The sequence below is a fragment of the Tiliqua scincoides genome, chromosome 2 (genome assembly GCF_035046505.1).
Source record: "Tiliqua scincoides isolate rTilSci1 chromosome 2, rTilSci1.hap2, whole genome shotgun sequence".
Lineage (NCBI taxonomy): Eukaryota > Metazoa > Chordata > Lepidosauria > Squamata > Scincidae > Tiliqua > Tiliqua scincoides.
This window is the reverse complement of record NC_089822.1, coordinates 237,378,202-237,522,380: the sequence shown is the minus strand read 5'-3', so window position 1 is coordinate 237,522,380 and position 144,179 is coordinate 237,378,202. Positions and strand designations below refer to the sequence as shown.

Below are 144,179 nucleotides of genomic sequence, written 5' to 3'. Positions count from 1 at the left end.
CAAGCTACTATGTTTATTCTTGTAACAATGATAGTAAATGGGACTTCCTCCTGGGTAAGCGTGGGTAGGATTGCAGCCTAGGATAGTTAAAAATTTTCCTGTTTGATGATGTCACTTCTGACCATGACATCACTTCTGGTGGGGCCTGACAGATTCTCATTCTAAAAAGTGGGTCCTGGTGCAAAATGAGTGAGAACCACTGCTCTAGCCTATCTCTCTCCTCTCCTCTACACATCCACTTTATTTCTGTCCCCATCTTTCGATCCAGGGTGCAGGAGGAGGAGCAGGATCAGTGGAGGTGAGTGGGCAGGTGGAAAATGCACCCCTCACCCATTTGCCTCCTAAAGATAACCCGCTCTGTCAGCCTCGAGGATGGGCCAGACCTCAATCTCCAGTTAAAAGGACTGGGTAACTAGCAGTGGGAAAGGTATCTGCTTGTGATCACTGAAAGCCACTACCAGTAGGGCAGACACTGAAAATTCACACAAAGTCAAATTCAATGTGAATTTCAAGGTTCCTCCACCACCACCAGCCACCCAAAAAGAAGACACCTGAGAGTTTTTGAGGGAAAAAGGAGTTTCTATAGGAGAAATTTCCCAGGAGGTTTCTGCACAACCCTAATTTGCCCGCCAGAATAGATTATCTTGGGCTAGATGGACCAAAGATCTGATTGATACAGGTTGGTCCTCCTTATTCACGGGTTTGGGACTTGTGCATTTGACTTGACCTAAGTGGTTTCCACTTGGGTCCAGGAGGTGTTCTGAGGCACAGGGAGGCCTTGTGCTGCCTCCCTGAGCCTCAGAAGGCCTCTGAGAAGCACTCCTGGTTTGATTAAAAAAAGTGTGTTCACATCATTCAGTTTTCTTATTTTTCTGACTGCAGGTCTGCTAGACTTTTCTAGCCCCCTCTCCTTAGGATCCACCCATCTTTTCTCCCTCCTTATGTAGAGGATCTGTAATTACAAGGGAGCAAGAACATATAGTGGCAACGATGTGCTAGGCACTGTCCAAAATAAGGTGTGTGTGTGTGTGTGTCTGTGTGTGTGTGTGTGCGCGTGTGCGTGCGCCCATTGCATGAAGAATGCATGAAAACGTCTTGTATAAATTGGTGGCAACATGCATCGCCTTTAAGTCAGCACCTGGAACAGAGAGCAGCTTTGGTTTCCTTCATTTGTTATCAGGTGTCAATCAGGGTGAAAAAAGGTGGCCAGAGGAGCACATTTCCAAGTATGCATTTGTTTGTCAATAATGCTGCCTGAGCCATCAGTAACTTCGTGGTCATGCTGTTTGTTCTGTCAATATTTCATAGTGCAGTAATGGTATTATATGACTGGCTAATGGGAATGGCCATTAACGGCACTGATGCAGTGGGAAAATAGCAATCCATATTTTATGGACCAGAAAGAGGCCAAACCTCTACCTTAGGCCTCAGTGAGAATAAAAAAGAAAGATAATGTGAATGAAATGTCCTTTTCCCTTGCTTTCTCTCCGGAGCGACCTCATAACTGAGACCAGCCTTATGACATCTGCAGCTTTGCACAACCCACCTAGAGTTTGTCAGGGGGTGGGGAGGGGCGACAGAAGCAGCTCAGAGAGATTTTCCTTTCTGAGAGAACTGACTTTTCACATGCACTTCTGGACAAAAGGAATGGCTGAAGAATTGTTAGTACTGGAGGCAAGGGAAGGCCAGGCCAGGTGAGATGTGGGGAGAAAGGTAGGTCAGAGAAAATCGACTGAGTGCAAGACACAGACCTGGTTAACACTTCAAAAATCTCTGATGGTTTCCCACGGCCTTAGAAATGTTCTTGATTCAGGAAGGGGTACCATGAAATGTTCTGCCCAGTCATCAGACTGCCTGAAAATGATGGGTTCCATCCCCCCTCCTCCCCACTTCATTTGGGATATCATTTGGGATATCATTCAACCAGCTTTGTTTCTGCACTAAATCTGAACTCTACATCCATTTTGAATTGAGAAGCAATTTTCTTGGTCTTCTTCGTCTTGCCTCCAACTTGCCTTCCGCGCGTTGTTCTCCAGGGGTGGGGGCTGCAGATACTTTTATTGCTCGTTATTTTATTAACATGTGTTAATAAAAATTAACCATGTTTAGTTCATCGTGAGTTCCCTTGGTGGCAGTGCAAAGAAAATGCAGCTGCTAGAAACTACATACAGAAAGCAACACAGCCAGGTTTTGAATCTATACAAGAACCAGAGAGAATTTTTTTTAAAAAAACAAAAACTAGCGTCAGCGCAATTACATGATGAACCCCTAAATGGCGGACACCCACTCTCTGCCTGCAGGATGGAGTTGAATAAATTAAGCTGTATATGGCTGGTAAGCAGAAGCCTCAGCTGTCACTTGTTACTGTAAATATTGGCCAACCTGATAGGAGTATTGTAAATAAGTAGTATTGAGTCATGTGAAGTGCTTTGACCGATCAGGAAAAACACTAAAATTATTATTATTACCTGTGTTGTCACAGCCCACCAGAAGTTTGGACTGGGATTTTTGGGTGCTCACTAGTTAAAAAAAGAACTGGTGTGTTATTGCCATATAATGTTCGATGTTCCTCGTAGTGTAGCTCTTTGCAGTTGTTCAACTATTACCTTGTTAACACCCATATTGGAGAGATAACATCACCGTCTTCTTCTTTAAATTATCAGTGATCACTGCACAATACATAGAAGGAAAAGATACGTCCCTGCTTTGAATGAACTTACAGTGGGTGTTGTAACCATGAAGTGTTATGCTCAGAGGTGTACAATCTGAACCATGAAATTCACTGTGAAGTGATGTTCTTGAGGCAATTGTGTGTGTGTGTGTGTGTGTGTGTGTGTGTGTGTGTGTGTGGAATCCAAACTGTAAGTCCTAGTCAGAAAGCTGACTGGAAAAATACAGCAATTACAATTTTATGATAAATTTAGCTCACTGCACTAAGTACGCATAACAGTGGCTCCACCATGGAAGCCCACATAACCCCCTCACTGCCTCTTGCCTTTTAACTCATCAGTGAAGCATACAGCAAGGGGTTGATGAGCACTTTTCACCAAACCGTCCCATTAAAATGTTTTAGCATTTTTACTTTAGCCTTCATTACCATTACACAATGCGCAGTATTGATTACAAAGGCTGCCCACACCATGATGGACATCAAATTGGCCTATTATGCTAAAATGTTAATGAATAAGCTGCCTCTTTGTTATCCTGATGAAACCTGTAGAGTGACATATAGAGGAGATGGCGAAGGTAGATCTGGAGAGAGTACAATTTCATTGATTCATGTTACTTCTTGCAGCATTGGTGGATTCCCTCTTATCTACTAACTGAATACTAATCCTAAACTACCAATCCCTACAGAGATAAACAGATTCAGAGCTTCTTCTGGAATGTAAATTGATTTGAGATGTGGCTCTGGAGAGAAGAAAATCTGAAGCCACAAACTATTTTTTGCTTTCTCTAACACAACATCAACTTCTCTCAAAGATCAAACTTACAAGCTTTATGATGTCACACTTGATTTCTGTAAGAGCTAATCAGCATGCCCAGCAAGTTTCATCCACAGGAAAAAAAAAATACCCAGCAAGAGGAAAGTTGAAAGTTGGGCATCTTGAAATTCAGAGAAAGCATTCCAGCTCTGAAGTTATACTGGATCCACATAGGTCCGTTGGCAACCTTCAGTCTCGAAAGACTATGGTATTGCGCTCTGAATGGTGGTTCTGGAACAGTGTCTAGTGTGGCTGAAAAGGCTGATTCGGGAGTGACAATCCCTTCCACAACGGGAGCAAGTGCAGTCTGTCCCTGGTCTGTCTCCCGGGCTATGGGCCTTCCTTCTTTGCCTCTTAGCCTCAGAATGTTGGCCAAGTGTCTCTTCAAACTGGGAAAGGCCATGCTGCACAGCCTGCCACATAGGTCAAGGTTTTGTTAACTCTGGTCAAGTGTTCATGATGATATTTGACTAATGTACATGGGTGTGTCATGTTCAGTTGCGTATCATCTTCAGCCTTTAATTATTCATTGCAATTAAGGCTGCAGGCTACTGATCCAAATATGGTCCTGCAAAGATCAGCCATGACCCAGTTTTCTGCAGTGCTTTCAGCACGTCCAGCTCCAAAGCTCCCCGTGCCAAATGCTGCCCCCCTTACTGGATGACGTGCCCACCTCTGCTCCTTCCGCTCTCAGTTCTAGCTCAGCACTCTCCTCCCCTCTACATTTCCTTGCTACCCCCTCTTCCATTTTCAATCCAGGGAATGGGAGGAGGAAGAGGAGGACCAGTAGCAGCAAGTTGATGGACGGAGATGGGAATCTTGTTCAAGATCTGACAAATTTACAGCGCAATCCTAAATGCTTTAAAGCACGTTTGCACCTCCTCAGGAGGTAGCTGCGCCATAGCATGGCGGTGCGCTGGCACACAGAGGCTGAATCCATCCTCCATGGCAGCTTCCCCAGGTAAGTTGCGTCAGCCGAGCTCTGTGTTCTGGTGCAGAGGGAGGGCGGGCAGAGGGTGGTCAGGTGGGGGAGTAGGAGGTGAGGCCGAGATCTGGCTGTTATGCCGGATCCCAACCTCCATTCCTGAAAACCATGGAGTGGCTTCAAACCGGTCCACTCTCCTCGAACTTGCGCCACCTCAGGAGGGGGAGCAAGTCTGAGGAGACCCATAGGGGCTGCAGTGGCTTATCCGGAGGTAAGGGGAAGAGTTTCCCTTTACCTCTGGTTGAGCCACTTTGGGCACCTATCCTGCACTGGATACAGTGCAAGCCTCTTGGCTTGCCTATTCCAGCGCAAGATAGGACTGCGCCCTCATAGACATAAAATACACTATTCGAACTCAACGTAAACTTGAAAATTTTAAAAATACATTTTGATGGTTTGTGCTTTAGTTTTAACTGATGTTACACAGATGAATGTAGGATTATTTGAATATATTTTCAGAAGTAACTATTGAATGTGATTTTAATTTTCAAGATGTACATGTTCAAATTGGACTCTCGTTTAGATTTCCAAATAGCAAAAAGACAGGGTTTGACACTATAGGATGCACTGAAATCTGAATCCCAGGTCTGAGAATCTGGAACTGTGATTTGATTTTCCTCTTAACCTCCAGATTAGATACTGTTGATTGATAGTAACAATAGCAACAGAGCATGCTTTCTTCTCCCTCCCCCCACTTCTTCCACAACATTGCATACCCTGGCAGTGCAAGAGAGGCAATACAATTTCCCTTGGGATGTCAATGGGAATTTTAGAAAGAGAAAAAAAAGATTCTGAAGAAGCTGTTAGAAGTCAAGAAAAGAACTTAATACAGTTGCGCTGACATTGTCTGTGCTTTGAATGAGCCGTCACAATGTCAATCAAATGTCTAATCCTGAGAAACCGTACAATGTCAATGCAAGTGCTGATGTCAATGGAAGACTTCCTATTAATATATGGGATTCCAGTTTTATCAAGTGCCAAAAAAGTATTTTGCTCTCTTTTGCATATTCAAGAGCGTGGCTGCTTGTCCACCCCATACATCTCATTTAGAAGCAGTGCCGTGGCAACAGAAGACTATTTAACCCATTGAAATGGTAAGGTTTGGAAACCTTAAAAAAAGCAGGTTTGAAAGCATTAACAACCAAGGACAACAGAGTTGAAGGAGGGTTTTGTTAACTGGCATTCATCCGACTGAGTTGTCCAGCCAATAAGAAAACCAAGTGATAAAAATGTGACTCTCACACTACTAAGCACAAATGAATTGTAGCCACCTCTCTCAAACTATCTACGTATGATATAAAATACTTCAAGAATTTAGACCTTTCTATGTACTTACTGGATTTCTTTAAAAATTACTTTTTTTTTTTTTTTCATTTGCCTGCCTGTCCATTTCAGCTCCCCTGCCAGCTGTTCAGTCTACCTGCAGTCTATCTGTTTTGGATGCCATTAGCAGCTTTTGGGGGTCACGGCCATGTACTAACTCCATCAAAACAGATAGAAAGAGAAGTGATAACAACAGTCCCCAAACCAAAGTCACACTGGACTGATTCAGACAATACTTTAAGTGCTGATCTGGTCTCATGTATTAGAAGACATGGATGTTCATAGCTTCCTTTTGCTCCCTAAACCAATTTTGTTAATTTTACAGGCTGAGCAGATTGACAGCTGGACCACCTTTCTACATGAACTGCTATTCTTACTTTAAAACAGTGATTTTCAACCTTTTTCATCTCATGGCACACTGACAAGACACTAAGATTGTCAAGGCACACCATCGGTTTTTTGACAATTGACAGGGCACACCACACTGACAGTAGTGGCTCACATCCCCCAGTAGCCCTACTAACAAATTATCTTCCCCCAAATTCCCACGGCACACCTGCAGACCGTCTGCGGCACACCAGTGTGCCATGGCACAGTGGTTGAAAATGGCTGCTTTAAAAGTATGATCAGCAGCCTGTGTAGAGGGTGGTTTAGACAAACTTCCCCTGCAATTAAGAAACCTCCCCTGAAATTGACAGGAGTGGCTAAGGCATGGTCACATCATGAGCACACATGTGCATATGGGACAGTTTGGTTGGCAACCTTCAGTCTTGAAAGACTATGGTATAAGCCTACAGCACCCGGTATTGCCAGGTGGTCTCCCATCCAAGTACTAACCAGGCCTGACACTGCTTAGCTTCTGAGATCAGATGAGATCGGGCATCAAGAATTGTCCAACTAACCTATTTATAAACCAACAAATGAATGACAAAGGCAAGCAATTTAAATAGTCCGTCAATACCTGAACAAAACATATCACAAAACATTTATTACATGGATAGTCCAATCCTAATCAGTGCCGATGCAATGGGGTCAGCATGACCACGCTGCACCCTATGATGTGATTAAGCAGACTGGAGATCTTCTCGGAGTAAGGAACATATTGCACTGGGGAAAGCCCATGATGTACAATGGCTCTACTCAGACCTGCATCAGCTAAATCGCTGGTGCAAATCCGAGCGGAACTGTGTTGGTATTCCAAGCCCAGGGAGAGGGATAGGATATGGCCAGCTTCCTGGGAGCAGATCTGCCCATCTCTGTCTCCTCCCCACCCTCTCTTGCGTTGTTACACCCTACATCCCCCCCCCCAGTCTCCTTCTGCCTTTGTGCTGCTCTGAGTAGCCCTTACCTGCTTTGTCGTGTGTTCTCGCTTACACTGGCCCTGGCAGGATGGTGCAGGCCCTCCCGCCAGCACCCCTATCTTCCATGCAGTCTCAACATGCTTTATGGTGCATTTGCAAGGTGCACACACATGCAGTGGTCACTGCACCAGCACACAGAGCACTTAGGATCGCTCTTTTAGCCATTCTTCTACTTTGAATTATCAGTGAGAATCTCTGAAACTGGCATTGACTGTAGCTGTTTGGAGGATATACTGCACTCCTGTACTGTGTTGTTTGAACTCTTCAAACTGGAATGAATGTGTTCCCCTGTATTAATTGCCTGCCCCCTTTAGATCCTCTGCAGAGCTAATTTAGGTGCCCAAACCACTGGAAGTGAGGCTGGCATTGTCATACAGCAGGCCCTTCAGTCATTTGTCCACATTTCTGAAATTCCCTTTTAGGAGTGGACCTCAACAAGTAGGAAACCCTGGCCTCTGAGCGGCCCGCTTGGAGGCAGGCTGTGCAGCATGGCCTTTCCCAGTTTGAAGAGACACTTGGCCAACAGTCTGAGGCTAAGAGGCAAAGAAGGAAGGCCCATAGCCAGGGAGACAGACCAGGGACACACTACACTTGCTCCCAGTGTGGAAGGGATTGTCACTCCCGAATTGGCCTTTTCAGCCACACTAGACGCTGTTCCAGAACAACCTTTCAGAGCGCGATACCAGAGTCTTTCGAGACTGAAGGTTGCCAACATGGAACATGGATGGGTGGACAATCTATTTCAATGGTTCAGAAGGTTCAGGAGCCTGGCAAAAAAGTTGCCCTGGCAGAATGATAGTATCCATGTGATACGAGTATGCCAGTTTGGGCATCCAAATTGAACAACGGCAAGACACAAACTGGAATAAATAAAGGTTAGGGCAAGAATAGATGTGGCAATGGACATCCATGATAAACTTTCCTGTCTCTTTAAGTTTTGGCACTAGCAACTACAGAGGATCCAGTTTGGATTGAGTCCATGGAAGTTGGGGAAAAATTTACCATAGTTACTCGCCTATAAGGCAATCTCACAGATAAGGCAAGGGCAGGTTTTCAGCTAAAAATCACGGAATGTTCCATGACCCTCGGAAAAGTTGGGGGTAAAACTTGGGGAATGGTGCTTGTGAGGAGGAACTGCAGCTTGCCCTGGATCCTGATTGAAAGGGGTGAAAAAATCTGAGCCATGCCACTATTTTTTGAACAAGGTGCTTGTGTAATACTGTGTGCCATCCTCTCTCTTAAAGCAACAGAATTGAGCATTGCATTGAATAGCTTTTTAAAAAAAATCCAGGTTTGAAACTGTGGAAAAGTATTTGCAGTTTTAAAAACCATCCAAAGCAAAGGCAGCATCAGTATAAAGCAACATAAACAGCTTAACTCAGCACAATACCCCGCTTCCATGCTGCCAGACAACCTTTTATACTGTTCACTGTTGTTTTATGAGGTACTCCTGGGTTTGGAGTTAAGGAGCCTGTTCAGAAGACTCTGGAATAGAGCTCCAAAAAATGTAAACAAAGCTTCCTGCTTGTAAGCTGTTCCTCAGATGCTTCACAGACCCTCTCCAGGCACTTTAAAAGCATCTCCTGGCTGCCACAACATGCCTGAACAGCCCTGACCCTTAAGTGACCTGCAAGTAAGATAAGGTGCCAATCTACACTTGGTTTATTTGTAGAAATTTCTCACCTTATAGGAGAGAATCTGCGCCAGCTCTGCCTTCCAACGCTATATTCCCAATTATGATTGCACCACCTACATTGCTATTTGTTATGTCATGGAAACCTTGAAGGTACATAAATAGGAATGGCAGGAAAAGGATCAAACATTCTTTCTTCAGAGCCACAGTCCCAAACCACATTTGTCCCTGAGTCCAGCCACATTTTTGCAAAAATGAAAAGGGCCGGACAATTGATCATGGATTGCTATTGTCCAGTTTGGATCTTAAACTCATAAGAATACCTTGCCTAATCTTGTGTACCTTTTCTAAGTTCTGCTTATTTAAGGAATGATGTGATGATGAAGGCGTAGCTGGAATCCTGTCCCATTGAATTGCCCCCCAAATGCATTTAAATGACACAGGTGCACTTGAGTTTAGATAGACAGAGTTGCACGCTTAGCCTTCTGGGATGACATTTTCTCATTTCTTAAGGCATGGGTGTTATTCTAGGGAGCACATGCCTCTCCATTAAATCTAAAGTGGAAATAGCTCTTAAAGTAGCATGCACAATTGCCTGAGAGGGAGAAAAGAAAGGAAGAGCAGCTTTCTGGAGATAATGTCAGCCCATCAGCATTAGGCAATAATGGAGAATGGATTCCTCATCCTTCTTCACTTTAAGACAGCCATCGGTGATACATCTCTTGGCAGTGTCAACCTAATCTAAGTCATCCCCATTGTCAGGCTCTTCAAATAGCACCTGTCCATGCTCAAAATTTATGTTGGAAAACCTTTAATGCAAGCTTTTAATAAGATGAAAAATTTAGCAATATGCTGTTATCTGGAGATGATATATTTTATATACAGGAGACATGTTTAATTAGCTCTGCTGTAGTCAAATTGGCTTGTACGGTCGCTGGCAAACCCAGTCTTCCAATCAAGCTTCTCTCTCTTCTCTCTTAATTGTAGACATCATCACATGCAAGAAGATACATATTAACCTTCCTGGTGGTTCAGGAATCTGATGCAGACCCATTTCCACGGTTATCGATTGAACATTAAATTTTGCTGGTCACTATTTTACATTGAGGACAAACACACAGCCAAACTTTCACCATGGTCAATTAAATATTAAGATGGAATCATAGGACCGGTATATACAACTTGCTGACACACAAAACATCTGTGCTTAATTCATTTAATGACAGGTGCCAAATCCCTCATTTTTCTGGAAGCTTTGCTGTGTGACATGAAATTCTCTCTCTCTCTCTCTCTCTCTCTCTCTCTCTCTCTCTCTCTCATGCTGATACTAGCTTTTAAAGACAGATTCTTTACCCTCTGTTATGTTGTGAAAGTGACTTGTAGTTGCTGGGTAGAGGATCAAATTCTAAGATAGGATGGCCTAACATGGATTTGTGTGTGGTGCCAGGTGTAGGCCAGGGGAAGCATAACTCAGATCAGTCTTGCTTTTCTTTTGCTCAAGCTGATGGTGAGAGAGCCTCAGGCCCCACTGGTCTCTGAAAAATTTCTGGACTGGCTACATCTTCCTTGACCATCTTATTCAGATGTACGAACAATGCCACAATGGCACATGCTGGTTTTCCTCACCAACCTCAGTGTCAATTCAATTATGGTCACAATCCTAATCCATTTTCCAGTACCAACGTAAGGGCAATGCAGCACCAAGGTAAGGGAAGAAACATTCCCTTACATTGCGGAGGCTTCTGTGAGTGCCACCCAACTGCAGGACGTAGCACTTGTCCCATTGGCATTGCTATGTCGGTGCTGGAAAGTGGGTTAGGATTTGGGCCTAAGAGTTACATGCTAATGGGGACACAGCTCTCTTCAGAGCAGTTCAGGGTAACACAATTGGAAAAGGTTGTCTCCACCAGGCATATGCAATCGGTATTGGTGCATTAGTTGGAGAAAGTGGTATGTTGAAGAGGCAAGTTCTCATGCCACAAATGAGTGAAATACTTTACAGACCACCAAGAGGCTCCTGGTGCCTATAGCCAGCGCTTCAGGCTACAGCGAACGTAGTCCTAAATTGTGCTCTGCAAAGAGAGCAGCTGGTTCTAGCTTCTTTCCCCTTCCTCCTCTGAACCTGCACAAATGCCAGTCCCTTCCCATGACGCCTCCCCTTTATTTTCCAGCCTAGATGATAACGTTCCCTGCAAATATCCTATTTCCTAGGTGTACTAAGAAGTAAGTCCTATTTTGTTCAATGGGGCTAACTCTCAGGAAAGTGTGGTTAGGATTGCAGCCCCCCATCTTTTTGGGGAAGAAGTGATGAGTTGTATTAACACTAAGGATTGCAGCCTTATTCTTATTAAATGCTACAAACCAGCGTTTCTCAGCATTTGTAGCCTGCTGTACCACTTCACATTGTCCACCTTTTGGAAGTACCACTGGAAGTAACTGGTGATGATGTCATTGCCTGTTACTTCCTGATTGGAGACCAGATGCAACGCAACAAGCATTGTTAAGAGACTCAGGGTGGACAGGAGGGCTTTTTCAAGTACTCCAAAAGCACACACTGGAGCCCTGCCTTCCAAGCCAAGTCTCCTACTGCTGCTTGTTGTGTTGCATTGCTGCTCTCACTGCCAGGCAGTGGGCGAGTCTGGTAGTCCTGCGTGTACCACCGGGCACCACCCCAAGTACCACTGGTGGTACGAGTACCACTGGTTGAGAAGCACTGCTACAAACTATTGCATTGAAGTTTCTGCACATTTTTCCAAATCTCTTCATGTGCAGATGTTACACATGCCTCACCGCATGATTCAACAGCCTACACTGACATTTTTTTTTTAAAACATGCACATGGAACTGAACATATTCATAATGAAATGGCATGTTTGGATTATACACAGTAGCATGGATAATCAGAAGCAGAATAACCCTGCACATGATGGATCTTGTCTGATCTTGGAAGCTAAGCAGGGTCAGGCCTGGTTAGTACTTGGATGGGAGACCACCTGGGACTACAGGGTGCTGTAGGCTTATTCCATAGTCTTTCGAGACTGAAGGTTGCCAACCAATTCTGATGGTTGCATGTTTCGATAATCCCATCACTTTAATCAGACTGCAGAACTGTGCCAGCATCCCACCCTTTTTCTTGTTTTTCAGCTGATAGAAATGTACAGTATTGGCAAATGGAGATGTTGGCCCACTTTCCTCTCTCTGTCTCTGTCTCTCTCTCTCTCTCTCTCTGTGTGTTTGTGTGTGAAATATACTGCAGGGAATTACAATAGTTTGAGGAGAAAAATGTGCACTTAGCACATGATGCATATCTTATATGTCATGTTTGTTTTATCACTGGCAATAAAGAGGGAATTTGTTTCACATGAACAATACTGCTAAAGCCTTAGAAATTCAACATCTATAAAAAGCAATGGCATGTAAGTACATTAGTTTTCAAAACACTGATATATCTAGGTGAAGTGGATAAACAGATAGTATAAATACATCTTCCTGGACCATTAATCATTTTTTTCCTCTGTAAAAATATTTAAAAGTGGCACCAAATGAAATTTAAATAGTTCTCTATTTTAGAAACATTTACAAGTCATATACTGCATCTAAATGAGACATAACTATGATATTAAATGGATAAATGTAAAGCAGGCTGTGTGCGTTTAGATTGCGTTAGGAGTAGAACGAACGTAACAAAATTTAAATACTGTAAAAGGTAGTCAAGTAGATAGACTATAAAAAACAACAACAAGCAGACTGGAATCCTTCTCGAGAACATAAAACCTAGCTGGAGCAGCAAATGACTCTGATTAAGAGAGAGTTCTTTAGCTGAAGGTTTAATGTTTAAGACCTTTATCATTTTAAAAGAGATAACATAAGATAAAATTTGGCCCATTAACTCTCTATTTTAGGATATAATGAGCTGCAGAGGAATTGCCCAATGGTAATGAAAGCATCGTTCCACTCTCAAAAGTAAGCATTGAATTTTTGATAGGGTTAAACAAACTTCAGCCTAGAAGCCTTTTATTCATTTGTGCAAAAACAATGGTTTTGCCAATGATCTGTCCATTTTCATTTTTTTTTTTCACGTCAAAGCGAGAATGTAGTAGAAAAAAGCAGTTTATTTTGCCCAAACAATACTGCAATGGTGTGAAGGTGGTTTTTATTTTTTAATTGTGTTTGGCACTGTTTCTCTTTGGCTGTTGCTTTTTCTGCCTTCCAAAATTAGTCCCACCCAATCAAGGTTTCACAATGAACAGTATGATGTCACAGCACCACAGCTGACATGTTAATGGCAGTTTTAGCAAACTGATTTTACCAATCAAATTGAGCTATATGATTATATAGCACATTGTGCCTTACAGACTGGTCTCTGTCCACAGGCATCTACCATCTAAAAATCTGACAGAGGGGAACAACAGAGAAAGGAAGCAGAGGCAGGAGTAAACAGAGGAAGAGTACATGATGATGCCACTGGAGGCAAATGGGAGAGAGGAGACAAGTGTTTAGGCTGTTGTTTAGTCTATATTCCTATACAGACTCACAGCCCAATCCTATGCATGTCTAGTTAGAAGTAAGTCTCATTAGAGTTAATGGGGCTTACTCCCAGGAAAGTGTGGATAGGATTGGGCTGTCAATAACAGCCCAAGTAACTATAACTTCCCATGTAGCAATGCAGTGGTGTCTACATGGCTCCTGCTGGATCCTACAGGGGAGTTACTGCCTCTGGAGGCCTTCTTGGTGCAAGGGGACATTTGTTCCCTTGCCCCATGGTAAGCCCCTGCCAGCCCATTGGGTCTACCCAGCAATATTGCTGGTGCAGGTTCACACGGACTCTTGCAGGCAGATTGAGCCCAGGAATCTTCTCGCTTCCGTGCTCCCTTTGCTGCCCCATGTCACCCACCTTGGCCCTCTTCCACCCTCTCCTCTGCCACCACATATATAATCTTACCTGACCCGGTGGGTGTCAAGTGCCTGCTAGCACATGGAGCTGGGCGCTCACCGCGCAGTGATGGCCAGTCCACACACTCCTGCGTGTTGAGTTTTGCAACAGTCAGAACGCACCGGGCGCCGCTGGAACACTCCTTCCAGCAGTGCTAGCTGCCATTAGAATTGGGCCCTGAGTTCCACTGAACTCAATGAGGCCGAATTCTGATTAGACGTACCTAGGATTGTATTGTTAAACATTTTCACAAGGCATGCCAAAAATCTTCAAAAAGAGAGGGATATTTTCGAGTTGACAAAAATATTCAGTGAAAGAGGAGAGTAATTTTGTCTCATTCCCTCCATTACACTTTTAACCTAATATCTCCTTTTTGGTATTATTGATAGAAGTGTAGATCAGTGGATGTTGGAGAAGAGAGGCAGAGCAAGAGGATATTCTTCCTCCTCCATTCCTCTCTCTCCACCTCCATTTGGCTTTCTTGGGGCATTTGTCAATAGTTTGGGGGACCAGGGTGGCATAGCTAGAGGGAGTGCAAAGCAAAATGTTTTGCAAAGCACAAAGTTTTGCAGGCAGCCTCACTGTGGCATGCAAGTAGCCCCTCCTCCCCCCCTTCAGAGCCATTCCAGGAGGGGGAGCAAAACGGAGGCATTCACCTCCATTCTAAGAACATAAGAATATAAGAACAGCCCCACTGGATCAGGCCATAGGCCCATCTAGTCCAGCTTCCTGTATCTCACAGCGGCCCACCAAATGCCCGCGTGAGCACACAAGATGACAAGAGACCTGCATCCTGGTGCCCTCCCTTGCATCTGGCATTCTGACATAACCCATTTCTAAAATCAGGAGGTTGCACATACGCATCATGGCTTGTAACCCGAAATGGATTTTTCCTCCAGAAATTTGTTCAATCCCCTTTTAAAGGCATCCAGGCCAGATGCCATCACCACATCCTGTGGCAAGGAGTTCCACATTCCAACCACACGCTGAGTAAAGAAATATTTTCTTTTGTCTGTCCTAACTCTCCCAACACTCAATTTTAGTGGATGCCCCCTGGTTCTGGTGTTATGTGAGAGTGTAAAGAGCGTTGCTCTATCCATTCTATCCTTCCTGTGCATAATTTTGTATGTCTCAATCATGTCCCTCCTCAGGCATCTCTTTTCTAGGCTGAAGAGGCCCAAACGCCGTAGCCTTTCCTCATAAGGAAGGTGCCCCAGCCCCGTAATCATCTTAGTCGCTCTCTTTTGCACCTTTTCCATTTCCACTATGTCCTTTTTGAGATGTGGCGACCAGAACTGGACACAATACTCCAGGTGTGGCCTTACCATTGATTTGTACGATGGCATTACAATATTAGCTGTCTTATTCTCAATGCCTTTCCTAATTATCCCAAGCATGGAATTAGCCTTCTGCACTGCCACCGCGCATTGGGTCGACACTTTCATTGAGCTGTCCACAAGGACCCCAAGTTCTCTCTCCTGATCTGTCACAGACAGCTCAGAACCCATTAGTCTATATGTGAAGTTTTTATTTTTTGCCCCAATGTGCATTACTTTACACTTACTTACATTGACACTGAACTGAATTTTGCTCCCCCCCCCACCCCAAATGGCTCCAAAGGGAAGGGGGAGAGGCCACTTGCACACTGCGGTGAGGCTCCTTGCAAAACATTGTGCTTTGCACCCCCTCTAGCTACGCCACTGCTGGGGACATCAGCCACAATATCTCTGCTCAAGCTGGAAAGCACCTGGCTGAGCCAAATGTCCCTGGACTGGGGAAGCCACCACTTCTGGTTCTTCCATGCTTTTCCCATTAAATGGGCAACTGTGAAAAAATAAATATGGCATGTGAGTTTTAACTATTTTAACACTTTATATCTTCCTTCTTTCATCATGGCATTAAATCCGCTAACAGTGGCAATAAAAAACAACCTCACCAAATTTAACCCTAAAACAGCAGAACATAGAAAACCACTAACTGAACATGCTTGGGTCTCCAATAAGATACATCACAGAGCACTCGGTCAATTCCCCTCCCCGCCACATTTCACAACAAAACAGCATAATATGAAAGTGTGATCAGTGCTTTACTTTTAATACTATCAATCAAATCGCCCTGTCAATGCATATCCATAACGTGTATTCCCGCTGTCAGATTTTGCAGTTAATCTTGAGACCTGTAGACAGTTCAGGAACAAAGCTTTCAGTAGACAATTCTACATCAATGTCTGCTCAGCCTATGTCTGTGTTTCACTGCAGAATGCATGATAAATGACAGTGGCCACCTTGAACGCGCATCATTAGAACTGTAATAAAATGCTCCGAAAAGTAAGTGCAATGCGGAATCCCAATGCTGACTTTATGATGCTAAAGCCTCACAGGCCAGAAGCCATCAGTCTTATACAGAGGACTGATCGCTGATATGCACACAGAGAAAAAAAACAGATTAACTTATTGCAATGGGCAGATTTTAATAATGAGTCCAAAACTTGCTGTGAATCTCTGGATTCATGTTCTGCTGGCTGTCAGTAGGAATAAGTGACCAAACAGCAAATGCAGTTCAGTGTCAATAAATGTGATGTAATGCAGAAACTGGTAGCTGTGATTGCACACCCCCATGCTTCCGTCTCCCCATTCTTTCTGTATTGCCAGGCTACTTCTTTAAACCAGGCCAGTGGGAAGGGTGCTGGGACCACACTCCTCTTCTGTGTTGAAGAAGCAGCCATGTGATGGAGGAAGGTGGAGGAAGTAAGGTGAACCTGGGGCATGTATGCAGTAAGGCAGCAAGTGCTTTTAAAAAGGAGGGCACTGGTCAGGCTTCGGCTAGCCTGATGAATTGTCCCACACCCTGTACCTACCTAGAAACTGTCCTGTCAGTGACTCCAATGCAATTCCACTCACCAGAGAGTATGGGTCCATCAGCAGACTGTTGACCCTATGGGAATCATGCAGACACTGAATATTGAACTAGCATGCACATGCCTGACCTTGGAAGCTAAGCAGGGTCAGGCCTGGTTAGTACTTGGATGGGAGACAGCCTGGGAATACCAGGTGCTCTAGGCTTATACCATAGTCTTTAGACTGACGGTTGCCAACCATCACCACGTGGGTCCTGTATTATAGCACCCATCATTCATACAATGGTGATTGCCCTTTTTCAGTCTCCTTGGAAGTGCTTGTTCATTCAAGTGGCACCGCTATGCAACGTCTGCTGGGTCTCATGCCCACTGGCTGCCCTGCATACTCCTCCTAATACTGGTAGCCAAACATAGGGAGAGGGACATATGAGATACAACTGAGGCTAGAAGAGTCTGTATGCAATCTGAGTGCTTTTAACTCTACAAGAAGCTGCAGGATTTATTTGGGATCAAGAAAATAACACATTTGCTTTAAAGACATTCTAGACTTTATTTACTGGAAATAGTCCTTCTAGTGCATTTCAGAAACCATTTTTTCAGATAAACAGAAATTAGTAGTCAAACAAGGAAAGCCTGCACCATGGGAGTAAGCAAAGGCTGCATCCCTGCTGTGTAGCTCTTTGATCTTTAAAATCTGGGTGTTGCCCTTCATGGGTACAGAGGTGGAATTCATTTAAGAATTAGCTAATATTGCTCTTATCCCTGGGTTTGAAGAATCACTTCAAGTTAGTAGGAGCCACAGAAACTATTGATTTTTGGACTATGAGATCATGAATATACAATACGGCTGTAGCTTAGAAAAGGACACATTCAAAGAAAGTTCTTTTTTCAAGAAACAAATGAGAGTCTGAACAAGGAAAAAAATGTGTTGAGTCGTGCTTAGTAAATAGAACCAGCTGGAAAAAGCTAAAGAAGACTCACGCTGAGTTTATACAACTGCACTGCAATTGATTTTTTTCAGAGGAAAGGTAAATTTATTCAATTTGGGGCTTATAAGCCTGTCTCTGATGATAAGCAGTGTGCCTGATCTCGTTTGTGTACACACCACATATGTGTGCGTATCTGAATATTGCACATTCTGTGCCTTATGGTTTCAGGATCACTAATTTAAGGAGATCACAGAAAGCCTGAAACAGGAGAACGGAGAGGGTTTGGTATGTAACTGAAAAAAATGTAGCCATGCTGAATAATTAGGAGTAATCTGCATACTTGTTTGTCCCTGGTAGCCACTCATTTATGAATACATCCAACAGTATTGGTATCATTTCAGATCTCCGATGGCTGCTTACTTCTGCCACTGGGAATGCTTCTGGCCCAATCCTAACAGGGCCTTATGCTGCTGAAACTAACATTGCAGCTATCTTTTGGAGTTGTTGGCAACCTTCAGTCTCGAAAGACTATGGTATCGCGCTCTGAAAGATGGTTCTGGAACAGCGTCTAGTGTGGCTGAAAAGGCCAATTCGGGAGTGACAATCCCTTCCACACTGGGAGCAAGTGTAGTGTGTCCCTGGTCTGTCTCCCTGGCTGTGGGCCTTCCTTCTTTGCCTCTTAGCCTCAGACTGTTGGCCAAGTGTCTCTTCAAACTGAGAAAGGCCATGCTGCACAGCCTGCCTCCAAGCGGGCCGCTCAGAGGCCAGGGTTTCCCACCTGTTGAGGTCCACTCCTAAGGCCTTCAGATCCCTCTTGCAGCTATCTTTTACAGCGACACAAAACGTGAGCTGCTTTGCACTGCCACATTACCATTGCAAGCGGCGAGTAGCCATGGTGGTGTAGCAGGAGTTCACCTTTTTTGGAAACATAAGGATGTAATGTGCACCAGGTCCCACCTATCTCCATATTTGATAAGAGACTGAAATAACTGTAAAAGATTTGTTAGACAGGATTTCACTGGGTGGAAGCCCTGCTGATCTTTCCTTGGGATTCTTTTTCTATATGCTTATTGCTTATCGTTTTACTGGCACCACTTTCACTTTCCTATCTACTTATGGTATATTGTTATCAGGTTTGTGCATCATCATTAGTGGGGCCAGGCTGACCAATACATGATTCAGCCTTAAAGATGAGGGTTGGACTTTGTGGGCAGCCATCTAATGGCTTTGGCTCCCTCACCTTGTTAATTGTGGAGACTAAATTATTCCTTAGTAGAACAATGATTGTATACAGTATACAAGCCAGTTATAAAAGTATCCTTGGCAGAGAAGGTTAATAAATTTTAAGTTAGATTCATTTTTTTTAAGTGGTTGCTCGAGCAACCTGCATTTTATGGGAGCAGAAACGAATAGGCTGTTATTGCTCTGCTGGGCTTTGTTTAGTTAGGTTGTTGGTTTTGGCTTCAGAAAGTATGGCTCGTGTTTCAAAAGTATCAGACTTGTGCTGAATAATGCATTTAAGAACAGCAATGATGCACTGGCTGGTTATGACATCCTTTAGCCACTTGGAAACAAGTTGTGCCTATTAAAAATGGAATATCTTCAAATTTTAAATGCTTAATGTGCTAATGCATGTCAAACGCTTTAGTCGACGACTAGGAGTTTCATTGGTTTTTTGTGATCGGATCAATATATTGATTTGAGATTTATGGCCCAATCCTATCCTTCTACCCTGCTAGTGCAGCCGTGCTGAAAAGATGTGCACTGTATCCAATGGGGGGTGGAGGGAGAGAGCAAAAGGCTATAAATCCCCTTTCCCTTCCATAAGCTTCCTGTCTCACAATGGGTCTCTTCAGACTTGCACCAGCTCTTTAGCTCTTTACTCAGCGTGTGGTTGGTCTGTGGAACTCCTTGCCACAGGATGTGATGACGGCATCTGGCCTGGACGCCTTTAAAAGGGGAGTGGACAAGTTTCTGGAGGAAAAATTCATTACGGGGTACAAGCCATGATGTGTATGCGCAACCTCCTGATTTTAGAAATGGGTTATGTCAGCATGCCAGATGCAGGGGAGGGCACCAGGATGAGGTCTCTTGTTATCTGGTGTGCTCCCTGGGGCATTTGGTGGGCCGCTGTGAGATACAGGAAACTGGACTAGATGGGCCTATGGCCTGATCCAGTGGGGCTGTTCTTATGTCCTTATGTTCTTATGTGCAAGTCTGAGGAGGGAAAGGAGGCAGGGAGGTTGCTGCTGAAGGGGACAGGATCTGGCACACATCATCACCATTGGATACATATCCTCCTGCAGCCTCCCTGCCCCCCATTTTTCCCTCTACCTACCCTGTTTCACCCTCTCTCTGCCCTCATTCTACCCTCTCCCACCCCCCTCCCACCTCCTGCTCAGACTTACCTGCTCCAGTCAGCAGTCAGCACTCTGATGATGTGAGCAGGAATTCTCAGACCTTCCTGCTGGAGCTTCAGCAGCAGGTAGTGCCAGAGCATGCTTTACGGCTACTCTACAGCAGCCAGCACAGATGCACTCCACCGGCAGGGCAGCGCAACAGGATTGGGCTGTTAGACTTTTTGAGCCTTGAATTTCTCTTTAAAACAGGGAACTAATGAAGATAGACTTGTTTGTGACAGATATGAAGGCCGTTGAATTTACCATTCAAAATGATTGGTTAAATGTCTGTGGTTCCTATTATATGACCTTTGAAAGAGGGAGGGAAAAGGAGTTGACTATTCATTTGAATTGGCCTTTCCCAACTTCATGCCTGGGACTGAACAATTCTTTTTGAACTATGCCTGATCTCGTCTGATCTTGGAAGCTAAGCAGAGTCAGGCCTGGTTAGTACTTGGATGGGAGACCGCCTGGGAATACCTGGTGCTGTAGGCTTCTACCATAGTCTTTCGAGACTGAAGGTTGCCAACCATGGCATAACAAAATTGTGTTGTTAGCGATAAATTAAAATCCAGTTGCAAGTCTAAAAATGCAACATCTATAGGTGCCTCTCTGTACAAATAGGACACGATATAATCAAATTAATATTTTTAAGTCCCATTCATTCCTCTGTGATAGTTCAGCATATGAGACCTACAAGGCAGTGGTTACCAAACTTACCATGGTCATGGCACCCTTCTTTCACAGTAGCCTATTCTTCCCAGATTTCCAGGGTACTATCATCTTGGATCATGCAAGTTCTTGCACACTCCAAGATGGCGTATCGGGCTGAACAGCCCAATTCTAACCTGCGCTGTGACAGGCAGCCTGCCTGGACTGCACTGTTGGAAACGGCTGTGGTGCAACTCAGAATAAGTGGATATTTTCCCCCTTACCCCAGGCACTGCCCCAGCCACCACAATGGGCCCAGCTAAACCTCTGACACAGATCCGAGCAGCCTGGTGTTAGGCTGGGCTGTTCAGAAGGGTGGGTTAGAATTTGTTCTGCACATTCCCAATCTTGTCTGATCTTGGAAGCTAAGCAGAGTCAGGCCTGGTTAGTACTTGGATGGGAGACCGCTTGGGAATACTGGGTGCTGTAGGCTTATACCATAGTCTTTCGAGACTGAAGGTTGCCAACCATTTAAGTGCCGGAGGCTGGTCCCACCTCCCTCCCGGGCCTGCCTTGCCCACCAGTCTGCTCATCACCACCCTCCTCCTGCCCCAGAACTCCCCTGCAATGCCCTCCCTTGTCCTCCCCAAGCCTCCATGCCAGTCGCATGCTGCAAGAACAAACTACCTTTGCTGAGGCTTGCTGCAGCGCAGGGAGGCTGACGTGTGTCCTTGCGCCGGCCTTCTCAGCTCCCGCAGTGGCGCAAACATGCTTTATGACATATTTGCCACACCCTGAAGCCAGTGTAAGGAATCTGCGCCAGCTTAAGCACAATTTAGGATTGCGCTCTATCATGGCCAAAGTGACTGGAAGGGAAGATTTCTGTATCTTTACAAGCCAAATTTCCTGAATGGCTTACAGCAATGGTTCCCAAACTCCTTCAAGGGCATTGGGAACCCTGTAAGTGGTTGTGGGGGTAGGGTGAGAGTGGGGTGTGTGTGTGCCCTAATGGCACCACAGCAGTCACAGTGCCACAGGTTTTTTTTTAAATTACAAAACAGTAAGAGCGTGGTCCTATGCATGTCTACTCAGTAGTAAGTCTTATTATGTCCACTGGGGCTTACCCCCAGTAATGTGTAAACCTTTCATTGAGAATGATAAGAGAAGGATTGTTTTTTAAGCCCCATAAATTAAGCAATGGAGTGATTGCTTAATTTGCAACTGTCCTAGTGTAATAACTATCTTAAATATATGGGAGGGTCCCCTTCCTCTTTTTCATAACCTCAATCACATTTTACTACATTCACAAAACATTATGGACCAAGTTATATTCTGGGTGCACAAGAGCTTCTTCATTATTTATAGTAGTTCGGTGCGTGGATCCAGGCACCTTAAGTATAAACGCTAACGATAAACAATAAAGTGATAATCAATGAGTTTTTCATCTGTAGTAAAGCAGACAATAAAAATGGCTGCACTCATATTGTTCATGAGCTACAGTCAATAGATTTTTATTTCACCCCTCATTACCTCAAGCAGTAAACTTCCGTAAATAAAATCGCATGTAGCAGCCACCTTATTAAGTGGGATTGAAATGAATGCTTTGCAACAAATGAAATTTTCTGTCAGGGCTAAAGCATAAAAGTGAGAATCAGAGCTTAATCAGAGAGAGAGAGAGAGAGAGAGAGAGAGAGAGAGAGAGATCTGCTTTGTTGTGGCCTAAATGCAATGTTCATTCCATTCTTGTATTGAATGGTATTGAACAAATATTGGGGGCTTTTAGAACATTCCACCCAGAACTATAGCATGTCTGCATAAGGAAATGCTCTTGAGATTTTATTGCATGTGTCCATGTGATAACAGATACTGTTCTGATGGAGGTGAAAAACTGGAGGTGAAAAACAGAGGCAGACGCGTGTGGCCTCTGGGAACCAAGTGCCTCGGGAACTAAGTGCCAGGTAAGGCACGAGAGTTTAGCATCTGGGCGAGGAGAAGGCAAGGAGACCTCTGAGTTTTGGAGAAGGAGAGGAGGAGGAGCAGGAGGAGGAGGTAAGTGTACTCATTCTAACGCTTTGTCTTTCTAACTCCCTGTCTTCTAACCTTAACCTTACCTTTAAATCAACCTTAAATCAAAATTGAAAGTTAGCACCTAAGGGAGGTACATAGGTCTACTCTGAGCAGGAGCAGAGTCCTACTCGTGAGTAAGAGCAGAGTCCTACTCGGGAGTAAGAGCCCAAGGGTCAGGCATTTAAATCAAAGTTGAAAGTTAGCTGCACCTAAGGTAGCACCTAATCGAAGGAAGGGAGGAGGATAAAGTGGAAAGCAGGTTTTTCTACTTGTTTAAATTAAACCTATACTTAACCCAGGTTAAACTTAATCTAAGTTAGAACATAACCTAAACAGGTCAGTAAATTGGGACACAGGATCTAGAGAGCAATAAATAATTAAACAAACCCAAATAAAAACTAGCTTGAGGTTACAAAAACAATCCAGCCTAAGAGAACAGAACTAGGAGGGAAAGAACCTAGGAAGGGCCAATTCCCAACCCATTAAGAGCCCCATTAGGCTAATCCAAGCAGTCCATTCAGGAGCCTGCAGAGTAGGTCACGCCCATCAGCAGCCGTTTGCCTTCCTGAGCTTTTGTAAACGCACCTGGGAAGGCCAGCCCCCTTTCAATCAGGAAGGAAGGAGGGAGGAGGAGCCAGCCAGGAGTATAAAGCTAGGCGGGCCATCGCGTGAGGCTCTCTGCAGACGCGTGTGGCCTCTGGGAACCCAGTGCCTCGGGAACTAAGTGCCAGGTAAGGCACGAGAGTTTAGCATCTGGGCGAGTTCAACAGCAGGGCGAGGAGGCCAGGGCCCCATACACTGCCCTTCCTCTTCCCTTGAGAAAAGGGCTGCTATCCAGTGTACGGTTTTTAAAAGGACCCCTAAATAAAACAACAACAACAAAAAAGCTATGCAGTCAGGCAGCCAGCAGCAGGGTGGGGGCTATCCAGTGTTCTGCATCGAGTGCCACATATATGATTATATGCCTCTGGGGCATAAGTCATGGGTGTGTCCTCGGTGCAAGGAGCTCCAGGGTCTCAGGGAACGCGTCCGCTCCCTTGAAGCCTTGGTGGCCGACCTGGAGAAGCACAGGCAGCCAGAGGAGGACCGTGGGGAGACTTCCGGGGACGATCAGGCTTCGTCCCAACCTCAGGCGTGCAGCTCCTCGGCTGCCCGGGTGGGAAGTCTCGGGACTGGAGGACGTCATCCTGGAGAGGAGGGAAACAATCCCCTAGGGGGGACCCCTTCTCCAGGGGATGGGCCCGTATCCGAGCGCACTCGGGATACTCCTCGGCGGAAGTGGGGTCCGGGGCTTCTTGTAGTGGGGGATTCGATTATTAGAAACATAGAGAGGGGGGTTTGCGACGGATGTGAGGACCGCATGGTGACTTGCCTGCCTGGTGCGAAGGTTGCGGACATCACTTCTCGTCTAGACAGGCTAGTAGACAGTGCTGGGGGAGAGGTAGCGGCTGTGGTGCATGTCGGCACCAACGACGTGGGCAAGTGTGGCTGGGAGGTCCTGGAGGCCAAATTTAGGCTTTTAGGCAGGAAGCTGAAAGCCAGGACCTCAAAGGTAGCGTTCTCTGAAGTGCTACCTGTTCCACTCGCAGGGCCAGCTAGGCAGGCGGAGATCAGGGGTCTCAATGCGTGGATGAGACGGTGGTGTAGGGAGGAGGGGTTTAGATTTGTTAGGCACTGGGGAACGTTTTGGGACAAGCGGGGCCTGTACAAGAGGGACGGGCTCCATTTGAACCAGAATGGAACCAGACTGCTGGCGCATAACATTAAAAAGGTGGCAGAGCAGCTTTTAAACTGATCCCTGGGGGAAGGCCGACAGGAGCCGAGGGACATCCGGTTCGGGACTCCTCATCCCTATGGGATGAGGATGGGGAGGTTAGAGAACAACAAGACAAAGGCAGGGTAGGAGAAGAAATTGGGAAAGGTAGGGTGATGGGATGTGATAGACGGTTTGGCACAATGAGAGGATGCGGGGACAAAGGAGCGAATAAGCAGCCCATCCTGGGGCATTCCGTGTATAAATGCTTTTATGCGAATGCCCGAAGTCTACGAGCAAAGGTGGGAGAACTGGAATGTCTGGTGACAAGGGAAAATATTGACATAGTGGGCATAACGGAAACCTGGTGGAATGCGGAGAATCAGTGGGATACCGCAATCCCGGGCTATAAACTCTACAGGAGGGACAGGCAGGGGCGTGTTGGAGGTGGGATGGCCCTTTATGTTAAGGAAGGGATAGAATCCAGCAAAGTAGAGATTGAAGGTGGGTCCGACTCCACCGTAGAATCTCTGTGGGTTAAATTACCAGGCTTGTGCAGCGATGTAATACTGGGGGCATGCTATCGTCCTCCAGACCAGAAATCTGATGGGGACCTTGAAATGAGGAAACAGATCAGGGAGGTGACAAGGAGGGACAGGGTTGTAATCATGGGGGACTTCAATTATCCTCATATTGACTGGGTCAATTTGTGTTCTGGTCACGATAAGGAAACCGGATTTCTTGACGTGCTAAATGACTGTGGCTTAGATCAGCTAGTCACGGAGCCCACCAGAGGACAGGTGACTCTGGATTTAATATTGTGCGGTACGCAGGACCTGGTTAGAGATGTAAACGTTACTGAGCCATTGGGGAACAGTGATCATGCTGCGATCCGTTTTGACGTGCACGTTGGGGGAAGAATACCAGGCAAATCTCTAACAAAAACCCTTGACTTCCGACGGGCGGACTTCCCTCAAATGAGGATGCTGGTTAGAAGGAGGTTGAAAGGGAGGGTAAAAAGAGTCCAATCTCTCCAGAGTGCATGGAGGTTGCTTAAAACAACAGTAATAGAGGCCCAGCAGAGGTGTATACCGCAAAGAAAGAAGGGTTCCACTAAATCCAGGAGGGTGCCCGCATGGCTAACCAGCCAAGTTAGAGAGGCTGTGAAGGGCAAGGAAGCTTCCTTCCGTAAATGGAAGTCTTGCCCTAATGAGGAGAATAAAAAGGAACATAAACTGTGGCAAAAGAAATGTAAGAAGGTGATATGGGAGGCCAAGAGAGACTATGAGGAACGCATGGCCAGCAACATTAAGGGGAATAATAAAAGCTTCTTCAAATATGTTAGAAGCAGGAAACCCGCCAGAGAAGCAGTTGGCCCTCTGGGTGGTGAGGGAGGGAAAGGGGAGATAAAAGGAGACTTAGAGATGGCAGAGAAATTAAATGAGTTCTTTGCATCTGTCTTCACGGCAGAAGACCTCGGGCAGATACCGCTGCCCGAACGGCCCCTCCTGACCGAGGAGTTAAGTCAGATAGAGGTTAAAAGAGAAAATGTTTCAGACTTCATTGATAAATTAAAGATCAATAAGTCACCGGGCCCTGATGGCATCCACCCAAGGGTTATTAAGGAATTGAAGAATGAAGTTGCTGATCTTTTGACTAAGGTATGCAACTTGTCCCTCAAAACGGCCATAGTGCCAGAAGATTGGAGGATAGCAAATGTCACGCCTATTTTTAAAAAGGGAAAGAGGGGGGACCTGGGAAACTATAGGCCGGTCAGCCTAACATCCATACCGGGTAAGATGGTGGAATGCCTCATCAAAGATAGGATCTCAAAACACATAGACGAACAGGCCTTGCTGAGGGAGAGTCAGCATGGCTTCTGTAAGGGTAAGTCTTGCCTCACCAACCTTATAGAATTCTTTGAAAAGGTCAACAGGTATGTGAATGCGGGAGAACCCGTGGACATTATATATCTGGACTTTCAGAAGGCGTTTGACACGGTCCCTCACCAAAGGCTACTGAAAAAACTCCACAATCAGGGAATTAGAGGACAGGTCCTCTCGTGGATTGAGAACTGGTTGGAGGCCAGGAAGCAGAGAGTGGGTGTCAATGGGCAATTTTCACAATGGAGAGAGGTGAAAAGCGGTGTGCCCCAAGGATCTGTCCTGGGACCGGTGCTTTTCAACCTCTTCATAAATGACCTGGAGACAGGGTTGAGCAGTGAAGTGGCTAGGTTTGCAGACGACACCAAACTTTTCCGAGTGGTGAAGACCAGAAGTGATTGTGAGGAGCTCCAGAAGGATCTCTCCAGACTGGCAGAATGGGCAGCAAAATGGCAGATGCGCTTCAATGTCAGTAAGTGTAAAGTCATGCACATTGGGGCAAAAAATCAAAACTTTAGATATAGGCTGATGGGTTCTGAGCTGTCTGTGACAGATCAGGAGAGAGATCTTGGGGTGGTGGTGGACAGGTCGATGAAAGTGTCGACCCAATGTGCGGCAGCAGTGAAGAAGGCCAATTCTATGCTTGGGATCATTAGGAAGGGTATTGAGAACAAAACGGCTAGTATTATAATGCCGTTGTACAAATCTATGGTAAGGCCACACCTGGAGTATTGTGTCCAGTTCTGGTCGCCACATCTCAAAAAAGACATAGTGGAAATGGAAAAGGTGCAAAACAGAGCGACTAAGATGATTACGGGGCTGGGGCACCTTCCTTATGAGGAAAGGCTACGGCGTTTGGGCCTCTTCAGCCTAGAAAAGAGGCGCTTGAGGGGGGACATGATTGAGACATACAAAATTATGCAGGGAATGGACAGAGTGGATAGGGAGATGCTCTTTACACTCTCACATAATACCAGAACCAGGGGACATCCACTAAAATTGAGTGTTGGGCGGGTTAGAACAGACAAAAGAAAATATTTCTTTACTCAGCGTGTGGTCGGTCTGTGAAACCCCTTGCCACAGGATGTGGTGCTGGCGTCTAGCCTAGACGCCTTTAAAAGGGGATTGGACAAGTTTCTGGAGGAAAAATCCATTATGGGGTACAAGCCATGATGTGTATGCGCAACCTCTTGATTTTAGAAATGGGTTAAGTCAGAATGCCAGATGTAGGGGAGGGCACCAGGATGAGGTCTCTTGTTATCTGGTGTGCTCCCTGGGGGAATTGGTTGGCCGCTGTGAGATACAGGAAGCTGGACTAGATGGGCCTATGGCCTGATCCAGTGGGGCTGTTCTTATGTTCTTATGTATCTGGATTGTATCACTATAGATTGCATGTGACTGAATGCTCCTCCACACAGTTCCCTGCACTACCATGTCAGGGAGAAGGCTATGCTAGAACCCTTCTGCCCAGCACTAGTACCAGGTTGCTGGGGGCCCTGAGACAAGTCGTGAACTGATATTCCCATGGCATTCTTGCTCACTCCCTGATGGGGCATTGCTACGAGTACTGATAGGCTAGATGGGTGATCTGATGGACATGGGCCCTTCGCCAGTGTCCAACCTAATCAACCTCTGATGCCATTCTTGCATTTCCTTGATGTCTAATTGGAAGGGATTTTTGAATAGAGGAGCCTTCAGTCACCTCAGCCTTCACCCGCAGTCTCTGAAGTGGTACAGCCCTGATACATGTTTGCCAAGGTAGAGAGAGTAGGTCATAGTTAAGGGACGAGTAATGCTTCTGTGAAGATTGAATATGCTTGGATTCTGTGGTGTGCTTGACTTGGCAACCTGGAAGGTAAGGAACTGCTTTTCTTCTTCTACGACTTTTTAACTAATAGTGCTGGAGCAGACGTATTTGGGGAGTGATTGGCCCCTTGTGATTTATGTCTGTTACAGCATGGATTGTCGAAAAAGATTCCAAGTCAAAACCTTGCTTGATCTTTGTGGGCAGAGTGGCAGGGTGAAGGATAAACAGTACTTGACTGTTGGCAGGTGATTTTGGTCAAAGTAATTTCATAAACGCTCAGGTTAGGAAAGGTCTGCTCTCATCATGCTCATGGAGCTCCTCGTTAATTAAACTGCAGTTATCGCAAAGCTCTTTAAGGACCTGTGTGCACAACCTCTTTTGGAACTTACTTTCAACATGGCCTGCACTTTCTTTGCGGCTTAAAGAGATCTGTACATGAATAAAGAACCAAAAAAATACCTATCATAAGCTAGTTATCCTGTAGGTGTGGAAGGTCCCAAGAGGGCTCAAGAATACCCTGTTTTTCCCTGTCTTCACATGCAGGCAATGGGACAGTACATTAGGAGGCACAGGACATCCTTCATAGCTCATCATCGCCCTCCTTCTCTGTGCCTTGCAAGTGACATGCTCCAACATGAATAACTACTGAGTTTCTAAGGCGCAATCCAAACCTGCCCTGGAGCAGGCAGGCCGGCGGGTCTGCGTTGCATCCAAGGCAGGATTGGGGCTGCAAGCGGCTCAGCCCTGGGCAAGGGGAATTGATTCCCCTTACCCGGGATAAAGCCGCAGCAGCCCCAATGGGACTACTTGGATCTGCACCACCTCAAGCAGTAGTGCAAATCCAAGCAGTCCAGGATTGCCCCGGGCTGCCCAGGAATGGGGTTAGGATCTGGCACAACCGCGAGATTCTGGCCCTGCCTCCCACTTCCCACCCCTGGCAACACCCACTGCCCGCCCTCCCCGCCCCTAAATGCCTCCTCCTCGCTAAGGGACATGTGCCAGCCCAAGGCCCAGTTTGGATCAGGCCCTTAACTTTCTTACTTATTATTATTATCTAGAGCAGAAGATAAAATAACATGCAAATCTCAGGAAGATTTAAAAAATCAGTCTGGCTTCAGACTGATAGGTAGGAGACCTGATAGGTAGGAGACAGACAGGTAGGAGACCTGAAGCTTTGACTTTGGCCTTATCAATGGATGGTCTACACAGACGGAATGTGTTCCTTTTGGTCCTGCCAGACCTCTCAGTGGCTTTTGACACTATCAACCTGTTGGATTATTGGGGGGAGCAGAGTAAAATAGACTGTGGACCCCCCCCCTTTCATTAATGATCAGGGAACCTCTCTCATCTAGGCTGTTATGAGTAAAAGACACATGACACAGAGGCTGGTTGAAGTTGAAAAAGAAAGATTACTCATTCTGTGGATGTATATTTTCAGTATCTGATTAAGAGCAGAGGTGGCTGTAACAGATAAGAAGTCCTGGATGCTGCCTCTCTCTGCATGAGGTATGCTGAAGATGGCCGATGGGCAGCAGAACCCTGGTCACTGCATCTTCTTAGGTCGCTGGTCAGAGGAGAAGAGAGCATGCTTAGCAAAAAGGAAGGGAAATAAGACGAAAGGACAAATCTCCAGCAGGAACAAGAGAGAGAGGGACTGGGAGGTGCCTTCAGGTGAATGAACATCATCCTGCCCCTGTGTGCTATGCCAACGGAGTTGCGCCTACTCCAGCACAATCATGGTGTTCTTCCTGAATGGTTGGCTGAGTTGGGATTTGGGGGCACTGTTTTGCAGTGGTCCTACTTCTTCTTGGCTGACAGGTCCCAGAAGATGGTGCTGGAGAACATCTGTTTGACACCCTGGCTATTGACTTGTGGTGTGCCAGATGGATCTATATGGTCCGCCATGCTAGTTAACATCTACATGAAACTACTGGAAGAGGCAGTGGCAGCACTAGGGGGGTGTGGGGGATGCGGACTGCACCCGGTGACTTGCAAGGGGGTGTGTGTGACGTGCACTGGGAGGGTGACTCGCTAAAATTGCGGTGGTTAGGAGTAATACTATCATGTTATATACCGTTGGATGTGGAAATTCGAGCTGAATGCATTGCAAAAAACGGGAGTGAAATATCTCATTTCTGTCAAAAGTTATTGGCAAAAACCCAGAAAACAAAAAATGCATGGAGCACAAAGGAAAGTGAAACCAAGCCATATCATGCGTTTACTCGTGAGTAGGTGAATGTGCCTTCATCCATCTGAAAGGGCAGGCTGAGATGAATCTAACAACACCAGAATGGTCCTGATCCAATGAATGTAGCCCCCCAAAAACACCCGAGAAGGAGGTTCCTCCCTCCAAGCTGGCGAATGTATTGAGCCCTATGGAAAGCGGAGCTAAGCCACATGGTCGTGTTTACTCGTGAGTAAGCAAACATGCCTTGGCTCCTGGGCAGGTCAGGCAAGGGGAAACGTGAGGCCACCAGAATGGTCCTGATTTGATGCAACTGGAGCTCAATAAATGCTCCAGAAGGCAGCCCCTCCCCATAAAAAAATGAAACAGGCTTAACAGGGTAAGGTGAATTTTTTTTCTGTTTTAGGCTGCAATCCTATCCACACTTTCCTGGGAGTAAGCCTCACTAACTATAATGAGACTTACTTCTGAGTAGACAGGCATAGGATTGGACTTGTAAAACCAGGTGGGTTCTGATAGTGATATGCTTGAAATATAAGAACTTAAATTGAACTGGGTACAGGGTAGGGGTGAAAAATCTTACTGATGCTTTTGGGGGGGGGTGTTATTGAAAGCAGGCTACAGAGAAAATTCACTTGGTGGAACAGGGCTGGCTTTCCCTTATTTATTGATTTTACTTTAATTTATTTATAATTATTTATTTTAATTTGCTTTATGATGGGTCCTGGACAGATTGTCATTCTAAAAAGTGGGTCCCAGTGCTAAAAGTTTGAGAACTGCTCCAATAGGGTGTTAGTAAATTGACACCTGGGGGGGAGGTGACACCACTAGTAACCAAAATCACTAAAACCACAGTTTGCAAAAATAATACTATCATGTTATATATCAGTCAATGTATAATTTCATGCAGAATGCGATGAAACAAACTGCAATGACATATCTTTATTCTATCAAAAGGTACAGCCAAAAAACCAGTGGGGACGGGGAGATGGTAGATCACCACACCCACCACCTGGAGTGTTGCCCCGCCCACTGCAGGGGGGGTGACATGCTGGCCTCCCGCACCGGGTGACACGAACCCTAATGACACCACTGGGAAGAGGTCATCCAGGGATTTCGTATTGGGTGTCACCAACTTGCTGATTACACCTAGCTTTATATCTCCTTTGCACCAGACACTGAGGAGGCTGTTAAAGTTCTGGAGTACTGCCTCAAGATGGTGAGTTAATAAGCTGAAATGAAAACCAGACGAAAGAGATAATCCTCCTGGTTCAGAAATCCACGATGCAGGTGCTAAACTATCAACCTGTTCCGAATGGGGTGCACTTCCTCAGCAGGAACAGATGCACAGGTTGGGAGTCTTCATGGGCCCACAACTACTGCAGGATTTCCAGGTAGTGGCTGTGGCAAGAGGGGCTTTTATCCAGCTTTAGTTGGGTGGGTTGAATTCTTCACATTTGGGTTTCTGGTTTCGCTGCTGTTTTAGCTGCTGTTTCATGTCTTGTTTTTCTCCTCTTTATGCTGCTGCTTTTAAAAAATTGTTTTGCACGTTTTTCTCTGTGTGAGACTCTTTGTGAAAGGCCGCTGCATAGATTTTGGAAACTGATGTATTTTTTTTAAAATGTTGCTAGCTGCCTTGAGTGCCATTTGGAGAAAAGCAGCATAGAAATTTTTTTAATGAATGAATGTATTGGACCTCTGAGCCTGCACATGCCCAATCTCGTCTGATCTTGGAAGCTAAGCAGGCTCAGGCCTGGTTAGTACTTGGATGGGAGACCGCCTGGGAATACTGGGTGCTGTATGCTTATACCATAGTCTTTCGAGACTGAAGGTTGCCAACCATGTATTCAGGAAGAGGGAATTAACTGCACAGGCTCTTTCTGGTAGTTCCAGATTCATGTCTGCCAACTGTGTTTTTTAATTTTTTTTCTTTAGTTTATTTATGATCAGGGTCCAGGTAAAATATTTTGATTAATTTCAAGCAATAACCATTTGATCAGTAACTGGAAAAAAGGAGGGCATTTTTTCACTAGTTGTTTTTACATTTAATTGCAGCTCTGTTTTTTTTTTAAAGTTCTGCCCTTTCTCCTGCCCACATTGGTTCTCTGACTCATAGAAGGAAAGTGTTATAGTTCTGTCTGCATCCATCTGATGGAGTGGTGGTGATGGGGACATCCAAACTTGCATTTTTAACCACGATCATGCTTTGTCCATTCTTTGAAGAGCTCATCTGACGACTTTTGAGTCTATTTAGTACTGCAGGGTTACTAGGCTCAACGTGAACACCTCTCCAGCACTGATGCAGTCATGCCACTGGGCCTACGCTGCATCCAGAGGTGGGAAGGCTGTCACAGAGGCCTCCTCAAGGAATGTTTGTTCCCTTACCTCACGGCTGCATTGCTCCTGCATTGGTGCCAGAAAGTTGATTAGGATTGGGCCCAAAATATCTGTTTGTTACACCGGACCATTTTAGCATCATTAAGGTGGGATTCATGCAAAACGCTAGCCTGTGCATTACACTTAATCATTCTTGCACCAAGCCATAATTTCTGGGTGAACAACGACATTTCTTATTTTCAAAAAGGACATCCATTCTTGATTTAAAGACTTCACATGATTTAAAGACTCACAGTGATGGCTTGGGGTGGGAGCTAGACAGGCTGTTATGGGGCTTATCCTATGTAATTTTCAGTGTGAAAGGACACTAAAGGCTAAGGTTTGTGTTCTGCTTTTGGCATTTGTCTTATTGCACCAGCAGAGCAGCACTTCATGAGCTTCCCGGAAATACTCTAAGCAAGACATGCCCCCTGGCTGATTATCTCAGAAAGAATACAGTCAGCTTCACGTTTTCAAACACTTGCAACATCAGCATAAATCCACCAGCTGTCTACTATTTTAGCAATCAGTGAAGAATGGACCAATATGTCAAAAGGATTGGTATGGCCAGGAGTTGCCATACTGGTGACATGTTGATGCTTTTCTTAAGATGGATGTTTAGAGGATCCAGAATACGTTACTAATGCTCTGGCAGGGCTGATCATATTTTGACAACTTACAGAGGTGTCAACACTGCCCATCAATATTTTTCAAAGTCGACAAAAGGGAATTAATAATGGCAAGTCAAGTTTGCCCTCCATCTTCTACTACAAGAATATTTTGGACTGTGTATTTCAACAATTCAAAGCCCATTAAGTGGTACTAATAGGCTGGTTTGGATGATATTCCAATTTGACCTGCATTATATAGTACAGTAAATGTTATATATACAGTAACACATGAGGGAAGACTGTGGGTACATGCATCTTTACCTCTTCTGGTGCACAAGCCTCTAATCACATGAGGTTGGTTCATCCAAATTGCCCCTCCACACGTGGTTTTAATATTAAAGGCAATTAGCTGATGGAGCACCAACACAGCAGAAGGTGGAAGACAAGCTTGAGCACAGTCCTCTCTCATACACACTAGAACAGGGGTATCCAAACATTTTGGCAGGAGGCCACATCATCTCTCTAACACTGTGTCAGGGGAAAAAAAAGAATTAATTTACATCTAAAATTTGAATAAATTTACATAAATGAATATATTAGAGATGGAACATGTAAATGAATGAAGGTCTTGCAATAGCTCAAGATCTATAAAAGACCTTGCACAAAGCAAGGCTGGCATTTCCTTTGCTGCCACTGCTGCATCACAGGCGTGAAACAGCGAGCAGTGGAGGGAGCCCTGGTCCCACAGCTCACATGAGAGGGCAAACAGTGGCCCTCACACTGAGAGCAGTTGCATTGGGCCAGCATGGGCTCCAGCAAATCTCCAGAGGGCCAGAGACTCATTGAAGACTGGGGGCTCCCTGTGGACCGAATTGGGAGTCCCCCAGGGCTGCAAGTGGCCCCCAGGCCAGGGTTTAGGCACCCCTGCACTAGAAGGTCTGGGAAGAATATCACCCAAACCAACCCAAAGTCTCAAGGGACCTTGGGAACAATCCCCTGAGATATTCTCCTGTGGAAACTGAATGAATCATGTTCATTGGTGAATGATGTTTCAAGTGGTATTGCACTTACATGTAGTGGGGGGAAAGAAATTCTCATAAGAACATAAGAAGAGCCCAGCTGGATCTGGCCAAAGGCCCATCTAGTCCAGCTTCCTGTAACTCACAGTGGGCCACAGTGCCTCAAGGAGCACGTAAGATAACAAAATACCTGCATTCTATTGCCACTCCCTTGCACTTGGCATTCTGAGGTAGGCTACTTCTAAAACCAGGAGTGTTAACCCCAGTACAGTGTCTTTTCTGGAGGCTGTTTGCTGGTGTTCTTCTGCATCTTTTTTTAGGAAAAAAAAGGTGCCCATGGGGTGCATGATGGAAATATAAAAAAATCATGCAGGGGATGGATAGAGGGATGTTCTTTTCTCTCTCATAGAACACAAGAACCAGGGGACATCCACTATAACCGAATGTTGGGAGAGTTAAAACAGACCAAAGAAAATATTTCTTTACCCAGTGTGCAATTGGTCTGTGGAACTCCTTGCCACAGGATGTGGTGATGGTGTCTGGCCTAGATGCCTTTAAAAGGGAATTGGGCAGATTTTTAGAAGAAACATCTATCACAGGTTACAAGCAGTGATGGGTACTTGCAACCTCCTGGTTTTATAAGTAGGCTACCTCAGAATGCCAAGTGCAAGGGAGTAGCTCCAGGATGCAGGTTTCTTGTTGTCTTGTGTGCTCCCTGAGGCGTCTGGTGCACCACTGTGAGATACAGGAAGCTGAACTAGATGGCAATTTGGCCTGAGGGCACTTCTTATGTTCCTGTTGCATTCTGCATTAAATTACCTATTGAATGATATAAAACATGATGGTATTATTCATAAATACCAAAGTGTCCACAATTTTGGCCACTTGACACCAATACCTGGGGCAATGAACCCCTCTGCCCTCCTTAGCTACATCACTGATAAAAAGTCTTGTGACAGGTAAGTTAATTTAATTTTTCCATGCAGGTTAGCATCAGAAAACTAAACATCTTTTCTGGTTGTTTTCAACAGGATATTGTGCTGAAATGGGGAAAGTAGAAGACACAAAGATATGCACCAGTAGATGATGCTAATAATTACTAGTGCTCCACCTGAGAAGATGCTAGGTATCAAACTGATCACATACATCACATACAGAAGGTTAATGTTTAATGCTATCAAGCAGAATGACTGAAAAACCTCTCCTAACTGGGCTCAGGTGTATTTAAACACAAAGAAGTCTGGCAATGCTTGCAAGCTTCTTTTACTTCTTTTCCATTTTTGTGCTGCTCATTTTACAGTCTTTATAGACTGTAGAACCTGGCAATTGACTTGCTAAGGTGGGTGCTTATAATAGCAACTCCTGGACAACAGAAGGAATTAAACTTCATGTTATAGGTGGAGAAACAGCTCCATAAGACCGCGGTCATCATGATGGAAATAGAACACGCTTTGTTTGATGGGAGAGGGCAAAAAATGGTCCTGGAGTTAATTCCTAGGAAACACTGTGGTACAAACTGAATTCTTAATGCAGGCTAATGATTGCAGCAAATCTTGATGGTAGCTGTTGAAGATCTAAGACAACATTTAAGGCAAACTAGGTACAGTCAGTTCTCGTTAACTGCTAGGGTTAGGTTCCTGGAAAACCTAGTGGATACCGAATTAGCGGATACTGAATTACTGAGCCTGTGGGGAAAATGGGGTTAGGTTCCAAGCGACCCTTTTCACCGTACGCTCTATGTACTTTATGAATCTGATTCGTAACTTGAAGTCTATGAGTCTGAGCGATAGCAAGGGCTCATCACATCTCCAGTATCTGATGCTTCTTCCTCTGTGCTGGATATCCCTCAACTTGTTGAAGGTTGTAGGCCCAACAAAAAGGCTTCAGAGTTTAGCAGTGGGGAGGGGGTTGTGTCATTTATCCTTCTCCCCCCCCCTTTTTTTTAAAAATATTTTTTATTTTATCCTCTACCTCTCTCTTGGCTCCTTCCCTGGGCTTGCCCCAGAGCAGCACTCAGGTAACTTTCCAGAGACCTCTCTTTATTGGTTTCTCATCATTGCCAGGATTGTGAAGGTTTAGTTGGAGTCCCTAAGATGCTGGGGCAAGATGGTGGGGCAAATCTGGAAGTGGACACAAATGAGTTTGATAATTCTCCATGGGCCAATACCAACGCATGTTTGATGCAGAAAATTGACCCAATCCAGACAACTTTCTAAAAGTGAGATTAATTGGCTGGACTCAATGACTGGACACCCATCAGCCGCATACTGTACAGAGGTATCTCTTCCTCTTCCCTCTGCACAGCACCAGTGTTACCTTCCAGCAATGTAGCTAGAGGGGGTGCAAATGACAGCCCATTCCTAAGCATGACTACTCAGAAGTAAGTTCCATTGTGAACAATGGGGCTTTCTCCCAGGAAAGTGTGCACAAGTTTGCGCCCTAAGGCTGCAGTCCTATCCACACTTACCTGGGAGTATGTCCCATTGATTATAATGGGAATTACTTCTGAGTAGACATACATAGGATTGGGCTCTATGTTTTGCTTATGCCTCCCTTCTGCTCTAATAGCCAGAATGGCTCTGAAGGGGAGGGGCTGCTTGCACAGCAAGGTGAGGCAACCTGCAAAACTTAGCCTTTTGCACCCCTTCTAGCTATGCTACTGGTCTGAGGCACCCTGCAAAACTTAGTGTTTTGCACCCTGTCTAGCTACGCCACTGCTACCTTCTGCTCACGAGGAGGCCACTGTCTCTTCTCCTCCTCCAGCAACCTCTCTCACCCTGCCTGCCTGCTCCTAGTTGCACCAAGCCTCCCCGACCCCAAGTGCACCAGCACAATATTCACGGATGATGAGAACAAAGACGCAGATAAAAAGAGCGTTAGGTGGCAATTCTGCCCCTCTCAGATATGCAAATTCTCAGATAGTTAATTCACATATAAAAAAGAACTGACTGTAATTAAGCTTGTGTTATTCCTAACCATGGCTTAGTTCTCACAAACAGCAGCTGATATGGTAAATGTATGTTTAAAATCTACCACTTCAGATTTTAGATAGGTGCTTTAAAGCTCCCACTTTGGGCAGGGGAAAAAAGTTTCCACGCACAGAGAACTAGCAAATGTGGGGAAAGCTAGCTAGATCCCTTATCTTTGACATCCAGTTTTCTGTGTGCAGAGAGGAAGCTATTTTTGTAAGGATGAGTATTAGATGTGAACCACTACCTCTACAGTTGGAATATAGAAGAACAGTGTAGCTGCCCTTAGCCTGGGTTGATTCAGTCCCATTGGGTGGAGCTCTTGTTCTGCTGTGGTTCTGGATATGAAGACGTTTTAGTGAGGCTTACTGCTCATTGATTGTGTGTTCCTGCAAACTATTTCCAACTGAATGAAATTATTTACAAGCCTACCTGACTGTGCTGACATGAGCGTAGGACTTATTGGAACCATACAATATACAATGCTAATTAAGAACAACTGACATTTCCTTGTTTTGGATAAAAGTAGAGTTAGTTTTTTGGCAAATGGAATGTATAGAGAAGAGTTCAAAAGTGTCAGCTGGAATATTCAAATCAAATTTTATCAGCAAACCCATCTGAAGTCATTGAAGTGCAAAGCTGGAAATGATGGAAGACGTGGCAGGAAGTGACCTAAGCGATTGACTCAATGCAGGAACTTTGCTTGGAGGCTTCAACTGGTGTTAACAAGCAAAGGTGGCTCATGTGAAACCTGCTTTCTCCAAGTTTCAGCTCTGCTCTAAATGCTAAAATGCTTCCTTGGAGAAACAGAAACTGCCAGGGAGAGGTAAATTTGCCTTTTACATGTCACCGAACACTTTCATTAGCAGTTGTGCTTGTTTCTGCACACATGCAGAAGGAATTAGAAACATTAAATAAAATTAGAGTAAAGGGGGAGGGTCCCCATTACATCTCACTGGAAAGTTGCAGCCTTGCAGGAAGCAAGGTGCAAAAAAAATATATTTTGTGAGGGGAGCCAGGACCTAACACAATATGCTCCTGAAGGCTGCCTGGAGAACAAAGTGCATCTACTTTGCAAGCCACACATCTGAGGTTACTCCAGTTTCCCAGCTGGGAAAGGCTGCACACTCATAGTGCTTGCTACATGAAGAGAAAAGCATTCATTTAAAATTACGTGACAGACTTTCTCCTTTTTCTGAGGAAACAAGGATGGGTGATATTTCCAGTCTCCCTTTCTGGTGCCCCTTGAAAATTAGCTACTGGGCAGAATACCGCCCCCCCTTGCACAAACAGAAATTTGCTTAGGAAACAACCAATTATTGTAGATCCAGTACTAAAGCAAGAAAGTCGGTATGTCCGTCTACCAACCACGTGGACATCTGAATGATATTCTCTTCAAAACACCAGCAGTTGGAGCACACAGTGAGGGTACTGGTACTCTATATGAGCTCTGTTCTGCACTGTAGAATGTTGCAGTAGATGTATGAACCTTTTGGCATGACTGTCACAGATATATCAACTGAACAGCTGATATATGTAACTGTTATAACAGATTATATAAACTGCAATCGACCAGCAGATTGTATGTAGAAAAGATTGCACTTCTAACATAGACTCGGACAACAGTCTGATGGTATAACACAAATGCTTTTTTTCTTTTTCCATGCAACATAGTTCTGCTGCTAAAGCTAAGTAGGTTGAAAGAATTTATTCTTCATATTCCTGTTATATAGGGAATTGTTGGCCGCCCAATTTCAGTCACCATTTGCAACTTCCAAAACGGTTTAAAACTGTTAATTTAGTCAATTTATTATTTCACAGAATTCCAATAGGCATTTATTTTGTTGAAGATATGAATTTGTAATCCATGTAATGCTCTTTTTCTTGGTTTTGTTTATACAATAAAAAAAAAAAACTAAATGGTGATGCTCTTTAAATACTTCACACAGTTTAGAACACATACTGTGGTTTGGTGCAACTATTTGTATTGGTGTCTGTTCTACACTTTTTGAGGCATTTCTCAGGTTTCAATTTTTCAATATATATATTTCTCTTTTTCTAATTTACTACAATGCAGTACAATACAATGCAATGCAATACAAGGCAGGCTGTGCAGCATGGCCTTTCCCAGTTTGGAGAGACACTTGGCCAACAGTCTGAGGCAAAGAGGCAAAGAAGGAAGGCCCATAGCTAGGGAGACAGACCAGGGACAGACTGCACTTGCTCCCAGTGTGGAAGGGATTGTCACTCCCGAATTGGCCTCTTCAGCCACACTAGACGCTGTTCCAGAACCACCTTTCAGAGCGCGATACCATAGTCTTTCGAGACTGAAGGTTGCCAACACACACAATGCAATATTACAATAATTCTACAGCAGTACTGCCATTCCAATGTTACAATATGTATTATTGCAAATATTATTGCAATATGCAAGCATTTCAATAAGTTCTTATTTGCTTTCTTAAAGAAAAAGACAAACATATTACAGTATTAATGGTACTATACTCAAAAATATAATATACTCAAAATATTAATATCTTTGTGGGTATGTTTTGATTATAATGCCTGCTCTGAAAGTTGACAAATCCATTCCATGTCTTATAATAAATTTTCAGCTTATTGACGTTCTCCCAATCTTCATACAACCCCATTGCCTTTGTTGATGGTACCGTACTGTTACCCAGATTCTTCTCAACCAGCCTTCTAAATGAGGACCTTTATGGTCTTTCCATCTTTTGGAAGATTACACTATATATATATATATATTCTAAAATAAAAAGCAAATGGAATATCTAGACTGAAAATCTAAAAACCACAGTATTGTCTTATCTTTATTGGGACCAACTACAATATCATACAACTACAGTATGAGCAAGCAGCTTCTGAGTGCTCACATGGCAAGCCTATGCCTGTCTAATCAGATGCTAGTCCCATTGAAGACAATTGGATTTACTCCCAGGTAAATATGCAAAGGATTGCAGCCCAAACCTCTTTCAGGCTGTGTGTCTTCTTCAGAGATGTACCATTTGTCTTGATGTGCCTCTGAGAGCACCTATTTTCAAGACCCAAATCCAACATTGGACCTATATACCAATACAAAAACTGAGTTCTGATACCTCTGCTTTTGAAAGCCACTCACATGGTCATGTTTTCCTTGTATTTTGGGAAGTGTCCTCTGAAAATATTCAAATTCTGTTTCCAGAACCTTTTAAATATTTTAAACATTTCCATTTGCTCACATGAAGGTAATCTCATGGTCAGCAGAACAGGCACCTCTATATTTATCTAGTATTGTTTTCTTTGCTTTTTTTTTACTAATTTGGTACCACAGTGAATTTTCTTTCCAGCTGGAATTTGTTCGAAGAAAATCAGATTGGACCATACTATGGACCATACTAAACTTTGCATAGTATACCTTTCATAAAGGTAAAACACATTTTCCATGACTTCAGCGGATGTGGATCAGTGCTAGGCTATGGGCAATTGGATTTAACATCTCTGGAAACTCAAAAAGCACTTAAGAGTTGGTCTTTTGCTGCAACTCTAGCTGTCAAAGAGATTGAGAGATTTTTGGAATGGGTTTTGATGGACTTGTATGAAAATGTATGTGACTAAGAACTGGATTTGTTCCTCTGGAATAGTATGGATTATTTTTTATGTTGGAATTGCATTAAGTGTGTGGAGCTGCATATGGTTGGCTTAATGTATCTAAAAATATACCCTGTGCTTTCCATTTGGAAGGAAGCTGTATTTTTCCAGTTTCCTTGTCACTAAAAAACGCCTTCATGATGAGCATAGTTTAGAGGAAACTTTTGTCAAAAATAGTATAAAAGCATGGATTCAGAGGTGGAATTATAATTGATGGTTATTTCATTAAAAAGGTGTAATTGGCTGCACACGTTGAAGCCTGTGAAGAAAAGCTGGCTCATTTCAATACACAAACATTGGAGTTGTATGGTTAGTTGGTCTTCTGGCCTCTGTGGACTGTTGAGGCAAGTTGGATCTGAATAATTTTTTTTCATCTCGACAGAGCTTGTGATTTTATTTGAACCCTGGACAAAGTACATGAAATTCTAGTAAGTTCTAGTAATTCTAGTAAGTTCTAGTAAGTTCTAGTAAGTTCCTTAACACTATGTATGCACACAATCTAGAAAGTTCAGAAATAGGATACAGACAAGTGTAAATTGATGACCATTGTGTTAATGTTCTTTCTTAAATCAATAACTTCTTTGCATCATTACACATTCGCATCCTGTTTGAATGGCATAGACGTACCGGTTATACATGTCACACAAACCCATACACAGACCACACACACATTTCATTCGCATGCAAACCACATTTACCCACTTACTGTTCAATCCTATCCCCCACCTTTGGTGCCAATACAGCCATGTTAATGGAACTGCATCCAACAGTGGAGTGGCGGAGGGAGGGGGCATCAAGGGGCCTACACAAGATAAGTAGAAATATTTTTTATTTACCTCTGTATAAGCCCTCTGATGGCCTGTGATTCTTTTCAGAGCCACACAAGCCACACAGCTTATGTTATAGCTGACATAAGTCTGGGGAGAAAAGGGGCACAGGGCAGGGCAGAAAATAGGGGGTAGGATCTGGCATGCTTATTTGCTGCTGAGAAATTCTCCATCTGGCCCACTCTATGCACCCTCCCCTCACTCCTCACACCTCAGAATGACCCTCAATGCCCACATCTCCCTGACCTCACTGCCAACTTAGAGCCCAATCCTATTCAACTTCCCAGTGCCACTACAGCTGCAATGCAGCCCCGAGGCAAGGGAACAAATGTAGAGCAGCCTTGTGGAGGCCTCCGTAACTACCTGCCCATCACAGGATGCAGCGTACACCCCTTTGGAACAGCTACATCAGGGCTGGAAAGTTGGATAGGATTTGGTCATTACTGGTGCTTGTGGAGCCTCCTGGAGTCAGTGTTGTGCACATCATACCTCTTGTGATACTCGTTTGTCCAACTCACGTCAAACTCGTTTCCTATTCATGGCGCCTGCTGAGGGCCAGAATGATGTCATTAAGCAGGAAGTGATATCATCAGACAGTTGATACCAAAAATAAGCACTTTGTTGTCACATAGAAACTTAGTAGATGCAAATGGCAGAAGAGAAAATATGCAAATATTGTTCATAATTTCAAGATATGAGACAGCCCAATATTCAAGTTGGGAGAGTCCAATTATAATGGGGGATGGAGAAATTGTTTCTAGGGGTTGAATCCAGCCTGTGGGAATTATGGTTGACACCCCTGCTGTAGAGGACCTGCCAGAATCCTGTTTCTGCAATTATTGGATTGCAACCTAGTATTCGTATTAGGAGTAAACATATATAGAATGGTTATACTAACTTCGTAAAAAGTGGCAGATGATAATTTACTGAAATGGAGATGAACCAAAGAGTCTTCTGTAAGTAACCTGTGTAAATTGCTTCGCTTACAGTATAAAGCGTAAGTATTTTTAGTCACGCATTATAAATTTTGCACATAATGAAACCTACATGTTTAAAAGTACGAATCCTTCGTATAAAACAAAAATGATGCCAGTCTTCCTGCACCTTTGTTCATAACTCTGTGGCTCTTCTAAAGTGGATATTTTATATACGAACATAAGAAGAGCCCCGCCAAAGGCCGATCTAGTCCCACTTCCTATATTTCACAATGGCCCACCAGATGCCTCTAGGATCTGGGAACACAAGCATTGTTCACTTTAAACTGTGCAGCTGAACAGCTCAGAACCCAGTGTAGCTTGGAGCTCGGTGTTACTGGAAGTCTGGCAATGGTGTGTGTCCAGTAGTGTTGCCAGGCAGTTGGTGACAGAGTCCATGCAGCAGTGTGGACCCCTTAGGGGGAATATTACATGCAAGTCAACAAGTTACTTGTTGCCATTCCTTTGTAACTGGCATTCAGGGCATTCTGGCTTATCCCCAGGGCTCAGTTTAAAAGCTGCTCTGCTACCTTTTTAATGTTATGCACCAGCAGTCTGGTTCTGTCTCAGTTCAAGTGAAGCCTGTCCGTCTTGTACAGGCCCAAGTTGTCCCAAGACATTCCCAAGTACCTAGTGAATCTGAACTGCCTCCTCCTAACACCATCATCTCATCCATGCATTGAACCCCCTAGCTTTGCCTGCCTCGCTGGCCCTATGCTTCGAATTGGTAACGCTTCAGAGAAGGTATCTAGTCATATGTACGATGGATAGCTCCCACTCCCCTGCTGGCTTGCTACCTTCGTATTTTTATTGCAGTGCTTGACTTTCCTAGTTGGCTTTAGCGAGGACGGCTTAATGTGGTCGAATTCTCCTCTTCTCAGGGGAAGGAGAGTATTTGTGACCCTGACTTTCTCACTCAGCTGCTCAACCTGCATAGTTGCATTTTTGTCTTCGTTTACCTGGCACTTGGTCCCAGAAGGCACACACACTGCTCATGGAAAAGTTACTTTAACTGTGCAGTTTGATCATATTTATATTGGATGCAAATCCTTTCAGTTCTCATATGTGATGTGCTAATGGAATCCTTTTTTATGCAGTTGATCTAATAATATCTACTGCTCCCTTCCCTTCCATTATTTCTGTTTCTAAGGTGGGGAAAAAAAAGCACAGCAAAGCAGAGGGGAAATGTATACGAGTACCTCTTTATTGGCACTCATTGGCAATTTCTCTTGTTTGCTTATAAAATCCCATTTCCTCATAACAACAACAACAACAACAATAATACAGGCATTTATATACTACCTTTCTTGGTCGTCAGATTTCTCCTCAGACTTTAGTTCAAGGTGGTTTACATAGGCAGGCTGTTCTAAATCCCCGTAGGGATTTTTACAATTGAAAGGTTCTATCTTTCAAGAACCGCACAACATTTCAGATGGATCTTTTATGGTCTGTAATCACTTTCTGGCCTCCAGATTCCTCCCACGCAGGCTGACAAGCAGCTCCTTCATCTCTCCAAGAGCAGGAGGAATAACTTGGCTGGGCTTGTCAGCTGCTTCAAGGTCTCGCCATTCACGGTGCCGGTGGCCTCGAACTGGCGACCTTCGGATGTTATCTTCAGGCAAACGGAGGCTCAACCCTCTAGACCAGACCTCCTGCCCACTTTGTGATCACTTTAAATGATCCAGTGTTTGAGCATGAGGCAGTGTTGTCAAAGCTTCTAATCAATCAATCAATCAATCAATCAATCAATCAATCAATCAATCAATCAATAAATTTTAACTTCTCCTTATGCAGCTATATAATATCCTTTCCCAAATGTGTGCTCTTTTGATAGCTCAAGAGACACATCCATTCAAAAGTTCTAGGATACAATAATTCTTTTGTGGTCTCAGTAGTGAATGGTGAAGCTGAGGAAGGAAGGGGAAGGTGACTGGTTCAGTTTCAGAAAAGGTTGTGCTGTAGAAATGGTTCTGGGAAGGAAGGGTAGTTAGTGAGGATGAGTTATGCCCCAGATTTCATCAGGAGCATTGAAGTTGTTGCTGTTTCGTTGTGTCCGACTCTTTGTGACCCCATGGACAACAGCATGCCAGACCTCCTGTCTACCACTAACTTCTGGAGTTAGTTAGCATTGAAGGTACAGCTGGGAAAATAGTTGGTGTTTAATATTCAGTGATATTAGCCAAGTTACAGACTAATGGTCAAACTAGGTGTGCTGGGGAGAGCAGTGAAACCCGCCCCTGCCTTACTTTGCTGTGCTCCACTGTTTTAAGCAACCTTCTTCCAACTGGTTCCACTACTAGCAGTGAGCCAAGCAAAGTGAAAAGCCCAGCAAGATAAATAGAAGGACAATGCCTTGGAATCCAGTCCTTTGTCTTTGATGATCATTTTCAGGTGCATAAATTTAACCCCAGCGGTTTACAGAATGTGAGCGCAATCCGAAGGGGCCTGGGAGGGTTGCAAACATGCCATAAAGCACACCTGCACCTCCTTGAGTGTCGGCTGGGCTGGCGCAGGGACACATGTCAGCCTGCGGGGGCTGTATCCAGCCTCCGTGCCGATGGAGAAAGGTAGGTCCACGCGACAGAGCTTGGCTGGCATAGGGAGGTCAAGAGGGAGGAGACATTTTGGGGTGGGAAGAGTGCAGGTGGGTGGGTGGACAGGGAGCAGGGGGTGGGGCCAGGAGCCAGCAGTTATACTGGAGCCTATACCCATTCCTGGGCAGCCCGAAGCAGTCCCGGTGTGCTCTGATTTCTGCCACCTGTTTGGGTGGCGCAGATCTGAGTAACCCCATTGGGGCTGCTGCAGCATTAGCCAGAGTAAGGGGAATTATTTTCCTTGCCTTGGGCCAAACCACAGCCAGCCCCAAACCTGTGCTGGACACAGTGCATGCCAGCCGGCCTGCCAGTGCAAGTTAGGATTGCGCTGTGAGATATAAAACCAAGAGGGAACGAACATAATGTGCAAATCTGCGATGATCAACATTTTTTTTTAAAGGTTTACTTTTAAGGTTTAAGGTTATTTGAATGTTGGCAACCTTCAGTCTCAAAAGACTATGGTACAAGCCTACAGCACCTATTCCCAGGCAGTCTCCCATCCAAGTACTAACCAGGCCTGACCCTGCTTAGCTTCCAAGACCAGACAAGATCTGATATGTGCAGGGTAACAGATAAAAGGTTATTTAAGGTTAAGGAAGTGAAAGATAGTGGGAATTGGAAAGTGGGTGATACCTTCTTAGGGTTATCTCACTTGTTCCAAAAGAATGCCACTGCTGTGAAGGATTTCTTTACCCTTCTACAACCATGTAAGAGCACATGAAATAGCCACACATTCTTCCCTGTTTGCCACCACTCCATTCTTTTGCTTCTGTTGTCTCCACTCTATCTTTTCCAATATTGTGAGCACAGGTGCAGGGCCTGTCTTCTCCCTTGTTGTGAAGCACCATGTTCGCTAATGGCACTAGAATGATATTAAAGTAATGGTGTCATTCCTGGTATGAGTCAAATGTGGACACTTTATGCACAGGCAAATCTGACTACTGACCTCAATTTGTGGAATCAAATGTTGAGTTATCTAGGGCAGTAGTTCCCAAACTGTAGGGTTTGGGACCCACTGGTGAATCATGACCTGATTTTTGGTGGGTTACCAAAGGGTGATGGAAAGATCAGATAACTAATTGCCTCAAGACCTGAGGCTATTTAAAAATCAGACACTGTAGTTGCTAATTACCCTGCAAAGAGCTGAGCTCCTGCAGTTTGCAAGCATGTGTAATTATAGGGAGATAAATGTTTGAAGGTCTTTTTTCTGGTTATTATTACTTATAAGTAAGTAAGTAAGTAAGTAAGTAAGTAAGTAAGTAAGTGACAGCCCAATCCTATCCACACTTTCCTGGGAGTAAGCCCCATTGAATACAAAGGGATTACTTCTGAGTAGACATGCATAAGATTGGGCTGTAAGTAAGTAAGGGGCAGCCTTACTTACTTATAGCAACTGTAAGTCTGCAGATGCCTGATCTCGTCTGATCTTGGAAGCTAAGCAGGGTCAGGCCTGGTTAGTACTTAGATGGGAGACCGCCTGGGAATACTGGGTGCTGTAGGCTTATACCATAGTCTTTCGAGACTGAAGGTTGCCAACCAAGGGGCAGCCCAATCCTGAGCTGTCCGGAGCTCCCAGGTCTGGCAACTCCACGGAGGGCTGCCGCTGGATCCTGCACCTCCCTCGCTACCGCGGGAAGTGCCTCTGGAGAAGGGGACGATCATCCCCTTCCCCCGAGTAAGGGAAGCAGCCCCGTAATGGGGCTATTCACTTTAGCGCCGACCTAAAGGTTGGTACTAAAGTAAAGGCGCTCGTGTAGGGCGAGCAGCCCTGCACGAGCGCCTTGAATCCTGCAGAGCTTGGCTCCACAGATCTGCCTCTCCCCTTCCCCTGACACACCTCCCACCTACCCCTGGCCACGCCTCCCCCTTCCCCAGAACACCCCTCCTATGATCCCGGCCATCCCCCCGCCTCCTGTTCTGCAGCACGGCAGTCCAGGGGACCACCGAGCTGCAGATCCCGGGCTCCCGCTGCGCGACACCCCAGCTCCAGCCCTGCAAAATGCTGCGCCACGGACCCCAGGATTGGGCTCTAAGTAAGTAAGTAAAAATATTATTTCTTTCTAGATTTCCTTTTTTAAAAAAAAGTCTGGTACACCAAGGTGGGTCCCGATAGAATGTCATTTAAAAACTGGGGCCTGGTGCTAAAATGTTTGGGAACCACTGATCTAGAATGTGCTGATTACAATGTAGATGTTACATAAGAAGAGCCCTGCTGGATCAGGCCAAAGGCCCATCTAATCCAGCTTCCTGTATCTCTCAGTGGCCCACCAAATGCCCCAGGGAGCACACAAGACAACAATCTGCGTCCCGGTGCCCTCCCTTGCATCTGGCAATCAGAGGCAACCTGCCTGTTGCGGGAAATATAGTGGAAATATACCCTGGGTCTTCCCGGTGGTCTGTATTGAGCAGCATCTTGCACCTCCCTGCTAGCTGGGCAAAAGGCACTTCTTCAAGTGGTGCTCCTCTTATATTTTGCAGGGGGGAGAGTAATTGTCCTTTTCACCCCTGCACAGTGTCTTTTCCAGTGACTGTTTGCAGGTGTTCTTCTGTATCTTTTTAGATTGTAAGCTGTTTTGGGACAGGGAGCCTTTTAATTGTTTGATTTTGTCTGTAAACCACTTTGTGAACTTTTTTTTTTTTAAAGTGGTTTATAAATACTTGGTTGATGATAATGAGGATGATAACTGGTGGTGATGATGATGATAAAGAAAGTTTTGCAAATTCCACATTTAGAATCCGGTCCTCAGGAGGACGTATCACACAACAGTACATTTGACTCACACCTAACAATTATTAACATAATTTATTTGTTTTCTGAAGAAGAGAATAGGAACATTTTCATCTAACAAATAAGGAATGCAGTTAGAGCCATTTGAGTGCCTCCCAGTGAAACCACAAAAGAGAAACAGGCCTGGGCGGATCAGAGTATTTCTCATGCACTTATTCAAATCCCAAATGGAATGCACAGAATTTGTAATGTAGATTTATTTGAAGTACTTGACTATCATTTCCTAAATATCTTTTCCAAAAGATTTTACAATTAGCTGAACATGACAACTATACACTGTTTAAAAAATAAAAAGAAAATGTACCCCTTGTGTTAGTGCAGTGATTTTCAACACTTTACTTCTCATGGCACATTGACAAGGCGATAAAATTGTCAAGGCACACCATCAGCTTTTTTTACTATTGTCAAGGCACATCACACTGCTGGTGGGGGACTCACATCTCCCAATGGCCCTAATAACAAATGATCTTCCTCCGACCTACAGCACCCCTGTGGACCATTTGTGGCACACCATTGTGCAGCGGTACACCAGTTGAAAATCACAGTGTGTACATCTTAAATCATTTATGTTTGCATGGATAGCAGGATACTGGCTGATTATGTCTTTTAACCCAACGGAGGGCCCAATCTTATACTTAGCTAGTGCTTGCACTGAGCCCTAGAACCAGCACTGGGTGCCATAAACATGCCATAAAGCACGTTTACTGCGCCTGGAGAGTCAGGTGCTGGTCCCAGCACTGGCAGGAGGATGGTCACTGCCGGGGGTAAGTGGCAGGGGTGGCAGGGCAGTCTCTGGGGGTGGGGGGAGGGCAGAACAAGGACGGGGCAGGAGAAGGAACTGGGAAGGGAAGGGGGGTAGGACCAGTGGGGCCCTGTTCCATTGGATGCTGAACTTTGTGTTGGGCTGGAAAATGCCAATGCAAATGCAAGGCGATCCATTGCCAGGGTTGGAGTTTTCCTCTGGGGAAGGGGACACCCCGAGGAGAGTCCCAGGGGCTTCCTGGCGCCCACTGTATACAGTGGTAGTCGCTTAGGCAGCACTGCTCCACTGGGCGCCAGGAAGCATAGGATTAGGCTGTAATTCAGAGAAAAGAAACTCATCCTGTATTGCATTCCCTTTCCAGAGGGAATCCTCATCCTGTATTGTATTTCACTGTAAAATAGAATTGCTTATTTTGCTACCTTCGGTAATTAGGGAAATGGAGGATGGTGAACCAAAATAACACATCAACCTAAGTTGCCTGCCAGCAAGTATTGTTATCACAGTCATGCTCTTTCTGAATGCATTTTGAGTTGAGTTCCCCTGGGGGCTGGGGATAAGAATAGGCCCTCAGTTTGGCTATACTTGTCGTAAGAGGCGACTAAACAGCCACCGGGTAGATGGGGCTCGTCAGCCTGGGAAGGCATCTCATCTGAGAGAAGGAAAACTCTGATCCCAAACCTCCACTGCCTTGTGGGTACATCCAGTTATGGAAAAGGCTTCAGGAGTCAACCTCGAGGCAAAATCCGGAGCCGGAGTCCCTGAGGCAGTTCATGGCTGAATACAGTCACGTTCTGGCAACTCCCGCGATGCCGCTGGAACCAACCGTATTGGCCTCTGCCTTTCCATTGGACCATTTCAGCGACGTGGAGAGGGGGGATTTGCTGCATGGGTAACAGCCTATCCTCCATACCTACTTTACCCAGGCTTCGCGCACTGGAGAGGACACTCTGTTCCAGAACCACCATTCAGAGCGTGACACCATAGTCTTCCGAGACTGAAGGATGCCAACTCAATTTGAGTTGGTGAACTCAATCCATGAGGCCCATCCCTGAGGACAATGGAAGGGCTTGCCTAATGTAACAGATTGTTGGGGATCAACCAATTGATCTCTGTCTGCCTACCTGCCTCCGCTTCCCCACTGCTCCTCCTTCTCCTTCCACTTCCTGGGCTGGAAAAAGTGGAAGTGATAGAGGAAATTTGAAAAGGAGAAGAGTGCTGAGAACATTGGAGAGTCATAGGAACAGAGACTGGCACATCCTCAGGTAAGGGAGGTAGCATTTAGCATGCCACCTCAGGCGCCAGGTCTTTGGTGGAGTTTGTCTGATCTTGGAAGCTAAGCAGGGTCAGGCCTGGTTAGTACTTGGATGGGAGACCACTTGGGAATACTGGGTGCTGTAGGCTTATACCATAGTCTTTCGAGACTGAAGGTTGCCAACCATTTATGTAGCACTTCTTAAGGAACCAGGATTTGGCCCAGAAGTTACCAGTTGCTGATCTCTGCTCATGTTGACCATATACCAGAACAGGGGTGACCAATCTTTCAACTTTAGGGCTTCTGGACCTTTGTGTAAAGGAGGAAATTTCACTTTTCATCTGTGAAATGACAAGCTGCATCCGTTGAAATTTCCTCCTTTACACCATTGCTAAAGGTCCAGGAGTCCTTATAGATGAAAGGTTGGCCACTCCTGCACTAGAATGTCAACATTTGTGGACCTTTTTGACATCTCTAAGGAACTAGGTACACATAAAAACGAAACCACAACCCCAAAGCGGTTTATAAATCTGCCTTCTGAACAAGCAACATGTTAGTATTTCTCTTGTTTATGACATATATTTTACACAATTTTAGCATCAGAATGTAACTACCTTTGTTGTGAAATGCATGTGGTACAGTGTTCATTTCATTTTTATTATTGAAAGCCACACAGAGAGAGAGAGAGAGAGAGAGAGAGCGCTATAATTTGCATTACATTTCTGCAGACTGGGTGCTGTCATTTTTAACCAGAAAAAGAGATGCTTTTGTGCAAATATAGAAATTGATTTATTTCCCAACATCATAACATCTAGTATCCTCTTTTTCTTATATGAATGTGCAGAAAAATTGGATTTTTTTTTAAAAAAAGTTTTATTCACATCCCCTTTATTCACAGCAATTCACGTCCTCTCAGGAAGTGCCTTTATTTGCCATTAAAACCATCCCATATGTACACATATATTAGAGAGCAACAAACAGGCACGACCTTAATATTATATTGTGAAAGTCTCAGATGTAAAATATTGTTGACTTTCAGCTCCGTAGTAAAGCACATGTTCTTTAAAATTCACTTGAGATACTTTAAAAAACACATTTGCTGTGAACACAGCAAGCCTAGTTCTAATTCATTTAATTTTCTTTTTGACCTAAACTAAGCATATATGGGTATTCTAACAAGCTGTAGAAATAAATTTTTAATTATAAAAAGGTTGTAACATCATCCAATAGTAATAATCACACCAACAATGTGGAATCTGTGTTTCTATATAAATCCATTAGGAACAAAAGCCCACTGCAGCCCTAAAAATAACACCACCATTTCTCCTGGACATATGGATGGGAGTGGGGAGACTTTCTTGAAAATAAAGAATTGATTCCATAAGTGCTGCTCTGTTGGATCAGATCAAGGACCATCTAATCTAGCAGGCTAGAGGCCAACTGCCCTCCCTGCTTTTCTGTTCCTGGCATAAGAGCCTCAATTCCTGAGTATACTCAGAGATATACTGCCTCTAAGTTGTAGGCTCCATCTAGTCCAGGGGTGTCAAACATAAGGCCCAGGGGCCGGATGCGGCCTGCAAGAGCTTTTTATCTGGCCCTCAGGCTCTTAGCTGCTGAGCAGTGCTGAGGTGTTACTGCTGAAAGGGCAGCCCCCATGAAAATTGGGCTTTCCCATATCTTGAAATACGATCAAGATTTGTGTATTTTCTCTTCTGTTATTTGCAGTTAATGGGTTCCTAAGTGAGAAAAGTGCTTATTTTTGGTTAAGACCTGTTTAATGACATCACTTCCTGCCTAATGACATCACTTCCGGCCCTTAGCAGGCATCATGAATGCTATTTGGCCCTCTGTATGAAACTAGTTTGACACCCCTGATCTAGTCTCATCTAAGCCAGTGGTTGTCACCACATTTTGCGGCAGTGAATGGCATCTTGTGACATCTCATGTCTGGTATGGCATAGGGGCTAGGGTTGCAATCCTATACACACTTTCCTGAGGGTAAGTCCCACTGACTACAGTAGGACTTACTTCTGACTAGACAAGCACAGGCAAGTGCTGTAAGAGATGGTGCTACAAATCTCAACTTTGTCATGAACTCACTAGGTGACCTGAGACAAGAAATTCCCTGTCAGTCTCAGTTTTCCATCTGTAATATGGGGATAACAAGAACCTGACAGGGTTGTTGTAGAGAGGACAATACACATGAAGCACTTTGAGCACTCAAAAGCACTATACAGATATATGCACTGGGTGAAGAAGTACTTTCTTTTGGCTATCCTGAACCCTGGCTACCAATCAGTTCCAGACCCCAATTTCTGCTCTACCTGCTCTACCTGCTCAATGCCCTGCTCTACCTGCTTTTCATAATAGTTCACAGAGACTTCTTAACATCCATATTAAACTATGAAGGCAATATTTGGCCCCCTTTCCCCGCCATAGCAACTAGGAAATCCTAAAAACAGAATTTTCTTGGTTATGCTATACAGAAGGTTCAAGATTTATAGTAGAATACACTTACACAGCCTTGGCTGGCAACCATGATGTCTTTATAAATGTATTATTATTATTATTATTATTATTATTATTATTAGTAGTAGTAGTAGTAGTAGTAGTAGTAGTATTAATATTAGCAGGGACATAGACTTCAGGGAGCAATGTCAGTTTCAACAGGGGCAGTTCATCAGGAGAATTCTGTCAATTGCTTTACATTAGTGATAACAGACTTGAGAGATCTCCAATGCCAGTTCCAGACACTCGCTGGTTTCATGACATGATTCAAGAATGCTGCAGTCAATGTCACAATCGCAGCTGCAGTCCCCATTGTTGTGGTTGTCGCTTGATGTTTGGTGATATCTATGGGAAGGGCAGCACACATCGATCAGCCAATTTTCACAGACATCAGGCAACATGAATAGAAAGTCCCAAAACTGGCAGAACAAGCAGGCCAGGATGAGTGTGGCACATTCATCTGTTTTCAAAAGGAGAAGAGCAAGGAGTGAGATTTGCAGGATAACAAAAAATAAAAATAAAAAAAATAAGGAACATTGCTGTCTGTCCAGCACATTAAAAAGCACAGGGCATCCCACACTTCCTCTCACCGAATTACCAGAAACTAGAAATAGAATATGCTCCAGATGTTCTTATACACACACACACACACACACACACACACACACACACACACACACACACACACACACACACACACAGTCTGAAGAAAATGTATTTTGGGTATGCCCAGAGGCACTTTGCCTTTACTATTACTCCAGTGAGCCCTAGCGCAGAAACAGATTCTGGGTTTTAAATTTTGATGCCTTGTTGGCATCCTTCAGTCTCGGAAGACTATGGTATCGCGCTCTGAATAGTGTTCTGGAACAGAGTGTCCTCTCCAGTGCGCAAAGCCTGGGTAAAGTAGAATTGGAGAATAGACTGTTTCCCATGCAGCAAATCCCCCCTCTCCATGTCACTGAAATGGTCCAATGGAAAGGCAGAAGCCAATATGGTTGGTTCCAGCGGCATTGCAGGAGTTGCCAGAACGTGACTGTTCAGCCATGAACTGCCTCAGGGAATCCGGCTCCGGATTTTGCCTCGAGGTTGACTCCTGAAGCCTTTTCCATAACTGGATGTAGCCACAAGGCAGTGGAGGTTTGGGATCAGAGTTTTCCTTCTCTCAGATGAACTGCCTTCCCAGGCTGATGAGTCCCATCTACCTGGTGGCTGTTTAGTCGCCTCTTACGACAAGTACAGCCAAACTGAGGGCCTATTCTTATCCCCCGCCCCCAGGGGTTAAATTTTGATGCAACCTGGCTGAAAATGTAATTAGTTAATTTTAAACCTTGAACACTATGCATTCCCAGAGGCTCTATCTTCTTTATTAGAACTGCAGAAGTCTCAGAGTCAAGGCCTAACACTGAATAGAGAACGGATCCTTTCTGGTTCAGATTAAACTCCTCTTCATCCCTGTACAATCCCCAATGCTCAAGTGATTTCATAAAACTGGTAGGAAAACAGTCACTATCCTCCCAGCCCCTGCAAAACTGGCATTAATTTATATTTCAGAACTGAGAATTAAAAAAAAAAAAATCACCCAAAGGTCATCACATACTTTGGCTGCTACAAGGCAAGGTCACACTGTGTCATCAACAGAGAACAGAAGTCAATCATTCTGCATGAAACTAAAAAGGCCTCATCTGGGCCTTTCTAATTCTGATGCGCACCAAACTATGTCATGGAAACTGTTAAATTCTGTGTTTCCAAGAATTAAATGCACTACAAAGGCGAGAACAGAATAGGAAGAAATGTTAATTTCTTCTTTCAACTCTATACTACTGGACTGGAAGCTAGAAGATTATTTTTTAAAGCCCTTGTTTCCATAATGTCCTAAGTTCAATAGTCATTGCTTATCCTATTCTGTGAGCTACTCTGAGTATCCCAATATTCTTCTTTTCATGATTTGCTCTGCAACCATAAGGGCTAAAGACTCATTTTTTAAAAAGTCAATAAAAGAGTAGTTTTTCAGGGAGGAAAAATGATTTGCTTTGGCTGACAAATATGGAAAATAATTAGAGTTGCCAACCTTTTTTCTAGCATAGCTGCTGTGCTTTTTTAATGGTTGTGCAGCAAGCAGAAATTGAACAGGTGACATATTTCCTGACTTGCAGACTCAGAAATTTCTTCTGATTTTCTACTTGACATATATTAAAGACACAGGGCCTGTCTGGAAAAAAACACGCACTTTGGCATCAATAATTTGACATCTTATTGATGCAGATAATGGAATACCATTCCTTAGGATGCTGGTTAGATTACTGAGCATTGCTGATGCTTGGTCTCTCACCATGGACTCTACAGAGCCTATAGGCACAGAACAGAACTTATAAACTATGGCCTGACATTCATGCTTGTGTTCAAAGATTTCCTGCAGTGCTTCACAATCCAATCTCTCTTTAAAATGTGTTTTGTACTCATTCGCTTGTAAATTTAAAATTAAGAAAAAAAATATGAACTTAAGCAATCTATACTGAGCAATCTATACTATACTTAAGCAATCTATACTGAGAAGACCCAGAAATGTCAGAATGTATAACTAGTGCATATTTGCCTTATAACATGCCAGGTGTCTTGGCAATAACTTATTTAATGAAGTATTTACAACTCATTCCATGAGTCTGTCTTAATATGATGTTTTGCTCAGGGTAGTTCGGTCCAATGTAATAGCAGGCCTACCTTCTTTGACCTGCCCTCCAGGTTAAAAGGGAAAAACTATGTAGCTATTCACATGCTAGGTTCAGTATGTGCACAGTGCACATATGATTGCTGATTTGTAAAGGCATACAGTTATTTGTGTGTTACCTTCAACATTCCTACAGCAGAACACATTATCAGTACATACTTTGCATTTTTGTGGAATTCAGACTCTGCTTCAGACTCTGTGTTTGCCTTTAAAATGAACACATGTACAGTTCTCACACAGACATGGGTAGACAGGTTAGACCTTGGTATCCATGGGAGATCCATTCCTGGACCCTCTGTGGATACCAAAAGCTGCGGATAATGGAGTCCGCAGTTGGGGTCCAATAGCACGTCTGGATGCAACCGGAAGGCTCTTCTGGTTGTATCCAGGAGGTCCTCTATGGGTCCTCCAGTCACAGTTTTGAAACCCATGGTTGGTCAAATCTGCGCATTCCAAATCCACAGGTGAGGATAAAAGTGTGTGTGAGAGAGACACACCCACAATGCTTTGTCTTAATAACCCATAAGAGAGCAAAGAACCTTGACAACAGACAATTACCATTAAATTCCAGCCAGCCCAGCCTATGTGCACAAAACTACCTCTCCAGACTCCTCCTCCTAACCGCAGCACAGGAATGTGGTGGACCAACTTCCAAAATAGGACAGGCAAGGAGCAAGTTCTATGAGCCCTTTTTTTGTGCATAGAATTAAAAAAAAAATCTGTACTGCCATCTTAAGGGGGGAAAAAAACTTGGCAGAATGTTTCCCTTAAGATAATGATTTTTCATTCTGTACACTGTGATGTACAGGTATAGGTAAGGTATTGGCAACCTTCAGTCTCGAAAGACTATGGTATCGCGCTCTGAAAGGTGGTTCTGGCACAGCGTCTAGTGTGGCTGAAAAGGCCAATCCGGGAGTGACAATCCCTTCCACACCGGGAGCAAGTGCAGAATGTGATGTACAGAATGATATGATAATGATATATGATAGGGATGGGCAGAAAGTCTCTCTGGAACTATCAGTAGCTCTGACAGTATTCTAAACTCCCAAATCTTCAGCTCACCTGCAGCTACCTGGGTGATTTGAATGGTTTCTTTAACCCAGGTTCAGTTCCAGCCTTGTTACAGGTGTGTGTGTGTGTGTACACTTGGGTGAAAACAACCTCCAAGTATAAACTATTGTATAAACCACCATACTATAACATGCGCTGCCTCCCATCAGGGCTGGCCAACTGAAGCAGTTGCCTCAGGAAGCAAATTGGTAGTGGTGGAAGTCTCGTCTCTGTCCACCTAATTGACTTCACTGCTCCTCCTTTTCCTTTCATTCTCTAGATTAGAAAAGGTATAGGGGGACAGAGAGGAATGGGGAAAGAGGCAAGTGCTCAACTAGAACATTGGAGAGTGGGAGGAGCAGAGGTTGGCACATCATTGGGTAATGGGGGCAGCATTTGTCACCAGACATCAGGAAGTCTTGGGCTGGCCCTGCCTCCTAGAGCTGCCATTTTGCATCAGTCACATCAAAGGCAAGGTGCTTCCTGGCAGCCTCAAGTCTGCCCACCCAAGAATGTCACAGAATATTTGTGAGCATTTCCCAGTGTGGCAAATATAAGATCATCTCGTTGTGAGTGAATACGGACAACTATTTGTATGTTAACTGACCACATGAACCTACTTGCTAAGCTGGTCACCTGTATGATCCTGCCAAGTGGCCGGGACAATTTTATTGCACACCTGCATTTTACCTGAAAACTGAAGAAGCAGGGAATTAGTACATTCTCCTCCCTATGTGGCAGGATGATACAAAGAACAACCTCACCAAGTGCTGACATCATAAATTGCCATCTGTAATCACCTTTGATGTGCATTTATGTACAGAAGTCACATCACACATATATAACCTCCTTAACTTAGCCATCAAAATCAAACCAAGAGTTTTATCCCTTTTCAAAAAAGAGTCATGTACAAGCTTCCTTAAATACCTCAAATATTAATTTGAAATGTAGCTTTACAATATCAGGTAATAACACTAGGAAGCACAGCATTGAATTAATTTCTATTAGTAAGCTATCACCCATAATATTATCAATTTTAATAGTTATCTAAATTTGTCAGGGATCTATTTAAGTTCAGACAAGCACAAGTAACTTCCTAGTCAGTCTGGGAGAATGAAAATGACTAGATTTGGGAGATACTTAGTAAATTCATGCTTATATTTTTTTCTGAGTAAATGAACTGAAATAATTATCAAATTGAAACATTTTATAAGGTGACATTGCTGCATTTAATTGTATGAAATTTACAGTGTAGAAAATGTAATCATTTTATCCAGTAGTCCATGGTGTAATTAAGGCACTCTTCTTTTAGGTAGCATATATTTATGAAATTCCTCCCCTTTTTCCATTTTCATCGAGACAGAAGAAATATCAAATTTGAAATTACTCATCAATTAGGGATCTTTTCAGTTCTTTCTTGAAATGTAAGATCTATGTTTTGTTTTTTTTTAATCATATGCACAGTCTTCAGTTGATTAACCTTGTTGGCATCCGCATAATTTTAATTGGAGAATAGATATTGCTCTTAAGGCTTTACCCATTATGTGGAAAAAGGACCACACAAAAAGCACAACATTTCAATAATAAAGTAATGGTTTAGCACGTAGACTGTGCCATACACTAAAGATGCTTTTAAATCCCTATCAGAGCACACACCATGAAACTCTGCTAATGGATGTAACACATTTTGCAAAATCTGCATGTTGGAGCCTTCGCATTCCCTTCCCCCGTTTCAAGTGGGTAATGTATAATAAATAATAGATATTAGCAATTAAGCATTCATTTCTAAGCAATCATTTATATATTTGAAAATAAATTAGCCACAAACTGCAGCAATGCGGACGCGGCCCTTCTGTTTTCTTCTCTGCTTTTCTGACTGTTCACAAAAAAAATAAAATAAAATGTTACATTTATCTCAATAAGAACAATGGCCTCACCTCTGCATTGGTAGATTATTATACAATAACTATATTTAATAATGTTAAAACGGGCAGCCCAATTCTAAGCTGTGCTGGCACAGTGGGGTCACAGCTCAGGAGCAAGCTGGTGGTCTCCATGGGATAAAGGGATATCTTTCCTCTTACCCCGAGTAACATCCCAGCCTGTCCAAAGGGACTACTCAGATGTGCGACAGCTGTTTAGCTGGCACACGTCCAAGGAGTCCCATGTAGGACATTCAGGCTTGGGAGGGAGGATGGGATATGGCAGAGGCCTGCTCCGCTGATCCCACCCTCTCCTGGGTCTGATCCATCCCAGTTTTGCCGTCCCCCGCCCAGAAATGCCCCCTCCCTGCCTCTGATTCACCCTCTTGCCTCCCCTTCACTGCCCAGCATGTCTCTTACCCCTACTGCGGCTATCCTTCCAGCTGCAGCAATAGTGGGGCAGTGAGGGCCTCCCAGCCAACACTGCTTACTCACCTGGCGCTGCAAACGTGCTTTATAGCATGTTTGTGACAACCTCAGCCAGTGCACTGGCAGCTGCACTGGCTGAGGGTAGATTGTGCTGTGAATTGGCTTCATGTTTTCAGGAGCTTCTAACTATTGGTTCTGCTGCAATGGCTCCTGAACAGGGTGTGATCCAAAGGTATGGTACTTCCATTGAAGTTATGGGGCTGAAACTAAGTGAATAGTTTCTGCAGAGAGTTATGATCTTCTTTCAAATTGTATCATTAACAGTTACGGACCGGGCCCCTATGCCACCCTGGGGCGTAGGTCCACAACATGCCTCTGCCCCACAAACCCCCCCGGGATACTTACCTAGGCTTACAGATGCTCTGAACCACTCCAAGAACCTTCTGAGGCTTCTGGCACGATTGTAAACAGTCTTGACAGAAACCAGAAGTACTCTTCTTCAGGCCTCAGGAGCCTCTTGGAGCAGCACTGCGAGGGCTTCACATGCCTGCAGAACGGCTCCAAAAGGCGGGCGGAGGTAGCACCGGTGGGGACGTGGCAGGTGCAGCACCCGGGGCTTTTGCCCCCCTGCCTACCCAAGACCACCATTGATCATTCAGCTCCACTGCTGGATTTAATGAAACGCACTAGTTTAGGTTTCTGCTCTTGCCATTTGCATATTTTTACTTATTTTTGTTTTGTGATTGTAACCAAAAACCAGATGGATCTTTTTTTTCAGGCTTCAGCATGCATTACAGTCTTATGCCGTTTACCCCACAATAAATATGTTTTTCCTCAGGGTAGCTATCACTTGTCCTGATGTTTCATTAAGGATAATTTGATACATTTTCATTTCCCTCTGATAAAGTATTTCAACCCACTCTTTAGAAGAAAAACTAGAATAACTACTGCTGTCCTTTGATTCTAGCAACCAATCCTGCATTATATAGTCTACTGGAGAGCTCAGAAACAAAAACAAACGATGTGTTCATTCCAGTTTCTAAAACAGAAGTTTTTATACTCATGCAAACTGGACGAAGAAACTTGGGTCTGCGTATAGTGTCTGTGTATAGTGTCTGCAGACCCTGTGTATAGGGTCTGCAGAGAGTTATGATCTTCTTTCAAATTACGAATACATGTAATCTATGACTATGAGTATCTTGTAATAAGGAATCAGAAGTGACTGTTTTACCTAAATGTATCATTTCAAAAAAAATTCTTTTTCAATTTAAACAGTTCGTAAAACGCAACTTGTTATATATTTTTGCAGAGAGCATCTAGGCTTGTTATGAATTACTGTGAAAAGGGTTGAACAACAACTAAGATTCTCCCACTTAGGAGGGATAGGAGAGCTCTGATTGTTGTGAAAGATCAGTCATAAAAGAGATCTGACCCTAATGGTTGCTTTGGAGCTCTGTGGTTTATTGTGCTGATCTGTACTTAGTATTTCTTAGTTCAAGGATCATTAATATGATATATGTGACAAGATCCAGACCTATTTGATGATATTCCATTCTAATGGCGCCTTAAAATGGCAACATCAGTGGCTTTTCATCCAAAGGGAGCAAAAGCATCCCAGATGTTGCACTGGGACATTTTATGCCTTTGGAATTTAAAATCAAACATTCAGAGACAAACTGAGATCTCCTACTTTGTAACGCATAAGGAGAACTGGATTGCCATATTAGAAATTATCATCATCTTTATGAGAGATACTTAACAGAAGGGGAAAAGCCGGGACATGGATAGTATAACTTAGGGAGAAAATGAAGGGCAATCATGCACAGTTATTGAAAGACAAGGAACAACAAGGCAAGTGCGACTAAAGAAAACACAGAGAGATTTAGGGCACAGCCCGAATGACCTTGCTGCCACTGTGGACCTATATGTTAGCCAACTGTGCCCTTTTTACTGAAACAGCTGCAAGTCCGAAGCAAAAAAAAGCAAGTGGTCAAGGGGTCCTCAAAAAAATAAGCTATAACTGCTTGAATTTACAATGAGGTTTTTTGATTCCATTCTCTCAGGTTTGAAACATGATCTTGGATGTCTGTGACATTACTGCAGTGGTTCCCAAACTGTGACATGTGGCTCCCTGGAGAGCCATGGAAACCAGCCAGGGGAACCTTGCAAAAAATCACTGCCCTATATAATATATTGGATTTTAGCCCAAACAGGGAGCCCCAGCCAATGGCTGTACTGGAATCGCAGAAGATTCTCAAGGAGCTAGTGTGGTGTTCACAGTGGCCCCTTGCTCAAGATCAGCCAGGAAACCTAGGGTTAACCCCAGGGCTGCGTCCCTGCGCATCGGCCTAGCCAACTCTCAAGAGGCCCAAGTCAAGGGCTGGATTGCGCCCTATGTTACACAACTTGTTTCTCTCAAATTATAGGGTGCAAGTTTGTTGACATTTTAACATATGCGGTGGAGTCATATAACATATGTAGGGGAGAGTACTTAGATTTCCAGTTACAGTTACTTAGTTTTTCCCATCCCATATGACAGACCAGGGACAGACTGCACTTGCTCCCAGTGTGGAAGGGATTGTCACTCCCGAATCGGCCTTTTCAGCCACACTAGACGCTGTTCCAGAACCACCATTCAGAGCGCAATACCATAGTCTTTCGAGACTGAAGGTTGCCAGCTACTACTAATGACATCTGTATGCCAATAAAGGTACTGAATCTGAATCTACTAATGACAGGCATGATTCCCTCCTTCTCTCAAGTGCTCTATTTTTCATCCAATTAAAGTTTCTATTTTCTTTTTTGCATCATCATGCCATCTTTTTCCTTGAGTTCAACCAAAAGTCTGCAACAGAGGTTTGGACATTATCTTTTAGCTGCATTTGACGCACATGTTCATCCCCTAATGAACACTTATGAATTATTCTCTGTGTTTATCAGTGATCTTTTCCTCCCTCAACATTCGCCTGAAGATTTCTTTTTTAACACTTCATAAGTTCTTCATGTCTCAAATGTTTTATCTTTCCTAGCTTAATCAATTATTGCAACATCCCACTCTTCACTCAAGGAACTCCTGGCAACTTATGCTGGGCACTCAAACTGTTCTATCCAGACGGACAGCCCAATCCGATGTAGCACTGACGCAGTGGGTCTGCAGGACCAGTGCTGAAACGGAGCAGGCCAGAGATCTCCTTTGGGTAAGGGAACATTTGTTCCCCTTATCCTGTGTCGAGCCCAAGCCTGCCAATGGAGCTACTCGAGTCTTTGGCAGTGAAATTACTTCGTCGATCCTGCATCCCTCCTGGGCTTGATCCACCCATTCCTCCCTCTCCCAACCTGTTACACACCGTCCCCTGCCTGACCTCCACCACTGCACCGGCCAGCGCAGAACTTACCCACCCCAGCAGGTGCAGGCCCAGATTTAAAGTCATCAAAAAGTGCTTTATGCCACTTTCATGATGGCTACCACCAGCTGTAACATTAAGCCATAAGATCTATAAGGTTTTCACAACAGAAATGTTCACATATTCAACTGTACCTGGGTACAGTTATTCACATGTTCCATTTAATGTAGGCACAATCTGTGTACAGTGTACATGGATTGCTTATGTGTAAACATGAACCCTAGCATAGTCATTTGCATAGAAATATGTACCTGGATACAGTATAACATGTGAACAGCCCTATCCTATTATGTGTTCTCCAACCACATGTCTGGAGAGTGTCTGTCCCCACGTCTGGCCCCAAAGTGACTTGACCCTCAATCTTCCCACGCCCTATTTCTAAGTACCTCTGGTTTAAGAGAAGAAAGATGAGTGGACAAGAACCTGAACTGTCCATGACATCTTTGTTGGGCAGGAGGTTGGTCTAGAGGGTAGAGCCTCCATTTGCCTGAAGATAACATCCACAAGTTCGCCAGTTCGAGGCCACCGGCACCGTGCGACCTTGAAGCAGCTGACAAGCTGAGCCGAGCTATTTCCATCTGCTCTGAGCGTGGGAGGCCAGGATGGAGGCCAGATCAGAACGAAACATCTGAATTATTGTGGCTCTTGAAAGATAGAGCCTTCTTTCAATTGTAAAAATCCCTATTTAATAAGGGATTTAGACAAGCCTGCCTATGTAAACTGCCTTGAATAAAGTCTTGAATAAAGACCAAGAAAGGCGGTATATAAATACCTGTATTATTATTATTATTTGTTTTCCTCATTGTTTTGTAAATGTTTTACCCGATGTACACATTTAGTCAAATGCATGGAGGCTGGGATTGCACAGAATCCTTGCCCTTCACAGCTGTGCCCTTCACACTCGCCAATCTGATGCCTGCACAACGAGCATCATACTTGCATAGGAGGTTTACGTGTGCAGAACTGTGTGATCTAACCATGCAATCCATTTGTGGAGTGTAGTTCCCTCTCCCAATTCCAACCCTCTCTCCATGTACCTGCTTGAATGTGTATACAGTGCATTTACACAGACGACTTGTAAAAATCTCCTTAACATACCGTTACTGTCTCTCTCATGAACTGAGGTATCATCTTCAAGGTAGCTGAACTGTGTCCTGCATTTCTTAAGGGATGATAATGTCGACGTTGCACTAGATGCTGACAGTTTTCTTTCAATGTTGGTGTCCTTGGATGGTACATCTGTGAGGCTGAATTCTGACACCGAGCTCAGAACAATACTTCTCATAGGCTTCTCATCCTTAATTGTTAGCTGGTTTTCTGGAGTGGGAAAGATATTAATTTAATAGAATTCAGATGTTTAGAGTGTGCTCCCACATATCCTACAAGCTTACTGCAGGTAAGGCTTGAGCACCATCAGAAAACGACATGGCTGATGTTCACTTATTTGTTGCTACAGGGACAACTTTTTATTTGTGAAATGAATCCTAAAACATATAGATATAAAACATGTGGCTAGAATGTTGCTGGGCCAGGTTGCTGGGGCCTTGAGGACAAAGGCCTAAACTGGCCAACCCCAGTACCAGAGGTGTCGCTAGATGGGGGGGGCGGTGCACTAAGTTTTGCAGAGAGCCTCCCTGCAGCGTGCAAGTGGCTCCTCCCCCTCCCCTTGGGAGCCCATTGCCTCCGTTTAGCCTGACCACAGCGTGCAAGTGGCTCCACCCCTCCCATTTGGAGCCATGTGGGCTGGGGGGGGAGACAGAAGCGAATGGCTCTCAAGGGGAGGGGAGGGGGAGGAGCCACTTGTACGCTGCAGGGAGGCTCTCTGCAAGACTTAGTGCACCACCCCCCTCTAGCAACACCAATGCCCAGTACACTCGCTTTCCTCCTTGATAGTACACTGGGTGCTAACCTTGCTACCAGTACAAAGGGTTTAAGAGTAGTCAGATTGCTGTGGTTCAAACACTCCTCTAATCCATGGTTACACTTTGCTCCTCCTCCATATGTAAATAAAGCAGAATGAAAAGTTTGCTTTCACTTTAAAAATAAACAGCAGTTCCCCACTATGGATCCACTCAGGGAACTGCAAGTTAAGTGGGCAATCAGATGGGCAACCCAATCCTATTCAGCACTGGCACAGCAAGGCTGCCGGGCCCACACTGTATCCAGCGCTGAAACTGAGCAGGCCAGAGGCCTCCTCAAGGTGAAGAAACATTTGTTCCCTTACCCTGTATGGAGACTCAGCCTGCTCAATGGGGCTACTCAGATTTGCATCAGCTAAATCACTGGTGCAGAACCAAGTAGCCACGTGTAGGGCTCAGAACAGGGGTTAGGATATGATGGAGGCCTCCTCTGTCATCCCCACCCCCATCCCATCCTCTCCCGCCCAGAACAGCACTTGCCTGACCCGGTGGCCATCAGGCTCGATGCAACACCCATAGCACAGCCTTTTCACATGGCACTGCTTACTCTTCGGGTGTTGAAAAGCGCTTTACGATGCTTTTACAACACCCAGTACTGGCGTGGCAGTCGCCGGTTTCGGGGCATATTTGAGCCTTTGCGTGTAATCAAATTGATTTCCGCAAAGGTTCAAGCTTTTGCAAACATTGTCGTGGAGCATGCAGAGGCTTGACTCAATTTTAAGTCAAAAACAGGCATGTTTGTGCATCTCTAGTTAGTCAATCACTGCTCCTCGAGACAATATGAATGTCTGTTCTTTAAATGAAAGCAAAACTTTCCCCTCTTCTCCTTTCATGAACATTGTGAAACTATGTCCTAGAGAACGGCCTGAACCAGAGGAGAAGAATGGAAGGGGAGGAACACGTGAGCCCAAAGCTAAGTGGAGCTCATTCACGATTTTCTAAACCAGTAGTTGCTGAACTCACAACTGCTGTTCATCAACAAAGCAGTCCCTGTTCGGAACAGAACTTACCACTCCACCTCCGCACTGCATGTGTTGTGAGTAGATCTGGGCACCGGGACACTTTGGGCAGTTGTGTCTGTTGCGCAGCATCTCAGAAGGCTGTGCAATAGGACGTTTGGACAGACGTGACTGCCCAGAGGGTTCTGGTGCCCAGATCTTCTCAGAATACATTAGTGTGGAGAGGGAATGGTAAGCTCTGCTCACAGAGTGGAGTGCTTTCCCCAAACCTCAGATCCAGCCCCCAAGCTAGGGTTTGAGAAGCTCTGTTTTAAACCATGGTTTAAAAGATCTGAACCAAACCTTGATCTCTGCTAAATGATCCAGAGAGGAAACCATTTGCTTAAAAAGAAGACTGTTCAAACTATATGATGCCAATGAACAGAGATTTTAAAGCAACTTAATGGGTTGTGAAACATTTGGTAGGTGAAAATTACTTTAATTTTCAAGCCAGAGCTAAAGTGGCCTTTTCCTTCAACAAGACAGAAACTGGACTCGCAACAGATTGTGGTCGGTGTCTTTATAATTGATGCCACTTGACATGAGTGCTGGACACATCTGCAGGGATTAGAGCCAAAACGGTTTCCTTCCTTTCAACTATATATATATATATATATATATATATATATATATATATATATATATATATATATATATATATATATTGCCCTGAGTTCACCCAAAATCAATAAATAAATCAATAAGTGTTATTTCATTGTTAGGGAGCTGTCTAGTGACTCTGACTGTCCAATCCTATTCCCCCACTGGCACACTGGATGCAGCAGCAGAGGACCAGGGTGGCTGAGACATGTAAGTAATGACAAAATTTTACTTACTTCTCTGGGCTGGCACAGACCTGTTACGTGGGAGGGGGCATGTCAGACCCAGGACAGCATTACAGGATTTGGTGGCCAGATGTGTTTCTAGGGTGGAGCCTGAGGGGCATGTACCCCAGGTGCCATGCTAAATGGATGGATAACTGTCCCCAGGCCTCAAGGTTGTCTCAAGGTTGTCTCAAGGCACTGCAGGCATTGTAGCGCCTTCTCCTGACTTCAGGAAAGGCTCGGGAGGGGGGGTGCAAAGCTCCACCCTCAGGGAGAACATTGTGACATTCTCCCCAAGGGGGAGGTGCTACAGGCTGCCCAGCACCTCCTCCTGGCACTGAGAAGGGCTTGGAGTGTTTCCCGATGCTAAGGAGGTACATGAAGCCCAGTCCTGGGGAGAAGCTGGGGCATTGACGTCAGGACATCATGACATCAGGCCCTGCATCCTGTGTCTGTGTGGTAGTGACGTCACTGCCCCAGGTGCTGGGGAGAAGTGTTACGCCTCTCTTGGTGGCTTCCAGTGCTGCCAAAATCCACCCGCAGCCTCAGCCCCACCCTTATCCTCCCCCCCCCCCCACTGCCAGCAAACCACAGTGGCAGTTGGTATGTGGGGCACTGCCTGAGGCACAAGGCCTTCTGGGTCTTGCTCTGACAGCAGTGCTTCACAGAGCAGTGGGAAGCCTGTTGCAACAGCATTTCTATGATAGTACAATCATAGAAAACTGTATGCCTTTACTACACAAACAGAATGAAAAGATAGCCCAGGGGTTTGCTATGTCTACTTCAGTTAACTAGAAGGAGACATGACTGAAACAAAAAGGTTTAACGAACAGGCCATGTTGACAACTGGAAGGCGTGTGTAATGGTAATGTGAATTCAAGACTTCACTACGAATGGTGAAGCAAAAAGAAGTCCATTGTAGAGCAATAGTTTACTCTCTTCCGAAGTGATTTGCTCTAATAAGTAAAAGCTTGGGCTCCATTCTGTTTGTTCCCTGAAGTGCTCTGAAGGCCAGGCAACACAGAAGATAATCAGTATCACTGCTAATGGCATAATACAATTGCAGCAGTCTCCAAGCTGATTACCACTGATTTCACGCATTTAGCAGAGACATGTTTTTAATTCACCGTAAATCTTTCTTGTAGCTATATTCAGCCTTACAAACAGCTCAGCTAAGCAGACGGTTCATTCTATGAATGGCACTGAGCAGTTTAGAGAACCTAAGCTGCCTTTAGTTCCTTTGATGAAGTAAAAAAAAAAAAAAAAAAAAGATCCATGGGCGTAATGGAAAACAAAGAGCCTATTTTCCAAGTGGTAACCTCACAAACCTTGTGCGCAACTACTTGGAAAGCTGGTTAATTTGATCTGGCCTGCCAAGTGGTGAGGCTAATTTTTTTTCACATATTTGCACTAATCAGAACTCTGATAAAGTATGCAGGAATTCACACATGCGTGGCTTCTGCACAGTGGGAACCACATCAAATGGTGACTTGCATGGTGAATGAGCCATCATTCAGAACTCATTCAAATGTAACTTCCACATCACTTCAGGTACAATGCTACAGAGTCTACACACTGAAGGCCCAATCCTATGGGTCCTTTATGATAGCAGAAGAAGCATTCTGCTATCATAAAAGACTCAATGACTGTGAGAACATTGTGGTGCTGCTGAGCTAGTAGCAGCTGCTGCCATTATACAGCAGAAGCTTTGCACCTCCCAGATAGTTGCACCACTCCAGTAAGTTGGCCATGGGGGATTGTCATAGACAGAGAGTGGGAGGGAGGAGACAGATCCCAGCAGCAACAGCATGTGCCAGGATCCTCTTTCCTCTTTTTGAAACTACCTCACCCCTTTTTCATAGACCACTAGGAGGCCTAAGCAGAGGTAAGCAGCAAATATTTTACTTACCTATGGCAGGCCTTCTGATCCCCCTACCACTGGATGCAGCACATGCTCCATCAGCAACTGCATATGTATACTTGAAATAATCACATGTTCTTCCTCTGTTTACCCTGGCATCACTCCCTTCCCCTTCTGTTGTCTCCTTTGTGCTTGTGTCTGCATTGTCAGCCCAGGGCAGGGTCCTAGATTATCAACCGTAGATGGTGATAAACTGGACCTGCAGCTTAGTCCTTCAAAGTCCCACTTTGATGTAGTTTCAGTCATGCATGGTGATTTTTTTCTTTGAAAAGTTGGTGAACTAACATTTTAACATGGAATAGAAACGCCCTCCAGCTTGGACCAATTGGCAACATTCCCACAAGGATCCACAAAAAGCACGCATTCAGCAGTACTAGACTGAGAAATCCAACGGAAATAATCAGTAAATGCTAGATTAGCATTTGCTATATCCACAGGCTGCTGCATGTGTCAAGCCGGGCTTTATCCTTCAAGTGCTGTTGGAGAGGAAATCAAAACTTGAAGTATAAAAGGCATAGATTTAACCTGAATTCCCCATTACAACACCCTCAAAGAAAAGGGTAAAAAAAAGCTGTCATTCAAGGACTCTTTTGTTTGTTCAAGAATGAAAATAGAGTGCATTTTACTTTCAGGCTCTTATTCTGAAAAGCTTCCACTAAGTAATGTTATACGTGCCTTGTTAGAGCAAGATCAAGTCCTGGTACAATCACCATAACAAGCAACTTGCTATGACAAGCAGGATCCATGTACCAGAAAACACTGTAGTGGAGAAGAAAGGGCTGCACAATTATAGGTCTCCATTTCATTTTTATGCAATTACCCTTGGCTCAGCCATGGGCCCATCTACATTATGTCTTTTATCAATTTAATGCTTGCAGAAAGTGTCTACAGAAATCAAGTTTATGCAGGCCAGTGTGGTTAGCTTTTTCCTTTAGAGTTTAACATTCTATGGATATAATAGCTGCAGAGCTCAGGATGGGGGAGGGAGAGGAAATAAATGAAGACATCTAAAATATATAATGCACAATTTGGTATTGTTTACGATCAGTTCCAACCAAAATTAAATTACAATTAAGCGCGGGCAGGGATGTCAAACACCAAATGCCAGTTTCTAAATATCAGAGCACACAGCCTGAATAGAGAACAGTGAAGGTCTCTGAGCCCAGCAGTCAACCAATTTGCATTCCACTTCTATGACATCAGACAACAGACTATAAGAGAGTGCTTTAAAAAAATTAAAGCGGTACCTCTTCAGATTCAGCATCTGCAGGGGTTCTATTCTTGGAACTCCCATGGATGCAGAAAACAGTGAATAATCAAATCTGCGGTCATGTACCCTCTGAGCACAGCTCTGGTTGCATCTGAAGGGTACATGTCGGGACCCATGTTGAAATGAATCCGCAGATATAAAATCTGCAGGCAACAAGGTCCAACCTGTTTTACAGTAAGGTGTGAAAATCATTAAAACATGTTGCCAAGCAGCCACTTTTGCAATAACATGGATGCAGAGGTCAAAGGTTTTCCAAAGAGCCCTTTAAGTAGGGCATAGGGGCAATATCGCCACTGTGTCTCAGACCACGAAGAGATCCGGTGTAGCAGAGTGGTTAACTTGGCAACTGAGCTGTGAAGCATACATTTCCTGATTCAAATCTCTCCTCTGCCATGAACTCACTAGGTGGCTTCCTCTCAGCCTCTGTCTTCTCCATCTGCTATATGGAGATAATAATACAAACGTACCTTACAGGGCTATTGCCAAGATTACATCAAGATAATAAAGGTAAAATGTTCAGCAAAAAAGCAGGAGATATGAAAACATTGAACTCAAAATGTCCTATCTAAATTATATCCTATGGTGGATGGAAGAGGCAGCTAAGGACTCGGGTATGTTTAAGTGACACTATTTGTGATTCACTGTTGATTATGAAAGAAAACTCTCCATTTAAATATGTTGTATCTTACCTGGATGATCTGATGTGTTCAGAATTACAATAGGGAGAACTTGCAGAGGAAGGTTGCTGGTGCAGCTGTCTTGGAGGAACATCAAACAATGACACCATTGACAAATGTTATTCAGTGGTCATTCATAGCATATATGACACATACATATACACATATACTTAGCATATATCAAAGGGGATGATGATGATGGGGAGCAAAGCAGTAACAATTTGTAGCAAAGGAAGCAGGGAGGCTATTCTATGAAATGTGATATGACGCTCTTGTGTTGGTTGCTTCAGAACAAGAATTTTGAAGCAACTGCAGCTTCTCAAAGGAAAGTTACTTTTGATCGAGACAAATTAGTCCCTGAATGGAACTGTGGTCAAAGAGTTTGGTCAAAGATTTTGGCCTGTGCTGCCTGTTGCATGATGCAAAATCAGGCACGACTCGCAACTTGGCATATACAGAGTTCTTTCATCACAGAGGCCACTGAAATGGCCTTTTGTTTCCCAAGGAGAGGTGCTTCTGCCAACTCCCTGAGCTTGGGGACTTGGAATCTTCTTTGCCAAGAAATGAGGACAGTCATGCCACAGCCAGGAAGGATCTGGGTCATGGCCAGTTTGGGTTGGGGGAGACTTCTGCCCTCTAGGCTTAAGAACTTGGCCATCCCCAGTTCGATTAATTGTGGTAATAATATTTCCCTTGACCTCATCTTCACTTTTCACAGGCATTTCACTTTGTTTCACCTGCACTTTAGGAAGCCTGCTACCGTGTGCAGAAAATAGTTCTTTCTGGATTGTGGCATATGTCTGCTGGAAGCTATTAAAACGTTGTACCCCATGTATCCAGAATGTTTTCAGTATGAAGAATAAATCTAGCTGTGAGGAAATGACACTCTGCTCCAATCTCCAGTCCAGCAGCAAAATCCTAGGCATGTCTATTTGGACGTAAGCACTGAAATGGCTAAGAGCGTAATCCTAGCTTGCCCTTGGGCCGGTGCAAGTCCCTTGTGCCAGCCCAGGAGGGTCGCAAACGTGCCATAAAGCTTGTTTGCGCCTCCTCAAGAGTCGGCAGGCACAGTGCACGGAGGCAGCCTCCAGGCCAACTTTTCTGAGGAATCTTGCGTCAGCTGAGTTTGGCTGACACAAGGCTCTGGCGTGGGCAGGAAGGAGGCGGGAGGGAGGCATGCTGGGGTGCGAGGTGGGCGGACGGAGGGCGGCCACAGGGGTGGGCGGGTGGGGAGCGGGAGGTGGGGTTAGGACTCAGCTGTTATGCTGGATCCCAACCTCATTCCCCATTCCACCTCCTAAGGTGGTGCAAGTCCAAGGAGACCCATAGGGGCTGCAGTGGCTTACCTGGAGGTAAAGGGAAGTGTTTCCCCTTACCTCTGACTGAGCCACTTTGGCACCCTATCTCATACTGGATACAGCACAAGCTTCCTGGCTTGCCTGTTCCAGCGCAAGATAGAATTGCGCTGTAAATCAACTACAGTCTTGTGCCAGTTAACAATGAGGATCGGGACCGTGATCCCTGTTGTCAAGTGGCACTTGACACTATCTGAACCCTCCACAGGGAAGGGAATGTTCCGCTCCCCTCTGGAGGGTTGTCTGAGCCTCCCAGAGGCAGTGCACGTCTGAGTGCTGCCTCTGGGAGGCTCAGACTGAGGGAAATTGCACCTCTTGCGTGACTTCTAGTCATGCCTCTCGCATGACTTTCCGGAGGAAGCAGGAAATCGTGCGAGAGGCACAATTTTCCTCAGTCTGAGCCTTGCAGAGGCAGCGCTTAGATGTGCAGATCTGCCTCTGGGAAGCTCAGACAGCCCTCTGGAGACGAGAGGAGCTGAGGTCCCCTCACTTTCGGAGGGTTGGGGTGTGCACCCCCAACGACCATGTGACCACACATGGTCGTTGCATATGCAATCCTGGCGTTAGCCATTAGGTCGCTAAGGGGCACTCATGTAAGCTTCTGCCTGCAGTTAAGTCTATCTTCCATAGAATGCAGCCTGGGTATAATAAGAGAATAATCCATTAAATATGTGAAGAAGGATTTTTTCTTTGGGGAGTGGTAGCTGCCATGCCAGTCTTTAGATGGAATTATTTCTCTTAACTAGTTAATTGGTCAAGGACACCTCTGATTACATGATGAGCTGCACCTGTGAGTTCAGAAGGAAAGGGGGCAAGATGCCATGTGTAAGTGGCCTCCGCTCATGTAGCTTACTAGAAGGTTCAGCAGGGTCCAACTTCTGACTGGTTGGGGGTGGAAGTCAAGTATAAAGATTCACCATTTTACCAGGAATTCCTCTCTTGCCTCCTGGATGTTAGCCTATCTGCTCTTGTTGCTTGGACATTCTTTTTGACACCACTTTATCAAGGACGTTTAGTTTTACTGACCATGACAGTGAGCTGATAAGATTTGTCCTGGAGAAGTGAGTTACACTTGGTGAGAGACAGTCAGAATAGGAGTTAGCTTTTATTATTTTATATACTTTTGGATATTGTCTATATGCTATACTTCTCTTAGGGCCCAATCCTATCCAACTTTCCAGTGCTGGTGCAGCTACAATTCAACACCTAGGCAAGGGAACAAATGTTCCCTTACCTTGTGAAGGCCTCCATAACTACCCTTCCACCACAGGATGCAGTGCACACCTCACTGGCATGGCTATACCAGGGCTAGAAAGTTGGATGGGATTTGGTCCTTGAACCTTTAAGTACCTATCCTTTCTCTGTATATAACCACCTTTAGAATAAAGCAGTTTTCTCTAAGGTGTGTCTTATTGGGCATTCTGAGGGATTTGGGGGTGTAGCTGAATCCATACCTGGCTGCTCAGTCACTACCATAATTCTATTTGAGCCCTTTACCTGTTCCCTGAGGCATAAGCTAGAGCTGAGCAAAGGGCAAAGGCACTACCAGAACAATTTCTCCAAATGCATATGCTACCATTGGGAAATTCACATATGGCTCATGGATGTATGAACCCGTGGGCTGGATTGGTGTTAAAATACAGCCTAGCCTATTCAGAACACATAGACGAACAAGGCTTGCTGAGGGAGAATCAGCATGGCTTCTGTAAGGGTATGTTTTGCCTCACAAACCTTATAGAATTCTTTGAAAAGGTCAACAGGCATGTGGATGTGGGAGAACCTGTGGACATTATATATCTGGGCTTTCAGAAGGCATTCGACATGGTCCCTCACCAAAGGCTGCTGAGAAAACTCCGCAGCAAGTGAATTAGAGGGCAGGTCCTCTCATAGACTGAGAACTGGTTGAAAACCAGAAAACAGAGAGTGGGTGTCAGTGGGCAATTTTCACAATGGAGAGAGGTGAAAAGCGGTGTGCCCCAAGGATCTGTCCTGGGACCAGTGCTTTTCAACCTCTTCATAATTGACCTGGAGACAGGGTTGAGCAGTGAAGTGGCGAAGTTTGCAGACGACACCAAACTTTTCCGAGTGGTGAAGACCAGAAGTGATTGTGAGGAGCTCCAGAAGGATCTCTCCAGACTGGCAGAATGGGCAGCAGAATGGCAGATGCGTTTCAATGAAAGTAAGTGTAAATTCATGCACATTGGGGCAAAAAATCAAAACTTCAGATATAGGCTGATGGGTTCTGAGCTGTCTGTGACAGATCAGGAGGGATATCTTGGGGTGGTGGTGGACAGGTCTATGAAAGTGTTGACCCAATGTGCAGCGGCAGTGAAGAAAGCCAATTCTATGCTTGGGATCGTTAGAAAAGGTATTGAGAACAACACAGCTAATATTATAATGCCATTGTATAAATCGATGTTAAGGCCACACCTGGAGTATTGCATCCAGTTCTGGTTGCCACATCTCAAAAAGGACATAGTGGAACTGGAAAAGGTGCAAAAGAGAGCGACTAAGATGATTACTGGGCTGGGGCACCTTCCTTATGAGAAAAGGCTACAGCGTTTGGGCCTCTTCAGCCTAGAAAAGAGACACCTGAGGGGGGACATGATTGAGACATACAAAATTATGCATGGGAAGGATAAAGTGGATAGAGAGATGCCCTTTACACTCTCACATAACACCAGAACCAGGAGACATCCACTAAAATTGAGTGTTGGGAGAGTTAGGACAGACAAAAGAAATTATTTCTTTACTCAGTGTGTGGTTGGTCTGTGGAACTCCTTGCCACAGGATGTGGTGATGGCATCTGGCCTGGACGCATTTAAGAGGGGATTGGACAAGTTTCTGGAGGAAAAATCCATTACAGGTTACAAGCCATGATGCGTAAGTGCAACCTCCTGATTTTAGAAATGGGCTATGTATCAGAATGCCAATGCAAGGGAGGGCACCAGGATGTAGGTCTGTTGTTATCTAGTGTGCTCCCTGGGGCATTTGGTGGGCCGCTGTGATACACAAGAAGCTGGACTAGATGGGCCTATGGCCTGATCCAGTGGGGCATGTTCTTAGCCGCTGTCAGGATCTAAGGGCCTGATTAGCAGTTGGTTGTTACAAGCCCCACTGAATTCAGTGAGACTTACTCCTGAGTAAGTGTGCAGAGGACAGCAGCCTTAGTATCTGTGAGGATCTGCAACTTACATATCAGGCATGGTGCAGAGATCTGAAAACAGCACACGTAACACAAATCAGAGTAAGTGGCTAAAAAAAGAGATCCCATGGCGGTGAACTGACATTCATAACAAATTGTGATTTGATTTCATACTCTTGCAACCTCTTTATTTCCTAGGCAGAGGCATTAGAGGTTTGGAAGATGTGTTATTTTTAGCAGCACTGAAACAGAAAATAGTCCAGGAGGCTATAAATATACAGTGGATTGCTTACGACATCATTAAACTATGCAAACCTCTTCTCTTTTGATTTACAATGATGGATGAGTAATTCGCAGTGGTTTGGACTTACAGGATTTGTTCCTGCAGTAGCAGGGAAAAGCAAGTGGTATGATATTTGAAAGGAATATTGAAATCTAGAAGTTAATTTTATTCCTGTCATAAATACACCCACCACCTTTCCCCCACCCTGATTCAGTTATCTTCCCAGGCTCAAAACAACCTGTGGACTAAATCTTAACCAAAAATGCAAATAGGGGGAAGGTCTGACCAGAAACCGTTTCCCCTCCCCTCCCGTGAGTGCTGTCTTGCTTACAATCCTTGCTATGAGTCTAAAATAGAGTTTGCGCCCCCCCCCCTTGCACCTACTGACACACCTTATTCTGGCACTAGTCCCCCATCACTTTCCTTAAGCAAAGTAAAGCCTGACCGGGGGGGGGGGATAACAGGGGGTTCACTTCCCCACAGACAAGAAGGACCTGCAAGATCTCTCCTTAGCTAAAAATAAGGCATAACAAATAATTTCCTGCTGAGGTTCATGGGGCTTGTAGTTTTCTGACATGCAAGGCATTTAAAAGAACTATCAAGATATGCAATATTCAAGCAAATACAAGCTTTTTGAATGCCACCATGCATGAACCACTTATTTAGGGCGATTTGTATCAGCTTGTGAAAAGGTTAGATATTGGTGTGCGTGGTCAGAAAACCAAAGTGGCTGTGTGATAAGGTCCTGATTTAAGGACAGCAATAAAGACACTGACAGGGTCTCAAATACACTTATTTTCAGAATGGGCCACTGTTCCAAATTTGGTAAGACAGGTAGCCCTGCCAAAAAGGTGTGTAATACTGATTGAACACACCTAGGAAATCTGAAAGAAAGAAAGAAAGAAAGAAAGAAAGAAAGAAAGAAAGAAAGAAAGAAAGAAAGAAAGAAAGAAAGAAAGAAAGAAAGAAAGTGATCCACACTTGGAAAGATGGGCTAAATGCCTAGCTCTGACTTGGTGCTATATCGCATTGTCTGTTTGCCTGCATAAACTACAAGCAGTGCCCACTGTGCAATGTCCATGTTGCAGGCAATACTGGCTGATTAATTTGCTGCTTGTACAGTACTTGTTTTGGGGGAATTTGAGTTTTAAAAGCTAAACTGGATGCCCAAACTATGAATGATATTTTTAAAAAATTGTTCTGTCAATACATTAAGGGCACAAGCCTAACCAGGTCTACTCAGAAGTAAGTCCTATTTTGTTCAAAGGGGCTTACCCTCAAGAAAGTGTGGTTAGGATTGCAGCCTAAATTAATTTGTGCCTCGTGAATTAATGAAACCACTGAGAGGGCACATTAGATATGTGCGTGATTTTCATGTTTTGGATTCATCTCTTCTTTTAACACAAGAGTGCGTCAACATTGCACTTACTGAAAGTGACATGAAAAAGCATTAAATGTAGGCATTCCAGAGCTATTTTGAAAATATGTATTTCTAATAGATCTCAACTATTGGAAGAATTAGAATAATATGATAAATATATTATTGTGCTGACATTTGGAGCTGTTTCATCTCTTCCTCCCCTCCCCCCACTTTTTAATAAAGACTTTCTAAGGAAAGCATTTTGTAGCCAGACTTCATACAAAACAAAAAGTGTGGAAGAGTGATGGCAGGAAAGGAAAGTTAAGAAAAAAGGTTTTTCCTCTCTCCCACAACCAGTTTAATAAAATTAAAGCAATGTGTGTAATATTGATATGTCGATATGTTTTTTCAATAATTTTTCCCTGCAATTTAAATAAAACTCTCATCACTTCAAAAATTATAATTATATACCTTCCTCCCACTTTGAAAATGGCACAAGGTGCTCATTTGCAAAGTTCTACTCTTCAGATTTTCTCTGAGAATAGAAATGTCATGACTCAGTTAACAATGCTTTATTATTCACACTGATCTTTTTTTTACAGTGTTCTTTATCTCAAAAACATTGTAAATCAGATAGCTTCCTCCCACTCTTTTGTTCATTTGCAAATTTTTATTATTCTTGTTTAAGAAAGCAGTGGAGTGTCAAGAGTCACTATATATGTTTATATTCTTTTTCTTCTTTTAAAATTACCTTTAACTATTAAAAAAAATAAAGCGCATCAGTCAGGAAAAAACATCTGAATTTTAAAGCAGCTTAGAATTGGGAAAGAAGGAGTAGGATTTGCTATGGTGTGCATGCTTGTGTGTTTTAAGGGCACTAACCCTCTCGCACTATCAGAAAAATGGTCTAAGGCAGTATTTGTGGGCCAGGACCCACTCAGTGGGTTGCAAGCCAATTTCAGGCAGGTCCCCATTCATTTCAATATTTTATTTTTAATATAGTAGACTTGATGCTACCATGGTATGTGACTGCATTTGGGGAAATGTTACAGACCTGTACTTTTAACAGGCTACTATGTATATACTTTTAACAATGATAATAAATGGGACATACTCCTACGTAAGTGTGGGTAGGATTGCAGCCTAGGATTGTTAAAAATGTCCCTGCTTGATGATGTCACTTCCAGTCATAACATCACTTTTGGTGGTTCACAACAGATTCTCATTCTAAAAAGTGGGTCCCAGTGCTAAAAGTTTGAGAACCACTGGTTTAAGGGCTAAAGTTTTGCTCTTGTATATTGGGATAGCACATATATCAGCAATTTTCAACATTTTTCATCTCACAGCACACTAATCTCTATATGATCTTCGCCTCTTGTGACATCACATTGTGCGGCTCTGTTTCCAGGGCAACTGTCCGTAGTAATGAATTGTCTGTCCCTCTTCCTCCTCCACAGAGGAACACAGCTGAACTAGAAACAGAGCCAAAGAACCCGGAAGAATTTTGATTTTCAACTGCTGTGCTCCAAACTCCCATGGCACACCTCCGGAACATTCACGGACACCAATGTGCTGCAGCACAGCGACCGAAAATCACTGACATTTATTATCAACAATACCATACAGGTGGATGAGGTAGCTGCCGAGAGGGACATAACTGTAGGGACACAGACTACAACAAAAGCTGCAAGTTGCTTCTCCTGCATTCAATGTAGCCAACATGCCACACAAACTGGGATTCCCCTTTCCCCCCAGACTGTAAATGGCCAGTGGCACTTGGGTGAGACTCTAAGGAAATTCTGCAGTGAGGTCCCTGATGGCACACTGGGCACTGCCACAGTATCTGGTTTTGAGGATTTTGCATTCAATCCAGTCGAGAGGGTCCTCTGATGGGTGTGGGCCTTGGTCAGTGACCAACCTTCCCAATACCTGTTGCCATCCCTGTCTGTGATGTTGCAGTGGTTTCTGTGATAGGGAGACTCTCCTAGCCAAAGGCCTCAATCTGACCCTGACTTTTATTTTTTGTTTGTTAAAACTGGTACATTTTCATGGCTGATTCATTGGGCCACTCCCTGCTGTGGTTACCAGATCACCACCTCATTGTCGGCTAAACCCATAAATTCACTCTGTTGCAAGCCTCCCTCTAAACCTGCTAAAGAGGCGATGAAAATGCAAGGGATAGATGTTAAATGCCAAATGTACAACCCAGTCCTATCCCCTGCTTTACAACAGCGGAACATTGTCCTGCTGTCATAAATTGGCGGCTGCTGATGCACAGGGCACACTGCTGATGGCCATTTTTGAGATGCCAATGCAAAGTGGCAGCAACATCAGTGGCCTACCAGCACAGCCTGCTTCAGTGCAGGTGAGCCAGCTCGGGGAGTGGGCGGTGAGCAGGAAGGAGGTGTAAAAAGATGGAGAACACGAGGAATGCACCTGGGAGGTGCAGGCAGGGAAGGAGTGGCTATCAGAGGCAACAGTGCCACCAATATGTCCAGCCCTGTCCAGCCTTGCCACATTCCCTTGGATCTGCTCGGACTTGCATCAGCCAAAGAGCTGGTGGCAAGTCTGAGTAGACCCATTGGGCAACTGGGGGCTTATTTGAGTGTGAGGGCACAAACATTCCCTTATCCTGAGGGGGGGGGGTTCTCTTGATTGCTTTCCCCCCACCAGATGTGGTACGTACCTCAATGGCATGGCTGCATCACTGCTAGTAGTGGGGGATAGGATTGGTCTGTTAAAGGGTTTTTGATTTACCCAATAAATAGGACAACTCCTCAGTTTTGTATTCTTAACAACATATTTTATTTTACTTTAAAATATTTATATCTCGCCTTTCTGTTTGGAAAAGAAACCACCACCAATATCCTCCTTTAACTACTTGCACCACCAATATCCTCCTTCTTGGCCTCGCTCCACCTCCCCAGGTCCACTCAAAGTTGTGCTAGCAAAAGAACTGGCCCAAGTCTGAGTAGACCTTTTGGGAAGCAGAGGCTAAATAAAGCAATGATTTCAAAACTGTATGAGTCTACACTGCTCGCGCATTCAAGGGAAAGCAAACCCAGACAGTGCTGTCTAACCCTGTCTTACCACTCAGGAAAGTGGAATGTTTTCAACATTGAAGGGGTAAAACTGGCTTGGAGAATCTAATGGAGAACTTTGTTGCTCACAGAAGGTTTAAACTTCTGAGATTAAACTGGACCACATCTTGCTTTGTGAATGCATGTAGGACTGGTGTGGATATTATTGACTAGGAGTAGACTGTAGATTTATACAGAATTATTCCTGCTTCTAGTAGTCTTCTGTAAGACTCAGGTAACTGCTTATCAGTGGAAGTAAGACATTCAGCTGATGCCCCATGGAGGATTGTAATCCCACACAAGTCATGCAGAAGATGTACCTCTGCTTTTATATCAAAATTAGGCAAAACTCCACCTTTATTCCCACTTGAAGAGGGATCTTGCTCTTTCCCTCTTTTTGTATCTGCTCTATATTCAAAGCAAGCACTCCTTGCTGTCAGTATACTGCTATTGTTCACGACTCCAAATGTATTAAAAACACAAGGGCATTTTCCTATGTGTATTGTGCATGAGAAATATTGTTACATGACAAGCTCCAATTGGCAAGTGAAAAGAGGTTTTATTGAAGGAAATAGCAGTAGCAAACAGTGAACTATGCAGAATAATGGTAATTGTTCCTTTAACACTGGCAGCGCACGTTCACTTAATATGACTCGCTCCTCTGTCTCTGCCTCATCAAGACCCAGAGGACCTGTTAGACAAGCAGCCAGCCACCTCTCTCTGGGATCAAGCTGTCAATGCAAACTTGCTTTCTTTCTCTTTCTTTGAGCTAAGCTATACCCCCAGAGCTCCCAAAGCTTTTCCTGACTGAAAGCTTTTCTTAAAAAAAAAAATGAACGCAAACTCCATTGTAAATTACATCATATGAGCACTTCTGTTCAGATTGACAGAACAAAAGAGGTGTGTTTGGGGGCGGGGAGGGGGGAGAGAGCGAGATTCCAAAAATACCATCTGAGTTGCTTCCATTTCACCGTATGTCTTACTTCTTTGTAGTTTTATCACTGGAGAGACTGGGGTGGATTCAGATCTGCCTTTACAAGTGGTACCACTGGATGCCCAAAATGAAAATGTAAATCAGTACAATAAAAAGAGCAGAAAAGCACTGGGCGCAATCCAGGAAAGACTTAGGGATGATTACAGATCATAGACCTCAGTGGAGCTTTAATTCATTTCAGTGGCACTCAGGTTAGTTTGTGGCTAAGGCTGGAACATTATGCACAACTGCCCTGAGAGCATGTTTCGTTCAAGTGGCTCAGTGAGAGTCTTCCAAACAAGCATAGGAAGGATCAAACACCGGGTCATAGTCTGTTGCAAACAACAGAATTTTTCTGGGCTGTGCTTACATTAGTTTGCCTTGTACTCTAACAGCAGCACATCCTGAACCCAATTCATGGCCACTGATTATTATGACTGAAAGCTACTTCCTCATGCACTAACCATTTTCTACAACAAACAAATGAGAAAAGGTGAATCAGGGCTGCAACTTGATGAAATTATTGAACCAAGCTCTGCAGATGGCTGCTCTAGTATCAGTTATAGCATGCAGTTCCTCAGACCGGGTATGACAGTTGCTGTCCTTCTTGGAAAAACATGATGTGGTCATGGTTATCCAGTTAGTTGGCAACCTTCAGTCTCGAAGGACTATGGTATCACACTCTGAATGGTGGTTCTGGAACAGCGTCTAGTGTGGCTGAAAAGGCCAATTCGGGAGTGGCAATGCCTTCCACACCGGGAGCAAGTGCAGTCTGTCCCTGGTCTGTCTCCCTGGCTATGGGCCTTCCTTCTTTGCCTCTTTGCCTCAGTCTGTTGGCCAAGTGCCTCTTCAAACTGGGAAAGGCCATGCTGCATAGCCTGCCTCCAAGCGGTCTTCTCAGAGACCAGGGTTTCCCACTTGTTGAGGTCCACTCCTAAGGCCTTAAGATCCCTCTTGCAGATGTCCTTGTATCGCAGCTGTGGTCTACCTGTAGGGCGCTTTCCTTGCACGAGTTCTCCATAGAGGAGATCCTTTGGGATCCGGCCATCATCCATTCTCACGACATGACCGAGCCAACACAACTAACTAACTCTATGTGGGGCTGCCTAGGAAGACTATCTGAAAGTTTTATCTGGTGTAGAATAACACTCGGTAACAATTTTGTGTGAGAGAGCTATTAACCAGTAACATATCTTGCCAGTATATCAAAAACTTCATTGCCAGTTGGTTTTCAGACACAATTCAAAGTACTCTTTGAATTATAAAGTCCTAAATGGTTTGAAAGTAGTGCTGACCAGAACCCACCCACCCCTTTCAAAGGTGGTACAAGTGGGAGGCTTTCATCAGTTGGGGGGCATTATTTTTTCAAAAATTTAGGGGTGGGGTTGCTTACCAGCAGTAGTGTAGCAAGTGAGATGGAAGGGTCCACCACGGGTGATGCACACTGGGGGAATTGATGGGTGCACCACCTGAGCCACTGCTGAGTGGAGGCCAATGCTGGATCTGGTGGTGTATTGGCCCTCCCACCCTCTCCCAGGCTTCAAAAGGTCATAAGATGGCAGCCCCAGAAGCACTTTGGTGGTGGCGCGATGGTATATCGCATCACTAACAAACCACTTCTTGGGTGCCATGTGTCACTTCCAATGAGGAGGGTGGTGTTGCGTGGTGCAGGGGGTTGATACTCACTCCGGGCAGTGTCCATGCTGGCAATGCCATGGTTTACTAGCAGCAGTGGCAGCAGTTTGTTTCTTTCTTTCTTTAGCCAAAAATACTACTTCATCTGAGTGGTGAAAGACATATACAGGCAACTCTGCAAGTTGCTGGAACAGAACGTGCACCTTCTCAAGCCAGATTTCCCCTTTTACACTGATCAAGATTCTCCTTTTCCTACTGGCTCCTTCAATGGCTGGGGCTTTAGCCCAGTTCCCAGGGCCTCCTCTCATGCCTGATGATGGATCAGGATGGTGGATGAACTTGACCAATGGACAGGTGTGAGCAAAACCTAATGGGATGCTGGTGTTTTCATTGTAGCTCATTGCTGGCCTTGTGTGGGCATTGGCATCACACATCGGACATTAAGCCTTTCTTGTGGACGCATAAGATCCAGTGGTCATAATGGTGGGCTGTACTACGCAATTTTACTCAGGAGTAAGTCCTACTGTGTTCAGTGAGTAAGCGTGTAAGATTGCAGCCTAAGGTAAGTTGGCACCATGATACATACATGTAGGGCTTTGCTACTAAATAGTTCCTTTTCACAACTGCAGTGTCATTCCCAGGGGCTTGTGGGGGGAAAATGACAGCTGCTCAGAGGATTGCAGCCACTCATAAAGCCCCTATGTTTCACCCCCCTCCCCAATTTCTTCCCCTTCAAAATTACTGAAATTCCCCTTCTGATTTCCTCACTTATGATAGGGGCATCAAAATTGGGGAAGCCAGTTTGGTCAACCCTATGACTGGTGGCAGCTTGATTTGCAATATGGCTTGCAGACATCAGGTGAAAACCCTGTTGTTTACTTGGGCATTTAGTGCTATCTAAACCGAAAACTGACCAATTGATTGAGTCTGCTGTTGTTTTCATCTTCTGGTGGTTTGCAAGTGTTTTTACTATATTTCAGTATTGATTGCTTGTTTTATAATATTTTAAATACGTTGAAAGCTTTCTTAAGAACCATGGTTAGAAAGAGGAGTGTAAATATTTTCAATAAATAACTATTATTGAGAACTATTATTTTCAATCTGAAAATAATGTGATCCCATTATTTCCATGACTTTTGGCATATACTATATACTGTAATATGATATAAAATATCACCATTTATTCTGACACAGTGTGTATTAAAATTTGCACTTACTTGAGTCTCCAAGAGGTTGTAAGACAGTGTTGGTCAATCCTAGGAAAAAAAGTTGAAGATCAAAAGGAGAGTTAAAAATTGCTCTTATACCCTCCCGATGTAGACATCTGAAACAAGAAAATTTGGAATCACATTGGACCACATAAGAACATAAGAACAGCCCCACTGGATCAGGCCATAGGCCCATCTAGTCCAGCTTCCTGTATCTCACAGCGGCCCACCAAATGCCCCAGGAAGCACACCAGATAACAAGAGACCTCATCCTGGTGCCCTCCCCTACATCTGGCATTCTGACTTAACCCATTTCTAAAATCAGGAGGTTGCGCATACACATCATGGCTTGTACCCCATAATGGATTTTTCCTCCAGAAATCCGTCCAATCCCCTTTTAAAGGCGTCTAGGCTAGACGCCAGCACCACATCCTGTGGCAAGGAGTTCCACAGACCAACCACACGCTGAGTAAAGAAATATTTTCTTTTGTCTGTCCTAACCCACCCAACACTCAATTTTAGTGGATGTCCCCTGGTTCTGCATTTATTTATACCACATATAATACCACATTTATTGATCATGAATTAAAAGCAATTAGCAGAGAGTCCTCCCTCACACTCCACTCCCTTTAGTGTAGGCATCTAACGTAGACGAGACAGCAACCTAGATAAGACATTACCTTCTGGGCATCCAGCTATGGCAGCCAAAGCTTGTTACTGCCAACACTGATGGGTTGAGGAAGCAGAACTGTACGTCTTCCCCAAGGTCAGAAAGCATTGGAGGTTGGCCTTGTAACCCAATTCGTAGGGATTACCAGCCAACCTCCCTGAGCCACAGGGTTCTAGGGATCGATACCAATCCAGCTTTGACTCAATTTACCTCAGGGTGCACACCAAAAAGCCATACACCTACCCTATACCTTGCCCAAAGTACCCAACAGGGCCTGAGCTATGTCCCCTTGTCTCACATTATGGCAGGGTAGGACAAAAACACTCCCGCTGCTAAGAAGTGGGGAGGGGGACAGGAACAGCATTCTGTTCAAATAGAAGGATACTGTTGAATGTCTAGCACTTGTCCCAATACAACAGGGATGCCAGGATGTCAAGCAAAGTAATGACCCACAAACATAGAGCACACAGGTAGGCTAGAGCCTCTGTTTGCATAACTGGAAGAAGCCACACAGGACTTTCAGGGAGTCCAGGGGTCTTGCCAAGTATTTATAACATGGTCAAATTCAGAGGTGAGGCCTGCTGTGGTATGAGTCTCCCAACATCATCAACATGCCCCTGTTCCTTGGCAGTTATAGAGGTGGTTTGCTGGAGCACTTCCTAACATGTGTTCAAAACTGGGGGAGCATGTTGGTGGTCTTCACAGGGCTTTTGCCAAAGGGCCCCCAAAAGTTAATGCCACCCTCAGTTCTTAATACTTCTGCTCTACTGTGACCCATAAAATAGTATAGTAAAAACCCTTTCCCTCTGCACAGCAACCATGACAAGATTTCCCAACCCTCATATTTTGTCCCAGGAAACAGAAGGAGCAGAGTATTTTTTGTTGGGACTGTACCACATGGGGAAAGGGTTAAACTACCTGTACACAGCTGCCATGGTCTTAATCTGAATTGCCCCTCCCATAGCTAGCGTACTTTATTAAAAAAAAAAAAAAGGAAGATGGAAGCACAATTACATTTTTAGCCTCACATTCGGCTTGTATATACGTAAAATTTGGACTGTTTGGCACACTTTAAACCTGGTTTGAGCTCTGATGTATCCAAATATCTATCAAATGTATCATACTTGTTGATTTAATTGTTGCTTTCAGCTGCTCCTATTTGGGAATAGGATACCGATAGGTTTCTCTCGATACCGAGCTAAACAAGCACATCGGTAAAGCAGCTACCACGTTTTCCAGACTCACAAAGAGAGTCTGGTCCAACAAGAAGCTGACGGAACATACCAAGATCCAGGTCTACAGAGCTTGCGTCCTGAGTACACTTCTGTACTGCAGCGAGTCATGGACTCTTCGCTAACAACAGGAGAGGAAACTGAATGCTTTCCACATGCGCTGCCTCCGATGCATCCTCGGCATCACCTGGCAGGACAAAGTTCCAAACAACACAGTCCTGGAACGTGCTGGAATCCCTAGCATGTATGCACTGCTGAAACAGAGATGCCTGCGTTGGCTTGGTCATGTTGTGAGAATGGATGATGGGCGGATCCCAAAGGATCTCCTCTATGGAGAACTTGTGCAAGGAAAGCGCCCTACAGGTAGACTACTGCTGCGATACAAGGACATCTGCAAGAGGGATCTGAAGGCCTTAGGAGTGGACCTCAACAGGTGGGAAACCCTGGTCTCTGAGCGGCCCGCTTGGAGGCAGGCTGTGCAGCATGGCCTTTCCCAGTTTGAAGGGACACTTGGCCAACAGTCTGAGGCAAAGAGGCAAAGAAGGAAGGCCCATAGCCAGGGAGACAGACCAGGGACAGACTGCACTTGCTCCCAGTGTGGAAGGGACTGTCACTCCTGAATCGACCTTTTCAGCCACACTAGACGCTGTTCCAGAACCACCTTTCAGAGCGTGATACCATAGTCTTTCGAGACTGAAGGTTGCCAACATGAGATATTTGGGAAGCTGATACAAGTATCGATAACATAATGTTTTGTGGTCGACGGCTGTGGAAAGATGAATGATGTGGACCAGGTGGAGCAAGACTGCCACATCTTGGCCAAGCCACATTGGTGGCGGCCAGTGTTGTAATAGAAATCCTATGTGCTCCCATTAGCAAATGAGGCAACAAAACAAAGACTTTAAACAAACACTTTAAACAATATATAGCATTGTATTGGCAACCTTCAGTCTCGAAAGACTATGGTATCGCGCTCTGAAAGGTGGTTCTGGCACAGCGTCTAGTGTGGCTGAAAAGGCCAATCCGGGAGTGACAATCCCTTCCACACTGGGAGCAAGTGCAGTCTGTCCCTGGTCTGTCTCCCTGGCTATGGGCCTTCCTTCTTTGCCTCTTAGCCTCAGACTGTTGGCAAAGTGTCTCTTCAAACTGGGAAAGGCCATGCTGCACAGCCTGCCTCCAAGCGGGCCGCTCAGAGGCCAGGGTTTCCCACTTGTTGAGGTCCATCCCTAAGGCCTTCAGATCCCTCTTGCAGATGTCCTTGTATCGCAGCTGTGGTCTACCTGTAGGGCGCTTTCCTTGCACGAGTTCTCCATAGAGGAGATCCTTTGGGATCCGGCCATCATCCATTCTCACGACATGACCAAGCCAACGCAGGCGTCTCTGTTTCAGCAGTGAATACATGCTAGGGATTCCAGCACGTTCCAGGACTGTGTTGTTTGGAACTTTGTCCTGCCAGGTGATGCCGAGGATGCGTCGGAGGCAGCGCATGTGGAAAGCACTCAGTTTCCTCTCCTGTTGTGAGCGAAGAGTCCATGACTCGCTGCAGTACAGAAGTGTACTCAGGACGCAAGCTCTGTAGACCTGGATCTTGGTATGTTCCGTCAGCTTCTTGTTGGACCAGACTCTCTTTGTGAGTCTGGAAAACGTGGTAGCTGCTTTACCGATGCGCTTGTTTAGCTCGGTATCGAGAGAATGAGTGTCGGAGATCGTTGAGCCAAGGTACACAAAGTCATGGACAACCTCCAGTTCATGCTCAGAGATTGTAATGCAGGGAGGTGAGTCCACATCCTGAACCATGACCTGTGTTTTCTTCAGGCTGATTGTCAGTCCAAAATCTTGGCAGGCCTTGCTAAAACGATCCATGAGCTGCTGGAGATCTTTGGCAGAGTGGGTAGTGACAGCTGCATCGTCGGCAAAGAGGAAGTCACGCAGACATTTCAGCTGGACTTTGGATTTTGCTCTCAGTCTGGAGAGGTTGAAGAGCTTTCCGTCTGATCTGGTCCGGAGATAGATGCCTTCTGTTGCAGTTCCAAAGGCCTGCTTCAGCAGGACAGCGAAGAAAATCCCAAACAAGGTTGGTGCAAGAACACAGCCCTGCTTCACTCCGCTTCGGATGTCAAAAGGGTCTGATGTGGAGCCATCGAAGACAACAGTGCCCTTCATGTCCTTGTGGAAAGATCTGATGATGCTGAGTCACTATGACACTATATCAGTGTCATAGTGACATAGTGACATAGTGACACTATATCAGTGTCACTATGATATAGCATAGTGACACTGATATTTATAATATATAGCATAATAACTAAATATAATAATATATAGCTAAACTAAACTAAATATATCAAATATACCGTAGCAATACTGATGGGTACTCCTCTGGTGATCCTGGCCACACAACTGTCATCCACCAATCACAGAGCTGCAGGCGGATGATGCCATCACCTTAAGCATCAATGCATAGTAATGGCAATGTCCACATGATGTCTGGTATATAGAAAAAGCAGAGAGGCAGTGAGCAACAAGTGAGCAACTGACAGGCACCAGGGCTCCCTGCAGGCAGGTGTTTTTAAGTCTGCTAGTAGCACAGGCACAGTGGAAGCAGTCTGTGCGGTCAGCACAAGGGGACTTAGTCCGAATCCTCGATTTGCCTGTCTGGTGTAAGTCAAGGATAGGATGGCACTGACAGTGTCATTGCAGTTTGCCAGATGAGCTTTCATTAAGGCTTGAATAACAAGAAAAGAGTTGAATGGTCATTAACGTGTGTCTCCTGGGATGTACATGAATGTAATACACTAGGTTTCTCGAAGAAGAGAAAAGGTGGAGGAATAATTGTGACAAGAATTTTCAACATGTTTCTCATTATCCTTTGTGCTTAAAACTTGGGACTTTCTGATGGCAAAATGAGTAGCCCTTTTTATCTATCTCATGCCTCCTAAGCCTGTGCTAAGTCTATATTGGCTTTGCTTTTGTGTGTGTGTGCTTTGTGTCCTTTTGCAGAGGGAGAGAATGTAAGGTTCATGTGAATATCCTCGTCTATTGAGGATAAAGGGGTGGGACCGTTTTCTTGCCACGTCTCCTTACTGGGGATTTTATGCCATCTTTTTTTGTGGGAGGTCTTTGAACAGTCTTTCATGTAGCAATCATTTCCCCTTTTCCTTTGTTGCGGTGAAATATTGGGGCTGTATTTTTTTCTCCATGCACCTGTTTCTGTTTAAAATACATACTAGTTGATCCAAATAAGGGAGTCTCCCGACAATAACTTATCTCTGCTTGAATAACAGGAAAAATAACATAAGTACAGTACTGAATTTATTTTTTATTTGGAGAACAGCGAGTTCTACAAACCCCTTTGTTAAACTATAAGACGCTTTATCCAAAATGATACAAAATCTGAATTTCTACAAATGAATATTAAATATGTGAAATGGGATGATGCTGCATTGTTTAGTTTCTGATGTTTGAAGCGTCCGATGCCCTCCCCCTTCTCAGTTATGTCCTGAGGCTTAAGATGCCAGCATGTACATACACACACTGCACTGGACATAGGGTTGCTGCCAAAAAAGAAAAAAAAATGGCAGGTCTTAAACGAAAGGAAGATTCTGTTATTCTTTTGCATAGATTGGAGAGCCTTTCAAACATTCATGCACACCAACATGAATGGACCAAAATGGCAAACCATCTGCAGTTATATCTCAGTGTAGCAGGATATCATGTGAGCATCTTTATGTGAATGAAGATGAATTAGTGACTAAAGAACACAGATTTTAGATTTGTTCAGCAGGGGAAAGAACACTTGTTGGCATAGGTAGTAAGCATCGGAATTTCTAGTTTGAGACCCCCTGTACCTTACAGAAATACAAAAAGAAGCGATACCTTTTATTAGACCAGCTAGATATGTTAGCACATAAGCTTTTGAGGTATAAAGCATTCTTCTGTGCAAAGAACTGAAAAAGAGCTAATTGGCCATAAGTGCATGACTGAGATACTGAGATTTTATCCAAAGTAAATGACACAAGCCATTTAATATTTCTAAAAGCACAATCCTATATATCAAAAGAGAACTTAAGAACATAAGAGCCTCGCTGGATCAGGCCAAAGGCGCATCTAGGCCAGCTTCCTGTATCCCACAGTGGCCCACCAAATGCTTCAGGGAGTAAACAAGACAACAAGACACAACCTGTGACCTGGTGCCCTCCCCTGCATCTGGCAATCTGAGGAAGTCTACCTCTAAAACCAGGAGCTTGCACATACCTACCATAACTTGTAACCCGTGATGAACTTTTCCTCCAGAAATTTGTCCAGACCCCTCTTAAAGGCATCTAGGCAAGATGCCATAACTACTTCTGTGGCAAGCAGTTCCACAGACCAATTACATGCTGGGTAAAGAAATATTTTCTTTTGTCTGTCCCAACTCTCCCAACACTCAGTTTTAGTTGATGTTGATGTTCTAGTGTTATGTGAGAGGGAAAAGATTTTTGGGTTCTCGCACCATGTTCAAGAAGTCTGACTAGTTTCCCAACGCTTCACCCCAACTATGTGGGGCTTTCTCAAGGGAATGAACTTGGCCTGAGAACCCAAAAATAAATTTCTCTTTTGATGACAATTCTGGCCACAGAAGCCTTAGTTCGTACATTTATCCTGAATATGGTTCCTCATAAACACGTTCCACAATGTTCAATGGTATTTACTCCCAAGTAAGTGTGTATAAATAGTCCTGCAGACCTATTTGCTATAACCACAAGCAACAATTGGATTTCTGTTCCATAAATCAGAGTATACATTTGTTATTCTTTAATTTTTTTAAAAAAATCCCAGAGCATGTTGCATGTAATATAGTGAATGTATTCCATTTCTCTCCTTCCCCTCCTGCAGACTACTTCCACCATCAGGTTAGGCGATTTATTATTTAATGCAAATCTTATGGGTCCATCAAAAAGGGCATTTATTTGCTACCAAAATATCAATTAAGATAATATGCAAATTAATACAGTAATCAAATAAAGCTGATGGATAACATAAACTCCCCCCCCCCCAAAGCTGCACAGGCATGCTAACAAATCTATTTGATCAATATATGGGATGTAAAAAAAGAAAAGACAAGATTGACTGATGAATAAAATGAAACTGACACAAATAGGCTGACAGCCAGTTTCAAGTCTCTTTAGGGCAAATGCAATTAACTTAGAATAATAGACTCAAATTTGATGGTTAGAAATGCATTTTTATTAACAATCACAGTCTGAATCATTATGTGAGCTTATGAATAAAATTGTACTTATATTTAGCATGTGTGTGTGTGTGTATACACATATATCAAGGTATGTATTAAGAAAAAGAGAAGATTTTTTTTTAAGCTTTAGAGTGAAAAGACGAATGAAATTCTAAAGAGAAAAGCACATACACACATATCTGTATGTATATCAAGTGTTGAAGTATGCTGAGATTAGTTATACAGCAAAGATCACTGCTCCCCCCACCCAGCAAGTCCCTAAACCCCCAGGCCTTTGGGAATATAGATCTGAAATCAGGGATTTTTACCAATTTCATTTTGAAGAAGAGAAGTCATTACTAGAAGACTATGCTCATTCTCTTTGGTTTAATAGCTTTTTAAAAGATTCATTTGAGGGAAAGATTAACACTTCATTTGCCAAGTATTGCATTTCTGCTAGTGTTTCAATCACATTGTTATCTGAAATCCATAGTTAACCAATTGTTTCATTAAAACATTTTTTTTATTGGTACAAAAATGTTTCCTGTGATATATTTTAAAGTTAATAAACTGTTTCCGGGCTCAATTCAAAGTGTTGACCACCACTTCTAAAGCTCCAAACAGTATGGAATTGGGATCCTTAAAGGAACGCCTCTTCTCAAGTGATCACTGAAATCAACTGAGGAGGGCCTTTTTTGTGTCCCACCTCCATCTGACGGGAAAGCATGAAAATACATCCTCCACTGCAGCACAAACATTACAAAACTCCCTGCCCCAGGAGACCTGTCTGGCTCTCCCCCCTTCCGTTTCACCCTCTTTTTTCTTTCAATTTCTTCACACCTCTAGCCTCCCTGTATGGCTTTGTGGTGCAGCAGAGAGCACCGGGTGATGACCCACCATGAAGGGTGAGGTGAGTTACAGCGCTAGAAAGTTTGGGAACCACAGCTCTAACCCATTACTCTTTTTTTTCCCACACTTCCTGTTCTGTTTCATCAACTTCTTCCAATATAGGGAGTGGGAAGATAAGAAGCAGCAGTGGAGGCACTAGGACAGGTAGAGGTGGATGCTTCCCTGCCAATATCTTGCCTGAGACTCTCACCTCAGTTAGCCTCCTGGATGGGCCTGCTCAGATTAGCTGGCTGTGGAGAAATGCCTATGACAAGTCTGCATCATATCAGCCTATCATTCCACTGGAAGTGTAGTTAGACCAATGAGATTCTATTTTATGCATTGTTTCACCAACATGTACAAGGGGAACAACCTAGCCCTTAAAATAAAAAGTACAATCAATCGAAAGCCCACATACTGATTATCCAAAGTGGCAACAGTCAATAACTTAATTTCCACATTGACTAAGTCTCCATTTTGCTATTTACATCATATTACATATTGATGTTCAGACGTATATTCCCACAAGTCAGTTTCATTGGTATAGTTCAAGTAACACAGCAGCCTTCTCCAAGCACAGAAACCTCCATCTTTTCTAGCCTTGCGCTGTGCACTGGCACACTGGTAAGCCACATTAACTGACTCTCCCATTCTTAGTACTTGTCATCCTATGTTGGCTGGCAAGGATTTTAGAACGTGGAAAGAAATGCTCCCTGCGTACAGCATCAGCCTCTGCAGTCAAGAGCTGTATGCAGCGAGAGCTAGGGTGGTGACCATGGAACACATTGCCATGACTATTCGGTGTACTGTAATTCCCACTCCCCATTATCAGCTTGAACATGGGGATAACATCTGAAGACTACTAGTGTAGCCCTTGAACTGGACCATTCTAGAGGCTGGCTCAAATATTATGGTGTTATAAGATCATAGATTTGATTCACCTCTGTGATTCCTGTATCAAATAAAGCCAACAAGAACAATCTCCAGATGCTACCACCCAAAGGTGGTCATCCTGCCACCTGAAGCCCCGCTAATTCTGCCACGCAGTCTACTGCTTCTTATATAGGCCACTAAGGTGAATCCTTGGCTCCTAACTGTATCTTTGCTGGCCATTAGAGGAGGAGGCACTTCTGGACGCCAAGGGAGGGGGCAAGCCCTCCCAATCGCCTCTTGCATGCCATTGCAGAAGAAGATTGAGCTGGTCTGGACACCATAGGGGCAGCAGGCTAGGGAAGGTGGTGGATCAGTATGGGGTATCTTCGTCAATTTATCACCTGATGCAAGCTGGTATCATGAACCATTTGGCCTTTCTACCAACTTGCAATGCCAGTGCATCATGCATAAGAATGCCTCACATCCTTAATCAGATATCATAATTCCATTCCATTTTTGCTCTTCTGACATGTTTCCATCAACCAAGCTAAATACTTCCTAAATCAGCCTGGGAGCAGGTGTTCCTGTGTGAGGAATGGAAAGATATTTTAAAACTTAATGCAGGAAATCGGTAATCTCATCTCATCAGTGCCAGTGATCTGCATTTTTTTCCATATTAAAGAGAACCAAGTGTTGGAGACAAAAAGACCCATTTGACGTAATGCTCGACACTCAGAAAGGTCAATTCTGTAACTTCATTCCTTTTAAGAAAAATTTTGACACCAGCTAACAATTTCCTTTTCCCTTCTGCACACAATGGACAATTCATTGCTTGGGATCATTAGGAAGGGTATTGAGAACAAAACGGCTAGTATTATAATGCCGTTGTACAAATTTTCACAATGGAGAGAGGTGAAAAGCGGTGTGCCCCAAGGATCAGTCCTGGAACCGGTGCTTTTCAACCTCTTCATAAATAACCTGGAGACAGGGGTGAGCAGTGAGGTTGCAAAGTTTGCGGATGACACCTAACTTTTCCGAGTGGTGAAGACCAGACGTGATTGTGAGGAGTTCCAGAAGGATCTCTCCAGACTGGCAGAATGGGCAACAAAATGGCAGATGCGCTTCAATGTCAGTAAGTGTAAGGTCATGCACATTGGGGCAAAAAAATCAAAACTTTAGATATAGGCTGATGGGTTCTGAGCTGTCTGTGACAGATCAGGAGAGAGATCTTGGGGTGGTGGTGGACAGGTCGATGAAAGTGTCGACCCAGTGTGTGGCGGCAGTGAAGAAGGCCAATTCTATGCTTGAGATCGTTAGGAAAGGTATTGAGAACAAAACGGCTAATATTATAATGCCGTTGTACAAATCTATGGTAAGGCCACACCTGGAGTATTGTGTCCAGTTCTGGTCGCCGCATCTCAAAAAAGACAGAGTGGAAATGGAAAAGATGCAAAAGAGAGCGACTAAGATGATTACGGGGCTGGGGCACCTTCCTTATGAGGAAAGGCTACAGCGTTTGGGCCTCTTCAGCCTAGAAAAGAGACGCCTGAGGGGGAACATGATTGAGACATACAAAATTATGCAGGGGATGGACAGAGTGGATAGGGAGATGCTCTTTACACTCTCACATAACACCAGAACCAGGGGACATCCACTAAAATTGAGTGTTGGGCGGGTTAGGACAGACAAAAGAAAATATTTCTTTACTCAGCGTGTGGTCGGTCTGTGGAACTCCTTGCCACAGGATGTGGTGCTGGCGTCTAGCCTAGACGCCTTTAAAAGGGGATTGGACAAGTTTCTGGAGGAAAAATCCATTATGGGGTACAAGCCATGATGTGTATGCGCAACCTCCTGATTTTAGAAATGGGCTATGTCAGAATGCCAGATGTAGGGGAGGGCACCAGGATGAGATCTCTTGTTATCTGGTGTACTCCCTGGGGCATTTGGTGGGCCGCTGTGAGATACAGGAAGCTGGACTAGATGGGCCTATGGCCTGATCCAGTGGGGCTGTTCTTATGTTCTTATGTTCAATCCTATCCTCAGTCGACCAATAGTGTGCAATGGTGCTGGCACAGCCGTCAATATGTGCTATGGGTAGGCAAGAGAACATGTTGCCAGTGGGGCCTGCTCTGATCTGAACCTGTATAAACTGGCATAAGTCCAAGGGGGTTATGGGTTCAAGGGGGTGTGTCCAGGCCTGAAAGGGGAAGTTCATATCAGTGTCACTGCCACTGCCACCAATACCTGCCTGTGCCCCCCTCCCTGACATGCCCTAGGCAGCCCTGATACTGTCTCCAATCTTCCCCCTCCCTGTCCTGATCCACCATTTCTTCACTCATGACCCACCCCAGCCATAAACTGGCTGGGCACTCTGGTGGCACACATGCATGGTTGCCAGCCATTGGTGCTGGTGGCTCTAGTCCACTTGCCATTGCTGTGGCTGCAGCATCAGTGGCCCCGGGCTTCTGTTGATGGAATGCATGTGCCAACAGCAAATGGTCTGGATAGGATTGGGCTGTAAAACTTGAATCCTCTGCATGCTTACTTGGAAACAGAACTCAGTGGGACTTACTTCTGAGTAGCCATGCATAGGATTGGGCTACAACATCTGAACAACAAAACTGGATAGGTCATGCTAGATACAAGACAAGAGGTAACTATAGGAATAGAAAATAGAAGGGCAGTACAAGGGGGACATCAGAGGTGTCACTAGGGTTTCCATCACATGATGTGAGAGCTCATTGTGTAACCCCCATTATAGATCTGCATAAGAACAGCCTCACTGGATCAGGCCATAGGCCCATCTAGTCCAGCTTCCTGTATCTCACAGCGGCCCACCAAATGCCCCAGGGAGCACACCAGATAACAAGAGACCTCATCCTGGTGCCCTCCCCTACATCTGGCATTCTGACTTAACCCATTTCTAAAATCAGGAGGTTGCGCATACACATCATGGCTTGTACCCCATAATGGATTTTTCCTCCAGAAACTTGTCCAATCCCCTTTTAAAGGTGTCTAGGCTAGACGCCAGCACCACATCCTGTGGCAAGGAGTTCCACAGACCAACCACACGCTGCGTAAAGAAATTACTTGTCTGTTCTAACTCTCCCAATACTCAATTTTAGTGGATGTCCCCTGGTTCTGGTGTTACGTGAGAGTGTAAAGAGCATCTCTCTATCCACTCTGTCCATCCCCTGCATAATTTTGTATGTCTCAATCATGTCCTCCCTCAGGCGTCTCTTTTCTAGGCTGAAGAGGCCCAAACGCCGTAGCCTTTCCTCATAAGGAAGGTGCCCCAGCCCCGTAATCATCTTAGTTGCTCTCTTTTGCACCTTTTCCATTTCCACTATGTCTTTTTTGAGATGCGGCGACCAGAACTGGACACAATACTCCAGGTGTGGCCTTACCATCGATTTGTACAATGGCATTATAATATTAGCCGTTTTGTTCTCAATACCTTTCCTAATGATCTCAAGCATAGAATTGGCCTTCTTCACTGCCGCCACACACTGGGTCGACACTTTCATCGACCTGTCTACCACCACCCCAAGATCTCTCTCCTGATCTGTCACAGACAGCTCAGAACCCATCAGCCTATATATAAAATTTTGATTTTTTTGCCCCAATGTGCATGACCTTACATTTACTGACATTGAGGCGCATCTGCCATTTTGCTGCCCATTCTGCCAGTCTGGAGAGATCCTTCTGGAACTCCTCACAATCACGTCTGGTCTTCACCACTCAGAAAAGTTAGGTGTCATCTGCAAACTTTGCAACCTCACTGCTCACCCCTGTCTCCAGGTCATTTATGAAGAGGTTGAAAAGCACCGGTTCCAGGACTGATCCTTGGGGCACACCACTTTTCACCTCTCTCCATTGTGAAAATTGCCCATTGACACCCACTCTCTGCTTCCTGGGCTCCAACCAATATGCACCCATACTAGACCATACAGAATAAATTACAATATCATATACATAACCTAAATGCAGTGTAACACCCATAAACTTTATTTATGTATTTTAATATATAAATAGGGTCAATATACAGGTCATCCAAAAGATAAGTAGCCAACAAAAAACCAGTGGCCAACCTGATGGTACTCACACAACTGAATGAGTTCTAGTATTGGCTCCGATACATGGAAAATAGAGCTGATTTTCTGATTTTCATACTAACACTTTATTGGTTCCTTGCTGTTGATAACAACACCTAATTGAATCTCAGAACAATCAGTCTCATTGGTCGATTTTGAGTGGAGGAAATCCACTTTTTGTTCCATAAGGCAATTGTGTTTTCTTTTTCCTGTTATTTAGTCACAATAGATAGAATACAGAATAATCTGATAGAATACAGCTATTTCAGAACTGTTTGTTTCACTGCATTTTGCATTAAATTATGCATCGAATGATATACAACACGATGGTATTATTCAAAAATACCAAGATTTCACCATTTTGGTCAGTAGTGATGTCTCCACTACCCCTGAGTGCATCACCCAGTCCTGTCTGCACCCTGCTAGCGACGCCACTGGGTGACATCAGGAGTTGTGTCTAATCAAGTGCTGGCCAAGCATCCACACCCATCAGAGAGCCTGTCTGGTCTGAATTTTCAGTACAACTGGCTCTGATAGTCACCAGTGCTTCTTCAGAGTGGGCCAGAAGCTTCTTGGGGGACCTGTTCAGAACGTTGCTCCAGAGTCCCTGCCAGCTTGGTGGTAGCACTGACCAAAAGGGTTCTGCCTCCTGCGTGATCAATGCTGGGTTGTGGGGAACCGTCATATACCAGGAGTGTGCACTGTGGATTTTGGATCATCCTAGCCCTGCTGGTACAATACAGTACTTGCTGCCAACTTTACTGCTATCCCATCCTCTTTGGTATCACACCACTACTTATGCAATTGCTCCTACCCACCTCTGAAGTCACTATGCTGAAAGGAGATGGACATTTGAATTGCCCCAGAGTAATCCCATCCCAGAGATACCAGGCTTTTGCACCCAGGGGACTCAATATATATGGCTCTATGTATTTTTATGGATAGAAAAGAAATCACTGCGATCATTTGATTCAATGGCTGAATAATACAAAGTATAGAAATTAATCTAGTAATTCTTGAAGTGGAAGGAATTAACATCCCTTAGTGCATCAGTGAACAATGTCAAACCCAAAGAGTCAATGCCAGGCCAGTTTTGCATCCCATATTTAGTTCTCCCTGAAGTGAAAGGGGGAGCTTTGCTGTTGACTTTGATGGAAGCAGGATCAAGCCCTTTCTTTGCGAGCCCTGACACGGAAGGTGGTGTTATGAAGAATTATTATATTTAAAATAGCTATGATGTAATATCAATGTCAATTCCATTATTTTAACAGATGTAAATTTGCTCTGCTCTTGAACTCTGGTGAATTTTGATGGCAATATTAAAGAGATACTATTAAAACTACTTAAGAGATCTATTTGTTTGAGAGAGGGGGGGAGAGAAGGCGAGGGACAGAGAATATGTGTATGTTAGGGGAACATAGTTCAAATTGCTTTCTTATTCACTTGCTGCAATTATTTATTTGAAAAGCTTCATATGTTCTACCAAATTAAAGTTAATAAGCAGCTAGAAAAGAAATAGAAGTATAGATTATTATAGGATCATATGAATGCCAGGAAAAATAAAGTTTTTAGGAAGGTTATTTTCACATATCAGGATCTCTCCATTCCTTCAAGGCGTTTTGGGTGGTACACATTGGATCAATCTTATTTTGTTCTTTTATCAACACCTGTGTTAGGCTGACCCAGTGTGACCAGCCCAAGGTCATCCACTGAGCTGTATGGATAAGAGAAGATCTGGACCCAGCTCTTCCCAGTCTAATTCCAACACTCTACTCCGGTGGTTCGCAAACTGTGAGTAACAACCCACGAGTGGGTTGCAACCCAATTTTTGGTGGGTCCCAAATCTGACAAGCTGATAACTGACAGGGGAAAATGTATTGAAGCCTATGAAAACAGACAGGAGCAGCACATGAATGCGTATTCATCAGTAGGCAACGGTGCCTTGGTACATTTTGAATGGGAAGCTGAGGGGAATGCAACGCCATCAGAATAGTCCCAGTCCAATGAACGCAGGCCCCCAACAAATTCTTGAGAAGGAAGTCATCATCTCCCCTCCCCCTGAAACTGACAAGGAAAATGTATCCAGCTCTATGGAAAGTGAAACAGCCACATGTGTGTGTTTACTTGTGAGTAGGCAAGCGTCCCTTGGCTCTTTTTAAAGGCCGGGAAAAGGGGAACACAAGGCCACTAGAATGGTCCCTACTTGATGAACATGGAGCTCAAAAAACACTCCCAGAGTCGGTCCCCCCACCATAGTACAAAGGATAAAAACAGAGGTTTGAGAGGTTGGTAAAGTGAAACTTCTTCTTCTTCTTCTTCTTTTTTTGCAGTCTCGTAAAACTAGATGGGTCCCAATAGAGTGCCATTAAAAAAATTTGGGTCCTGGTGCTAAAATGTTTGGGAACCACTGCTTTACTCACTTCATTATACTGGTTCTTCATCAATTTCTACTTTTTTGCCACAGTTTAGGGTGGTTTGAGCCATAGTCTCAATCACTGTAGTGCAGTGGTTCTCAAACTTTTAGCACCAGGACCCATTTTTTAGAATGAAAATCTGTCAAGGCCTACCGGAAGTGATGTCATGACCAGAAAGTCATATCATCAAGCAGGACAATTTCTAACAATCCTAGGCTGCAATCCTACCCACGCTTACCCAGGAGTAAGTCCCATTGACTATCATTGTTAAAAGCCTATACATAGAAGCCTGTTAAAAGTACAGAGCTGTCACATTTCCCCAGATGCAGTCACTTACCATGGGAGCATCAACTCTAATATATTAAAAACAAAATATTGAAATGAATGGAGACCCACCTGAAATTGGCTCACAACCCACTTAGTGGGTCCTGACCCATAGTTTTAGAAACACTGCTGTAGCCACGAAAATGTTTCCACTCAAAACAAGTATCTGTTTCCCCCCCCCAATGCTGAGATAGATTTGTGTGTTACTTGTCCCCCAATTAACTGTTGTTAGATATCATTAGTGTTACCATTTCACCTAGCTCACCTCTGAGCAGGCTTGAGAGCCACAAGCTCTGTAACTACAGTACTCACTGTAGAAATTAAACAGTCCTCATGGCTACATTAGTCTGTCTCTTTTATTCTAGATCATTTAACCTGTTGTGTTCCCACACTGATGAGCACAGATGTGAAAGGTGAAACTTTGGAAGACTGGACAAATATCCATTTATCCCATTGTAGTGTGTGAAAAGGCAGGCAGGTAGTTGAATAAAAATGTCTCTAGGATCACAAATATCTGGTATCTCCACCTGGTAGAGCATGTATACAGGAGACATACACGTGCAATTTTTCACATAAAAAGAACTAGTCTGGAAAGTACAGTTGGAAAGAAGTTCAGTAACATCTTGGCAGCAACTGTTACCCTGCACATGCCCGATCTTGTCTGATCTCAGAAGCTAAGCAGGGTCAGGCCTGGTTAGTACTTGGATGGGAGACCGCCTGGGAATACCGGGTGCTGTAGGCTTATACCATAGTCTTTCAAGACTGAAGGTTGCCAACCAACCAACCAGTAACATCTTACACTTGAAGTTGATTCACCTTTATGCATGCACACATTCACACGCACATACACTCACCATGCTTGTTTATTGGGGGTATGTGTGCTGCTGCTACAAACTCACAGCTGGGTTGAACAGTGCACACGTGTGCTTTTCATGAGAACTAGCGCCTCTACACAGGACCACACAGGCAATGTCTTTGCATCCTGACGGTAACCTTCATACGTATGTCTTCAAAAGGCATCTAAACATCCAAACACCCTACCTATTCAGGGCTTCTGACAAAGCACACCTCGTGCTCATCCTGCTGCCTCTCATCTAAACGACTTCATGGAGATGACAAAAAGGATCGTATTGGTGAGATGGAGGCCGCAGCCTCCACAAAGCTTCTTGGAATTGTCACAGGTAAGTGGTGTAATCAAGCTTTACTGGTACTTAAGATACTCTCTCACACTAGAAGTAGTTTAGCAAAGGCAAGGACAAGGAGAATTTCGGAAAGCCAACAAGTCATTTGGAGCAGAAATTTAGATCCTAAATTCAGTGTCACCTGTGGAGGATGTACATTCCATGAGACAGGGTGAGGATATTTTTCAAATGATTGCACACAATGATACGTAGGGCTGTGTTTCTGGTAGAAAATTGGCCCTTGTTTAGTATGCTAGTGGTTTACAACACTAGTGGATTTCTAGCTTCAGAGAATCCTTTCTACCTCAGAGAACGATCCTATTCTCCTTTAGTAAGGGAGCATTATTAATTCTGAGATGTGAGGAATTTAATGATGTTTAGTAATGGCACTACTCTTTTCCTTTCTAAGCAAATGGTTAAGGAATCCTACAGCAATTTTTGGCAGACGATCAGATCCAAGCCAGCAAAAGATGTGGTGGAGGGAGGGGAGGGGAGGGAGAGGAGCGAATCCAACTTGATGAGTGGCAAAAAAAAACCCCGAAAAGGTACTCCTGACAAAATTCTAGCACCTTATTTGCAGTTTTCCTACACGTTAATGGAATAGCTGACAGTACTCTTGAGAATACCAAGTGTATATCTCACAGTCTATTACCACAGAGTATTGGAAAACTTTCCCATTAGCAAAACAGTGCGCAGAGGCAAAAAATGTCAATGTGGAAAAATGGAAAATATTTGCAAGTAGTACATTAGCGTCAAAACTTGGGCTTCTGGAAAAGTGGAAAGTGACGTGCTGAACAAGTTATCTTATTTACTGCCAATTTCCAAAGCAAACTGTTCAAAGAAGTTTAACAGCTCTGTCTTATTCTCCACCCTCCCTGCCAATGCAGTGGCGCTAAAATGGCTATTGCTACAGAGACCACTGCGTCGGCTCGGTCATGTCATGAGAATGGATGATGGCCGCATCCCAAAGGATCTCCTCTATGGAGAACTCGTGCAAGGAAAGCGCCCTACAGGTAGACCACAGCTGCGATACAAGGACACCTGCAAGAGGGATCTGAAGGCCTTAGGAGTGGACCTCAACAGGTGGGAAACCCTGGCCTCTGAGCGGCCCGCTTGGAAGCAGGCTGTGCAGCATGGCCTTTCCCAGTCCGAAGAGACACTTGGCCAACAGACTGAGGCAAAGAGGCAAAGAAGGAAGGCCCATAGCCAGGGAGACAGACCAGGGACAGACTGCACTTGCTCCCGGTGTGGAAGGGACTGTCACTCCCGAATCGGCCTTTTCAGCCACACTAGACCAGGGGTTGGCAACCTTAAACATTCAAAGAGCCATTTGGACCCGTTTTCTGGAGAAAAGAAAATCTAGGGAGCCACAAAACCCTTTTGACATCTAAAATGAAGATAACACTGCATATATAGTTTTTTTTACCTTTATGATCTGCTGCAAGCTCCCCTTCCTATGCTAACCAGACAATATACTTATTGTCAAGATAGATATATCTTGACTGAGGGCCCATTCCTATCTAACTTTCCAGCTCTGATGCAGCCCAGACTTAAGGAAACAAATGTTCCCATACCTTGAGGAGGCCTCTGTGACTGACTCCCCACTACAAGATGCAGTGCATGCCCCATTAGAATGGCTGCACTGACACTGGAAAACTGGATAGGATTGGGCCCTGATACGGCACTCTGAGGCACACACAGGGTGACCAGATGTCATAACAATAAAAGAGAACAAGTCACCCCAAAATGTAGGATATTGAAGAAAAATGTAGGACCACAAAATAAAAGCTTAAAACACTCATCTATATTGATTATATATTGATCAATATATAGATTATATATTTATTATATATTGTATTATTGATCTCATGTGCCTAATTTAAAATTACTTATTATTGCATTTAAAACTGTATTACATATAATTTATTAATTACAAGAGGGGATGCGTTGCCTGCTCACAGGGAAAAGCAGGACATTTAAGTTCTTTTCCAGGACATGGGGCTAAAAAATAGGACATGTCCTGGAAAAAGAGGACCTCTGGTCACCCTGGGCACACACTGGGGCAGTGCATGCTAAGACGGCACCCTTGAATTTAGCACTCTTCATTTTCCCCAGGTCGACTCCCATCTTTCTTGCTCCTGAAAGAGCACCCCTTTCTAAGGCTCCCACAGCCCCATCTCTGCCCTCCTGCTCCCCATGGCACCCCAGAAAAGCAAGGTAAAGATGGAGTTACACATGTGCCAAGCCCCACCCCACGGCTGTGTGCACAGAAGATGCCCACAAGGGGACTGCAGGCACCTTCTGCCCTCTCCTGGGAGCTGCCCCTGCCTCCCTCCACCAAGGCAGCTCTGCCTGGGCTCCCCCTCCTGCCTCTGCACCTCCCACCGACCCCCCCACTGGAAGCCCACCCGCCTGGCGCCCCCACCCCTTGCCAGCCACACTCAGGGTGGCAGGAAGCCAGGAGGGGAGCCTGGCTGCTGTCAGCCACACTCACCATATACAGGACGTAGAGGGTGCACAGCGCATTACGGGAGCAGGCGAAGCCCCAGCACACCTTCTTCCCAGGCAGGAGCGGCCAAGCCCCCCTTTCCCTCCCCCGCAGCACAAAACAATCTCCTGCTCCCCCCAAGGGGAAAGCAGCAGCAGCAGCCCGTCCTGCACAAAACAATCTCCCCTTCCGCCCAAGGGGAAAGCAGCAGCAGCCTGTCCTGCCCCTTTAAATCCCAGCCTGCAGGAGCCAGAGCAGATGGCTGAAAGAGCCACATGCGGCTCTAAAAACACAGGTTGCCGATCCCAGCACTAGACGCTGTTCCAGAACCACCTTTCAGAGCGCGATACCAGAGTCTTTTGAGACTGAAGGTTGCCAACATGATGACATCCTGCAATGGGGGGGGGGGGGAGAGAAAAAGTTTTGGAAGTCTCCTCTGGATAAGAGAACAATAATTCCCTTACTTGGGGGAAGGCCTCATGCCACAAAGGTGCCTCATGGCACATGGCCATTCAGACCTGCGCTAGTGAAATAGCTGCCACAGGTCTACATGGACCCATGCCACAGGATCAGGTCCAGGAAGGGGGTTAGGATTTGGCAGCAGTGGCTGCCACCAAACCCTTCCTGGACAAGATCTACCCATTCCCTGCCCCCATTGCCTTCCTGTTCCACCTTCCCCTCACCCTGTCCTGCCCTCCCTCCACCCTATCCTGCCTCCCCTGCCACCTTACTTCCATTAGCAGCTTCTTCAAGCAGCTCTAGAGTGTGTGGGAAGTCTCCAGCCTTCCCGTTAGTGCTCCAGCAGTGCACAAGTTCACACGCTACCAGAGTGCCTTTTATGACTGGCACTGACTGCTTTACAGTAGTCAGTGCTTGTGGACACAGGTTCCACTGCCACCTGGTCCCATTAGGACTGAGCCGTAATCCTGTAATTCTACATGTCTTGAGTTACTCTCTTTCAGTCTTACTTCCCACATCTTTGAATAATAATTTTCTATCTACCTTACTGAGCATGAGATAGGACAATCAATCATCATCATCATCCTTTACACCAGAGGTGGCCAACCTTTCAATTTTAGGACTCCTGGACCTTTAACAATTGTGTAGAGGGAATTTCAGCAGAGATGAATTTATGTGAGATGACAAGCTGCACTTCCTGTAACTCCCTCTTCAACACAATTGTTAAAGGTCCAGGAGCCCTAAAGTTGAAAGGTTGGCCACCCCTGCTTTACACCATGATATCTATATATGCCGTGCCTTACAGAGTTACCCAGAGAACATGTCCTTGCACATTTTAAGTAGGGACAGGTCCCTACTCCCCAAGACTTTGCAGTCTAAAACAGACAGAAGGGGAACAGCAGAGGAAAACAGACAAGGGTGGGAGGGTAGAAATAGTGTGATAAATGTCATTCCATGTACTGAACCCATTCCTGCCCAGCCCATAGGTGTACACATTTGATCCTTGTTACACATATGCAATATTGGACAGAAATAGCTTAAACTTGTTCATAGTTTGGATTCAGGATCAATAAACCAAAGGCTATGCCATAAAAAGAAGGCAACCTTATTTAGGCTTTGATTCAGAACATGGCACCACAAATTCAGTCTGGATTTTCCACCTTTGATTCTGAACTTGCTTTGCCCTCACAGACCTTTGTCTTCCCTTGCCAGTGATGGGCACTGAGTGTGCCTGTGATATAGAATGCTGCAGCCACCTTTGGTTAAGGAGAGGCATTTCCTGTGTTAATACAGCTTTGGCTTCCTTTTGACTGTGAAGAGCCCTAACAGTACCATGTAACATGCAACGTTTTCCAGAACTAAGGAGGATATTATTAGCCCATGAAACTAAACATCTCATTGCTCCAGTACCCAGACATTTTTAGTTGTCTGAACATTATATGCAACGGGATGGAAAGGTACAAATTAAGTGATTTTACATACAAAACTGTTTCATTTCAAATCTAGTTAAAATTATCTTAATGACTTCTGTAAAGTGAAATATCAGGTTTTCCCTTTTCTTCTTTTCTCTCAGCCTGGGCTTCATGCAGGCACATTAATGATTATTTGTGAAAGTCACACTGTTTGCTTACAAGATATGAAGGCTTTTTAGACACTCTAATGACAGCTTTTGATTCGCTTGATAATATTTAGAATATGCCATAAAAGCCAATCTTTGAACGAACAGACCACTTTTATTGGCTTTTAGTCCCATTATTGCTATCATAAGTGGTAAATTGGCCTAATGCAAGTAATGCTGCTGTGTCATACCAAAAAACCATGGCTTAGTTGCGCAGTTTATTTCCTTTTTTATTTTTATTTTTAACAAGATCCCATTTTAAGATCTGGCAATCAAAAAGTAGCCCATCACAGCTACCAGAGGTCTCCTCCGGGGCATGAGTGGAGGTGTCTGTGGACAGCTACACTCTTGGTTATTAGTTATATATTGTTACATGCATCTGATGAATTAAACATTCCTTGGTATAGAACAATGGTCTTCAACCTTTTTCATGCCACAACCCTAATAACTAACTTAAGGACCCAATCCTAAAGAGTGTGCACCAGCTTACCCAGCACTGGCTTATCCAGTGCTTCCGGTTTACCCAGCACTGGCTTACCCAGCACCAGCTTACCCAGTGCTAGCCCAGCGCTGGCCAGTGCTGGGCTAACACCAGGGGAGCACCAGAGTTCTGCCACTTGGTGATTGCGCGGACCGCCGGGCAGCAGAGAGGTAGGTGGGGACATAGGGGGAGGGAGGAGGAGGCGTTCTGGGGCAGGGGGAGGTGGAGGTGGGGTTGGGAGAGAGTGGGGAGGAGGCATGCCAGCGGGGAGGGAATGGGAAGGTATCCCGAGCCTCCATGTCGGGCTGCCCACCTGACACGGAGCCTCTTACTTCTACACCAACCTTTGGGTCATCTTAGAATTGAGCAGCCCCATTATGGGGCTATATGCCTTATCTGGGGAAGGGGACAAAAGTTCCCTTCTCCAGGAAGCTGCCTTGAGCGCGCCGGATGCAGCAGCAGCCATTTTTGGTGCCACTGCAGCCCCGCATGCCAGGCAGCCCTGGAATGGGCTGCCCATAAATAAAGTATGAGACAGGGGACCCACTGTCTATCCCACCCCCTTGAACTTATCCATCCACTACCTGCCCCTGTCACTACTCACTCTCCACCTCATTTTGCCTTCCCAGTATTGTTTGTGGTAATATTCTTATATTCAAATATAATATTCAAATATTCAAATATTCAAATATTCTTATTCGAGGTACCAGAAAAAAGTTACCACAAAGCCTGGCACTAGTGAAAGCTATCTTAGCACAATTGCTAAGAACTTGAGCAGGACTGGGACACAATCTCCTGGTACTTGAAGGGGTACCCAAATGCCTCCTCTTTACCTGCCGGCGCTCTAGTCTCAGTGGCTTTCAACCTATAAGTGGCTGTGACCCTATTGGGCTCACGGTTGAAAAACACTAGTATAGACCAAGGCCACGGATGAAACATATGAGAACCATAATGGGGGTGGAGCAGTCAGTCAGTGGAAGAGCACACACTCTTCCTACAGGAAGTCCCAGACCCCAATCCTTGGCATCTCTATGGCCAAGGCTGGAGAAAATTCCTCTTGAAACCATGCGGAGCCACTGCTTTCCAGGGCACATAATCGTGAACTAGGTTTCCAATGAGCTCACTCAATATAGGACAGCTTTCTGTACAACCCAAGGCAGCCACTGCTGCCTGTTACAAGCAAATGCTGCTGACAAACCTATGGGCTACATTGATTCAAAGCAGCTGTTCACAGACATTGAGCACAAAAGGGCAGCAGGGAACGGGGTTAGGTCTCGATCCTTGCTGTTTATTTCTGAGTAGTCAGACATTTGAACACCCGTGCACAGGTGCAATTAGCAGACCGTCAAGTGCCAGTACTAGTCCGCCCAGGATCATGCTGATGATGACTTGTTGCAGGGGAAGAATTTGCTGCATCACAGTGCTTTGAATTCTAAAGAAAATGATCTTTTTTCTACAGGGCTTCGTAGTGTATCTAAGGCTGCAATCCTGTCCTCATTTACCTGGGAGTAAGTCCTATTGACTGTAACGGGACTTCTGATTAGGCATGCATAGGCTTGGGCTCTAAATGGAGTACTTCACAGAAAAGTTTAGGATCAACATTCTCATATGAGGGGGGGGGGAAGGAAGAAATCGAGATATGGGGGTGGTGGAAGCCAAACAATTTGATTAATCCCAATCAGTAGAGAAGAATATGCTTTCTACGTGCGCTGCTTCCGACGCATCCTCGGCATCACCTGGCAGGACAAAGTTCCAAACAACACAGTCCTGGAATGAGCTGGAATCCCTAGCATGTATGCACTGCTGAAACAGAGACGCCTGCGTTGGCTCGGTCGTGAGAATGGATGATGGCCGGATCCCAAAGGATCTCCTCTATGGAGAACTTGTGCAGGGAAAGCGCCCTACAGGTAGACCACAGCTGCGATACAAGGACACCTGCAAGAGGGATCTGAAGGCCTTAGGAGTGGACCAACAGGTGGGAAACCCTGGCCTCTGAGCGGCCCGCTTGGAGGCAGGCTGTGCAGCATGGCCTTTCCCAGTTTGAAGAGACACTTGGCCAACAGACTGAGGCAAAGAGGCAAAGAAGGAAGGCCCATAGTCAGGGAGACAGACCAGGGACAGACTGCACTTGCTCCCAGTGTGGAAGGGATTGTCACTCCTGAATTGGCCTTTTGAGCCACACTAGACGCTGTTCCAGAACCACCATTCAGAGCGCGATACCATAGTCTTTCGAGACTGAAGGGTGCCAACTACTACTAATGTAGGTACACTAGTCAGTAATTGGACTTGGGTGGTTGCACATGAATTATGCATCCAGGTTATGAATTCAGGTTTGACTTTAATTGCGCATCATTGGGAATGACAGTCAATCCTCATTCTCCATGTGTGCCTGTATAACACATGCATTGGTTATGTTCATGAGTAAGCTTTAGGTATACACTTACATCAGGACACTAGGAAGACATGCTGCTTTGACTTCCTGACTAAGAGTACACAAAAGTTAACTCTGGTTTTCCTTATGAAATGTGCCAATGAACCATAAGTAGTTGTAGAAGTAACATTTGGGTGGTTGTCTCTTAGGTGGAGTTCAGTACCCTGAGAAATGTATGGGACTGATTCATACATGCAAGTTGTGATCTCTTTACCTGAGGTTTAATTGTTGAGTTAACCTCAACCCCTGGGGGCTGGGGAAAAAAACAGGCTGTCAGTTTGGCTGTACGTGTCGTAAGAGGTGACTAAACAGTCACCAGGTAGATGGGACTCATCAGCCTGGGAAGGCAGCTCATCTGAGAGAAGGAAAACTCTGATCCCAAACCTCCACTGCCTTGTGGCTACATCCAGTTATGGAAAAGGCTTCAGGAGTCAACCTTGAGGCAAAATCTGGAGCCGGAGTCCCTGAGGCAGTTCATGGCTGAACACAGTCATGTTCTGGCAACTCCTGCGACGACACTGGAACCAACCGTATTGGCTTCTGCCTTTCCATTGGACCATTTCAGCTATGTGGAGAGGGGGGATTTGCTGCATGGGTAACAGTCTATCCTCCACGTCTACTTTACCCAGGCTTTGCACACTGGAGAGGACACTCTGTTCCAGAACCACCATTCAGAGTGCGATACCATAGTCTTCCAAGACTGAAGGATGCCAACAACAAGAGAAGAATAGACACATGTACAAGGGAAACACAGAGGGTCCTATAGCAGACTATATTTGGAAGGAGTACAAACCCTGGATATAGTTGTGGTTTGGACTGGGGGGGCGGGGAAATGGTCTAACATGGTGTTGAATAGATGGTCCTTTGGAATGTCTTACAACTCTGTGGGTCACGTCATGCATGCACGTATCTTATTTGATTGCTATACACTATCCTACAGTACAATGGAAGGCTTTTCACTCATTTTCTCCTCACAGATTCTGGGAATGCACAAGGAAGAAAACAGGGTTGGGCGCAGTGATCACCCCTGGCAGGAACCACAATTCTCAAATATGTGGAGAAGCTAATCATGAGTGCAAATGAACAAACAACACTTGCTGAACATGTGAAGGTATTCCATGGAAAAACACGGTGTCTGAAACATGTTTTGTATGTGGTGCTAAATCTGTATGGGCCCATTCACTGATGAAAGTCTGAGCATAATGTTGCACCAAGTGTTGGGTATGCATGTGTGAACCAGGCCTGTGATTCTACCAGATGCACTAGTGAAGTGAAAGTAAGGGATGCTTGCACAGAGAACAACATTAGCCTCAAGTGGGTTGTGAAGATGCCACAATGGCAAGCTTGAAGATCCTACCAGATGTTTCACTGGGACAGGGGTGGCCAACTTCTCAACTGTAGGGTTCCTGGGCCTTTAACAATTGTGAAGACTCCTTTTAATCCCTCCCACCCCTGCCCTAGGAGATACTTGTGACAGTGGGGGGAAGGGGAGATAAGTGAGGTAACTCATTTTCATTGAAATATTGTTCATATTTTTACAGTAAAAAGCCTTTCTCAGACTCCAGCCAATCAAACAAAATAAAATGTAAAATCCAGCCACCCACACACACACACACACACACACACACACACACACACACACACACACACACATATCACAGGTAATTTACTCACTAGGCTTTGATAAAGAAAGAAAATGAAGGCGAATCTCTTTCCCCTGGAGTTTTGTTCCAGATTGGTTTGTTTTTAATGGTAAGAGATTAATATCATCTTTATTATTTATACTCTGCAGTAATCCATGATTAAATAATATCAGAAGTCAGACAACAAATTTCCAGTTTAATTATAGATGCGGCAATATGACGAAATTGGTGCTCTTGCCTCTAGTAAGCTGTCTCTGAAAACTCCTAGCAGCTTGGCAGCGTCCTTCAGCCCATGTAGCAACAAAGTGTTTCCCTTACCATTCAAACTGTTCATGGGGAAGCGAAGCTGCAGAAAGAAGTTTTATTTCTCCTAGCCATTAGTGCAAAGACTCCTTGTTGGCAATGAGTTCTTTTGCCTAGGGACGTTCAACAGAGAAAAATCCAGCTACTTTCCTAGCCTTGGGCCACAAACCAGCAGGTTGTCACTCTGCCTGGTGATAATGTGTACGCAATTGCGCTTCAGGGTTTGTTTACATTCCAGCTCCTCCTGCTTACAAGAGAAAGGAAGTTTTACGCTCCCTATGGTTTAAAAAATTATTGTTGAAAACTAGGAATGGTGATGATGATGATGATGATGATGATGATGATGATGAATACTTACAGGTTGCTTTTCAACAAAGAGGTTTGCAAAGCAGTTTACAAATCAAAAGAAATGAATGGTTCCTTGTCCCCAAAGCACTCACAATCTAAAAAAAGAAACAGAAGAAAAGCTAGCAGGCTGTCAGTGGGAGAGATGCTGTACTGGGGTTAAAAGGGACACTTGCAGTCCAATCCTATTGGGTGGCCCTATCAGTGGAACTCATGTTCTGTCAATGGGAGGAGGAGGATGCTGGCAGAACCTCACTTCCGCTGGCAAGTGCTGCGAAGCCACCAGTGCAATTGCTGGCTGTGTCTGCCAGTTGGGGTGGGAGGTGGGTACAATAGGTCGGGCAAGGGAAGAACCAGGGAAATTTCTGGGCAGGGAGGGGCAGGTTGAGGGAGGAAGAGGGCAGGTTCAGCCACACTCCCTTGCAGCCGAATCCTATCCTTCTCCCTTTCCACTGCTCTTACACTTCTCAGTCTTACATCACCAAAATAACTGGCACAGGACCAAGGAGACCCATTGGAAAAGTGGAGGCTTTCCCCAAGGTAAGTGAATTTTTGTTCACTTACCCTGAGGAGACCTCTCCAACTGCCCTACCACCCTTGCAGTGTGTGCTCCATTGGCATGCCTGGATTGTTGGGGGGGGGGTAGTTAGGCAGGATCAGATGGTTGCTTTCCCCTCTAAATACATGAGAAGCACCACTGTAAAAAAAAGCCTCTTTGCCTAGTTACCTGATGAAGTTCTCATTTTCTTTAATGGAAGCCACAACAGTCTACCATTTAAGGATCTACTGTTGCCTGACAAGCCTGGTTATTTCTTTATTTAAAGCAGGCAAAGGGACACCTGTGTGTACATGAGTATGAGGTGCTGGGTGCCTGCCAAGAGAGCATGATTCAGACCAGTAACATGATCTAAGAACAGGACCGATGGCAAGAAGTCTCAGATCCATAGGCCAAGAGGAAGGCCAGACTCTTTATTGCTAGAGCAATCGCACGCACGATCATGCTGGCTTGGATGGAGCCTGGCCTGCTCCTAGAAAATTCTAGGAGCAACCACAACTTGCTTATTTGACCCTATGAACAAAAACCACTTCCTAGGACATTCTTGACACACAACACAATACCATACATGACTAATCAGATGTAAGTTCCATTGTGTTCAATGGGGCTTACTTTCAGGAAAGTGTGTATAGGATTTCAGACTTGGAGCAAACATGTTGTTAGCAAAACAAAAGAAAGATCTACAACCCAAGTGGTCTTCACCAGCACTATGATCAAATGCAATCAAGGAGGAATGTTAATGGCCTCTTCCTCTAGCTACCACACCCTCAGCTAGGTGCAAAAACAAAGACCCATTTACAACAGGTGATAAGCCATCAAGGGCCATCTCTCACAGAAGAAGGCTTCTTAATGAATAAATACTGGTTATTAGAGGGATCTGAAGGCCTTAGGAGTGGACCTCAATGGGTTGCCCGCTTGGAGGCAGGCTGTACAGCATGGCCTTTCCCAGTTTGAAGAGACACTTGGCCAACAGACTGAGGCAAAGAGGCAAAGAAGGAAGGCTCATAGCCAGGGAGACAGACCAGGGACAGACTGCACTTGCTCCCAGTGTGGAAGGGATCAGCATTTTCAGCCACACTAGACACTGTTCCAGAACCACCTTTCAGAGCGCGATACCATAGTCTTTCGAGACTGAAGGCTGCCAACTAACTGGTTATTATTATTATGAACTCACTCCACAAAATATTCCATAAAAATTTATGGGATATAAAGGTGCAAAATGTTGGGTTGCAGGACCCCACAAGTCTTTATTCCTCCTGTTGCTGCCTGGCTGTCAGTTTTGTTAAGCACTGACCTGCTGGTGCTTAATTAAGGTAACTTCATGCCAGCCACAATCGAAGAGCCACCTACCAAGCTGGCACCCAGAACCGCTGATCTCCTACTCCCATCTCTCTTCCAAACATTCTTCCCACTTCTCTCCCTGAGCTCACCTGAAGCTGCTGTGCCAGCATGAGCCAGAAAGTTATTCCTGTGGGCTGCCCCACAATGCATCCTTTCCCTGGAGAAGCAACTCTCACTTTCTTGCCCAGCTTCCCCCTCTCCCTTGAACTTAGCTTGCTGCCTTGGGCCTTCTCTAGAAGCTGCTGTCCATCTTTCAAATCCCATATTCAAAAAGGAGAATCCCCCAGTCCTGGTACCCTTGCCCTGTGACTCCTGCAACGCATTGCACCCATCTGACAGCAACGGGCTGGGAATCTCAGTCCTTGGTGCAGCCTCACCATCAATCCACAAACACCCCACATACTTTCCTTCTTTTGTCTCATGTACAGTCCAGTTGATGGCATACTTAGCACATCCATTATTGCTGTCTTATTGTTTAAGATACCTTGAATTGCTTTGATTCCTCTTTCCCACTGTTGTGAAGTTACACTCACAATAAAGCTTGTTTCATTGCACCTTTCAACCTCGCCGCCCTCTTCATTCCCCTCCAAACCACTGAGCTGTGCCTCTGGCCACTACACACAATCCCAGCACATGGAAATAGCCATCCCCTATGAATGCATGTTTTTAAAAGCACATCCAGTAACACTGCTTTGTGACAGAAACATAATCTGCAGCTGGCTACTCACATGATCCATTCACCTCTTTCTTTCTTTTTCTTTCTTTCTGCAAGTTTGCAGTCCCACAAAAAGGAAGTCTATAGCCCCATTTTCACCTTATTCCTTCACCTGTAGGTGAACCCAATAGCAGTCCTCAGTGGTTCAGCGGCACGAGGACATTGACTGGGGCCCTGGCCAGGACCGCGGGGGTCCTCCTCAGAGATTCAGCGGCTCGAGGCAGCACAGCCCGCAGTCCGGCTGCCTTCCCCTTATGGGACAGACCTGGATGAGCTGCATTGCCCAAGAACGGGGCGCAGCTTGGAGTCGGGTGCACATTCTGCCTGGGGGACAGAGTTGGTTCTGGGGCTGCCCAGTGGTCCTGCCTCCGCACCACATAGGGGTTTCACGGCCCCTGCAACTGCAGGTCTCAGCCTCCTTTGTCTGTATTAAAATGCTAATAAAGTGCCTAAAGTGACAACGTGTGTTGTCTCAAGTGTTCATTGGATGGTGCCCAGACAAATTACAGTTGTCCTCCTGATGTTATCCTCCTAACAGAAGCATTTGCTGCCCTTTCTGGTTCCTGCAACATTGTTTCTCTGTGACTGCATTTAAAATCTTTCACTTTCCCAGGAGATTGCATTGCAGAGTTCAAGAGCCACTCAGCTTATAAAACTGCAATTAATAGCAGCAAGCTGGAAGTCCGCTGCATTTGATAGACTCTGTGCCCACTGGAAGGGAGTCTTTAAATCTGCTCTTTTACAACTTAAAGGAAGGGTTGCATTGATTAATTCACTTGATCATAGGCCTGAAGCTGACAAGGCATCTTCCCAGGAATTTAGCCCACTGGGATTGGCATCATCACTTTTCAGCCACATTTCCCCCCCCCCCTCCTGCTTCTAAAAGGGAGAGGAGTCACCTAAGGCTATGCAAATTTTTATTTTAAACCTTTTAGCTGATGGCCCAATGAATAAGTAATTTACTAAAGAAACAGTCACTGAAATCTATCCACACCCCTAATTTCAGTGAAAATGAAAAAGCAAGCGAGTTTTGAATGGAAAGAACAGCTTGCCCATTCCCAAGAAAAACTGCCTGCCTTCTGTGAGTCCCTTCCTACCCTAGTGGGTCTGAGACAAGCACTCTACTACCACCCCACCTAAAGAGTGTGCACACAGAGATCAGACATCTCTGATACCAGACGTTAGCAGCAGGCCTTTCTGAGGGTCTTGAGCCCTCATTAGCTGTATAACTTCGCCAAACCCTAGCACATTAAAAAAAATTCTATATCTTAGAGATACTGCACCAAAAATACACCAGAAATAAAACTCCTCCAGCAGCGTGCACAGTTTTCAATCTCTAGGATATCTGTCCATTGTTACAACCTATATCAGTGGTGTCAAACATAAGGCCCAGGGGCCAGATGCGGCCCCCCAGAAGCTTTTTATCCAGCCCTCAGGCTCTCAGCTTCTGAGGTACAAACGGCAGCCCACATGAAAATTGGGCTTTCCCAAATCTTGAAATATGATCAAGATTTGCATACTTTCTCTTCTGTCATTTGCAGTTAATGAGCTTCTATATGAGAACAGGGTCTAATATCTGGCCATTAGCTGCTTAATGACATCACTTCTGACCCTCAGCTGGAACCCTGAATGCTACCTTCGGCCCTCTACATGAAATGAGTTTGATACCCCTTACCTATATCATAGAAGCTGGATGGCAGGAATGTTGTAGTGGTTGCCTACGCTGAGCAGGGGGTTGGACTAGATGATCTCTAGGACCCATCCCAACTCTCACTTTCTAAGGTTCACCATTTATCTTTCATGGATTTTGTAATTATGATTCCTTCCTTCAGAGAGAAGCTGTTTTTAGAAGGAAAGTGCATGAACTAATGAGAAACCTTTTTTATTTGAATAGCAAATTGTATTGAGACGCTTCTAACACAAATGTTGGGGAAAATCTTCTAAAAACTACAAAGCAAAAACCTGAATGTGAAGCTGTACTAAACATAAGACTTTATGCAATGATAATTTGATAATCTTGAAGGCAGTATGATACAGTTCTAATTGCTGCCTGCAGATCCTTAGTGAGTTGAAACAGATCTAAAAAGGTTTTATATATTTAAATCCTACAAAACCTGTTTGACTGGAGACTATAGAGAGAAATAAATAAAAAATAATGTGTATGATAGTTCGATCATACTGCCTTCAGCTCTCTGAAAAAGAAAAATCCTGTCACCTGTATACAGTCTAAGGGCCCAATCCTATTCAACTTTCTAGGGCTGATGCAGCTGTTAGAGGAGGCCTCCACGATTGCCTCCCCACTGTAGATTGCAGCACACACCCTGTTGGTATGGCTGCATCAGCCCTGGAAATTTGGATAGGACTGAGCTCTAAGTGAGTCTGAAAAAAAGATTCAGAGATATAAAAACAATACCTTGTTTTAAAATAAGTTAAAAAAAAACAACAACACCAGAAGCCACCTTCTTGCTTCTGCCCCCAAGCCACCTTGGGGCATTTGGTGGGCCGCTGTGAGATGCAGGAAGCTGGACTAGATGGGCCTATGGCCTGATCCAGTGGGGCTGTTCTTGTGTTCACCTTTCTCAAAGATCACCCTCCTCTTACCCAGTACAAAACAACAAATCCATGTGTGTCTAACTGACCATATTTGACCAAGGAAGTGGTGGGAGAGATTATGGTGGCCATGAAATCCTCAGCAACACCAGGAGAGATAGCCTTGGCACAGATATTGAAATCTCTCAGGGATAAAGCTAGTACACTTCCAACACCAGGCCACACCCTCCCTGGCAAGGCCAGCTGAAACTACTGGGTTTCCAAAGGAACCCAATAATACTGCCACTCCAGTCCCCTACATTGGATCCCAATCCCCCCAACTACATACCCTTTGCCTTAATCCTTCTTCCTCCATATGGGCCCATTATACAAACCAGGAAGTGAAAAGCATGGTGGGAATGGTCCCAGGTGTTCTGCACATCCTATTTTGTTTAAACAGCCCAAGGGATGTAAGTAAGGAGTGGGGGAGGTCATAGCATTCCAATCCTTGAGGCAACTCTGTTGGCAGTGAACTGGAGGGCAGTAGCAGGCAGAGGTGTGTGTAGGGCACCTCTAAACTGTGTCCCACTCCCCTATCCTGCTACACAATGAGAATGTCATTGCAAGTGTCATGGACAGCCATACTGCGCTGTATCTGATAGTGTTATAGGAGTTACGTCTGAAAAGAACCAGACATGTGGTTTGTTCTGCAACCTGTGCACAAGTTTTGAGTAGATTTTGAAAGATTCATTAAAAACCAATTTTGTATAAGTATTTGTTCTTTTCATGGACATCAGCAATATAGCTCTTGTCCAGTTTAATGCTTGCATGATGCCCAAAGGAGGCATTTTCAGTTTCTGAGCACTTCATGTGCTGAAGGACATTTTCCTCAATGGCATGTCTATATTAGAGTAATATATTGCAGGCTACCATCTGTTCCTGTTATCAGCATTCAAAATCTTCATCCCCTGGGGGTTAAAATGGTGGAGCCAGCTGTTGAAAAGGAAGCACTTCTAATGGCCAAAGGTCCTTGGGCTACCTGTCTTATAGCCATGGGGTTTCCTCCTCATGAACAGCACAGACTTCAGAGGGTACAGATAAACTTGGTTAGTTTTTTTTTTCTTTTTTTCCAGAGGACTTCTTCTGAGATAATAAAGATGTCAAGTATTTTCCTGTTTACAGTTGTTGAGATCAAAATGTCATGTGTGAAAATGCATAAAATTGATCAACTCAGGACATAATGATTCGCAAATATTGTTGATTGATTAGCATACCTTTGAGCAAAAAAATACCCCTTCCATGTTGACCAATTTACATTTAAATTAAAATACTAAAAAAGTGCATCCTGTCTATAGTCCTAATTAATCTTATCAGGAGCAACTTCAAACACCTGCAGTTTCCCAGGAAAATGTCTCAATTCTGCATCAGGCACTCACTACCTATAGCCAGGATAGCATTCTAGGGACATGAGATGTCTTTTGACAAGAAATGTCTCCAACTTAAAGCAAACATTGATTGTAACAAACAGGGGGACCTAATGCATAAAAACTTCAACAGAAGCTTGTCTTTATGTGACACAGATTCTGTTTTAGTGCAACACACATACATCACAATCTTTTATGTATGTGTAGCACTGCAGCCTAGAAATGCAAGCCTATGCATGTCTGCTCACATATAAGTCTTATGTAGTTCAATTTTCAAGTCCTATATAGCCTGAGGCCAAATCTTAACCAACTTTCCAGCACTGACACAGCTGTGCCAATGGGGCATGTGCTGTATCCTGCAGTTGGGTGGTACTGACAGAGGCCTCCTCAAGGTAAGGCAATGTTTGTTCCCTTACCTCAGAGCTGCATACCCCTTACCTCACTGCTGGAAAGTTGGTTAGGATTACGCTCTAAGGCAGCCATTTTCAACCACTGTGCCGTGGCACACTGGTGTGCCGCGAATGGTCCCCAGGTGTGCCGTGGGAATTTGGGAGAGGGTCATTTATCAATAGGACCATTAGGGGATGTAAGCCCCCATTAACAGCACAGTGTGCCTTGTCAATTGTCAAAAAACCAATGGTGTGCCTTGCCAGTGTGCCTTGCCATTTTAGTGCCTTGCCAGTGTGCCGAGAGATGAAAAAGGTTGAAAATCACTGCTCTAAGGGCTCAATCCAGCTCTATGTGTGCTGGCTCACCACTGGTGCTCACTGTCATAAATGTGCCATAAGGCATATTTGTGAGCTTTACTGCGAGCCCAGCATGGAGCTAGCCCAGTGCTGGGCCAGTTCCGGTGCTGGGCCTGTGTTCCACCAGCCAGCGGCTTGTCTGAACCGCTGGGAGACAGAGAGGTGAGTGGGGGCAGGGGGGAGGCGGGGAGAAGGCGTTCCAGGGTAGAGGAGGACAGGGAGAGGACAGGCAGGAGGCGTAGCAGGGAGGGAAAGGGGCAGGACCGGCAGAACTCAGGGCCACCAGATCTGGAGCCCTGTGTCAGGTTGTGCAGCCTCCTTGACATGGGCCTCCTTGATTCTGCACTGGCTCCAGAGCTGCCGCAGAATCAAGTAGCCCCATTGAGGGGCTACTTCCCTTACCTGAGGGACGGGGACAAAAGTCCCTTTCCCCTGAGGAGCTGCCACACACTGCCTGGTGCGCACAGGATACCACGGCAGACATTTTTGGCACCGTGGCAGTCCCACACACTGGGCAGCTCAGGATTGAGCTGCAAGTCAGTTACCCCTCTAGAAAACACTCTGTGCTTGTCAGAAACTTTTGTCATCCTGTAAGACTTTCAATAACAAGGCACTCCTTGACTGAGATCAGTCTGAGGCTAGTCAAGCTAGGAGGTCACATCAGTCTTTAATGTCAAATATATCAGTATGTAGCAAATGAATATAAGTCCAGATCTACACTGACGTGCCCTCGAGAGATCATAAACCTTCCCTTTGTGATGGGTGGAACCCCAAAGTCCTGTCAAGACGTGCCACAACAACATACAAACATTGCAGAGTTCTTGGTTTAGGGCTGGCTTTTGTCCAATTTGACCCAATTGGGCCCCACGCTGCAGCAGAGACTGGGTCACCCGCAGGCAGCACCTCACTCTATTGCTGATGCTTCTGCATGGAATCCTCCATGCCAAATCATCATGAGAAAAGCAACTTTGCCACTGGGCAGCCTTCCTGTCTGACCCTAGGTTCAACTGGCCGGAAATCGGGCCCCCAAAGGCAGTGATGCCATCAAGTCACCACCACCTACATCTAGGTGCTGCATTTCACTCAGGGTGCCATTGGCCCTAGGCCTGCTGCTGCTACTTGTCCTGATGAGAGAGGGAGCCCCACAAAAATGTTTTGCATTGGGCCCTGCAGCTCCTAAGGCCAACCCTTTCTTGATTTAGCAGAGTCTTCTGCACGTATAACTCCGTAGACAGAGGCTCTCTACAGACATTCTAATGAATGCATGTCTATCAGAGATAGCTGCCGTGATGCCATTCCCCTGCAAGTTCATTTTACCTCATGTAAATGCCTGAAAGGGGCTAAAAAGCAAAGAATATGCTCTTCTGTAACATGTTACATTTCACAAAGGAGTTTCTCAAATGAGGGGATACGCACTTCCCTGAATCTTTTCATGACTTACTACATACTTCAGGGTGATATGGGAATCTACTCTTGCGACTGGTCCAATACAGAAGGTTCTTGTCAAATGGGTCTCAAATAAGCAAGATGATTTATTGGACTATATATGTGGACTGCTTTCCATGCCCTCATAGATGCTCTGGTGGAGCACAAATTGTTAATTTGTGAACTGTTACCCTGTGCATGCCCAATCTCATCTGATCTTGGAAGCTAAGCAGGGTCAGGCCTGGTTAGTACTTGGATGGGAGACCGCCTGGGAATACTGGGTGCTGTAGGCTTATACCACAGTCTTTCGAGACTGAAGGTTGCCAACCATTGAACTACGATAACAGCACTTTACAATATATAGAGAGTGAGGTAACACAGAGACGCAAAAGCTATGAAATTTGCATTGTTTATTTGTTATAATTCTTTATTCTTTTTCTCAAAAAATAAAGAATTATAATAAATAAACAACACAACTTTCTTCACTACACACAGTTATATAACACATCAAGTAAAACATATCTTATGAATGTCAGTAACTGAGGGGCCTCAGCTGAACATTCTTTTTTGGTTTTAATTTTTGTACTACATATCCACCTTCACAATAGCCAGTGCATATGCACTGAGATAGCCTGACATAGAGCTCTACTAGTGAAAAAACAACTGTTTGTACATCGTGACCATTTCCCCCTTCTTTTCTCTGCAGCCCTGTGTGCCAGCCTGAAAATCGGGAGTTGGAAGTCCCTGCCGTGCAAGAAGGCATGTAGAATGGAGGCAGGCTGCAAGAGAAAGGGGCAGTGGCATCGCTAGGGGGGCACGGGGGGTGCAGGCCGCACCAGGTGATGCGCAAGGGGGGTGACGCACACTGGGGGGATGACACACTAAAATCACGGTTTTAGGAACAACCCTGACATGCAATACACCGATGGATGCGGAATTTCCAGTGGAATACAATGCAAAAAAAAACTAGAGTGAAATAGCTCCTTTCCTTCAAAAGTTACAGCCAAAAATCCAGAAAGAAAAAAATGCATGGAGCCCAATGGAAAGTGAAACTGAGCCGTATCGCGCGTTTACTCCTGAGTAGGCATACTTGCCATAGTCTGTCAGAAAGGGCAAGCTGAGAGGAATCCAAGGACACCAGAATGGTCCCTATCCAATGAATACAGCTCCCAAAAAACACCCAAGAAGGAGGTCCCTCCCTCCCAGCTGCGAGTATATTGAGCCCTATGGAAAGTGAAATGAAGCCACGTGGCCACGTTTACTCGTGAGTAGGTGGACATGCCTTAGTCTGTTGGAAAGGGGAAGGCAGAGAGGAATCCAACAACGTTGGAATGGTCCTGATCCAATGAATGCAGCCACACAAAACACCCGGGAAGGAGGTCCCTCCCTCCCAGCTGTGAATGTATTGAGCCCTATGGAAAGCGAAACAGCCTCACGATTGCGTTTACTTGCGAGTAGGCAGCCATGCCTTGGGTTGTGATCAGGCCAGGCAAAGGGGAATGTGAGGATACCAGAATGGTCCTGATCCGATGGAACTGGAGCGCAACAAATACTCCAGAAGGCAGCCTCCTCCCCCCCACTAAAAAGGACAAAAAAAAGAGGCTTCAACTGGTAAGGGGAATGTTTTCTATTTTGCACTTGTAAAGCCAGGTGGGTCTTTATCTTGATATGCTTGAAATAGAAGAACTTTAAACTGGGCACTGGGGAGGACTGAAAATCTAACAGATTCTTTTTCGCGGGGTGTTATTGCAGGCAGGCAGGCTACAGAGAAAATTCACTTGGTGGAACAGGACTGGCTCCCCCTTATTTAATTATTTCTTTTATTTTAACTTAATTATTTATAATTATTTATTTTAATTTGCTTGATGATGTCACTTCTGGCCATGACATCACTTCCAATGGGTCCTGGACACATTATCATTCTAAAAAGCGGCTCCTGGTGCTAAAAGTTTGAGAACTGCTGCAATAAGGTGTAAGTAAGTTGACACAGGGTGTGTGTGTGTGACTCTACAAGTTTTCAAAATCACTAAAATCAGAGTTTTGAGGAATATATACCATCATCATGTTATATACCAATCAATGTGTAATTTCATGCAGAATGCAATAAACCACATTGAAATATCTATGTTCTATCAATAGGTACAGCCAAAAAACCAGTGGGGGCAGAGCGATGGTACATCACTACGCCCACCACCTGGGGTGTTGCCCCGCCCACTACATGGGGTGATTGCGCAGGCCTCCTGCACTGGGTAATGCAAATCCTAGTGATGCCACTGGAAAGGGAAGACTGGCAGAAATCAACCTCAACTTCTGCTGCCCTTCACCAAACCCCTTCTCAGGATAGAGCCAAGTTGTGATTGCATGAAGATTTGAGCTTCAGGCCCAAATCCTAACCAACTTTCCAGGACTGGCATAGCTGTGTCAACAGGATGTGTGCTGCGTCCTGCAGTGGGGAGGGGGGACGACTCCTCAAAGAAGGTTTGTTCCCTTACCATGGCGCTTCATTGCCCTTATGTCGGTGCTGGAAAGTGGGTTAGGATTGCGCCCTTAATCTCTGTAATTCCGCTATCACAATCAATCCTTAGAGTACTAGTCATTTGTGCTAAATTCTCTCCATGTACTCAGGAGAAGGCCACAGCTCAGTGGTAGAGCAAGGGGCAGTGTGACCCTAAATGCCATCCGATGCTATCTCAGGTTCACCAGAGATTTTTTTTTTAAAATACCACCTCTGGGCTATAAAGCAACACCCAAACCCCTACCATGCCCCTTGCAAGCTGCCATGAAACCCAGAAGTGTGGAACTTCCTGTTTCACAGAAGTATGAGACTTCCTCTCTCTGTGTTGTTCCAAATTTCATAGCAGCATGTGAGGAGCACAGTGAGGAGGGGAATGATGCTTCTCACTCAAGCGAGCAGGAAGCAGACCGTTACAGTTTGCCTTGGCAGCAGGTTGGAGGGAGGTGGTGGCAGACTCAGGATGAAAGACATCCCAAATCCACTGCCTCCCAAGATCCCTCACAATATGCCACCAATGCAGCTTGCATCAGGTAGCTGCATGCATGGGCCAGCACTTGGCAGAGGACATGCTTCGAGTACAGAAGGTGCCAGATCCAATTCTCTCCATCTCCAGGTAGGGCAGTAAAAAAATTCCTACCTAGAACCCTGGAGTGCTGCTGACAGTCAGTGTCAACCATACTAAGCAAGATGAGCCCAGCTCTAACATAGCATAAGGAGGTTCCCTGTGTTCCAGTGAGGCTTCTTTGGTTGGCTTTGTTCTATGCCTTTGGTCCCTCCCCCGGTTTTCTTCCAAGGGTTGACAACACTAGAGTCAAATAACCTTTTCGAAAAGAATACAGATAAATATCCCCGCTGTTCAGATCAGCATTTCCTCTGCAAATTAAGTAGGTTATGACCTTTATGGCCCATAAACACTTAATGGCTACATTATGAAAATCACAGGGAGTACACAACGATCACCCAGGCAATCCATAACATATTATTTTGCAAAATGTTTTGGAAGCTCCGAGTACGCAAGGTACTTTATAAAGACAGAATCCGCCCTACCTCTCTTCAGCACATTCCTTCCACTGTGTGGTTCATGGTTGTTTCTTTTAGAAGGCACACATAATCAATACAAAACCATGAATAAAAATAACTTTCCTTTAAAACTGGATGCTCAAAGAGCACACAGCTTTCTGTCGTAGGAGAGAGGATCAGGTTCTACTGTGGAACTCACTCTTTTGCTGAGAGACCTGAAAACTAATATTTTTAAGTGATGTGGAACAAAAACTAAATAACTATAAAAATCAATAATAAAAAATGAAGGGACGGAATCCTGTTCATCTTCCTCTTAGCCACTTCCTAGTGCAGCCAGTGCCCTATATTTTTCAATGCCATCCCTGCCTTCAGATTTATGACTGGGCCAACTGTGGAGATCATGCATTTGAATGCATATCTTATGCATGACAGGAGATATCATGACAAAGGTATCTCTACATTGAGTTCTCTCCCTCTCCCCTGTAATGCATAGGAACATATAGCCCATGTTGTGACGCTATCATGCATTTCCTTCTTCTACCAGCCAGTGATGTGAAGTAGGGTTGAGGAATCGCACAACATGATGACACCATAATGCATAGCTTAATTTCAGTGAAAATGAGAAGGCAAGCTAGTTTTGAATGGAAGGACACCTTGCCCATTATCTCACAAACTGTCTTCCAAACATGGATGGGCCTAGGACAGTCACTCCACCATCACAACCGTCACACAGAAGCGGTCTCAGGAATCACTAGTGGGTCCTTCTGAGAGTCTCAGGCCCTCAGCAGCTGCATAACTATGCCAAATAGTGACACCAGACTCAATTACACCACAAATAAAATTATGCCAGTTATGTGCACATTTTTCAGTATCAGCATGTCTGTCTGGTATTTCAGCCCACGTCAAAGATGCTAGAAGGCCACCTGTCAGGGATGTTGTAGTGGTTACTTGTGCTGAACAGCTGACTGCTCAATCCTATCCAATTTTCTAGTGCTGGTGCAACAGTGCAAATGGGACACTGTGGTAGGGAGGCAGTCACAGAAGCCTACTCAAGGTAAGGGAATATTTGTTCCCTTACCTCAGGGCTGCATTGCAGCTGCCCTGCCGCCAGAAAATTGGATAGGACTGGGCCCTAAATTACCTAAAAAAACCAACTCTAACTTTCACTGATTCATCATTCAAAGGGCTTCTCTGTCATATTCTCATATGAGAATTGGATCACTGCTCTTGCCCACATTAACTACATCTCTATAAGTCTCTGGAGATCATCACTAGAGATGGTCTAACTCGCAAATAGCTAGCAATGAGGCTCATTTTCTATAAGGCACCTCACATTTTTCTTGGGTTTTGTTACACTCAGAAAAATCTCAGCATTCCTCAACATTTTAGGCCAGGCTACAGAATAAGCAAAAAGCAGTTGGCAAACTTATCAGTTTTGTACTAGTGGATCTCATTACTGTGGGGTATTTGACCAGACCTGAACAGGAAGTACAGTAAAAGACAAAAACAGTGCAACTCACCTTCTTTCAACACCACAGAAGTATTTTGTTGGTCATTTTCCAAGCTCTGGGTTGTTCTAATTTTCACTTTCTCTGTCTCTGCTTCTGACATCTACAAATTAGAAGGAAGAGGATATTGGTAAGTTTGAAGTCTAGAGCAAAGTTGGAACATGAGTGGAACAATCCAGGTCCACTTTTCAGTCACGCTGATTTCAATGTGAGAAGTAGGCATATACCATCAAAGCCAAAGGGGTGTCCAGAGCAACCCTAAGTGTGTTCATGCAGAAGTATGTTTCTACCTGGTTCAATCCCACCTCATTCCTAGTAACTGTGTTTAGGACTGCAGCCTTAAAGAGCTTAACTTTGGCTGGATCGGGTCCATTATCTGCATCAATATACTGGGATGTTTCTGTCATGTTAAATTATGAGCATTCATACTAATTTTTAAGGTTACTTACTATGCTACAAAATTGCCTTTGTAGTATGCCCTGTTCATAGAGCTTTATTAATATTACATGTGTTCTTTGAGGGCACTGCTATCAATTTTATGTTGAAATGTATTAATAATTCTTATGAGCATATTATATTGCATAGCTATGCGGTGCTTGGGTCCGATGTAGCCCGCATGCCTAGTTAATGCGGTTCTAAATGGCAATCAAGCATGCTATTAAAGTGATCGCGAATAAATATCAATAAAGTTCAGCAAAAGTGTATCCAAAATTTTCTTTACTGACACTTTCAGCAACATTTCTCCCCTAAAGAGAATGTTAGCCCCCAAAGCATGCAAAATTACAGATCTTGGGAGTATTATGTGTACATTAGCTGTTGGATTTCCTGTCGTAGTTTATCTCCATGGTCTGCTAGGGAGAAAATGCACACACACACACACACACACACACACACACACACACACACACACAGTGGGCTGTCCAGTCTTCTTTTCATGGATTTTCATCCTCTCAGAGTTCAGTTAGCTCAGGCGTTCCCCTAGGATTTACCTGTATATTCCAAGCAAAAGAAGCAAAGCTAATGAGATCCGAGAGCCGGTGCTCAGTCCTTCCTGCAGGCTCCCAGGTTGTGTGATGTCCAGCATTCCCTTACACTGACAAAACTGCCAAGATGAGCAAAGCACTCTCTTTCTTCTGCTGTGTAGTGCCAGATTTGATTTGCTGCCAGAATCAGCTGAAATTTACTGCAAAAATGGTGAGGAGTTTCTCTTGTTGTTCATGATGATTTAAACCGTCCTATTGTGATAGTTTTGGGGAGTTGACAAAACTAAAATAGCGATGCAAAGGAGGGCTGAGTCCACAGATTTCTTCCAGCAATTCACCTGGCAGTGATTCTGGATTGGGGGGGGGGGGGGAGAAAGAATCATGTGATCAACTGCGCCAAATCAGACTGTTTTTTTGCTTGAAGTGAATTAAAAAATAAAATAAAACTGGATGTAGAGTGCTACTAGGAGGAGCCATCTTCAGAGAGCCCTGAAATGTGCAAGAGTTGTTGCATATTCAGATGATATTATATTGTGTGCATCTGGACCTGAAGAGATCCATGATCCACAGCTAAGCTCCATCTCAAAATACGAAGCTGCTGTGCTGGATCACTTAGTTCGTCTATGTATCGTAGTGTTACCTACTAAGACTGGTAATGGCCCTTCCACAGCTTCTGCAGAGGTTCTTCTCAGTCCTGCTACCTCAGATAGTTTAAGCTTGATACGCTAGGGACTGAACCTGGGCTCTTCTGCCTGAAAAGTATGTGCTTTGCAGTAAGCTGGGGCACCTACCCTAAATTGTGATTTATGTTTCTCTCCACTGACTGTCTGGCATGGTAAATGTGAATTGAGCTATATGATGATCAGGCTATCATACAAGGTACTTCAGCAACTCCAGAATACTGATATAAAAATTCATGGTACTGTCTATTGTGATTTGCAACAGCTGTCCTAGATCACAAGTAGCGGTCTTTTCTGGCCCCCATTTCATGTCCCACCACTTTTCTGTTAGGACCAGGCCAGAATCAGAGGACCACCAACACATCCTGACCTCTCTCTCTCTCTCTCTCTGAGAGAGAGAGAGAGAGAGAGAGCACTCCAGGGGTCCCCTCATGACTCCCAGGAACAAAGATGATGAGCCACTGTCAAATCAGAAGGCACAGGGCATGTTTAGTAGCACAAGGTCTTCCACCATTGGAAGGAGGTACTACATACAAAGGTATGGTCAAGATCAGCATCCCAGCAAATCCCCCACTATTTTGTTTTTACCCACTTCCTTCTCATATCCAGAGCTTGGACAAAGAAGACAGACAGAATGCTGACTCTGAAAACACACAATTCAGTGTTATTGCAGACAATCATGAAAACAAAACTTGGCACCAAGATGCAGGTCTCTTGTTATCTGGTGTGCTCCCTGGGGCATTTGGTGGGCCGCTGTGAGATACAGGAAGCTGGACTAGATGGGCCTATGGCCTGATCCAGTGGGGCTGTTCTTATGTTCTTAAGACATTAAAATGAAATTAAATGAAATTATATGTTACTTTAAAAATAAGTTAAAAGTGCCAAACGATCAGATGAGCTTACGGTACAATCCTATATATGTTTACTCAGAAGTAAGTTCAATTTTGTTCAATGGTGCTTACTTCCAAGTAAGAGTGATTAAATCATCCCAGTTCTTTTGCATTCCTTGGCCAGAACACCAGAAGCCAGGAAAATGTTTACAAAATAACTGGACAGAATACTGCCTTCCCATTTGTTTCCCTCTTATCACCATAAGTAAACAGGCTACAGAGTTTTTTGTTTTTTTCTTAATTCAAGACCAAGAATTCAGAAAAGAGGACTGATGAGACCGGATCTCTAATATGTCCTGGCAAGAACAGTGCTTGACTTTGCATTCCAAAATATGCAAGACATACTGAGCTAAGCTTCACTGATGATTTCAGTAAACTGTTTCTTACCATGCAGTGAGGTCATTGGCTGTCCGGTTTCTTCCCTTGAATTGACTGGCTCTGCCTTCTTTTTACTTCTCTGTGCACTAGGATAACATCCTATGACCAGTAACTTTTTCCACCTATAGAAGTGAGGTATCTGAGGTCACCTTCACTTCCTTCTGTAGTGGGCTGCTCTTACAACCATCTCTTCAAATGTAGCTTCAGTGGGAGCTACATTAAGAACAGAATATACCCAATTCTAATGTGTCATACCACACAGGAAGAAAATACCTATTCTCCTTTACAAAGGTGAGCTCTGTCACTATTTACTGTTTAATAAATTCAGTGTTATCTTCCTGCAATATTTACAAAATCTTACACAGCATTTGTCACCCAATATCATAATACACAATCCGTGTATGTACGTTTGTCCAATAAATAATAACATATTGCTTTTGTTATGACAGAAGCTCTTCTACTCTCCCATCACATGTCATTCTCACTCACAGGAAAAATGCTTTTGTTGGTGTGTGTGTGCGTGTATGAATTTTTATTTTGTTTTTTAATTCATGGGCAACCCACCATCTCGGGCTAATATGAAACGGCACCTGCGATGAGAGGATTATGACTACTGCGTTTAAAATTATAGTTCCCATAGAGTATTCTGGACACAGGAACAATTAATGCAAATGCCATAAGCAAGTCTGCACTGATGTGACCCATTTCAATATCAACATATGCGCTGCAAGATTCAAGTTTATGCATTCCTGTTCCCCAGTTCTGCCCTTGTCCAAGACCAGCTGAACTAGACTTAGCTGATAGACTCTAGTCAAGGTAGCTAATAAGTTGATCCTAAGCACGTTTCCTGGGATATTATTTTCCTTTAAATCAATGGGCCTAAATTCCAAGAAAATGTATTTAGGATCAAGTCTAAAAGACTGAGGGTGCAGTCCTAACCCCTTATGTCAGTGCTTTCCAGCACTGGCATAGTGGTACCAATGGGACATGTGCTGCAACCTGCAGTTGGGTGTCACTCACAGAGACCTCCTGAAAGAAAGGGAATGCTTGTTCCCTTACCTCGGAGCTGCGTTGCCCTTATGTCAGTGCTGGAAAGCACTGACAAAAGGGGTTAGGATTACGTCCTCATAGTACAATCCTATGCCTGACTCCTCAGAAGTAAGTTGCATTGTGTTCCATGAGGCTTACTTCCAAGAAAGAGTGCACAGGATCACAGCCTTTTCCTCTCTTCTTCTGCAACATAGAAGGAGGATCAGATCTTTCCATAACCCAGCAATACCCAAACTCTCTGGGAGTTTGGAAGCCACTGAGAGTCGATGTGGGAGTGGGGCGAAGGCACCCCTGCAGAGGCGTCTGCAACCCATTGCCCCAGAGACTAGCACTGGCAAGACTACATCTGGCCTGGACGCCTTTAAAAGGGGATTGGACAAGTTTCTGGAGGAAAAATCCATTACGGGTTACAAGCCATGATGTGTATGTGCCACCTCCTGATTTTAGAAATGGGCTATGTCAGATGCAAGGGAGGGCACCAGGATGCAGGTCTCTTGTTATCAGGTGTGCTCCCTGGGGCATTTGGTGGGCCGCTGTGAGATACAGGAAGCTGGACTAGATGGGCCTATGGCCTGATCCAGTGGGGCTGTTCTTATGTTCTTAACTACAATTCCCAGGAAGCCTTGCAGGTCTCCTGTTATCAGGTGTGCTCCCTGGGGCATTTGGTGGGCCGCTGTGAGATACAGGAAGCTGGACTAGATGGGCCTATGGCCTGATCCAGTGGGGCTGTTCTTATGTTCTTAACTACAATTCCCAGGAAGCCTTGCAGGTCTCCTGTTATCAGGTGTGCTCCCTGGGGCATTTGGTGGGCCGCTGTGAGATACAGGAAGCTGGACTAGATGGGCCTATGGCCTGATCCAGTGGGGCTGTTCTTGTGTTCTTAACTACAATTCCCAGGAAGCCTTGCAGGTCTCCTGTTATCAGGTGTGCTCCCTGGGGCATTTGGTGGGCTGCTGTGAGATACAGGAAGCTGGACTAGATGGGCCTATGGCCTGCCCCAGTGGGGCTGTTCTTATGTTCTTATGTCCCCCCTTTAATCTCAGCAGCAGTGCAATCTTGGGGGTCATGACACTGCCTTCCCCATCACCCCACCTCTTAAGGGGTCAGGGAGAGGGCTTAGGCTGGAGCATCATGATGCCCCAGTTTTAGAACTTCTGCCATAGCTACTTGTGTAGCTAGAGGGGGGCGGGGCATTAAGTTTTGCAGGGAGCCTCCCCGCAGCGTGCAAGCAGCCCCACCCCCTCCCCTTGGGAGTCATTCGACTCCGTTTTGTGCCCCCCCAATGGCTCCAAAGGGAGGGGAGGAGCAGCTTGCACACTGCGGGGAGGCTCCCTGCAAAACTTAGTGCCCTGCCCCCCCTCTAGTGCCCTGCCCCCCCTCAGTGGCCATAGCCACAGAACATGTTGTCCCCTTGCAGTATGTCTAGAAAATAGCCTTACTAACTGGTATGGGTCAGCAGTACCACTGATTCTACAGCAGCAGTTTTAGGGAGAAAGTACATATAACTGCAAAGCCCTAGTTACAAGCCCTAGTAATGGCACCATGTGTGTATAGGAGCTTCAGTAAAGGGACTTGCCATTAAGATTAACGGCCAGCCTATCAAAACTCTCCTTTTCTGCTTCAGAGAAGCAATTGTTCTCACTGTGGCTTCCCTACCTAGAATATAAACCATTACTTTCCTGGTCTGATATGAAGGCATGTGAGCCAGTATCCTTGCTAGCTCTAGATCGGTCTGGATATGCCCAGTGTCTGGATGGGAAACTACCTGAGAACGCCATGTACACTGGCTTGGGTTCCAGTATGGAAGAAATATGGGGGGAAAATAGTCTTCTAAAAATAAGGAAGTTTCTCTTTCTACTTTATTATTACACAGGCCCACACGCATTTTGCTGTCTTAAAAGTCAGACCTATGCCTGGGAATATTGGGGGTGCCGATTCCAAAAATGGCATCAGTTCTACCCTCAGTGAATGGTTCAAGCAGCTTCCTCATGAGAAAGCCTATATGCCATGACTTTCTCACGAGGAAGATGCTTGAACCATTCACTAACGAGGCTATGCCATATCTCCAAAACTAGATGTGATAGGTGAAATTGAGGCCATTTTTGGAATTAGCACCCCAAATTCATGTAAAACCACCATAAATTTTGAAAAAAGTTGTTCTGATCTGCAATTTTTCAGGCCTTGTTTTTAATAAGAATATTTATAAACTGCTTTTCAAAAAAATAAACAAAAAAGTTCACACTGGCTCTCTGTGCTGTTGTATAGGATTGGGCCATAAAGCAAAGTTTCTATGTTGGCTCTGTTATAGAAGAAAGGCTATCCTTTTACCCTTCAGAATTCAGATCTGTGCTTCAGTGATAAGAGTAGCAGCATTGCTCTAAATCAGGAGTGCCCAAACCCTGGCCTGGGGACCATTTGCCACCTTCAGGAGTTCCCAATCCAGCCTGCAGGAAGCCCCCAGTCTCCAATGAGCCTCTGGCTCTCCAGGGACTTGTTGGAGCCCGTGCTGGCCTGACACAACTGCTCTCAGCGTGAAAGCAACTGTTCAACCTCTCGCGTGAGCTGCAGGCCCAGAGCTCCCTCCACTGCTTGCTGTTTCATGTCTGCGATGCAGTAGAGGCAGCGAAGGAAAGGCCAGCCTTGCTTTGAGCAAGGCCTTGAGCTATTGCAAAACCTTCATTCATTCATATAAGTTCCATCTCTAATAAATTCATTTATGTAAATTTATTCAAATTTGAAATATAATTAATTCTCCCCCCCCCCCGGCCCCTGACACAGTGTCAGATAGATGATGTGGCCCTCCTGCCAAAAAGTTTGGACACCCCTGCTCTAAATTAATATGAATTGAGGGCAAAACATTTCCTAAATAGTCAAGAACAAATGAGAAACATTTTCCATCTATTGCTGGCTTTCAGTGAATAGTCTTTTTTTCCTGCTTCTATCCACAAATGTTTTCTAAAATTTTTTACTGTCTTTGTCAGTTCTAGGTAGCCATTCACTAAGGTATGTTACTGTATGCTATTTTTGCTTCATTTAATTACTTTATTTTGGATAAGGCAGAGTATCAATATTTCTATAGCCTAATCAATCTTAAAATAGTTAGTGAAGAGGACTGCCATGGATTCTTTTGTATACATTCAGTCTTGCCAAGAAACTAAAGGAAAACCATTATGCTAAAAGCTATTAATGCATTAAGATAATAATTGATATTGGAAAGTCATGTTGCTATTCAAATGCCCCAACTTTGGCTTGTGACATGATCATTAATGTCCTATTTATTTTGCATTTTCTCTTGGGTAGCTATTAAATCACAAATAGGCCACAGATTGTGAAATAGGACGCATATGAAAAAGTTGTAAAAGGAATTAATTATCAAATGAACACAATGGCAATATTCCAATAAGGGGGATGGATCCCTAAACTGTGATGAAAGGAGAGGTTTCCTGAAAGAATCTGGATTTCCTGAAAAAAATTACTGTAAGGAAGATCCACAGGCTACCATGTGTGGAGAGGGAGTGTTTCCGCACCATTATGTGGTCCCAGATATTGTCACATATTGTGGATTGTCACATATTGTCTTTGGCCTACAGGCAGGGCTGGCCGCAGGAGCAGTGGGGCCCAATGCGGGGCATTCCCGTGTACCCCTCACTGTGCTCCCCCCCCACACCATACAGCCATAGTGGCAAGGATGTGATGATGTCACCGCCAGCTGCTTCCAGGAGGCCCATTTTGGGCCATTCAGAGGTGGGGATAGGCAGGAGGGCCCCACACAAAGCTGCTCTGCCCACCCTGCTAACTTACAGCCCATGGAGTGGGTCAGTGAGCAATCCACTCACCATGCTGGCACAGGACCCCCAAAGCGTGAGGCCCAATGTGAAGACATTGACCACATTGGCTTAAGGCTGGCCAACCCTGGGTACAGGGTGACGTAAACAAAAGGGGGGTTTGGGTTGGTTTTCGAACCCTAAAGCCCTCAAGGCCCCCTGCCCAGTAGTACTGCCACCACCCTGTACATGCCAGTGCCTCAGTCCAGGGACACTGAGACCCTCTAGGCTTAATTCTATCCCTTGCAGGCACTGAGCTCTTTCTCCAATTAAAGCCTCAGTCCTCAAGGTACTAGACCCCAATGAGCACTTGGTAGCTTGCTGAATGGCTAGGCAGGATTCTGAAACTTTGTCCCCAACAGACAATGAAACAACTCAGTAAAAGATATTTTAGTTTATTAAGTACATAAGGTTACACACTCTACAATAAGGCAGCAAATGCAAGAGGCATAAACATCTAGGAAACATATCAGCAATAAAATAATAAAGCTAGCTGGCTATCTCTGTTAACACCTATCTCTCACCTGGGTCAGTTACTCATGTAGATCTCTTAGCTCCAGTGCTACCTATGGGGCCAGGTGCCCATGATGGACAATGGAGCTCACACGCGTGTAGTATGTTTCACCCAAAACTCTGTCCAAGAAGGAACATGCATACACCCCCTGGGCACTCATCATTATACTTCTTATGCTAATAGTACTGAGGTGACGCCATACTTATTAGACTGTCCAATCAGAACCCTTGAGGAACAGAACCTTGTCGAAGTTGGCCTGGTTGCTAACCTCTCATAGTTCTTACCCCCCCCCAACTGGAGATCCACAGCTGCACTCAATCACCATTAAGGTGCCTCTCTGTCTGCTAAGGTGCTAAACATTCCAGTTAGTTGTAATTCTTGTTATCTGTCCATCCTGGCCAGCAAAGGAGAGACAACAAATCCTTTTGTTTATTTACTCACATTCCTGCAGCTCGGAACTGATAGCAACTTCTCAGTTACAGTGTCTTAGTTTGGTTCAGGCTTCACATGCCAACCTAGGCCTAACATGTACTTATTCATGACACAGGGGAGCAGAAATCATTGTATCAGATACTCACTGCTCCATTTTTTTTCCTTCCTGATCATTTAACAATTAGAATTTGGCTTCAGCAACACTTCTCTCTCCTTGAATGACTGGGGGAAATGCTGAAAGCTCAAACTATTCCAGGCAGTTCTCTGAACACTGCCACAATGGTTTCCTAGGGCCTTTTCCACTAGCCACTGAGCCAAACTAGAAAAATATATTCTGCCTTTGTCACGTTTCTTTCTAGGAGTCAATCCTCACAGTTCTGACTCCCCCTGATGTGGGCGTTTCAGTGTATCAAAAACTGTAGCGGCCCCCAACCCAGTTTTTATTTATAGATCTATCTTTTAAAAAATTTGGCCAGGCAAATTTTAAATAGTTTCTATTGGTACGTGAGTTATTATAATAAAATCAGTCTTTGTTTGCCTTGAGCCCTGAACTGTCTGGGCATCATAGACAAGGAATGTAGGAAGGGCAACAAAGATAGTTTTGTCTGATTATTAAAAATGCAAACATCTGAAACTTTTCCCTCTGTGCTTTATATGGGTGTTTTGATGAAGGCAGGATTAATTATATCGCCTTGCCAGGAGCTAATTCCAGGGAACTCTTTCCAAATCTCAGAATAACTCCTCAGGCTTTCTTCTACAGCTTGAATATTTCATTCTGTTCTCAGAATTGATGTGCAGCACTCTTTTGTGCACAGGTAGGAAGATAAAGTGAAGGGACACTCTCATCCTTATTCTACACCTGTGTCCTGAAGCATCTTAGATTGGCAATGAACCTGGGATTCATACAGAGCAGGGAATGGACTTTGGAAAAGCAAGTTGGCCCCCTGCCTCAGCAGAAAGAGCCTGACAGCTTTCACCTCAGGTTAACATCCCTCAGCTAGAATGGTATTGATTCAGTCCTCCTAAAATTATGGTATCAATAGGCCAAAGGTGTAGTCTAAATTGTCCAAACCCAGCCAGGGACTTACCCACCTGCTGATAATAGGCTGGCCTCTCTTTGATCCCATTGAAGGCCTGACCATGGAAGCAGACAATCCGTCCTTTCTTTGATCACGCCAATTGGCTGCTGTTCTGAAGCCTCTTTTAGAAGGATCCTGCACAGACAAACCAATCCCGAAATCTATGTCAAATGATAACCAAAGCTAGCAACATTTGGCCACATAAGTTCCTTTTGTCTGCCAATTATTCTGAAAGGGAATGGAAAAAAGGACTCAAGAAGAAAGAAAAGAAAAATCATAGCCAGTCAGCCCATGAGCAAAATCTCCTGAGCCCTGAACAAGCAGAAACTAGTGAAGTGAAGATCATGTTTAAACATGGGAGGATTGGGGAGTGACAGCTGCATCAGTAATGAACCAGAAAGAGTGTTTTCAGGCCAAGAATTGTGAGCCCTGTGTCCAAAGCACACCCTTTCTGCCCTGATTGGCTATCTAGATCAGGGGTGTCCAAAGTTTTTGGCTGGAGGTCCACATCAGCTCTCTGACAATGTGTCGGGGGGCTGGGGAAAAACAAATTAATTTACATTTAAAATTTGAATAAATTTACATAAGTTTACATAAATGAATATATTAAAGATGAACTTGCATGAATGAATGAAAGTCTTGCGATAGCTCAAGGCCTAAAAAAGACCTTGCACAAAGCAAGGTTGGCCTTTCCTTTGCTGCCACTACTGCATCACAGATGTGAAACAGCAAGCAGTGGAGATAGCCTTCACCCCACAGCTCACGCGAGAAGTCAAACAGTTGCCCTCATGCTGAGATCAGTTGCGTCAGGCCAGAGCAGGCTCCAACAAATCTCTGGAGAGCCAGAGGCTCATTGAAGACTGGGGGCTCCCTGAGGGCCGCATTGAGAGACCTCAAGGTCCGCAAGTGGCCCCCAGCTGGGATTTGGGCACCCCTGATCTAGATGACAGGTATGACGCAGCCTGGGGTGTATGGGGAGTTCAGGGAGGGGTAGCACCTCTGGCGTAGGGGCATGTCGTGTCCTTTCTGGGCAACTCATCCACCTTTGGTCCCCACCTGTCACTCTGCTCTCACCTGTGGCTCCCAGTAGCTGTAGCATGTGCAGCGGCCACACCCCGGCAACAGCTTTGACAGGTTGGCCAAACCAGGTTGAGGACAGCCGTCCGGTCATTGACCTTCGTTGAGTTAGGGATTTGTCTATCCCGAGCATGTGAAGGCAGACTCCGGCAGATAGAGCGAATGAGTCCTACTAGAATAGGACCAACGGTCATGAAGGCGGTTTCTGCAAGCGACGTGGTACGCTAAGAGCATGGCAAGATACGAAGGCGCCCTGTTCAACCACTGCGCCCAGCCCATCTCCAACTGTCTCGACTTTTGTGCTGCCATTGGAGTAAGATGGAATCTGGGAAGAGAGAGTGAGGCTGACTATGTGCACATCTCCCTCACTGTAATCCAGTTCACGCACAAGTCTTGACATCCCCCTCCCCAACTAACCCGTGAGATGTCAAGGTCTTCTTCGAAAACGATGGACGAACATCATCATGACGCAGCCAATCAGAATATGAATCTTCCTTCTGTCTCAGAGCGCTCCCCTGTGCCCCCCTTCCACTATCACCAGGAGCAAACTGGCTTTCCCAGCAGCACAGAAAGCAATTGAAAGAGGTCCATGCCTGCTAGACTACAGTTTCCCTGTATTCATCTCTGAACATCTCTATCAACTAGTGACTCCTACAATCTGCAAGAGAAAAGACTGCCTATTCACTGACCTTTCTGGGCCTGCTCACAGCAGTAGTGGTTAGCTGTTCCTGCACCCTGGGGCTTCTCAGACCAAGATTTTGAACAAAACAAAACAACTGCATCCTTAATAAATGAAATATGTAGAATTCTGAAGCTTTAAATACTATTAAAAAAGTATTTAAATTCATTTGCTTTGGATCAGTGCTTCCCAAACAATGAGGTAGATTGAGCCTCCAGGGCCTGGAGTAACACAGAACATTGCCCATGCCAGTAAAAACTGTTCTTGCCCATGAGAAACGTGTATTCACTAGAAGTGGAAACAGCACATCAAGGCACCTTCATGCCGTAAGCCAGTGATTTTCAATCTGTTTTCATCACACAGCACACTGAGAAGGCACTAAAATTGTCAAGGCCCACCATAAGTGTTTTGACAGCTGACAAGGCACATCGCACTGCCAGTGGGGGGGAGTTCACATCCCCCAATGGCCCTACAAATAAATGACCCTCCTTCACACTGCCACGGCACAGCTGCAAACCATTCATGGTCCACCAGTGTGCCACAGCATAGTGGTTAAAAATCACTGCCTAAAGCAATGCAATACTGAAGGGTCCATGGGTCTGTGGCCCACCAGTGGGTCACGACCCAATTTTTGTTGGTTTGCGAAACTGACAGTGTAGATTCGGCTATGTGCATTGAGGGTTAAAAACTTGTGGGAAAATCTGCTGCTGCCAAGTTACCATCATAGGCGTGAGAAGCCATGGAGGCATGAGAAGCAGGTAATGTGAAAGGGTCCTGATGTGAAAAACTTTGAACCACTGCAGTAGTTGTTACTTTTGTGTGCTGCTCTGATAGTCCTTGTGGGGTCTGGAGGGTGGTATAAGAAAGACTTGATAAATAAATAAATAAGCCCCAGCGTCAATGTTTCTGGACTGAGCTATGGAAGCAACAACCTAATGGACAGGATCGTCTATTGTACAGTGCTTATTTTTAAATAGGTGGGAAATATTTGAAGTGTGCATTTTAGAACGTCTGCTTAGCTTGCTTAAATATCTTTCAATAATTGATGGACAGTCCGAGTTAAAATATATTGATGATGTGTTCGGGGAAGCTAGCTTTACACATACCTTTCAAAGAGCTTTCCAGAGTCTCACTTTGGATTGCTTGATTAACTTCCAAAGAGAGAACACCACTCTCCTTTTGGATGGCTTGACCGTGACAGCAATTGTTTTTCTCAAGTGATTGCTGAGAGGTTTATTTGGTTGGGCTTCTATTTCTAAAAGAAACAAAAAGTGACTCATACTAACTTTATTTAGTCAAAGCATAATTGCTACAATACATTCCACACTTCATATTCTTACAGCCCCAATCCTATCTGTGCAGCATGCTGGTGGATCCTGAGGTCCATCCACATATTGTGAGGTCCACAATGATGGTTTGTGGTAAACAGTAGGCCATGCACTCTGACAGCAGTGCCGTGCGGACCAGCCATTGGGACAGTTGTGGTGGCAGTGGGGGATGCAGTGGGGGCGAATCAATGTGGGCTGGGTGGATCGGGGTGCAACGGGGTAGATCTTGGCAACAGCAGGAACGACGGGATCCAGAACCTATGTCCTGGGCATGACATGACATGCCCCATGCAGCCTAACAGATCTGGGCCGCTGTGAGATACAGGAAGCTGGACTAGATGGGCCTGTGGTCTGATCCAGTGGGGCTGTTCTTATGTTCTTATGAAGGAACTTGCATAGAACTGAGTAGGCCCATAGGGGACCAGCTGGACAAGTAAATAAATTATTTAGCCAGCCTGGTGCCCAATCACCCCATGGGATTCAGAGGATGCATCAGCGGTAAATACATAAACTAGTTACAGTTGCCCAGAACTGAAGAAAAGAAGGACAGCACCCTCTGGCACGTTATTGACCAGAGGATTAAGAGCTGCTGGAATCTTCATTACAGTTTATACAGTAGTATCTCCAATTAACAATGTTTCCTTTAGCAATGATTTGTTCCAACATGATTGGCAGCTATTCTGGCCTATGAGAGTAGTGCATAGGGCCATTTAGCACTGGTTTTATGCTTCAGAGACATACTGTGCTGTAATTGAACTCCTGCAGCTCTGTTGTACGCAGCACTCAACTTTCTGGATCAGAACCCCACTTATGGGAAGTAAGAACATAAGAACAGCCCCACTGGATCAGGCCATAGGCCCATCTAATCCAGCTTCCTGTATCTCACAGTGTATCCCACCAAATGCAGTATTAAGCTAATGTTTTACAGAAGATGTTGGTTCAAGGAGGAATTTGAAGGCATACAGGTTATGTGAGGCAGTTCCAGACATAAGGGGCAGAAAGAGAGTTGGGATAGAGCTATCTGAACAGGAGGTTTTAGGGAGACTGATCCTCATGATTTGTGATAATCCTTGTGAAGAAATGCTTCAGTGGTTACCAAATTCTGGGTCGGGACCCACTGGCGGGTCGCAACCTGATTTTTGGTGGGTTGCCAAAGGGTGATGGAAAGATCAGATAACTAATTGCCTCAAGCCCTGAGACTATTCAAAAACCAGATAGTGTATCTGCTCATTACCCTGCAAAGAGCTCAGCTCCTGCAGTTTGCAAGCATGTGCAGATGCAGGGAGAAAAATGTTTGAAGGTTTTTTATTCCAGTTACTTGGTCATGTCGTGAGAATGGATGATGGCCGGATCCCAAAGGATCTCCTCTATGGAGAACTCGTGCAAGGAAAGCGCCCTACAGGTAGACCACAGCTGCGATACAAGGACATCTGCAAGAGGGATCTGAAGGCCTTAGGGATGGACCTCAACAAGTGGGAAACCCTGGCCTCTGAGCGGCCCGCTTGGAGGCAGGCTGTGCAGCATGGCCTTTCCCAGTTTGAAGAGACACTTTGCCAACAGTCTGAGGCTAAGCGGCAAAGAAGGAAGGCCCATAGCCAGGGAGACAGACCAGGGACAGACTGCACTTGCTCCCGGTGTGGAAGGGATTGTCACTCCCGGATTGGCCTTTTCAGCCACACTAGACGCTGTGCCAGAACCACCTTTCAGAGCGCGATACCATAGTCTTTCGAGACTGAAGGTTGCCAATACATTATTATTACTTATAAATAATTTTTCTTTCTTTCTAGATCTCCTTTTTTAAAAATCCAGTAAACCTAGGTGGATCCTGATACAGCGTCATTTTAAAAAGTGGGTCCCAGTGCTTAAAAATTTGGGAACCACTGGCTTACATTATTCTGGGCTGAACATACAGCCAATTCACATCACTGTGCTATAGCTAGCCAGCATGGCATGGTGGTTAGCATGCCAGACTAGGGCTGGGAAAACTCACCTTCAAAATCTCTCTTACAGCCCAATCCTCCTGAGCTAGTTACAACAGAGCTATACTATCATAACAGGCCATACAGCAGTACGCAGAGTAAGCCATTTTGGAGCCCTTTATAAATGGCTGCAGCAATCTGCTACTGCAGCTGGCAACCTGCTCCAGAGCAGGTTAGCCAGTGTAGGGGGCAGATCATGGGGAGGGAGGAACCAGGCATCCTGGAGTAGGAACTGGGGGCAGAGAGGGGAAGTGAAGGATGGTTTCAGCAGCAGTTGCCCACACTGGATCTTATCCAATCTTTCAAAAACCTCTCTTTTGAAATGGCCACCACTTTTCCCTCCTTAGAAATAACTACCAAAATAGGTGGTGTACTTTGGAGACTCAAAGGCATGAGGGTAAGTAAAATATATATTTTACTCCTCTCCCAGTTGCTTTTGAATCCGTTCCCCCCACCACTACCACCATCATATGATGCTGTGTGTGTCTTTTGCTGCATCAGCACTGGTGCCAGGGAATAGAATAGGGCCCAATCCTATCCAACTTTCCAGCACCGGAGCAGCGACAATGCAGCCCTGACATAAGGGAACAAATGTTTCAGGAGGCCATTCTTTGAGGAGGCCTCTGCCTCCTCACAACAGGATGTAGTGCACACCCCATTGGCATGGCTGCACTGGCACTGGAAAATTGGATAGGATTGGGCCCTCAGTCCCAACCTCATTTGGTTGACCTTGGGCCAATCCTTGCTATTTCTCAGTCAATTTACTGCAAAAGATTTTATGAACATAATGTGCCTCAAGAATTGTGTTTATTTTCTTGAGTTCCTTGGAGGAAGAGTGGGATAAAAATAGTAAATTGTGTGATCCCAAGTTCTATTAAGAGAATCTGAGAAAAGTTTCTCTTAACACTATTTACCATTCTATTAAAGTGCTGTCATTGTCCCTTGAGTCATCTTTTCTCCTAACTAAAATAGCCAAAATTCTGTTGGCTCCTGGTAGGGAAAATGCATCAGCCCTTTACTCAGTTTTATTGCCCTTTGTTGTAGACTTTGCAGCTTGATACTATGCTATTAGTGGTGGGGCAACAAGAAAATGTACCCAGTACGTCAAAATATGGCTGCACCAGAGATTTACAATATAAAGATTTCCGTTATAAATCTTTGGTGCAGCCATGTTTTGGAATACCATATAAATTAAATAAAATGACACAGTGATACTTCTGTTCCCTTTTCTAATAAATCCCAGACAGTGAGTTGGTCTTTTTCACTACTGCAGCAGCACATTAAGGACCATAGTAAACCCAGATTGGGGTGATAAGAACATAAGAAGAGCTCCACTGGATGAGGCCAAACGCTCCTCTAGTCCGGCTTCCTGTATCTTCAGTGGCCCACCAGATGCCTCAGGGAGTACACAAGACAACAAGAGACCTGCATCCTGTTGCCACTCCTGTGCACTTGGCCTTCAGTGGTAGCCTATTTCTAAAACTAGGAGGTTGCACATAAGACCATAAGAAGAGCCCTGCTGGATCAGGCCAAAGGACCATCTAGTCCAGCATCCTGTATCTCACAGTGGCCACCAAATGCCCCAGGGAGCACACAAGACAACAGGCACAACCTGTGGCCTGGTGCCCTCCCCTGCATCTGGCAATCAGCGGCAGCCTGCCTCTAAAACCAAGAACTTTACCCATCACAGCTTGTAACCTGTGAAAGACGTTTCTTCTAGAAATCTATCCAATCCACTTTTAAAGGTATCTAACCCAGACGCCATCACAACATCCTGTGGCAAGGAGTTCCACAGACTAAATACATGCTGGGTAAAGAAATGTTTTCTTTTCTTTAGGATACCACACTGAGGCAGGTCACAGGCTTGGGGCATAATGGCTCCTGTATGCAGTCATGACCAACTTCCTTGTTTTTGTTGTGAAACTGGAAGTGGGTAGCGATAGCTTCAGGTGTGAGTTCTGAGGTGTGAGGAAGCCTGCAAAGGGAGGTTTGAGCTCCCTGTACCCTCCAGAGGGCCATAGTAAGGGCCCCTGTTATGTGGAAAAAAACAATTTTAACACTGTGATCACAAAAGTGCCATTGTCAGTATCGCCACACCCCCTTAAGAGGATAGTGACCATTTTTCACTGTGGCTGTGGCGTCGTGACTATTTTCTTAGGCTATTTTCAGGCCTATGTTTGCCTCAGCCATGCTCATGACCATTGGGGTGACAGTGCCCCATCTCAAATGTCCATGACATCCTGACTTGTTGCCAGCACTGCTGATTCACATGCACACATGTCAAGCACGTGCACTTACACATAAACAAGAAAGATTCCAGAAAGATTCACAATCTAGAAAACAATTGCAAAAAAAAAATAAAAAAAAATCAGTTAGTGCAAAAAAAGGATGAATTACATTCAAATTCCAATATACGTGGTAAGAAAGACCAAGAATTGCTAGTTAAACAGCATGGAAAAAAAAGATCTGTTGTGAGTCTGCTATCTGAAATGTTGAGAAAGAAAAAAGCTGAGAAAGTTTCTGATAAGGAAGCAAGAGCCGAAGGGGTGGGAGGAGAAGGAGATGTCAAATACAAAAGGGCAGGAGTTTTTAAAAATGGTAATTATTTTACATTCTGATTATATATTAAACCAATCCCCGTCTAATCCAAACTCATTTCACATGTGTGCAGAGAAAGTAACCTTAACTTGGTGGATGACAGTGTTTTGCTTAGATAACAAGGATATGCAGATAGGAAACAGGCACAATGAATCAATTAAAGTGAGGTTCTTTTGATGTTTTGGGACCCGATGACCACGATGTGTCTTATAGGGATGAAAATGCTGTATTTCTGCCCAGCGCTCATATCTGTGACCTTCACCTGCTTGCTACAAGAATCCCTCTGTGCGGTGAGTGTAGGAAACAAGGGCCAAGAGGAATGGCATGAAGTTCAATTAACAGGTGAAACACTGCTCAGGAGTTCTGAAAACGCTTATAATTTTTTTTTTCGCCTCCACGTATGCAGGAGCAAATGAGTTCCTGCAGCCTCAGCTCTAGCAGTTTCTTATGCACAAACAAATTATGCATGAGTTTGCCCAGGGGACTACTCAGCTACTCAACAGTAATGGGTAATTGCCCTAGCAAACTTATACCTCATATCACTCATACACACCAACACTTATGCCGAGAAGCAAAAGGCACGAAGAACAAATTTCAGTATAAAACACATCATTATTATTATTAGCAGGAAAAAGACACTGTTTTATTTAACTCTTTGCAAGCTAAAAATGAGAGAAAATCATTGCCTGGGTTTCTCCTGGGTTTCTCTGCATTGCGTTTTGGCCCTACCATTTTTTTTTTCCCTTCAGACTTATACATTGTATTCTTTCTGACTGGGAAAAACATACCCCTTACCAAAATTCATTAGTTGTAGTGGCAGCTTTTAAAATCAGACAAAAACATATATAAGGTGCTATTCTGTACTGAAGAACATCTAATCCAAACTCAGTTGTAATTGAGTTTCTTTCTGCCCCAGTTTCATAATTTTCTTGGCCACAAGGATGGTTTTTGCTTTGTTTGCTTGTTTGTCCTGACCTTTGGTTTTAAGCAAATAAATTGGAACTGAACTGAATTCTTTGTGACAACTTACACACTTTTTGTGTTATACATACTGGCAATCCCCTGTGGGGCAAGGCAGATAGAAAATGTCACCCATATTTTCTGTCAAGCCATTGTGCATAGGTCTTCCAAAGGCCAGTGTGTTTAGATTTGGTGTGGAAGCCAGACTATGTGAGGGAAGTTGTTCTTTACTTCAAATATATTCTACTGAGGCACAGTTGGTATGACTGCTGGCCCAAACCTATTCCCCTCCTCTGCCAGCATAACTGTGTTGCTCCGGCAGAAGTGTGAGCTACAGGCCCACTGACAGGGAGACCAGAGTGGCCTCCCATGCTCCGCCCGACCCACAAAGGCCTGGCAGAGCAGATAAACCCACACAGGAGGTTGGAGGGAGGTGGGAGGGGGTTGACTGGAGTGGGGTGGGCGGACAGCATGGTGGCAGGCCAGGGAGCACACACCAAATGCTGACCCCCTTCCTGACCTGCCTTCTTGGGTCAATGTGCACTTGCAGCAGCTGTTGAGCTGGCACAGGGCTGAGCGGTCATAGTGGCTGCTGGAGCTTACCCCAGCAGCTGAAAATCCCTCATATCTTGGACCCTTCAAAAATCTGAAACACAAGTCAAAACACAATATTTAATCTCAGATAGGACAGAATGGAATAAGAAAAAGTACCAAGATGCAGAAAAGATAAGGAACAGGAAGCCCCAAGTAAAAGAGGCTGAAAGAAAAGTGGAGGGCAGGCGGTGAACTGAGAAGAAGGTTGACAGGGAATGGCATTTATAGAAAAAGGCAATAGGAAACTGAGGCATAATCAAAGGGGGAAATCCTCACAATTTTTAAAATCAGCAGGGGCTCTGAGCTATGAGAGGAAAGAGGTAGGTGGAAATCTAAGGAGACTGGAAATGAGACAAGATGGTTGTAATATTTGGTGCTGCAAACTGCCTGACAGTGCTGCAAGAGACTGACAGGTGCAATGAAAAAGCTTTACTTAACAGGGTGCATCTCTTAATACAACAGAACTAAAAATGTCTGCTGCTCTAAGTTTTAATGCCCTGCTGCTGTTTCCCAGAATTACTTTCCTCTATGAACCTACTGCCAAATTTCTTGGCATCTCACTATCATCACAAGGGTGGCTAAAGGAAGTGAGGCAGAGCAGGCAGTGGAATTGAAGGAAGGAGCCAAAGACAAAGTAAAACAAATTGCAAGAGGCCTACAAATAGGTGGTATTATGTGCTCCCTAGAAGAAGGAAGTGGCCAGACAAAAGAGGCAGTGACAAAGGCAAGGACTTCTAGGTCCAAGGACTAGCCCCTGATAGGGAAATTGAGCATGTTCTAACTTCTACTGCCACTGCAGCATTTGTGATATGACAACCTTAATAATACAATAAGGGCCATGGCAGAGTGATTGTATTTCACATATTGATGTGAATGAACCAGCTAGCTCTTTTGGCTATGGACTTCTAGTACTTGAAAGTCTGTAGCCAAAAGAAGTGGCTGGTTAGGTAACAATAATATATATATACTAGGGCAGTGTTCTTCATCTCGTAGTTAAGGGAACATGCAAGGTTCTGTGGTGGAGTAGTTTGCAGGCTTGGGATTCCAGGTATTGTCCATCCATATCTCTTGAAGGAAGACATACAGTTGGCCTAGAAAGACCTTTTACTTGGGGTCAACTATGCATGATGCTAAAGTTTAGTGGTGCTTCTACCTTTCTTTTTAAAAAATATATCAGCAACAGTGGCACCCTATCCAGATCAGGACTGCAGTGTGTGGTTATGTGTGTGTTTGTGGGGGGGGGGGTAACTCTTTCTCCCCCCACTTTTTTTTTTAAGGATTTCTATCCTAGCTTCCCCCCCTAAAATATAGGGCTGTCAAGGTAACTTACAATAAAAAGCAATTAACAGTAAACATTTCCTGATCAAAATTGCCTCCTGTGACGGCCATTTGCTTTGGGAGGGAAGCGGGTAGTGAGCTAACAGCAGCTTCCTCTTCTGAGCCACATAGCTACTTCAGGGTGATTTATCAGAGAACCACAGTGCAGGGGAGGAAGTTAAACCCCTTTCCCTGCCGGTGGACACTGTTGTCTTATGTTTGATGTTGTTTTATGAAGACGGAAGCATAGTGATGCTTTTAGTATCAGTGTTTTTTGTCCCTGAACTGCCTGCACTAGCCACTGTGACCTCAGCATGGATGGTTGTGGGCTGGAGAATAAATAGGACTTCTACAGTATAACACAGCACCTTGATGAAAGAGAGTGTGTTTGTTTGTATGCATGCATGCACGTATCTCCACTGCAGAAGATGTCCTGTATCAGGATTTAGAAAGAATGCTGACTGAATACTCAAGAGAGATTCCCAATACAGAAAACAATTCAAAGAACTCAGGATCAAGAGAAACCTCAGACCTGGTCACTGCTATCCGTACAACTAGTTGTATAGGAAGACAGACAGACTCATGAAGCAAATCTTCTTCTTTCCTCTAAGGCTTCGACTCAGT

General features: G+C 44.6%; 1 protein-coding gene and 3 pseudogenes across 1 annotated transcript; 3 read left to right on the top strand and 1 right to left on the bottom strand.

The window, feature by feature from the left end:
* Nucleotides 1-31,938: 31,938 nt before the first annotated feature.
* On the top strand, nucleotides 31,939-32,056 carry LOC136643513 (5S ribosomal RNA; annotated as a pseudogene).
* Nucleotides 32,057-52,780: 20,724 nt separating this feature from the next.
* Nucleotides 52,781-123,600, bottom strand: MDFIC2 (MyoD family inhibitor domain containing 2). Its single transcript, XM_066612988.1, has 5 exons — nucleotides 123,484-123,600; nucleotides 123,206-123,296; nucleotides 69,732-69,800; nucleotides 63,209-63,427; nucleotides 52,781-53,040 (listed from the first exon to the last, which is right to left on the bottom strand). The coding sequence occupies exons 1-5, from the start codon at nucleotides 123,598-123,600 to the stop codon at nucleotides 52,781-52,783; spliced, it is 756 nt and encodes a 251-aa protein (XP_066469085.1).
* Nucleotides 99,091-99,207, top strand: LOC136642668 (5S ribosomal RNA; annotated as a pseudogene).
* Nucleotides 118,326-118,443, top strand: LOC136642983 (5S ribosomal RNA; annotated as a pseudogene).
* Nucleotides 123,601-144,179: the final 20,579 nt, after the last annotated feature.

Excerpts from the sequence above, each read along its gene's own strand:
- MDFIC2 (XM_066612988.1), bottom strand. The coding sequence starts at position 123,600 with ATGACAGAAACATCCCAGTATATTGATGCAGATAATGGACCCGATCCA. Across the intron at positions 123,297-123,483 it reads ATGAGGTGGGATTGAACCAG|ATGTCAGAAGCAGAGACAGA; the intron begins GTAGAAACATAC and ends TCTAATTTGTAG. Across the intron at positions 63,428-69,731 it reads GAACACATCAGATCATCCAG|AAAACCAGCTAACAATTAAG; the intron begins GTAAGATACAAC and ends TTCCCACTCCAG.